Genomic DNA, 144,179 nt, shown 5'->3' with positions numbered 1-144,179 from the left:
CTTTGTGGTGGTAAATATACAGCTACAAATAATATAGATGATAACTATTTTGGTAGATAGTGTGGTCTACAGCTTATCATGAGCTATTCTACCTCAGGCGAGAAATACCTTGAGATTTCTTTAATATTAGACATTGCGCTACAGCAGTTATTGAAAAATAGACACACACCCCCTCCCCTCATCTTACCAGACGTAGCCGCTCTGTCCTGCCGATGCACAGAGAATCCAGTCGGCTCTATATTATCCGTGCCGTCATTTAGCCACATTTCGGTGAACCATAATACTTTACAGTTTTTAATGTCCCGTTGATAGGATAGTATAAATCGTAGTGTCACGTTCGTCATATAGAGGAGACCAAGGCACAGCGTAATATGAATACATTCTTCTTTAATGAAAGAAAGAACACTAAACAAACTAACAAAACGAAATGAACAGACCGAGTGCTGACATGCAACTACACATAGACAATAACCCACACAACCAAAATGGAAAATGGCAACCTAAATAGGCTCCCCAATCAGAGACAACGATAAACAGCTGTCTCTGATTGGGAACCAATTCAGGCCACCATAGACCTACATATACCTTGACATACCAAAACCCCATATATATACAGAAAACCGTAGACAAGACGAAAAAACACATACCATCCTTGTCACACCCTGACCTAACCAAAATAATAAAGAAAACAAAGATAACTAAGGTCAGGGCGTGACACGTAGATTGTCCAGTTTGTTTTCTAATGATTGCACGTTGGCCAATAATACAGATGGTAGTGGTGTTTTACCTACTTGTCGGCAAATTCTTACACCCCACCCTCATCCCCCTTTTTCTCTGTCTTGTCTTTGTGTGGATGAAGGGGATTTGGGCCTTGTCGTGACAAAGCAGTATCCTTCGCGTCTGACTCATTAAAGAAAAAATCTTTGTCCAGTTCGAGGTGAGTAATCGCCGTTTTGATGTCCAGAAGATCTTTTCGGTCATAAGATACGGTAGCAGCAACATTATTACAGAATTTGTTACAAACAATGCAAAAAAATAAATAAATAACACAGTTGGTTAGGAGCCCATTAAATGACAGCCAATTCCCTCCAGTCATTATTTGTGATATGGGGTGTATTCATTCCGCCAATTCTGTTGTAAAAAGGTTTCTTAAACAGAATGAAACAGAACGCAACAGGGATAAACATACAGTGCCTTGCGAAAGTATTCGGCCCCCTTGAACTTTGCGACCTTTTGCCACATTTCAGGCTTCAAACATAAAGATATAAAACTGTATTTTTTTGCGAAGAATCAACAACAAGTGGGACACAATCATGAAGTGGAACGACATTTATTGGATATTTCAAACTTTTTTAACAAATCAAAAACTGAAAAATTGGGCGTGCAAAATTATTCAGCCCCTTAAGTTAATACTTTGTAGCGCCACCTTTTGCTGCGATTACAGCTGTAAGTCGCTTGGGGTATGTCTCTATCAGTTTTGCACATCGAGAGACTGAAATTTTTTCCCATTCCTCCTTGCAAAACAGCTCGAGCTCAGTGAGGTTGGATGGAGAGCATTTGTGAACAGCAGTTTTCAGTTCTTTCCACAGATTCTCGATTGGATTCAGGTCTGGACTTTGACTTGGCCATTCTAACACCTGGATATGTTTATTTTTGAACCATTCCATTGTAGATTTTGCTTTATGTTTTGGATCATTGTCTTGTTGGAAGACAAATCTCCGTCCCAGTCTCAGGTCTTTTGCAGACTCCATCAGGTTCTCTTCCAGAATGGTCCTGTATTTGGCTCCATCCATCTTCCCATCAATTTGAACCATCTTCCCTGTCCCTGCTGAAGAAAAGCAGGCCCAAACCATGATGCTGCCACCACCATGTTTGACAGTGGGGATGGTGTGTTCAGGGTGATGAGCTGTGTTGCTTTTACGCCAAACATAACGTTTTGCATTGTTGCCAAAAAGTTCAATTTTGGTTTCATTTGACCAGAGCACCTTCTTCCACATGTTTGGTGTGTCTCCCAGGTGGCTTGTGGCAAACTTTAAACGACACTTTTTATGGATATCTTTAAGAAATGGCTTTCTTCTTGCCACTCTTCCATAAAGGCCAGATTTGTGCAATATACGACTGATTGTTGTCCTATGGACAGAGTCTCCCACCTCAGCTGTAGATCTCTGCAGTTCATCCAGAGTGATCATGGGCCTCTTGGCTGCATCTCTGATCAGTCTTCTCCTTGTATGAGCTGAAAGTTTAGAGGGACGGCCAGGTCTTGGTAGATTTGCAGTGGTCTGATACTCCTTCCATTTCAATATTATCGCTTGCACAGTGCTCCTTGGGATGTTTAAAGCTTGGGAAATCTTTTTGTATCCAAATCCGGCTTTAAACTTCTTCACAACAGTATCTCGGACCTGCCTGGTGTGTTCCTTGTTCTTCATGATGCTCTCTGCGCTTTTAACGGACCTCTGAGACTATCACAGTGCAGGTGCATTTATACGGAGACTTGATTACACACAGGTGGATTGTATTTATCATCATTAGTCATTTAGGTCAACATTGGATCATTCAGAGATCCTCACTGAACGTCTGGAGAGAGTTTGCTGCACTGAAAGTAAAGGGGCTGAAAAATTTTGCACGCCCAATTTTTCAGTTTTTGATTTGTTATAAAAGTTTGAAATATCCAATAAATGTCGTTCCACTTCATGATTGTGTCCCACTTGTTGTTGATTCTTCACAAAAAAAATACAGTTTTATATCTTTATGTTTGAAGCCTGAAATGTGGCAAAAGGTCGCAAAGTTCAAGGGGGCCGAATACTTTCGCAAGGCACTGTACTTGAATTTATCCAATACAAACTCTCGCTTTCAACTGGTGGACTGATGATTACACCCTAGATCAGCTAGATGCAGCAAGAGTGTGTAATGTGTCACTGTCTGATTACTCAAATTGTTCTATTGTCCTGTGCACCTACGTTGTAAACTTTCACTCATTGGCTAGGTTGTAGCAACCTACAACCTGTGTATAGGGAAAATTTGAGTAACATGTGGTAGCCTAAACCTGTTGATCTTACATTGAGCTGGGTGAATGGAATATGAATGAAAGTCATCCAATATGCTGTAACAGAAATAAGGCCATGCTCATTAAAAAATGAATCATCCTCCATATTAAACGTCACTGACCACCACTGGCCTTCGTGTGCTTATTGCATGGCGGCATGTGTGTGTGTTTGGGAAGTATGTTTAAAGAATGTTCCTCTGTGTGTGTTTGTCCGTGAAGTGAAGTCCTACAGCAGCTGCCTGGCACCATCTGTGGTGTGGTTTAGGACCTCCTGCCTGGACCCTCAGTTTGTCCATCCCTAATAGTCCCACTGCGCCCATCCCCAATGTTCGCCTTTAACCACCCATCTCCTGTATTATGTCTGCATCAAAAACATGTTTTCACTACTTTGATACAAAATACATTCCATATTAATATGTTGTGTTGACTCTCTTTGTTGGTATGTCCTGCCCCGTGTCCCGGACCACATGGGCTCCCTCCGGCATTCCCTCCCTCCCTCCCTCAAGCTCAGTTTTGTTTCCCTTTTGGCTAACTTCCCACAAGCTGGCTGACAGACGTCAACCCCGACAGGCACTAATCTAGCTCCCACTCCCCCCTCACCCGGCCCCACACCAAGTAGTAAACCACTAGCATCTCAACACTATAGATTGATGAATGACATTCAGTCTGTTGCATATTTTGTTTGGGTTCAAACAATGCACTACATTTAAATGATTGTTCTGTTTGAACTAAGAATGGCAGAATTTGAGAAAATACATTTCACGTAAATGCTGATGAAAATGAATACTGTTGTATCTATAATGAGCCGTAATTTTATTGCTTTTCATTCAATATTTCAGGGACTGCTGTTAATTCTATCTTTACTCAATTTCCGGCAGAACCGTGCAGATAGTTAGGCCCTGTAACGGGTGGGTATGACTTCCATTTCAATCATTTAGAAGACACTCTTATCCAGAGCAACTTACAGTAAGTAGTGAGTGCATAAATGTTGATTTTTTTATATTGTTTCCCCGTGGGAACCCACAACCCTGGCATTGCAAGCACCATGCTCCTCCAACTGAGCCACATGCGACCTGGTCTCTCCACAGACCAGTGTCCGGCTTAACAGAGTCTCTGACCTTTACTTCTGCTGCAGTACAATCTGCATCCTTGCTCTTGTTGTAAAGCACTTTTTGAACCTTGTGATTTACGGACTCAAAGTCCTGTGACATTTAATATTGAAACGAGATGAAGAAACACAGCAAGTATAGTTGATATAACAGGTGTTGGTATAGCAAGAAGTGGGTCAATAAGTTTATTTATTTATTTTTATTTCACCTTTATTTAACCAGGTAGGCTAGTTGAGAACAAGTTCTCATTTACAACTGCGACCTGGTCACAATAAAGTAAAGCAGTTCAACACATACAACAACACAGAGTTACACATGGAATAAACAAACATACAGTCAATAATACAGTAGAAAAGTCTATATACAGTGTGTGCAATTGAGTAAGATAAGGGAGGTAAGGCAATAAAATAGACCATAGTGGCGAGGTGATTACGATACAGCAATTAAACACTGGAGTGATAGATGTGCAGATGATGAATGTGAAGTAGAGATACTGGGATGCAAAGGAGCAAAATAAATAAATAAATACAGTATGGGGATGAGGTAGTTGAATGGGCTATTTACAGATGGGCTATGTACAGGTGCAATGAAATGTGAGCTGCTCTGACAGCTGGTGCTTGAAGTTAGTGAGGGAGATATGAGTCTCCAGCTTCAGTAATTTTTGAAGTTTGTTCCAGTCATTGGCAGCAGAGAACTGGAAGGAAAGGCGGCCAAAGGAGGAATTGGCTTTGGGGGTGACCAGTGAAATATACCTGCTGGAGCACATGCTGTGGCTGGGTGCTGCTATGGTGACCAGTGAACTGAGATAAGGCGGGGCTTTACCTAGCAAAGACTTGTAGATGACCTGGAGCCAGTGGGTTTGGCGAGGGCCAAACCCACTAGGAACAACAACATACTGACAGCCTCTAGCTGTATCCATGATACAGGTACTACAAACTTCAACCTCACAAGAACCTAATATTATTATGGAAAGTTGTACCACCTTCTGTGATTATGCCTAAACCATAGTATATCTTTGTAGTGGACGTCCCCTTCATATCACTCAAAAACATTAAGTCCTGATGGTAGAAAGTTCTCCCCGGCAGAAATGGCAGGGAAGATTTAAGGACATATGTGTTAGTCATTTGGAAACCAAGTTCTGGGGGTTGGTGGTGTCGTATCCCACAATGCATTGCAGAAAGCCTTTAACATATGGAGCTTCAGGAAAGGGCTGGTTGACCTATGGCTTCCCAGGAGTCTCTTGGGATGGCCTAGCTCAGCTGCTCAAGAAATCTAGGATCACTGCACACGGCCACGGATGGAAGAAGTGACTGGAATTGTAATCACTCTCTCCCTCCTTTCCCCCCCTCAAACCTGAGTCACTATCTTTCTCTACGCTTTCATTTCTCTCTTTTTTTATTTCTTTATCCCCCCACTGTTGTAGAATTCTTTCTTGTCTTTCTATCTTTCTTCTTTTTCTTGAATCTGTTTTAGTTTTCTCCTTCATCTTTGACACACGAACTCGACACACATGATGCATTTTCTCACGACCAGTGAGAAAATACAGCCAGCTGAAATGAGTTGCTCTACTAACTTCTGTTTCCTGTGGCCATAGATTTTGGAGTCTGTAGTTGTCCAAAACCAGATATCACCTTTCTAGATGACTTCTGAACATTTTAAGGAAGCTAATGTGGAGGTGTACCAATAGTTTGGAACTAGAAAATGGCATCAAAAAGCTTTACAACCAGAAATGTCAGAACAACAAGTGAAACACTTACAATAAAAGTATTGTAACCCTACCTGAAAACAAATTCTGACATGTTTATTCATGAATTATTTCACAGCTGATTGAAGAAGGTTGTTTTACCAATAAACGCCTGGAGAATGGCAATGTCAGTGTCTTTGTTATTGGGAAAACAGCGAGAGCAAATCATGCTGAAAAATTCAATTTATATTCTAATAATCCCATGTTGCCTTGATTAACATTGACAGTGTATGAGGTCCACAATTATTTTAAAGGTTTGAATTGCATATTTCCTATTTTCTTTGTATCTATACTGAACAAAAAAATATACCCAACATGCAACAATTTCAAAGATTTTACTGAGTTACTGTTCATGTAAGGAAATCAGTCAATTTAAATAAATTCATTAGGCCCTAATCTATAGATTTCACATGAGTGGGATTACAGATTTGCATCTGTTGGTCACAGATACCAACAACAACAACAAAACTACAGGCGTGGATCAGAAAACCAGTTAGTATCTGATGTGACCAACATTTGCCTCATGCAGCGCAACACATCTCTTTCGCATAGTTGATCAAGCTGTTGATTATGACCTGTCAAATTTTGTATATTTGATTTATTTCACCTTTATTTAATCAGGTAGGCTAGTTGAGAACACGTTATCATTTACAACTGCGACCTGGCCATGATAAAGCAAAGCAGTGCGACACAAACAACAACACAGAGTTAGTTACACATGGAATAAACGAGAGTACAGTCAATAACATAATAGAAAAAAAGAATGTCTATATACAGTGTGTGCAAATGGCGTGAGGAGGTAAGGCAATAAATAGGCCATAGTAGTGGAGTAATTTCAATTTAGCAAATTAACAATGGAGTAATAGAGAGCAGATGATGATGTGCAAGTAGAAATACTGGTGTGCAAAAGAGCAGTAAAGTAAATAAAAACAATATGGGGATGAGGTAGGTAGATTGTGTGGGCTATTTACAGATGGGCTATGTACAGCTGCAGCGATAGGTTAGCTGCTCAGATAGCTGATGTTTAAAGTTAGTGAGGGAAATATAAGTCTCCAACTTCAGAAATATTTGCAATTCGTTCCAGTCACTGGCAGCAGAGAACTGGAAGGAAAGGCGGCCCAAGGAGGTGTTGGCTTTGGGGATGACCAATGAGCACGTGCTACGGGTGGGTGTTGTTATTGTGACCAGTGAGCTGCGATAAGGCGGAGCTTTACCTAGCATAGACTTATAGATGACCTGGATCCAGTGGGTCTGGCGATGAATATGTAGCAAGGGGCAGCCGACTAGAGCATACAGGTCACAGTGGTGGGTGGTATAAGGGGCTTTGAGGACAAAATGGTTGGCACTGTGATAGACTGCATCCACTTTGCTGAGTAGAGTATTGTAAGCTATTTTGTAAATGACATCGTCGAAGACGAGGATTGGTAGGATAGTCCGTTTTACGAGGGTATGTTTGGCGGCGTGAGTGAAGGAGGCTTTGTTGCGAAATAGGAAGCCGATTCTAGATTTCATTATAGATTGGAGATGTTTAATATGAGTCTGGAAGGAGAGTTTACAGTCTAGCCAGACACCTAGGTATTTGTAGTTGTCCACATATTCTAAGTCAGAACCGTCCAGAGTAGTGATGCTAGTCAGGCGGGGGGGTGCGGGCAGTGATCGGTTGAATAGCATGCATTTGGTTTTACTAGCATTTAAGAGCAGTTGGAGGCCATAGAAGGAGTGTTGTATGGCATTAAAGCTCATTTGGAGGTTAGTTAACATAGTGTCCAAAGAAGGGCCAGATGTATACAGAATGGTGTCTTCAATGGCTATGTGCGAAGTTGCTGGATATTAGCGGGAACTATTACACGCTGTCGTACACGTCGATCCAGAGCATGCTAAATGGGTGACATGTCTGGTGAGTATGCAGGCCATGGAAGAACTGTGACATTTTCAGTTTCCAGGAATTGTGACGAGATCCTTGCGATATGGGGCCTTGCATTATCATGCTGAAACATGAGGTGATGGCGGCGGATGAATAGCACGAAAATGGGCCTCAGGATCTCGTCACGGTATCTCTGTGCATTCAAATTGCCATCGATAAAATGCAGTTGTGTTCATTGTCCATAGCTTATACCTGCCCATACCATAACCCCACCGCCACCATGGGGCACTCTGTTCACAACATTGACATCAGCAAACAGCTCGCCCACACGAAGCCATACACGTGTTCTGCGGTTGTGAGACCAGTTGGATGTGCTGACAAATTCTCTAAAACGATGGCTTATGGTAGAGAAATTAACATTCAATTCTCTGGTAACAGCTCTGGTGGACCTTCCTGCAATTAGCATGCCTATGTCACGCACCCTCCAAACATGAGACCTCTGTGGCTGTCACGTTTGTTGTAAGAATTAATCACTAACCTTTGATGATCTTCATCCGATGAAACTCATAGGACTTCATGTTACACAATACATGCATGTGTTGTTCGATAATGTGCATATTTATATCCAAAAATCTCAGTTTACATTGGCGTCTTACGTGCAGAACCCAAAACAGCCAGAGGAATAGCCGCCATTTTGGAATCAACAAAGTTAGAAACAACACCATAAATATTCACTTACCTTTGATGATCTTCATCAGAAGGCACTTCCAGGAATCCCAGTTTGACAATAAAGGACTGATTTGTTCCATAGAGTTCCATCATTTATGTCCAAATAGCCAATTGTGTTAGCGTGTTCAGCCCAGTAATCCATCTTCATGAGGCGCGAGCATTTGCATTTCATCCAGACAAAAACTAAAAAAGTTCCGTTACAGTCCTTTAGAAACATGTCAAACGATGTATGGAATCAATTGTTAGGATATGTTTTACATAAAACATCAATAATGTTCCAACCGGAGAATTCCTTTGTCTTCAGAAAAAGCATTGGAACGCGAGGTAACTCTGTCGGGAGCGCGCGTCATGAGACCAAGGCTCTCTGCCAGACCACTGACTCAGAGGTCTCATGAGCCCCTCCTTTATAGTAGAATCCTCATTCAAGTTTCAAAAGACAGTTGACATCTCGTGGAAGCCCTAGGAAGTGCAACCTCATCCAAACCTCAGATGTCCCACTTCATGGTTGGATTTTTCTCAGGTTTTCACCTGCCATATGAGTTCTGTTATACTCACAGACATAATTCAAATAGTTTTAGAAACTTCAGAGTGTTTTCTATCCAAATCTAATATGCATATATTAGCAGCTGGGACAGAGTAGGAGGCAGTTCACTCTGGGCACGCTATTCATCCAAAAGTGAAAATGCTGCCCCCTATCCCAAAAAGGTTAAGGAGAAGTTTATCTAAAGTTCCATGTATAATAGTTGTGTCTTTTACCAATGTTTATTATCAGTATTTCTGTGAATTGATGTGACTCTCTGCAAAATCACTGCATGCTTTGGAACTACTGAACATAACACGCCAATGTAAAATTAGATTTTTGGATATGAATAGGCACTTTATCGAACAAAACATACATGTATTGTGTAACATGAACTCCTATGAGTGTCATCTGATGGAGATCATCAAATGTTAGTGATTCATTTTATCTATATTTCTGCTTTTTGTGACTCCTCTCTTTGGCTGGAAAAATGGCTGTGTTTTTCTGTGACTTGGTGGTGACCTAACATAATCGTTTGTGGTGCTTTCGCTGTAAAGCCTTTTTGAAATCAGACACTGTGGCTGGATTAAGGAGCATTTTATCTTTAAAATGGTGTAAAATACTTGTATGCTTGAGGAATTTTAATTTTGAGATTTTTCATGTTTTGAATTTGGCGCCTTGCACTTTCACTGGCTGTTGGCGGGGTGGGACGCTACCGTCCCGAATATCCCAGAGAGGTTAACGGAAACACACAAAAACAATAAAGAATGAACAAAACGTGAACACAATGGAGTGCTCACAGGCAACTACACATAAACAAGAACCCACCAAATCACAGTGGGGAAATGCCTAAATATGATCCCCAATCAGAGACAACGATAAACAGCTGCCTCTGATTGGGAACCATACCAGGCCAACATAGAAACAAACAACCTAGATTACCCACCCTAGTCACACCCCGACCTAACCAAAATAGAGAGTAAAAAGGCTCTCTATGATCAGGGCGTGACATTACCCCCCCCCCCCCCCCCCCCCCCCCAAATGAGCTGACTCCGACCGCGCAAAACCTGCCTCTATAGGGGAGGGTCCGAGTGGGCATCTAGCATCGGTGGCATCTCTGAAGTACCCACTCAGCTGGCGGCTCTGGTGCGGGAAGAAGAACCCGCTCATCCTGCGGATCCGCCAGCATCGGGGGTGGCTCTGGTGCGGGAAGAAGAACCCGCTCATCCCGCGGATCCGCCAGCATCGGGGGCGGCTCTGGTGCGGGAAGAAGAACCCGCTCATCCTGCGGATCCGCCAGCATTGGGGGTGGCTCTGGTGCGGGAAGAAGAACCCGCTCATCCCGCGGATCCGCCAGCATCGGGGGCGGCTCTGGTGCGGGCTGAAGAACTCACTCAGATCCTGTATCCGGCCATCGCGCCGGGCTGAACGCCGTGCCTGGACTGGGCATCGGTGCGAAGGAGGACTCTGATCATGGAGCTGGGTTGGCCGCCGTGCCTGGACTGGGCATCGGCACAGAAGACGGCTTTGGCCATGGAACAGGACTGAACACCTTGCCTGGACTGGACACCGGTGCAGAGGAAGGCTCCTGCCATGGAGTGGGACTGGACGCCGTGTCTGTACTGGGCACTGGCACAGAGGAAGACTCCTACCATGGAACAGGACTGGACAAGTAAGCTTCACGGTCGTTTCCTTGTTCTTTGTTTTGTTGGCGACATTTATCAAATAAAATAAACGTACGCTCACCATGCTGTACCTTAGTCCGGTCATTTCCACGATGACAGCGATCTTGACACTCATGAAACATGGGACCAACACTTTACATGTTGTGTTTATATTTTTGTCCGGTATAGATTAATGTATAGATGAATGCTGCATGGAACAACCCTATCTCACCCTCTTTTATTACCACTTAGTACTCTCTACAGTCACTTGTTACTAATAACAACAAGATAACACCATATCTGTGTGGGACTGCTGTGGGCCATCATAGATGAGTGCTGATGGCACTGAGTTCCTATACTTCCTACAGGTGCAATTCCTAAGGCAATTGAGTCACTAATTGGTAGTGGTGCCCATATCAAGGAGGTCTAATAACGGCTTCAGGTTTCCTATTGAAGTCAACAGAGCCTCGGGGAGTGGGAAGGGGGTTTGGGTCAGGGTCATGAGAAGGATGTGTCCCGATGGCTCTATTGTGGTATTGAAAGTGGCTGTGTGTTGGGATGGGGACAGCCCTGCCCGGCCGGCACAGAGGACCTGCAGGGGTAGGTGGTGGTAGTGGGGCATTGGTCGTGGGGAGCAATGATGGGAGACTGTGAATGAGACAGCTGCACAGAGGGTGAATAGGAGGTGCCTTTATGTCCTGCCAACAAGAATATGTAACCAATTATCTGTGTCTGTTGTTCAAGTCGAATTCTTGAACACTTTGGGTGGGAGGGTGGGTAGGTTGGGTAAGGAAGGGGAGGCAGTTGTATGGAGGTAGGGAGGGAGGGAGGGAAGCGTAAAATGGGATTTGTTGGTTTTTAACCACTGTCCTCCTCTATGGCCCACAAATACTAGAGGAAGACTCATTACTTTGAGTATATGACACATTAGTCCCTTGGAGTGGATTTACTTTTAGTGAACTCCAGAAGAAGGCATTGACATCATCTAGCATCAGTAAGAGACTCACAATCAGTAGAAAGGGTATTCAACCAAATTGCTAAATAATTTATTTTAAATCACAGAGTTGGATAACCACCCTCTTTTATTATTTATATAAATAAAAACAGTGGCCAGAGTTAGACTGTTGAAATGACAGATTGGGCCTTTAAAATGTGTCCAACATTTGAACACAGACCGAACAGCATTTAACTACTCGTGGGCCTCTAAGTCGCATACACAGATTTGACTTCCTATTAGAGTGATTACATTTCAGACTGGTTGAGAAGTGTGACCTATAGAGAGAGGAGAAAGTGGAGGAGTATGGGCTGGATGGCTTGTGAGCCATGTGTTAGGCATTACAGGCTAATTGCAGTTTTAAAAGCTGTGTGTTTACCACTGAGAAATGCCTTGTTAAGTATATTTTACTGTCTCCACTGGAATTATTTAGCCTTGACAAGCTCAATTGACATTATCATAATTACAAATGTGATTGCTTAATTGCCTCCCACCATTTCGTATTCTTTGTTCCCTTAATGGAAGTCAGTAGAGTTTCATCGTTTCATAGCCCTCACAATTTGACTTGCAGCTTGAAGAGAGGAAAGCAAAAATAAATCGGAAAAGAACAAACAAAGAGCCTGCTCTGTGGTATAAAATAATGAAGTACTTTCCAGCCAATTAAACAATGTGGTTCATGAAGGGTTGAAAATGAGCCTAAATCAAATCTAGATTTATTCATTAACATCAACACAGCTGAGGAAGGGCTCTCTCTGGCGACTTTGGTAATGATTTTCTCTACATCATCGACGCTGTGCATTTCTTAGTCCACTATTTAGCTATATAGGAAAAAACACTCCTATCCACTTCTGAAAAACTCCTATCCTTCAGATCCAATAGAAGGTATAAAGTAAATCTTAGTTGGCTATATCCACTGATTTTAAACAGATGCTGTTGTATTCTCAGTTAGTAAATAGTAGAGAACAGAGATGCAGACAGGTCCTAATCAATCAATCGCCAGACCAGGGGAGGGAGGATGGCATTGTTTTGCATTTCTCCAGTTTGTTTTTAAAGAGATTTTTCTTCCCTGACAGGTGTCGCCTTGAGCACGCTAGCAGTTGAAAGAAGAGCCACATTCTTTCAGCACAATTTTCCCATCCCTTCTTTGTTCCATGTTTATGTTTGTTTGAGGGCTTTACCTCACCTTGGATTCTTGTTAAAAGCCGACAAAATGAATACACCTACAAAGCTGGGACTTAAAACTGTCAACCCCTTTACCCGTTACTGATACCTTTCTATGTCCAAGAACATAGTAAGAATTGGAATGGATGACAAAAGAAAGGAGTTTGCCGTGTTTGCAGGAGTTTACAGAGTATTGGCTGGAATTGAGCCAGCAAACTATTTGGGGTGAAAAGAAAATAATGTAATGCTTGCGTCAGTGTGTGTGAGTCCAATGTGGTCATTGACTTTACTTCCCCATGTAGGCCTATTTGTTAACAATTATTTTGATAGTACTTTTGACAATGTCTGACATCCCTCCATGTTGCATTTAAACCATTTCTTCAATTTCACGATGTTGGAAGATAATAAAGTGAGAGATCAAAACAATCCATGGCTGGTAAAAAAAACTGGGAAAACAGTCTGGAAACCTCTTGAATAAAATTAGAAGCCTCCTTGTAAAAAATAGTAATCCTTACAGTTCTGCTTGACTACCTCAAGACACCCCTTGGTCTTTGTTGAGGGGATGGGAGTCAAGCATTCCTAGCCCAGCTTTCCCCTATAGCAATCTTTTAAGAATTAAAATACATTTGGCCCGTAACCTTTCACTGGGAGTTCTATTTGTGTTGTAATGGGGTCAAGAAAAGAACCTTCTGTCCTACCTCAGCTAGAGTTAGGGTCAAGCATAGGGCGGGGGAGGTGAGGGGGAATCCATAGTTTAATCTGCAGTGCATTGTTACTGTAAGACAGCATGAGGGGGATAGTCACAATGGAGCTCAGGGTTAAAAGCTCCTCTCTTTCTCCTCTCTTTCTCTCTGGGTTTATTCTTCACAGTGAGAGTATTCCCGGAGACTGACTACCTCCTACATTCTAACTCCTACCTCCTTGCTTCTACCTCTTACCTCCTACCTCTTACCACCTACCTCCTAATTCCCTCTGGCCCTCCGAGTGGAGCGATGGGAAACTGCTATGGGGCTACCTGTTGCATGAAACAGTTCTACCATTATGCATGTTGCCACACAGGTGAAGACTTGGCCCTGGAACCAAACACACATCTGGTGTACGTTGTGTCGACTTTTAAGAGTACAGAGTTAAGAGATGCTCTCCATCTTATGAAAAATGGAACCGAGGGGGAATTTATTTTTCTTTCTCGTGATTATTCTGGTGGTTCAGTTCCTCAATGAGTTTCAGACACAGAGGGCATGTTCTATGCTTTGCTTTAGCTATTCCTGCAAATGTAGATTCTGGCTTTCAAGACTACTCTTATCCAGAGACACATGAGAGTTAGTGTTCTGCCCAGTGTTTTCTCTGCCTTCCCACATAAGCAGCATGCACCTTGTCTCTGCTGTTTCCTCCATACAGACCCCACTGTGCAGAGCTCCCTCCCCTTGTTGGCTGTACCTGTCTCAGGCTGAAGTGAGGGGAGCGTTGGCTGTGATCTCTCATGGGCCGTCTGCTGTGCTGGTATAAAGGACGTCACACTGCTTGCTTAGCGAGTATCACTTCCTCCAGATTCGGCCCATACCTGCCGAGAACTCGGGACCTCTGCCTCACAAAGACAGGTGACTGTCCTCCCTCAAGTGTCTTAGCCGATCGCGCCACCTCAAAAGTTAGCTAATGAGGTGACGCAAGCGAGGCACTTCAGGCTGAGGAGTAACACACATCCCCATGTGCTACATTCACAAACTTACTCTGGACCGCCCCCCAGTGTTGAACTGAGCGCAACTGTAGATCCGGGTCACGGCACCACTATAAAGGACATCAGTTCAGCTTGCATAGCGAGTACTACTTCCTCCCGATTCGGCCCATATCTGTTGCGAACTCGGGACCTCTGCCTCAGAAACACACGTGAGCGCCCCCCTCAAGCAGATTGGGCTGCACCTCGCCAGCCAGCCCTACAGAGACTGGGCTCTGGAACATTCAGACACATATATGATGCATTTTTCCTCTCCTCTGCCTAGGTGTTAAAGGGGTAGTTCACTATTTTACAACTCAATGTTAGATGCTTCCTCACCTTTAAAGTAGTCTTTAGGCCAGGCAAAACTGTAATCCTTGTTTCAGTTTTCTTTGAACAGCTAACTTTAGCCACTGCTAGCTATAAATCAATGGAAAAAATATATGTCCAAATCACCTGAAATCAACTAGATATTTGGTTTAATGTTACTTAAATGTGATTTGACCTTCAAAAAAACATGCTCACATACCCTCATCACTTCCATAGATTTTTCCACAAAGTTAGTTGAAGTTTGTAAAGGCTGTTTAAAGAACTAAATCATGGATTACAGGTTTTTTTCTGGCCCTTAGACTACTTTCAGGGTGAGGAACCATCTAACATCAAGTTGTAAAATAGTGAACTACTCCCTTAACATTTTCCTCACTAATGATACTTACTGTAGATTATGGTCCCTTAAAATGTTTGTTTCTTTATTTGAAGAATGCATATATGCATTTACTTGACTGTAAGTATTTAAAGTTGAACCATAACAGTCCCACTTAGAATACTCTGCAATACCAAACCGCTGAAACAAAAACCCTTTAAGCTTTGTTAATATTAAATTCTAACAATCTGGTGATTTAGTGTTTGGTTAAATAATACCACACAATAACAGAGATAAAACAAATACGTCTCTGGAGCTGAGGGCACTTTCTCTGGACAAACTGGTCAGAAAATGTGGTCAGATAAAGCTCAAAGCAACAGGTCAGAGGTCAAGCTGGGCCGGAGTCAGGTTAGCATCGTTCAAAGGAAAGCTATACTCTCTCTGAGAGTCACTCGTTAAAGAAAGAGCAACAGTACTGAATACCTCTTATCTTTGTTCTGTTATGTGGGATTATAGGAAAAGTAATTGTCAGACTGAATTGTTTCTGAAGTCTGTTTGGTTTAGTGTGTCTTGTCTGCTGTCAGGATGGTAGTCATTTATACTCCATCCTCACAAATAGGCCTTCTGGATTTAAAGTAATATTCCATCTTTATGACAGGAACCATGTCTTTCCTAAGGAAAATAAACTCCATATTTTCGCAATACCCTTTTCCCACATGAAAACAATTAGCGGACATCAATAGTTTCCAGGTTTCCAGGCAACCCTGTGCTGTAGGACGTCCAGCAGAGCAGGGCTGAAGGAAGAGAAGGTACAGTATGTACCGTATGATGGACACTGACCTGATCGCTGCTCAGTGCTGATAGAAAAACAAGGTCTCTGGTCCCTGAGACAGCCTCTGTCTGAGGATTATGGTGATTATGATGATGAGAGGTTTTTGCATGCAGAACCCCAGTGAGCCATTGAGGTGAAACCGCTCCCTCCGCTCCCCCAGTGGTCAGCCCTAGACTGAAGGCCATGTCTGGAATGCAATCTGTTGGCCATCTGCAGCACCCCATTGCTCTGTTTGATATTCAAACAAACACCTGTCAAAAGTCAATGTCTCATCTCAGATGGAACTCTTGTAAATGGGCACATATTGATTTCTTTCTCACACACAGAAAAAAAGAATCCTCAAACTGGATTATATTCCAACCATCTGTGTTAAATATAGGTTGTTATGGAAGGTTTGAAGAGCAAGTTCTTGTTTCCACTATGTTAAAATGTTCAAATGTTCAAATATAATAGGCTATTCAAGGTGGCAGCCCTTATGGAAAAACCACATTCATTTCTTATGAACTCATGTGATCACGTGATGTTATGTGAAGAAAATTTGATAACATGTGACAACATGTAAAACAACACATGATAACATTAAACTACACATGTGAAAACGTGCTCACGTGAAGTGCTCCAAAAACACATTTTTACATGATTTCACATTTCATTCTGGGATTAAGAAAATCTTTAGTAACTTCTCTCTCTAGCTCTCTCTCTTTCTCTCTCACTCTCTCTCTCGCTTTCTCTCTCTCTCCCTTTCTCTCTCTCTAGCTCTCTTTCTCTCCCCCTCTCTCTCTCTATCCCTCCTCTTCTCTCTCGCTCACTCTCCCTCACTCTCCCTTTCTCTCTCCCTCTATCTCTCCCCACTCTCTATACATCCCGTATTTCTCTTGCTGTCTCTGATCCCTCTCTCCCTCCACTCTTGTCTCTCCCCAGCTCTCTCCCTCTTTCCCTGAAGGGGTGAAGAGACCTATAGGACAGTTTAGTGGGGTTGTCTGCCCCACTGCTATTGTTCTGATGCTCTCGCTATCCCCCCTACAGTATTTGTTCAGTTGTTGGTCCTTTTCTGACTCTGAGGTCTGCAGATCTATTTCTCAGAGCAGTGATGGTGATGGACTCTTGCAGAGATCTGGTGTGTGGATGAGTAATGGCATGAATATGAAAACATGTCAGAGGGCATTAAGCGATAGATTAATCAAGCGTCATTCATCAAAGGTCTTTCAGGGCTAATGTAAATGGAAGGTGTAGCCATCCACCTTTGAACGGATTGATCGAAATCAGTTGCTGTACAAGATCAAGGATCATACAGTGGGGCAAAAAAGTATTTAGTCAGCCACCAATTGTGCAAGTTCTCCCACTTAGAAAGATGAGAGAGGCCTGTAATTTTCATCATAGGTACACTCCAACTATGACAGACAAAATGAGGGAAATAAAATCCAGAAAATCACGTTGTAGGATTTTTAATGAATTTATTTGCAAATTATGGTGGAAAATAAGTATTTGGTCACCTACAAACAAGCAAGATTTCTGCCTCTCACAGAGCTGCCACCTTGAATAGCCTATTATATTTGAACATTTGAACATTTTAACATAGTGGAAACAAGAACTTGCTCTTCAAACTAACTTCTTGGATATAGGGGGCGCTATTTAAATTTTTGGATGAAAAACGTTCCCGTTTTAAACAAGATATTTTGTCACGAAAAGATGCTCGACTATGCATATAATTGACAGCTTTGGAAAGAAAACACTCTGAGGTTTCCAAAACTGCAAAGATATTGTCTGTGAGTGCCACAGAACTGATGTTACAGGCGAAACCCAGATAAAGATCCAATCAGGAAGTGCCGCATTTTAAAAAAAAGCCTCATGCCAATGACTCCTTATATGGCTGTGAAGCAGCTAGGAGTCAGCTTACGTTTTCCACGTTTTCCCCAAGGTGTCTGCAGCATTGTGACGTCTTTTTAGGCATTTCCATTGGAGAATGGCTGTTAGAGACCATATAGGGCGAGTGGACGCATGGTGTCTCCCGGAGAAAACGTTGCGTAAAATACTGAGGTAGCCATTTTTCCAATAGTTTCTTATGAGAAACCAACTGCCTCCACGGATATATTATTGAATACATATGTTAAAAACACTTTGAGGATGGATCCTAAACAACGTTTGCCGTGTTTCTGTCGATATTATGGAGCAAATTTTGAAAAAAGTTTGGCGTTATAGTTGAAGTATTTTCGGTCGATTTCTCAGCCAAGCAGGATGAACAAACGTAACGTTTTTCGCCTCCAAAAATATTATTCTTGGAAAAAAGGAACATTTGCTATCTAACTGGGAGTCTCCTGAGTGAAAGCATCTGAAGTTCTTCAAAGGTAAATGATTTAATTTAGTTGCTTTTCTTATTTTTGTGAAAATGTTGCCTGCTGCCAGCAGAGCCTAGCATAGCATTATGCCATGCTAAACTTACACAAATGCTTGTCTAGCGTTGGCTGTAACGCATATTTTGAAAATCTGAGATGACAGTGTTGTTAACAAAAGGCTAAGCTTGTGTTTCAATATATTTATTTAATTTCATTTGCGATTTTCATGAATAGGAAACGTTGCGTTATGGTAATGAGCTTGAGGCTATGATTACGCTCCCGGATATGGGATTGCTCGACGCTAGAGGTTAAGAGGCTCCTTTGTCCTCCACTCGTTACCTGTATTAATGGCACCTGTTTGAACTTGTTATCAGCATAAAAGACACCTGTCCACAACCTCAAACAGTCACACTCCAAACTCCACTATGGCCAAGACCAAAGAGCTGTCAAAGGACACCAGAAACAAAATTGTAGACATGCACCAGGCTGGGAAGACTGAATCTGCAATAGGTTTGAAGAAATCAACTGTGGGAGCAATTATTAGGAAATGGAAGACATACAAGACCACTGATAATCTCCCTTGATCTGGGGCTCCACGCAAGATCTCACCCCATGGGGTCAAAATGATCACAAGAACCGTGAGCAAAAATCCCAGAACCACACGGGGGGACCTAGTGAATGACCTTCAGAGAGCTGGGACCAAAGTTACAAAGCCTACCATCAGTAACACACTACGCCGCCAGGGACTCAAATCCTGCAGTGCCAGGCGTGTCCCCCTGCTTAAGCCAGTACATGTCCAGGCACGTCTGGAGTTTGCTAGAGAGCATTTGGATGATCCAGAAGAAGATTGGGAGAATGTCATATGGTCAGATGAAACCAAAATAGAGCTTTTTGGTAAAAACTCAACTCGTCGTGTTTGGAGGACAAAGAATGCTGAGTTGCATCCAAAGAACACCATACCTACTGTGAAGCATGGGGGTGGAAACATCATGCTTTGGGGCTGTTTTTTTGCAAAGGGACCAGGACGACAGATCCGTGCAAAGGAAAGAATGAATGGGGCCATGTATCGTGAGATTTTGAGTGAAAACCTCCTTCCATCAGCAAGGGCATTGAAGATGAAACGTGGCTGGGTCTTTCAGCATGACAATGATCCCAAACACACCGCCCGGGCAACGAAGGAGTAGCTTCGTAAGAAGCATTTCAAGGTCCTGGAGTGGCCTAGCCAGTCTCCAGATCTCAACCCCATAGAAAATCTTTGGAGGGAGTTGAAAGTCCGTGTTGCCCAGCAACAGCCCCAAAACATCACTGCTCTAGAGGAGATATGCATGGAGGAATTGGCCAAAATACCAGCAACAGTGTGTGAAAACCTTGTGAAGACTTACAGAAAAATTTGACCTCTGTCATTGCCAATAAAGGGTATATAACAAAGTATTGAGATAAACTTTTGTTATTGACCAAATACTTATTTTCCACCATAATTTGCAAATAAATTCATTAAAAATCCTACAATTTGATTTTCTGGATTTTTTTTCTCATTTTGTCTGTCATAGTTGAAGTGTACCTATGATGAAAATTACAGGCCTCTCTCATCTTTTTAAGTGGGAGAATTTGCACAATTGGTGGCTGACTAAATACTTGTTTATCTCCCTCGGCCTGGGGCTCCATGCAAAATCTCACCTCGTGGAGTTACAATGATCATGAGAACGGTGAGGAATCAGCCCAGAACTACACCGGAGAATCTTGTCAATGATCTCAAGGCAGCTGGGACCATAGTCACCAAGAAAACAATTGGTAACACACTACGCGTTGAAGGACTGAAATCCTGCAGCGCCCGCAAGGTCCCCCTGCTCAAGAAAGCACATATACATGCCCATCTGATGTTTGCCAATGAACATCTGAATGATTCAGAGGACAACTGGGTGACAAAAGTGTTGTGGTCAGATGAGACCAAAATGGAGCTCTTTGGCATCAACTCAACTCGCCGGGTTTGGAGGAGGAGGAATGCTGCCTATGACCCCAAGAACATCATCCCCAGCCTCAAACATGGAGGTGGAAACATGCTTTGGGGGTATTTTTCTGCTAAGGGGACAGGACAACTTCACCGCATCAAAGGGACGATGGAAGGGGCCATGTACCATCAAATCTTGGGTGAGAACCTCCTTCCCTCAGCCAGGGCATTGAAAATGGTTCATGGATGGGTATTCCAGCATGACAATGACCGAAAACACACGGCCAAGGCAACAAAGGAGTTGCTCAAGAAGAAACACGTTAAGGCCCTGGAGTGGCCTAGCCAATCTCCAGACCTTAATCCCATAGAAAATCTGTGGAGGGAGCTGAAGGTTCGAGTTGCCAAACGTCAGCCTCGAAACCTTAATGACTTGGAGAAGATCTGCAAAGAGGAGTGGGACAAAATCCCTCCTGAGATGTGTGCAAACCTGGTGGCCAACTACAAGAAACATCTGACCTCTGTGATTGCCAACAAGGGTTTTGACACCAAGTACTGTCATGTTTTGCAGAGGGGTCAAATACTTTTTCTCCCTGAATGATCTGAATCTAGGATTACAGGGACTCTCCGCAACTATATTCAATGTGCAGGACAAAATTGAGGCTATGATTAAGAAGTTGGAGCTCTTCTCTGTCTGCATTAACAAGGACAACAGACAGGTCTTTCCATCATGGTATGATTTTTTAAGTGCAAATGAACTCAAGCTTACTGACAATATCAAATGTGATATAGCGAAGCACCTGAGTGAGTTGGGTGTGCAATTACGCAGGTACTTTCCCGAAACAGATGACACAAACAACTGGATTCGTTATCCCTTTCATGCCCTGCCTCCAGTCCACTTACCAATATCTGAACAAGAGAGCCTCATCAAAATTGCTACAAGCGGTTCTGTGAAAATGTAATTTAATCAGAAGCCACTGCCAGATTTCTGTATTTGGCTGCGCTCAGTGTATCCTGCCATGGCAAATCGCGCTGTTAAGACACTGATGCCCTTTGCAACCACATACCTATGTGAGAGTGGATTCTCGGCCCTCACTAGCATGAAAACTAAATACAGGCACAGACTGTGTGAGGAAAATGAATTAAGACTGTGACTCTCTCCAATACAACCCAACATTGCAGTTAAGTGCATCCTTTCAAGCACACCCTTCTCATTAACCTGTGGTGAGTTATTTACAATTTTCGATGAACATATAAGGTTTTATATGTAAGATGGTTAAATAAAGAGCAAAATTATTGATTATTATTATATTATTATTTGTGCCCTGGTCCAACAAGAGCTCTTTGTCACTTCCCACGGGCCGGGTTGTGACAAAAACTCACACTCATTCTTAAGTTTAGTAAATGTATCGTATAATGTGTGTGGGGCAGGCTTACAATGATGACAAAAAACAACATTGGAGAGTGCGCTGACCCTGGTGCTAGAGGGGGTACGCAGCTGGAGGTTGAATGTTTGAAGGGGCACGGGACTATAAAAAGTCTGGGAACCACTGCTGTAGATCATCAGTCCTGTAATAGTTCTTAACATTTCAGTGATTGGTCTTCGAAATAGTATCTTCTATCCCTAATAGCTTTATAGTCATTTACATTTCTGACAGTTTCCCCTATTTTATAATAATCCATAGAATGATTAGTCAATGAGCTATAAACACATGCAACATTGCAATGGCCACATGCTCTCCAAATGTCAGTGACTTCTACCCTTTGGATTGTTTTTGTGTGTTGAGGGCCATAAACCTTTTGGGCCTTGTGGTCCTACCATTGTCCCTTTGGTCTTTTGATATAATGACTTCCATTGGGGAATGACCCCTGATGCATCTCGACAGAGAATCTCAATCAAAACTTCACCCACACAGACACTGGTATGTTTGGGGTACAAAGACATTGTAAAGTTATCACACCTTATTATGATTACTCCTAAACTCAAAGCTGTCTGTGTGCATTGAAGCTGAAACACTCAATACATTCTTGTAAAAACAATTCCACTCTTTTCCCATTATACAGAAACGAGGAATGTCTGCATACTTGCATTTGACCACAAAGAAAATTATTAATGACTGTGGCATATTGGATGTAGCATTGCCCACATTGAGCAAAGGATGTCTTGACATGCCTTGATTACCTACCAGTGAGATGATGCCTACAGTACAGGACGTTTGTACAGTACAGGATGTGTGATCGAGTTGACTGTTGAGTCGGCTGTGTACAGTCCAGATGATAGAGGTCTTTCTCTTTGTTACTAAGGGGGTACTAGGAGAGGACTGGAGGACGGTCATGTGGCAGCAGTTAACAGTTAACTAACATAATGAAACCACACACCTCGGTTCCTGGGTTTGTGTGAATCTTCAAACTGGGGGAGAGGATTGGTAAAAAGGAAAAAACGGGCTGACAATTAGGGACAACTAATCACTAAGGGTTTAGCCAAGCGCATCCCCCCCTCGCCAGTGCCAGCGCTTGCACTGCACTTGAACCTGCACTGAATGCCAACGGCCAGATAATTATAAACCCGTAGGCCTCTTCACAGTAGAGGGAGGGAGGGATGGAGCCGGCCCTGAACTCCTGACCTTGTGCTCGGGGAGGTGCAAGATTGGTTGCAGGAGGGAGAGACAGGGAAGGGGGATGGGTGAGGCAGGCAGAGGGAGAGGGAGAGACGGGGAAGGGGGATGGGTGAGGCAGGCAGAGGGAGAGGGGGATTGTTATGGGGGTTGTTACATTGTAATATACTTTTTTATTTTATTTTTGCTGTCAGTATGTGTCGACAATTATCAAAGGTTCAAAAAAATAAAGATATTGTGAACCATTACACCGCAGACAGAAACAAAAACACTAAATGAAAAGAAGGGGATGACAATTTAGTGCCATTGTTCTCCCTCTCTCCTCTGAAGTCTGTAAAATCCCATGGACCACCACTGCTCGTCTGGGCTCATGTTCTCCTCATGCAGATCTGTCTGTGCAGGCTCAAGATTGACAGTGAATCCTTTCTTGGGTAGCTTGTGAATGCACATAGAAGGCAAGGAAACAAGGAGTTGTACAGCCATGGAATTGAGACTTGATTTTAAATGAACTGTAACTTAAATATATGGTTTGCATGTACTTTTTTCTTCTCTACTTAACAGAGTTGATAGTGTTTGTGTGTGTATATGTATGCGTGTGTAACTGTGTGCCTGTGTCATGGTTTACTAGGAGTGGTGGGTAGGAGTCAGGCGCAGAGAGCAGAGGGTTCGGTTAAATGTAATTATTTATTCTCTGGAACAAAACGGTCACGCCAAATTACAGGGCGCATAACACTGACCAGCCCAAACACAGGACAAACAGTCCAGAGAAAACAAAACGAAACCACATCCACAACCAACAGAGTAACAAAATTATCCCGCACAAACCTAAGCAGGCCTAACAGGTTGAAGTAGACAAAAATCAAGAAACACAAAAAGGAACAGGTGCAACTAATAAGACAAAAGACATAAGACATAAGGAAAAAGGGATCGGTGGCGGCTAGTAGACCGACGACGACGACCGCCACACACCGCCCGAACAGGCAGGGGAGCCACCTTCGGTGGGAGTCGTGACAGCCTGCTTGTTTATTTCTGTGTGAGTGCATGTTATGAGCAACGCTCTTGAAGGAATAGAACAAGATGTGAAAGAGATTCCCAAAATTCGTAAATCCTGTTCAAATTACGGTTGTTTCCTTCTTTTTATTCCTACTTTTTGAAACTTGTCTTCTGAGACAATCACTCGCAGATATTCAATATCAGATGTAATCACTTCAATTTTTCTGCTCTCTAGGCCGGGCTGCGAGGTGACAAGGCATCTTCCTCAGACAGCTCTTCACAATAGCCAATTATCCCAGACTCTGCAATCACACAACGCTCCACTTCTCCACTCTTACTGATGCCAGATCAGTTGGCGTCTGAGACATTATTACTGATGATAGGACGACATAAACTGTATCTTGGAAAATCAGATTCACATGGAATTTTTGTGCAATTTAAATGTTTAAATATGGAACTATTTGTGAAAATATTAAATGTAATTTTTAGCTTTTTAATGAGAGAACGGTTTGTCAGAAGAACACCATTCTGCTCACTCAGAGGCCCCGCCCAAGTGAACAGACATGGGTTGTAAACTATGAAACACGCCCTTCTTTCACCACTATATAAACCCCTTGACGAAAATGTAACTTTCTGTTCTGAGGACGTTAGGGCGACAGTCCTACGTTAAAAGGGCTCAGATAATAAGCTGTTCCAAGGACGTGTGGACTTGAGGTCACCACGTTGAAAGGACAAAGACCACCTACAGAACTAAGCCAACCTTAGAGAACCTAACGAAATTAGCATCAAATTTCAGTGTGAAGGTGATGACCTACACCCCGGAAGGATGAATTTCGACTATACCAGCCAGAATATAGCATGAGCTTAAAATATGGCAACTTGGTATGAACTTTGAACTCTTATTCATTAAAGAAGTGATACCTCCTAGCCGTCGCGTTAGCGCAGCAACTGTAGACGTGGGCTAGGAGAGGACAGACAGAGTATCTGTTCTACCACACGACGACGGTACTACCAAGTATCTATTCTACCACCAGAGATCCATGCTGGACAAACCGGCCTTCCATCGACGACCAATCTACCGAAGCGCAGCTCAGAGTAAATATTTATTGCATTCTCCTTTTTCACATGGGCGGTAATTTAGAATGCATAAGATACTGTAGTTACGATAGCATAGCTTCTCCCTTTGTTACTCAGTCTTCCCGCTCTTTCACTCAAACCCCCCCTTTTCTTTGTGTAGTCAGCCGCTATATCGGCTCCGTTCACCAGGTCCATCAATGTATGATTCCTTCTGTGTATATGTAATTCTGTGTGATTAGCTTGGTATTTAGTAAATAAATAATTAAACCAAATGTTGTATTGCTGATTCAACTTGTTAGCCAGGGTTCGTGAAGATAACCAAGAATTTACCACTTTCAGATGAGACTAAACAAGATGACGATTAAATATGGACTGCTATTGATGTAAAAGTTGACCAGGTCTTTAAGAGTTTATTCGGAAGATAACAGCTCTATAAACATTATTTTGTGGTGCCTTGACATTCTAGTTAATTATTTACCTGATTAGCTTAATCAGGTAATATTAATTACAGATAAATTATTTTATAGAATAGCATGTCATATCACTTAGTCCGGCATAGCCAAAGACACGACACACTTCATGACGATTTTCCATAGCCCTTGCAGTGAGGAAAAGGCAGTCAAAATCCAGAATCTACAGGTTGAATATCGCATCACATTGATTTGAGAATTATCTGGCCTTTGATATTACCAGCGGTACAGTACATCCAAACTCAACCAAACTGACAGGCTTTAAAATAACCCTTTGTCTTCCAGCTTGATTCAATATGACTGGTTCTGATTGTCTAATGCAATTTTCCAGTAGCTGCCTACAACCTCTAGCTATATGTAGGGCTACGGTTGAACCTTTCTCTCATGGGAGGATTTTTTAAGAGAACCCTGTAATGGAGAGAGGAGGAGGGATGAGGGAAAGAGGGAGAAGAAGTAGAGAAAGAGAGGAGGTTATTCGAAGCAGTCAGGTATTCTGACATACCCTCCCTGGATCCCCCGCCCTCCTGGACAGAGACAGGGCAAGCCTTCTCTGGCTGACCTCCGTTTCACCCCTACCTCCACACCACTGGTGAGTTACAGCTCAGGGATCCTGTTGCTACTAAGTATCCCTTTAAAAAGGGCTAGATCTGGGTTGCTCTGATGCCATACACGCACTGACCACATCACATCACCCTACCCTTCTCGTACAGAGTGAGATAGAGAGAGAGAGAGAGAGAGAGAGAGAGAGAGAGAGAGAGTGTCATTCATCTTATTCCAGGCACGTGCACCTCCTTGCTTTCTCACGACCCCCAGTTGACGGAGCCATATCACTGACCTTGTGGTGCACTTTTTACTTGGCCCGAGCACATATTATAGTTTATGTGATTCAGATGTTACAGCAATGAGACTGAGTGCTCCTTGAGTGCATAGCAACACAATGGGATGAGACGCACCTGTTTCCAAATAAATCTTTAGATGTGGAATGCTTGGCTATACCTTGAAATCAGATATTGTGTTTTGTTTTACATTCTGGTATAGGCCTATACGGTATACTGCCTCTGGCACCAATTGGCTCCTTAAATATGTTTTGCAGTCTGAGTTCATGGCCAAAAATGGAGTTTGGACAGAGTCACACCTCCCTCCATGCTTGATCCCTCATTCCAGTGAGTGTGTAGAGCATTGAGACCATTGGGACAGGATGTAGCCTGAGCCCAGGCTTATGTGATGGAACCAGCAGCATCATGTCACGTCTCCCCTCCACCTCTTATTTAAAGGTAAATAAAGGGAACACAGACTGGTTCTCTATCCATCCACATCGACAGGGCTGTAGTGGAGCGGGTTGAGAGCTTCAAGTTCCTCGGTGTCGACATCACTAAGAAATTATCATAGTCCACACACATCAACACAGTCGTGTAGAGGGCACGACAATACCTCTTCCCCCCCAAGATGCTGAAAAGATTTGGGAATGGGCCCTAAGTTCCTCAAAAGGTTGTACATCTGCAACATTGAAAACATCTTGACTGGCTGGTAACTGCTTGGCTTCCAACCTCAAGGCGCTACCAAGCGTAATGTGTACGGCCCGGTACATCACTAGGGCCGAGCTCCCTGCCATCCAGGACCTCTATACCAGATGTTTCATAGGAAGGCCCTAAAATTGTCAAAGACTTCAGTCAACCAAGTCATAGACTGTTCTCTCTGCTACCGCATGGCAAGTGGAAACGACGCACCGAGTCTGGAACCAACCGAACCCTGAACAACTTATATCCCCAAGCCAGAAGACTGCTAAATAGCTACCCGTGCTATCTGCATTGACCTTTTTTTACTTATCACATATGCTGCTGCTACTATTTATAATGTTTCCGTTTGCCGAGTCACTGTATCCCTACCTATATGTACATACAGTTGAATTCGGAAGATTACATACACATAGATTGAAGTCATTAAAACTCATTTTCAACCACTCCACAAATGTCTTGTTAACAAACAGTAGTTTTGGCAAGTTGGTTAGGACATCTACTTTGTGCATGACACAAGTAATTTTTCCAACAATTGTTTGCAGACATATTATTTCACTTATAATTCACTGTATCACATTTCCAGTGGGTCAGAAATGTACATACACTAAGTTGTCTTTGCCTTTAAACAACTTGGAAAATTCCAGAAAATTATGTCATGGCTTTAGAAGCTTCTGATAGGCTAATTGACATCATTATAAAAAAGCCAGACTCCGGTTTGCAACTGCACATGGAGAAATGTCCTCTGGTCTGATGAAACAAAAATAGAACTGTTTGGCCATAATGACCATAATTTTGTTTGGAGGAAAAGGGGGAGGCTTGCAAGCCGAAGAACACCATCGCAACCGTGAAGCACGGGGGTGGCAGCATCATGTTGTGGGGGTGCTTTGCTGCAGGAGGGACTGGTGCACTTCACAAAATAGATGGCATCATGAGGCGGGAAAATTATGTGGATATATTGAAGCAACATCTCAAGACATCAGTCCGGAAGTTAAAGCTTGGTCGCAAATGCGTCTTTCAAATGGACAATTACCCTGTCATGACATCCGCTGAAGTCGGTCCCTCTCCTTGTTCTGGTGACGTTCGGCGGTCGACGTCACCGGCTTTCTAGCTACTGCCGATCCACTTTTCATTTTCCATTTGTTTTGTCTTTGTTTCACACACCTCTTGTCAATCCCACAATCACTTGTTCATTATTTAACCCTCTGTTCCCCACATGGTTTTTGTGAGTGATTGTTTATTGTAATTTCAGTCCATCTGTGTGTGCTATAAATGTTACTTTGTATATTTGTCTTTTTTTATATATCTGCTGTCCTGCACCTGACTCTCTCACCAGCAACACACAGGACTTGTTACAGAATCACTCACCCGAAGAATAAAGTCAGCAGGAGCAGATGCCCTCCCTGTTCCAGTGGAGGAGCGCATTCAGCAGCACACGACCATGTTGCAACATCTGGGCACTACCACTGCCGCGTGCTGGAGACTATAGATCATTTTGAGAAAGGAGTTTTTTCAGCACCTCCACCAGCTCCACTACAACAGGTCCCACTGACCACCCCTTTTTCCCCTGATCCCAGCGGGATTCGACTCGCACTCCCGAGGGAGTATGATGGGACGGCTGCCGGATGCCAGGATTTTCTTCTACAGCTTGAGCTCTACCTGGCAACCGTCCATCCGGCTCCTTCGGGGCATGAGAGTGTGTCCTCCCTCGTCTCCTGCCTCTCAGGCAAAGCCCTGGAGTGGGCCAACGCCGTATGGTGTGAGGGAGATGCGCCGTTGGATCATTACGCAGAGTTCACCCGCTGTTTTCGGGCAGTGTTCAACCACCCACCTGAGGGTCGAGCGGCGGGTGAACATCTGTTCCAACTGAGGCAGGGGACGAGGAGCGAGCAGGATTTCGCCTTGGACTTCCGGACCCTGGCCACCGGGAATGGAACGACAGGGCCCTGATCGATCACTACAGGTGCAGTCTGCGCAAGGACATCCGTCGGGAGTTGGCCTGCAGAGACACCACTCTCACATTGGACCAGCTGGTGGACCTGCCCGCAGACGTCCAGATCGGGACCTGTCAGTTCCATTCCCCAGCACCTCCGCTCCAATGCCCATGGAACTAGGGGGTGCTGCCAATAGGGCGACCAGAGGAGGGGTCATTCCCTGCACCATCTGTGGCCACAGAGGGCACACTGCTGGTCAGTGCAGGAGGGGTCCCTCAGGGAGTCGAGGCAGCAGGCTCACCCAGAGCCCCCTGTTGCTCACATGTATGTGTTTGTTTCAGTTCCTGAGTTTGCCCCGCATTGTGTCACCCCAGGTGAGTCGGCACCAGACTCACCCAGAGCCCCCTGTTACTCACATGTATGTGTTTGTTTCAGTTCCTGAGTTTTCAGGCGCAGCTGTGAATTTTATTGATTGTTAATTTGCTAATAGTTTAGGGATTCCCCTTGTTCCTGTGGATATGCCTTTCCCTGTGCACTCCCTAGATAGTCGACCATTAGGGTCAGGGCTGATTAGGGAGGCCACCACTCCACTTGACATGGTTACGCAAGAGGGTCATGAGGAGAGAAACAGTCTCTTCCTTAATGATTCTCCTGCGTTTCCCGTGGTGCTGGGCTTACCCTGGTTGGCTTGTCATGATCCCACTATTTCGTGGCAACAGAGGGCTCTCAAGGAGTGGTCACGAGAGTGCTCAGGGAGTGCACATCCCCTCAGAACATGCCGATTTGGCTCTCGCCTTCTGTAAAAAAAGGCCGACTAAATTACCACCTCATCGACGGGGGGATTGTGCGATAAACCTCCTGGTAGACGCAGCACTTCCCAGGAGTCACGTGTATCCCCTGTCACAGGAGGAGACGGTGGCTATGGAAACATATGTCTCCGAATCCCTGGGGCAGGGATACATTCGGCCCTCCACTTCACCTGCCTCCTCAAGTTTATTTTTTGTGAAGAAGAAGGACGGGGGACTGCGCCCGTGTATTGACTATCGAGGGATAAATCAGATCACTGTGAGGTATAGCTACCCGCTGCCTCTCATCGCCAGTGCGATCGAGTCAATGCACGGGGCGCGCTTCTTCCAAAGTTGGATCTCAGGAGCACTTACAACCTGGTCCGTATCCGGGGGACAACCTGGTGCACTCGGGGGACGAGTGGAGACAGCATTTAGTACCACCTCAGGGCACTATGAGTACCTCGTCATGCCATATGGGTTGATGAATGCTCCATCAGTCTTCCAGGCCTTTGTTGACGAGATTTTCCGGGACCTGCACGAGCAGGGTGTAGTGGTGTATATTGACAACATTCTGATATACTCCGCTACACGGCGTTGAGCATGTGTCCCTGGTGCGCAAGGTGCTTGGTAGACTGTTGGAGCATGACCTGTACGTCAAGGCTGAGAAATGTCTGTTCTTCCTTCTTAGGGTACCACATTTCCACTTCAGGGGTGGAGATGGAGAGTGACCGCATTTCAGCCGTGCGTAATTGGCCGACTCCCACAACGGTAAAGGAAGTGCAGCGGTTTCTGGGGTTTTCCAACTACTACCTGCGGTTTATCCGGGATTTTGGTCAGCTCCCATTACCTCACTGCTGAAGGGGGGACTGGTGCGGCTGCAGTGGTCGGCTGAGGCGGACAGGGCTTTTGGTCAGGCTCTGTTTACCTCGGCTCCCGTGCTGGCTCATCCAGATCCCTCTTTGGCATTCATAGTAGAGGTGGACGTGTCCGAGGCTGGGATAGGAGCTGTGCTCTCACTGATTGTTTATTGTAATTTCGGTCCGTCTGTGTGTGCTATAGATGTTACTTTGGATATTTGTCTTTTTTGAGTAAAGCACATTTTTTTTACTCATATCTGCTGTCCTGCGCCTGACTCTCTCACCAGCAACACACAGGACTCGTTACAGACCCCAAGTATACTTCCAAAGTTGTGGCAAAATGGCTTAAGGACAACAAAGTCAAGGTATTGGAGTGGCCATCACAAAGCCCTGACCTCAATCCCATAGACAATTTGTGGGCAGAACTGAAAAAGCGTGTGCGAGCAAGGGGCCTACAAACCTGACTCAGTTACACCAGCTCTGTCAGGAGAAATGGGACAAAATTACCCCAATTTATTGTGGGAAGCTTGATGAAGGCTACCCGAAACGTTTGACCCAAGTTAAACAATTTAAAGGCAATGCTACCTAACACTAATTGAGTGTATGTACAGTGCCTTGCGAAAGTATTCGGCCCCCTTGAACTTTGCGACCTTTTGCCACATTTCAGGCTTCAAACATAAAGATATAAAACTGTATTTTTTTGTGAAGAATCAACAACAAGTGGGACACAATCATGAAATGGAACAACATTTATTGGATATTTCAAACTTTTTTAACAAATCAAAAACTGAAAAATTGGGCGTGCAAAATTATTCAGCCCCCTTAAGTTAATACTTTGTAGCGCCACCTTTTGCTGCGATTACAGCTGTAAGTCGCTTGGGGTATGTCTCTATCAGTTTTGCACATCGAGAGACTGAATTTTTTTTCCCATTCCTCCTTGCAAAACAGCTCGAGCTCAGTGAGGTTGGATGGAGAGCATTTGTGAACAGCAGTTTTCAGTTCTTTCCACAGATTCTCGATTGGATTCAGGTCTGGACTTTGACTTGGCCATTCTAACACCTGGATATGTTTATTTTTGAACCATTCCATTGTAGATTTTGCTTTATGTTTTGGATCATTGTCTTGTTGGAAGACAAATCTCCGTCCCAGTCTCAGGTCTTTTGCAGACTCCATCAGGTTTTCTTCCAGAATGGTCCTGTATTTGGCTCCATTCCCATCAATTTTAACCATCTTCCCTGTCCCTGCTGAAGAAAAGCAGGCCCAAACCATGATGCTGCCACCACCATGTTTGACAGTGGGGATGGTAGGTTCAGGGTGATGAGCTGTGTTGCTTTTACGCCAAACATAACGTTTTGCATTGTTGCCAAAAAGTTCAATTTTGGTTTCATCTGACCAGAGCACCTTCTTCCACATGTTTGGTGTGTCTCCCAGGTGGCTTGTGGCAAACTTTAAACAACACTATTTATGGATATCTTTAAGAAATGGCTTTCTTCTTGCCACTCTTCCATAAAGGCCAGATTTGTGCAATATACGACTGATTGTTGTCCTATGGACAGAGTCTCCCACCTCAGCTGTAGATCTCTGCAGTTCATCCAGAGTGATCATGGGCCTCTTGGCTGCATCTCTGATCAGTCTTCTCCTTGTATGAGTTGAAAGTTTAGAGGGACGGCCAGGTCTTGGTAGATTTGCAGTGGTCTGATACTCCTTACATTTCAATATTATCGCTTGCACAGTGCTCTTTGGGATGTTTAAAGCTTAGGAAATCTTTTTGTATCCAAATCCGGCTTTAAACTTCTTCACAACAGTATCTCGGACCTGCCTGGTGTGTTCCTTGTTCTTCATGATGCTCTCTGCGCTTTTAACGGACCTCTGAGACTATCACAGTGCAGCTGCATTGATACGGAGACTTGATTACACACAGGTGGATTGTATTTATCATCATTAGTCATTTAGGTCAACATTGGATCATTCAGAGATCCTCACTGAACTTCTGGAGAGAGTTTGCTGCACTGAAAGTAAAGGGGCTGAATAATTTTGCACGCCCAATTTTTCAGTTTTTGATTTGTTAAAAAAGTTTGAAATATCCAATAAATGTCGTTCCACTTCATGATTGTGTCCCACTTGTTGTTGATTCTTCACAAAAAATACAGTTTTATATGTTTATGTTTGAAGCCTGAAATGTGGCAAAAGGTCGCAAAGTTTAAGGGGGGCAAATACTTTCGCAAGGCACTGTAAACTACTGACCCACATGTGACGAAAGAAATAAAAGCTGGAATAAATCATTCTCTCAACTATTATTCTGACATTTCACATTCTTAAAATAAAATGGTGATCCCAATTTACCTAAAACAGAATTTTTACTTGGATTAAATGTCAGGAGTTTTGAAAAACTGAGTTTAAATGTATTTGGCTAAGGTATATGTAAACTTCCGATTTCAACTGTATCTACCTCAATTACCTCATACCCGTGCACATAGACTGTGTACTGGTACCCCATGTATTTAGCCAAGTTATCATTACTAATTGTGTATTTATTCCTTGTGTTATTATTTGTCTATGATTTATATTTATCTTTGCATTGTTTGGAAGGACCCTTAGGTACGCATTTCACTGTTAGTCTTAACCTGTTTTTTACAAAGCATGTGACAAATACAATTTGATTTGATTTTATTTACAATCTCATCATTTTTCCACAGAATGGACACCATGTCAGTATGGTAGGAATTCCTCCTTCATCTTAAAATAAACATACATTTTTTTGTACTGTGTGCTAAGGATATACTATTTTACTTTCCAGGGTAAAGATACTGTAACATCCATGACCATCCATGTCATGCATCCATATTCCTTAACTAAGTATGTTAAAGACAGGAGGTGTCTTTTCTGAGGGGGAAATATAAGTATGTCCCCAGCAGCTATAAATTGTGTTGAGACAAGCTGGCCAGTGCAGAGCTGGGGGATGGAGCAAGTGGAGAGATCAGGAGGTGCCTCTCTCTTCTTAGTCTGGGAGTGTCCATTTCTCCCAGGGTTTAACCCCTCTCACCCCTCCTCATTCGCCACTTTTATTCAAGTGGCTGATTTATGGCTGTGTGGAGGGGAGAAATACAATGGCGCTACGGCCATCCCAAACCTCCATCTTCATCTCAGAAAAGACCCCAGGCTCCACCAGGGAAGAAGGTGTGTGGTGGTGATTGTTGGATTGGGACTGTGTTAATGGGTTTACTGTAGTCTTTGTGTTGACCACTGTGTGTAAATTGGCCTCTTGTTTGTGTTGTTTTGCATGCAATGTGTTTGACAGTGAGAGAGAAAGAGAGATCTGTATTTCTTGGACCAATAGGCCTATAAACATGCTTGAACAAAAATGTATGATGCTTGTAAACTCGGGAGCAGAGTCTAAATTCAAGACTCTCAACAGCAGGTTGAGAAAGCAGACTGTCTGTGCTTCTAAAATGGTACATTAATAATAATTCATGCAGCAACAAAGGCAGACGGCAGCCAGAGGAAGAGTCCCTTTTCTGTAAACGTTTTTCCCTTCTCCTGGTTGTTTCTCTCCTCTCACCCCATCCTATCCCTGCCCCAGCACAAAGCAGCCCCTTTTCTGTAAACTCCTGGTTGTTTCTCTCCTCTCACCCCATCCTATCCCTGCCCCAGCGCAAAGCAGCCCCTTTTCTCTCCCCAAATTAAATTCTTTGGAAAGTCATTTTATATCACCCTTTGAACGTGCATTGAACTGTAAAAGCACCCCTTTGGAAACAAAATAAAGGGATAGGAGAGGGAGGGAGAGGGGGTATGGGGCAAGGAGGAGAATAATATTTTTTTTGCAGACCTTTGGTATTAACCCAAACACCATAGCTGTCAGCGGCTCAGAGAGGGAGGTGCGAGGGGCAAACATTCAGTGTTAATTGGCACTTTGTAAGCTCTGAGCCTTCCTTTTGTAGGGAAAGTGGATGAGAGAGAGAGAGTGGGACAGAGAGAGCGAGGGAGAGAGAGTGAACGAGAGAGAGGAATGGAGAGAGGGATTGACAGAAAGAGAGAGAGAGTGAGAGAGAGAGAGAAAGACAGCTTTTGTTCTTGTAAGTTTGTTGGGTCTTGTAGAGGGTGTTTACGGTTCACTTCTTATCCTTTGTTAATTGGTCTTTCTCTCCTCTTATGAAAAAAATCCAAATAAGAATTCAACTGACCCCCATCTCCCCCCAACAATAGCCAGATCAGTTAGAGAGGGAGAAACAACCAATGTGAGTCGAGAGTACACCAACATGATTGTTCACAGAAGCTCCAATATAGGACCAAAACATCTGGAATGCTTGTTCTATCATAACACGTCATTTGAAACGATTCCTTTGTTAGGCTGCCTGAAAACATTCCGAAGTCGATGAAACTGGAGCATATGACATCCAACCACACCATTTTAATTGGTAGGGCAGTCCTAAAAAATCTTTCAATCTATTTTTCACACAAAGTGAAGTGTAAATAACGAACAAGTGCAGGATGGGAATTAAGAAGAGAATGAGGGAAAAAATGATATATACAAAATTGACTTCTGCCACCTTTCCTTGTCTGTCATTTTAGTCCCCCCCCCCCCCCCAGGCATGTTTTAAACAACCAACACCAATCAGGAGTTTCTTTGACCTCACCTTAAACACTCACTCTTAATGGAGCTGATAGAGAATAATTAAAATGGGAAAGACAGAATTAACCGGGCCAAAACAACTCTCTCTCTCCTTCCTCCTTTCTCACTGCATCCACTCATGTGTTTGGGGCAAGCTCACCATAATTAGAGGGAGAGCTGGAGAGAAAGGAAGGGTCCTGTTTTTGGGTGAGAGACAAGGGGACAAGGGTTGGCCTGCTCCACAGCACCTCTGGCCCTTCTTTCTCCCAGTGAGTGATGTAAACAACAATAGTGTCAGGACTGAAAGGACACAGGTGTCAACCATTGTGCTGCTCTGAATGGAGCTGGGGAGGAATGTCGGGAGGGGGGCACATCGCTGGCTCAGCCACCTCTCACACCCACACGGTTTTTATTCACCACCACCTCCCTCTTTCATGGACTTCATATTGTCTCCTTTCTGTCATCCTCCCTTTGTTATTATCAAGGCTAACTGCAACGCTTTATGTTGGAAAGGCTTAACATTACTTAACATCATGAAGTGCTTTGAGAGGCTGGTCATGGCCCACATCAAGACCAGCATGCCAGGCACACTGGAGCCACTCCAATTTGCCTACCTCTCCAACAGATCCACGGGAAGATGCATTTCCATAACTATTCACACGGCCCTAACATATCTGGACCAGAGGAATGCTGTTCATTGTCTACAGTTCAGCATTCAACACTATTGTTCCCTCCAAGCTTGACACCAAGCTCAGAGCACTAGGTCTGGACACCACCCTCTCTGCAACTGGATCCTGGACTTCCCGAAGGGCAGACCATGGGGCAGTGAGGATTGGCAACAGCTCCTCCACACTGACTCTTAACACAGGGCCCCCCCAGGGGTGTCCTCAGACCTCTGCTGTGCTCCCTGTTCACCCACGACTACATGGCTTTGCACGACACCAACTCCATCATCAAGTTTTCTGTCGATACCACGGTTGTAGACCTGACAACCAACAACAATGATTCATTTTATAGGGAGGAGGTAAGTGAACAGGCATTGTGGTGCCCTGACAACAACCTCACCCTCCATGTCAGTAAAACAAAGGAGTTGATTGTTGACTTCAGGAAGCAGAGGAGGGAACATGCCCTGATCCACATCAACGGGACTGCAATAAAGAGAGTCACAAGTTTTAAGTTTGCTTGGTCATGACCCCAAGCCTTTCCAGCGGGTGGTGAGGACAGCCCAGTACATCACTGGGACCGTGCTCCCACCAATCCAAGACATTTACTTGAAACGGTGCCTGAGGAAGGCATGCAGCATCTTTAAGGACCCCACACACCCCAGCCACGAGCTGTTCTCTCCCTTACTGCCGGAGCATGAGGTCTGATACCAACAGGCTCAGAGACAGTTTCTATTTACAAGCCATCAGACTGCTGAACACTTGAACTGGACTGACCACTTGATCTGATTCTCCACACCTTAGCACAGAAGCACACACCCCCACAGACACACACACACACACACACACACACACACACACACACACACACACACACACACACACACACACACACACACACACACACACACACACACACACACATACATTCATACTGCACAAACATCACAACTGCTGCTATCAGACTCTTATAATACTGTTGAATTTATACATTATACATCCCCCTTCTCCAATACACATGTACATTTTGCACTATAATTTGTGCCTTCCTGTATTATACTTATTCTAACAGTTTTATTCTATTCTACTGAGCCATTTACTTTATGTTCATATTCTCATCTTTTCTTATTTCTTGTTGTTGTGAAGGAACCTGCAAGTAAGCATTTCGAATACATACGCCTACTAAAACTTGAAACTGATTGAAACTCAAACATGACTGGTTCACCACAACACAAAGGCCTGGTTTGGTGTGGTCTTTAACATGCTTTGATATTTTAATACAAGTTTTTTTCTTTGATTACATCTCGAGATACAGTATGAGATATACTAACTAATACAACATCAACTAACACTTTACCTAGACTGTATTATTACCGAACTACCATTCAAAAGTGTGAAGGAGTAGTACACAGCGTTGTACGAGACCTTCAGTTTCTTGGCAATTTCTCGGATGGAATAGCCTTCATTTCTCAGATCAAGAATAGACTGACGGGTTTCAGAAGAAAGGTCTTTGTTTCCAGTCATTTTGAGCCTGTAATTGAACCCACAAATGCTGATTCTCCATATACTCAACTAGTCTAAAGAAACCCAGTTTTTTTGCTTCTTTAATCAGAACAACAGTTTTCAGCTGTGCTAACATAATTGCAGAAGGGTTTATTAATGATCAATTGGCCTTTTAAAATTATAAACTTGGATTAACTAACAGTGATGGTTGCTGATAATGGGCCTCTGTACATCTATGTAGATATTCCATTAAAAAAATCTGCCATTTCCAGCTAGAGTAGTAATTTAACACATGAACAATGTCTACACTGTATTTCTGATCAATTTGATGTTATTTTAATGTACAATTTTTTTAAATTGTCTTTCAAAAACAAGGACATTTCTAAGTGACCCCAAACCTTTGAACAGTAGTGTACATTCTCACAGTATTAACCAAATTAATCAACACTGAAGGCAACATATAAAACCGATAAAATGTGCTGTAAGCAGAGACCAACCCCAACATACATGCAGCTACCCCACCATAAGCATGTCGGAGCTGTGTGCAGGGGTTAAATACTGCATGTGGCTATGTGGGAGAACATGGGATCTCCACCAGAGATATTGGAGATGCTTTGCTATACATCAGCATTTGTTTGTGATTTACTCTTCGTCATCCTCCCTTCCTTCCCCAACAGTTCTTCTCCACCAGGAAGAGAGGAGATTCATGAGTCCCATTTCCACCAGTGGCTCACTCATTCTCCAGGCTATGGATTATAAATGTTACACACACACACTTGCGTGCACATACACAAACACAAGTAAAAGTCACACGCATCTCAGAACATGGGCTAACCATCCAAGGCCATTTTTCCCATGTTTGTCACAGGAGCTGGTGATGGTGACTGGATGAAGATTTGTGAACGGGTGTCCTTTGTGCTAAAACACCCAGGGTGAGGCAATAACTTCAATTGAGATGAGCGCATGATGACTGTGGTGCGCCACACTTTTTTATTAGATGGATGATTATATATGTTCTGCCATCTTAGCAGTGTGGCGGCACAAATATAAACATTGATAGATTAGAAACATTTCCTCAATGATGACTGTAAAAGAAAACAGAATTATTTCAACTAATTATTATTTAGTAACTGGTGCCACAGCCTTTTTATTTGTTTACTCAACTTTTCAATCAAAGTGTTACCTGAACTTAAAATGTTTAGTTGGCCCAAACTTAGCTCCATTTTAAGAAAAATTAAATAAATAAATAATCTTACAAAAAATGTATTTAAAAAAATAATACAACACAAAACATCCACATACAAATGACAACATAGAGACGCATACAAACATCCACAACATCACCCCTGCCCAGACCCACCGGCTCACACCCCCATCTCCAGCGCCCGCATCACTCTCCGCCATGCACCATTTTGTTTCTCTCCATCGACCATGCACTTTCAACATTTAGATGATAAAGCATTGGACCTTTCCATTGTGTTAACGGGGGAGGATTGGTTGATTTCCAGTTTTTAAGTATACGTTTTCTCAAGCTGATTGAAGAGAAAAGTATCATCCAACCCATCGGTATCTCACTGCACCCTCATATTCCATGGCTTGAAATACAGTGGTTTAACATACAATGTTTTCAATGGACATATTTGACACACATTGACATTGTGCATTTACTCAGTGGTTATTATTCAACGTGTCCTCACCTGGGACTTGAACTCCCAACCTCTTGGTTCACGGCATTCCAATCGTACTGCTACTACACCATGTCTGTGTCAATTGTCAGTTAATCTGACATTCTCTAATCATTGATTTGATTTACTTGTTTGCTTATCTTGGAGTTTTCTGCTTTAATGTTACTCCTTAATCACTACGATAAATAAAATAGGCTAGTTTTTCTTGAGTGTACTTTTATCAGAGCTGAGATTTACCTTGAAGTTCAAAGTGTAGCAAATCAGTTGAAATCAGTCATTGACACAGACATGGCGGAATAGCAGGAAGATGGGAATGCCATGAATTAAGAGGTTGTGAGTTCTTTACACAAATATGGAATTTCCATCACAGCAGAATAGAAATCAAGAGGCAGCCCAGAGCACCTACATGTTATTGATAGTAATGCATGCATCAAATTAGAATGTGTCATGCAGCCCTTTCCTTGAGAAACATAGTAGGTGAATAATAGATCGATTAAAGGGACATTATATATCGAGGTATCCAAGGTGCACAATCAATAACATTGCTCGCACTACTGTAGTCTCTAACAACACATCATGGTAGGATCACATGTGAGAACTGGGCTTGACAGGGTGTGTCTTTAGTAAAAGTGTGTGTGTATGTGTGTGTGTCTCCTTGTGCTTTGGGCTCCATGCTCGGTGGAGATACTAGAGGAGAGTGAGGGGATTTATTACGAAGCATTAGGAGCACTAATCTGTTTCAGGTGTTACTGGCTGCTATCCCAGGCTGTGCCTTCTCCCTTCCACAGGAGGCCCCAACGTACGTGTGTGTGTGTGATTCTGTTTAGTTTAACATTCCTTAGAAGGACCATGCCATCTTCTCACAATATCAAATGGATCCTCAGAGAATGATATGATTTCTAAGTGGACAAATGTGTTTCAATACAATACGGATTTAAGATGTGGTCAAAAATGTTAGGGCAGACGTGATTCCTTCCAATCAGTCAGCCAAATCAAATGAATATCATAGACAGGTTGGATGGACTGGGTTTCAAACCCTATGGTTGCTGCATGCCACAATACAGTGTTAGCCAGCTGAGCTAAAGCCTAAGCATCAGGCTGAGGAGCTGACGCAAGACTACAGGTCTCATGCAAGGTTCACTGAACCGGCTCCATGACACAGGGAAATAGTACATCATGATCATGTAATCTACCAACCCCACCATGTCTTAACCTTCACTTCAAAACCTGAAGGTTACATGGAGCTCCCTTGTAACTTGTAACTCAAGATACTGCCTCAAGATACTGCCTATTTAAATACAGTGGACCACCTAGATGGATTACCCTGAGTTGGTAGGAGGCCTGCAGGGCTGCTGGGATGATGAATAATGGCATCAGGACAAAACAGGGACCTCCCCATTCTGGCAGGATGCCACACAGCCTACTGTGACAAGTTACGACATTGAGTGCTGGGGGGTGTTCGCTATGATTTACAATTAAAATATACTAAAGAAGAAAAAAGTAAGTGAAACTCCTAGAGTACACTAGAGTACAGCCTAACCATACATTTCTCGGAAAGTGAGCATTAAAATAAGGATGAAACAATACTGTAATATAGATTTATGAACTTTACAGTATACTACAGCAGTTTCATTCCATTGTGGGTATATCAAGGTCAGGGAGTTTTGGGAAGGTATATCATGCCAGACTAAGTAGGAGCCTGCTGGAATCTAAAATGCCTCTCATGTCTAGGTTATGCCTCCTTTATTGGGAACTACTGCCCTCGAGTGGGCATCATGGGGATTGTTCATTGAGGCAATGAAGAAGGTAGTCTGGTGGAATAAGCCTGATCGAGCAATAGCTCACAGAAAATAAATGTGAGCGCGGCAGTCAGTCTGCTTGTCTAGACTATAAAATGTATTATAAAGTTAAACAGATAACAATACACACTACTAAAACGTGTATTCTGCATTTAACTCTTGTGTGGTGTTCATGTTTTTGTTATTCACACAATGTTCGCAGGTCTGATGGACCCACAACATTATTGTGTTTTTAAAACAATACAGCCATAACAATTTACGTACAAATACCTAATACTTAGATGTTAACTTATATAATTTACAAGCAATATAGACCACATATATGGTTATAATCATTTACCTCCTCTAGATCACATTTATCAATAAAAGCGCTATTCTTTTTATTTGATCAAATGTATTATAATCAAGACATGGGTGGAATAAATCATGCTAATCTTGAACAAATATAAATGAAACAATCATCACTATTTATGTTTATTTATGTTTATTACACTGAACAAATTAGAAGGACAAATTTTACATACAGTATTTTATGGAAATTATAAATAAGCCCCATTTGAACACAAATTAAGGCCGGTCTACACAGCACATGAGGGACAGAGTTTTACTGTGTGTGTTGCAAATGTATTTCTTGCACTTGATGCATGTGTACGGTGTCTTCCTGTACATCTTGGGACCACACACATCACAGCGCTTCTTCTTGTTGCTTCCTGCTGCAATCTAGAATTTTTATTTTTTTACTCACTCACTCACTCAGTTACATAAAGTTGAAGTCGGAAGTTAACATACACCTCAGCCAAATACATTTAAACTCAGTTGTTCACAATTCCTAACATTTAATCCTAGTAAAAAGTCCCTGTCTTAGGTCAGTTAGGATCACCACGTTATTATAAGAATGTGAAATGTCAGAATAATAGTAGCAAGAATGATTTATTTCAGCTTTTATTGATTTTATAGCCTAGTGGTTAGAGCGTTGGTCTGATAACTGAAAGGTTGCAAGTTCAAATCCCCGAGCTGACAAGGTACAAATCTGTTGATCTGCCCCTGACCAGGCAGTTAACCCACTGTTCCTAGGCCGACATTGAAAATAAGAATTTGTTCTTAACTGACTTGCCTAGTTAAATAAAGGTTAAATAAATAAAAAATTCCCAGTGGGTCAGAAGTTTACATACTCTCAATTAGTATTTGGTAGAATTGCCTTTAAATTGTTTAACTTGGGTCAAATGTTTTGGGTAGCCTTCCACAAGCTTCCCACAATAAGTTGGGTGAATGTTGGCCAGTTCCTCCTGACAGAGCTGGTGTAACTGAGTCAGGTTTGTAGGCCTCCTTGCTCGCACACGCGTTTTCAGTTCTGCCCACAAATTTTATATAGGATTGAGGTCAGGGCTTTATGATGACCACCTAATACCTTGACTGTGTTGTCCTTAAGCCATTTTGCCACAACTTTGGAAGTATGCTTGGGGTCATTGTTCATTTGGAAGACCCATTTGTGAGCTGTGTAGCATGATGCCATGATGTTTTGAGATGTTGCTTCAATATATCCACATAATTTCCCCCCCCCATGATGCCATCTATTTTGTGAAGTGCACCAGACCCTCCTGCAGCAAAGCACCCCCATAACATGATGCTGCCACCCCCGTGCTTCACGGTCGGGATGTTGTTCTTTGGCTTGCAAGCCTCCCCCTTTTTCGTCCAAACATAACGATGGTCATTATGGCCAAACAGTTCTATTTTTGTTTCATCAGACCAAAGGACATTTCTCCAAAAAGTTCAATATTTTTCCCCATGTGCAGTTGCAAACCCTAGTCTTGATTTTTTATGGCAGTTTTGGAGCAGTGGCTTCTTCCTTGCTGAACGGCCTTTCAGATTATGTCGGTGTAAGACTCATTTTACTGTGGATATAGATACTTTTGTACCTGTTTCATCCAGCATCTTCACAAGGTCCTTTGCTGTTGATTTTCACTTTTCGCACCAAAGTACGTTCATCTCTAAGAGACAGAACGTGTCTCCTTCCTGAGCGGTATGACGGCTGCTTGGTCCCATGATGTTTATACTTGCGTACTGTTGTTTGTACAAATGAACGTGGTACTTTCAGGCGTTTGGAAATTGCCCCCAAGGATGAACCAGACTTGTGGAGGTCTGCAATTGTTTTTCTGAGGTCTTGGCTGATTTCTTTTAATTTTCCCATGATGTCAAGCAGAGGCACTGAGTTTGAAATACATCCACAAGTGCACCTCCAATTGACTCAAATAATGTAAATTAGCCTAACAGAAGCTTCTAAAACCATGACATTATTTTCTGTAATTTTCCAAGCTGTTTAAAGGCACAGTCAACTTAGTGTATGTAAACTTCTGACCTACTGGAATTGTGATACAGTGAATTATAAGTGAAATAATCTGTCTATAAACAATTGTTGGAAAAATTACTTGTGTCATGCACAAAGTAGATGTCCTAACCGACTTGCCAAAACCATAGTTTGTTATCAATACATTTGTGGAGTGGTTGAAAATGAGTTTTAATGACTCCAACCTAAGTATATGTAAACTTCCTACTTCAACTGTATGCACTCTCAGCTGCAAGTTTTCAGTTTTTTTGTCTTATTTCTTGTTTGTTTCACAATAAAAAATATTTTGCATCTTCAAAGTGGTTGGCATCTTGTGTAAATCAAATGATACAAACCCCCCAAAAATCTATTTTTATTCCAGGTTGTAAGGCAACCAAATAGGAAAAATGCCAAGGGGGTGAATACTTTCACAAGCCACTGTAATACAGAACATCAATAAACAAGAACAGCAGGACAGAACTACATCCATTTTTTAAAAAGGCACACACAGCCTACATATCAATGCATACACACTAACTATCTAGATCAAATAGGGGAGAGTCATTGTGCTGTGAGGTGTTGCTTTGTCTGTTTTTTGAAACCAGGTTTGCTGTTTATTTGAGCAATATGAGATGGAAGGAAGTTCCATGCAATAAGGGCTCTATATGATTGATATCTTTTTTTTTCTATTGTGTTATTGACTGTATGTTTGTTTATTCCATGTGTAACTCTGTGTTATTTGTGTCGCACTGCTTTGCTTTATCTTGGCCAGGTCACTGTTGTAAATGAGAACTTGTTCTCAACTGGTCTACCTGGTTAAATAAAGGTGAAATAAATAAAAAATAATAATACTGTATGCTTTCTTGATTTTTTTCTCTCATCATAACGTATATTTCAAGCATATGTTTAATATTTATAAAAGTTACGTATAGATATATCCCTTAGGTAGGGAAACCAGTCTCTGATGAGAGAGCCATAATACCAGAACCAGGGGTAGTAAGACTCTGTCTGACGAGTGGCTCCAGAAGTGATGATGTGAAGCGCTGCCTCACTGGCCGGCCAGGCTGGGATGTTGGTGAACCCCCTGTAATACAAACAGTGAGGACTCTGCATCCTTTCAATATTTTTTAAATGCATCCAAGGATACTTGGATGTAGGTGCTCTAACAACTAGCAAGACAACCATAAAACACTTTGTGCGGTTACAACTTGACTGAAGTTGATATCAACAATATCGTACTTGACTTTCTCCATAGCCGAGTCCGTATCGATCAGGGCCAGGACGGTGATAGTAATGGACACGTTGCTCTTCTGCATGGCCAGCTCATGCTGCAGTGTCCCAAAGAAACCGTTCAGGGCAAACTTTGTGGATGTGTAGGGGGCCATAAACGGGCTGCACATTTTTCCTGTGGGACCAAAACATTAGCCAATCATTGTTCCAGGGTCACTTGGAAAGCTTAGTTTAGAGAAGAGCTCTGACTCACCTAATAAGGAGGAGACGACCACAATGGAACCGCTACTCTGCTCAAGGGTGGGCAGAGCAGTCTTCGCCATCTGCAGATAGCTGAGGAAATTTACCTGACAAAGAGCAAGTAAAAGAGGAGATAAAATAACACTATAGTAATAGTGGTACTGTACATATAACGGTAGCTACATCTACATATCATCCTACTGGGTCACATGAAACACAGTAGTCGAGATAGATACCCCACCTGCATTAACCATCTAGTGTGCTCCACATCTCCGTCCCACATGGCGAATGGGCTGGAACCTATGTGGTTCAGCACCAGGTAGTCCAGTCCTCCCAGCTTGTCCACAGCAAACTGCACCACTCTCTCTGGGTCAGAAGGATTGGCCATGTCTGCTGCTACGTACAGAGCTTTTTGGGCTCCCAAACCCTGACACTTCTCTACTACCTGCAGTACAAGAGAGTGATGTTTGCATAAGAGTAACATAATTATGAAAAACATTAACGTATTGTCATAGACAACTATTGCCTAGCGACATTGATGAAAACACCTGATTGAAGTGTCACTGACCTGCTGTAGAACCTTCTCCCTCCTGGCTGTAATAACCACCTGGGCACCAAAGCCGGCAAGGTGATATGCCATTTGTTCACCTATACCCGTACTGGCACCAGTCACCAGGACCCGTGCACCCTTTAAAGACTCTGAAAACCAGCCACATTGAAAGTCATTACAGTATCAAATCAAATCAAATTTATTTATATAGCCCTTCGTACATCAGCTGATATCTCAAAGTGCTGTACAGAAACCCAGCCTAAAACCCCAAACAGCAAGCAATGCAGGTGTAGAAGCACGGTGGCTAGGAAAAACTCCCTAGAAAGACCAAAACCTAGGAAGAAACCTAGAGAGGAACCAGGCTATGAGGGGTGGCCAGTCCTCTTCTGGCAGTACTCATTACATCTTACAGTATAGTTTGTCTAAACAAAATTCAAAAGGGAAAAAACTAAGACAAGGGAAGAGAATGGAGATGTTTATTTTCGACGTGAGGCCTATCAAGAAAATGTGCATTTGATGTGCACTAAAGTACGTGCTGCATCCTAGACCTAATGGACACTTTCCTGGCATCCAACTAGCATGATGATATGGATCTTTATGTCTGTCTAGGACTCAGTGTATAGTACAATGTGTAATCTATATGAGTAGAAACAAGGGGAATGTTAATTATAGGCCATAGAGAATTACTGCTTTAAACACTTCCCACTAGGCACACACTGTTTGAATCAACGTTGTTTGCGTGTAATTTCAATGAAATTATGTTGAATAGACGTTGAATTGATGTCTGTGCCCAGTGGGTTATGAACAAAGTTAATTGTTAGATAGTGCCTGAGTTTGCGGCTTTTGGTTCTGAAAAAACCCAGGCTAATTTATGGTGAGAAATTGCGGGGGAAACAAATGTCCACACTTATAGAAATAACGATAACCTAAGTTTAAATGTGATAGATTATTAGAAGTATAATGCTGTGATTGCAATTTCCACTGCTTTTTACTGTACATGGAAACTACTCTAGCCAGATTATCAACTACTACGTGTTCCACCCTAAACCAGTTATGAGTGGAATGCATATTAAGTAGTAGGCTGTAGTTCTGTATGGTTCCAATTCCACATGGTTGCCTCTGACTCATTTCAGGCCTAGGACGACTATGTGTATTGTACTGTATTGCACTCACAAAGGTAATCTGGCCGAAAGCTTAGCTCAGTAAACCTGAAAGTTGCATTGAATAAGTTTTTGTGAATTCATTCATATCAGATTGGTTATTACGGAGTGCAACGAGTGCACCAAGTAGTGCACCAAGGAGTGCACCAAACATTACTCATCACTTAGCCTACCAAAACAAAACGGAAACACATTCCAACAGTGTTGACTTGGATTTAAACGTGTAAGAAACGTGTACTTTGAAACAGTTTTACTTGATAGACCAGGGTTGGAAGAAGCTAAATAAATATCTTACCTGAGTCCAAGGTGGGTCCACTCCATTGGAAAGCAACAAAAGCTACTCCTATAGCACCAACTACTAAGAGTTTGGTAAAAGCCTTCATCTTGTGACTGCAATACCGTACTCAATGAGCTTGTTTGAGTGGTAAGGCGGAAGCAACTAGCCTCTGCCGAGTCCCCAACAACCGGATATTCCGGTTTTTAGGGGAAATCTCATCTCTTCAGTGGGTCATATGATTGAGTGAAGTCTGGCCCAGGAGTGTGAAGGTGAACGGAAAGGCACTGGAGCAACTAACCGCCCTTGCTGTCTCTGCCTGGCCAGTTCCCCTCTTTCCACTGGGATTCTCTGCCTCTAACCCTATTACAGGGGCTGAGTCACTGGCTTACTGGTGCTCTTTCATGCCGTCCCTAGGAGGGGTGCGTCACTTGAGTGGGTTGAGTCACTGATGGGATCTTCCTGTCTGGGTTGGCGCCCCCCCCCGGGTTGTGCCGTGGCGGAGATCTTTGCTCTGCCTTGTCTGAGGATGGTAAGTTGGTGGTTGAAGATATCCCTCTAGTGGTGTGGGGGCTGTGCTTTGGCAAAGTGGGTGGGGTTATATCCTTCCTGTTTGGCCCTGTCCGGGGGTATCATCGGATGGGGCCACAGTGTCTCCTGACCCCTCCTGTCTCAGCCTCCAGTATTTATGCTGCAGTAGTTTGTGTCGAGGGGCTAGGGTCAGTTTGTTATATCTGGAGTACCTCTCCTGTCTTATCCGGTGTCCTATGTGAATTTAAGTATGCTCTCTCTAATTCTCTCTTTCTTTCTCTCTCTCGGAGGACCTGAACTCTAGGACCATGCCTCAGGACTACCTGGCATGATGACTCCTTGCTGTCCCCAGTCCACCTGGCCGTGCTGCTGCTCCAGTTTCAACTGTTCTGCCTGTGGCTATGGAATCCTGACCTGTTCCCAGACCTATTATTTGACCATGCTGGTAATTTATGAACATTTGAACATCTCGGCCATGTTCTGTTATAATCTCCACCCGGCACAGCCAGAAGAGGACTGGCCACCCATCATAGCCTGGTTCCTCTCTAGGTTTCTTCCTAGGTTTTGGCCTTTCTAGAGAGTTTTTCCTAGCCAACGTGCTTCAACACCTGCCTTGCTTGCTGTTTGGGGTTTTAGGCTGGGTTTCTGTACAGCACTTTGAGATATCAGCTGATGTACGAAGGGCTATATAAATACATTTGATTTGATTTGAAATGGAAAGACAGCCTGTGATGCAACTTCCTCTTTGGTTGTTAACAAGGTGACACTATTTTAACTCTTCTTCCACATATACTGGATTGGATAAACAGTTTTTGTCTTCTCGTCAAGACCAGTATGTAGGGGATCTAGTTTCAGGTGTTTATTTTACACCTGTAACCGACTATAGACCATAGTCCTGGAGTGAAGTTGGGAGGTGCATCAGCTACAGCCCAAAGTCAGACACTGATGTGGTTTTCCAACAGCAAAGCTTAGTGCACCATGGCAGTGTTGCCATTGTTTATAAAAGTTTTTCTTTGTAATGTCAAAATAAACATGTCTCCAACCCCCATATCACACGCTCACAAACTGAAAATATGCGTGTATGTGTGTACATTGTACCAGTGGAGGCTGCTGAAGGGAGCACGGCTCATAGTAATGGCTGGAATGGAATCAATGGAATGGTATCAACCACATGGAAACCAGATGTTTGCTACCATTCCATTGACTCCATTTCAGCCATTATTATGAGCTGTCCTCCCCTCAGCAGTCTCCACTGCATTGTACTATCAATTGGGGTTGAGAAAGCTTCAAACATCACATTTATCTGTACATATCCACTGTATACATATGAATCACAGACTCAGGAGCCTAGGAGGGCGGTACTTCTTCCGTTGCCAGTACCCCTTGCAGGTCTTCTGCTGTGAATTCTTTCAAGCCCGGAAACGTTTCTTGCCGCAGCCACAATGATGTCCAATTATTTTTTATATATATATATATTTTTTTTTTAATTTTACCCCTTTTTCTCCCCAATTTCGTGGTATCCAATTGTTTTTAGTAGCTACTATCTTGTCTCATCGCTACAACTCCCGTACAGGCTCGGGAGAGACGAAGGTTGAAAGTCATGCGTCCTCCGATACACAACCCAACCAAGCCGCACTGCTTCTTAACACAGCGCGCATCCAACCCGGAAGCCAGCCGCACCAATGTGTCGGAGGAAACACCGTGCACCTGGCAACCTTGGTTAGCTCGCACTGCGCCCGGCCCGCCACATGAGTCGCTGGTGCGCGATGAGACAAGGATATCCCTACCGGCCAACCCCTCCCTAACCCGGACGACGCTAGGCCAATTGTGCGTCGCCACACGGACCTCCCGGTCAAGGCCGGTTACGACAGAGCCTGGGCGCGAACCCAGAGTCTCTAATGGCACAGCTGGCGCTGCAGTATAGCGCCCTTAACCACCTCGTCACCCGGGAGGCTCTGATGTCCAATTTTGAGGATTTCTTCGACACTTGAGCAGTACAATGAATAATCGTTGCAATAAACGGCACAAAATCCACCTTTTTCACACAAAGCATGTCCGGTTCTCTTGATTGACAAACATTCACTAATGGCTGGGGTGTATCTACTACTATATCATCAACACTAGAGTTGCTTGCTTTCTCAATTCAATGAATCAATCAAATGTATTTATAAAGTCCTTCTTATATCAGCTGATGTCACAAAGTGCTGTACAGAAACCCAGCCTAAAACCCCAAACAGCAAGCAATGCAGGTGTAGTAGCACGGTGGCTAGGAAAAACTCCCTAGAAAGACCAGAACCTAGGAAGAAACCTAGAGGTTTCTCTAGGTCTGGGTAGCCATTTGATTAAATGTTCAGGAGTCTTATGGCTTGGGGGTAGAAGCTGTTTAGAAGCCTCTTGGACCTAAACTTGGCGCTCTGGTCCCACTTGCCATGCGGTAGCAGAGAGAACAGTCTATGGTGGCTGGAGTCTTTCACAATTTTTAGGGCCTTCCTCTGACACCACCTGGTATAGAGTTCCTGGATGGCAGGAAGCTTGGCCTCAGGCAACAGAACATTGTACTGTCCACACTCGGTTTGTTGTTTATATTAAAACATTTTCATTACATCGTTTTTAATCCAAACTAAAGTTTTGTTGCTAAGGATTCCATGACGCGGTTAGCCTTTACGGCTGGGACTGCAAATGTGTGTTTCTTTTTTGCATGGATTCCGCGAGTGCTAGCTGGCTGTACTACAGACACCTGTCGTTGTCGTGGGAAAGACTCATTGTTATCTTTTCGTAAAACAACTGGTTGCAGTAAAGAGCCAATCTGGACACTAAGGAGATCCTGAGGGAAATTGACGAGTACCAACAGCTTTCCGCTATGGAGGAACAACATACTCCATGCATGGAAAGATCGGACCACCTCACAAAATAACTTTAACCTGACAAAAAAAATAAAAACAGATTCATCTACAGACACAGACTATTTATTTACCATTGAGGTAGAGGTTAGTGCTCTGGCTGGAATCCATGCAACACTGGAAAAGTTGTGTGAGGAGGTAGCAGGGCTGAGGGGAAGTTTGGAGTTCAGCCAGAGTGAAATTCACTCACAGCCAAGGTAGAAATCCACGATTCCGACATGGATTGTCTACTTAGGGAAAACAGGATGATGAAGGAGTCGCTACTAGACATACAAAATCGAAGCATGTGTGAAAATGTGTTTTTTTCTGGGATTCCTGAGGACGCATCCAATAATCCAGAGGGCGCGATCAGAGAATTCATGCAATCCGCCTTGAAACTTCCTATAGAGACTGTAAACAAGGTGGCTTTCCACCGAGTACACAGACTTGGAGCTCGGAGCAACAAGACCAAGGGTCCAAGACCGATCATCGCAAAATTTGAACACTACCAAAAGCAGGGGAAGGAAGCTTAACATCTTTGGGGTATCCCCCCTTCTTCTCAATTTCCGCCTAAAGACATACCCTAATCTAACTGCCTGTAGCTCAGGCCCAGAGGCAAGAATATGCATATTCTTGATATCATTTGAAAGGAAACACACTGAATTTTGTGGAAATGTGAATTGAATGTAGGAGAATATAACACAATAGATCTGGTAGAAGAAAATACAAGGAAATAAACATACGTTTTCTGTTTTTCTATTGTTGCTGCATCATCGTGGATGATTTGAATGATGAACATAAGATGGCAACAATAGCTGAGCAAAGTTTTGGACAGATAACTTAAAAAATGAGTGAGCTACATGACATTGAGCATGAAGTCACCCAGGTGTCCCACACAAATGTACCCAAATGTACCCAAGTGGCCAAATTGGTACAGTGATACATTTTGAAGGAAATAACTATATACAAAATACATAAATGCTATTCTAACATATATATATATATATATATATATATAGTGAGGCAAAAAAGTATTTAGTCAGCCACCAATTGTGCAAGTTCTCCCACTTAAAAAGATGAGAGATGCCTGTAATTTTTTATCAAAGGTACACTTCAACTATGACAGACAAAATGAGAAAATCACATTGTAGGATTTTTTATGAATTTATTTGCAAATTATGGTGGAAAATAAGTATTTGGTCACCTACAAACAAGCAAGATTTCTGGCTCTCACCGACCTGTAACTTCTTCTTTAAGAGGCTCCTCTGTCCTCCACTCGTTACCTGTATTAATGGCACCTGTTTGAACTTGTTATCAGTATAAAAGACACCTGTCCACAACCTCAAACAGTCACACTCCAAACTCCACTATGGCCAAGACCAAAGAGCTGTCAAAGGACACCAGAAACAAAATTGTAGACCTGCACCAGGCTGGGAAGACTGAATCGGCAATAGGTAAGCAGCTTGGTTTGAAGAAATCAACTGTGGGAGCAATTATTAGGAAATGGAAGACATACAAGACCACTGATAATCTCCCTCGATCTGGGGCTCCACGCAAGATCTCACCCCGTGGGGTCAAAATGATCACAAGAACGGTGAGCAAAAATCCCGGAACCACACGGGGGGACCTAGTGAATGACCTGCAGAGAGCTGGGACCAAAGTAACAAAGCCTACCATCAGTAACACACTACGCCGCCAGGGACTCAAATCCTGCAGTCCTTAGCTTAGTGATGAGCTTTGAGGGCACTATGGTTTTGAACAATGAATGGCATTCTCACATAGGTGTTCCTTTTGTCCAGGTGTGAAAGGGCAGTGTGGAGTGCAATAGAGATTTCATCATCTGTGGATCTGTTGGGGTGGTATGCAAATTGAGTGGGTCTAGGGTTTCTGGGATAATGGTGTTGAAGTGAGCCATGACCAGCCTTTCGAAACATTTCATGGCTACAGACATGAGTGCTACGGTCGGTAGTCATTTAGGCAGGTTACCTTAGTGTTCTTGGGCACAGGGACAATGGTGGTCTGCTTGAAACATGTTGGTATTACAGACTCAGACAGGGAGAGGTTGAAAATGTTAGTGAAGACACTTGCCAGTTGGTCAGCGCATGCTTGGAGTACACATCCTGATAATCCGTCTGGTATGCTCGTGTCACTGGACAGCTCTTGGCTGTGCTTCCCTTTGTAGTCTGTAATAGTTTGCAAGCCCTGCCACATCCAACGAGAGTCGGAATCGGTGTAGTACGATTCGATCTTAGTCCTGTATTGACACTTTGCCTGTGGAGGTAAATGGTTTGTCGGAGGGCATAGTGGGATTTCTTATAAACTTCCGGGTTAGAGTCCCGCTCCTTGAAAGCAGCAGCTCTACCCTTTAGCTTAGTGCGGATGTTGCCTGTAATCCATGGCTTCTGTTTGGGGAATGTACGTATGGTCACTGTGGGGACGACGTCATCGATGCACTTATTGATGAAGCCACGGACTAACACGGAACCCAAACCGGCTGCGCGTGTGCGCTATCGTGCGTGCATTTATTTTGTCCCCCTACACCAAACGTGATCACGAAGTGCACGTTAAAATATCAAAACAAACTCTGAACCAATGACATTAATTTGGGGACAGGTCGAAAAGCATTAAACATGCATGGCAATTTAGCTAGTTAGCTTGCACTTGCTAGCTAATTTGTTTATTTTGCGACGCTCGCGCACACGATGTGTCCGGTCTGGTCAGCATGTGACGTGGTGTACTCCTCAATACCATCAGAAGAATCCCGGAACATATTCCAGTCTGTGCTAGCAAAACAGTCCTTTAGCTTAGCATCTTTTTCATCTGTCCATTTTTTATTGACCGAGTCACTGGTTCTTCCTGCTTAAATATTGTCTTCTATCAGGAGCATAGAATTATGGCCAGATTTTCCAAATGGAGGGCGAGGGAGAGCTTTGTATGCTTATCTCTGTGTGGAGTAAAGGTGGTCTAGAGTTTTTTTTCCCTCTGATTGCACATTTGACATGCAGATAGAAAATGGATTTAAGTTTCACTGCATTAAAGTGCCCGGCTACTAGGAGCACCACCTCTGGATGAGCGTTTTTCTGTTTGCTTATGGCGGGATACTGCTGATTGAGTGAGGTCTTAGTGCTAGCATCGGCCTGTGGTGGTATGTAGACAGCTACAAAAAATACAGATGAAAACTCTCTTGATAGATAGTGTGGTCTACAGCTTATCATGAGATACTCTACCTCAGGTGAGCAAAACCTTGAGACTTCCTTAGATATCTTCCACAAGCTGTTGTTTACAAATATACATAGACCACCACCCCTTATCTTACCAGAGGCTGCTGTTCTATCCTGCTTATACAGTGTAAAACTGCCAGCTGTATGTTTTTCATGTCGTTTTTCAGCCACGACTTGGCGAAACAGAAGATATTACAATGTTTAATATCCCGTTGGTAGTTTAATCTTGCTCGTAGCTTTTTCCCACCTATGTTTTGTGGGTAGTTGTTTTCTGTTTAGTGTTCTTCACCTGACATGACTGTTTCGGTTTCGTTTATTCACCTTGTTATTTTTGTTTCAGTGTTCAGTTCAATAAAAGTAATGAACACTTACCACGCTGCGCTTTGGTCCGATTCCTCCTCATCCAACGATGACACTCGTTACAGTAGGTCACTAATTTTACTTTCCAATGATTGCATGTTAGCCAATAGAACGGACATCTTGGGTTCTCTTGAAGTATCCCATATCTACCTCCATCAACACCCTGGCTATGATAGGATTCTCAGATACACATCCTTATTTAAAAAAAAACGCATCCCAACAAGAAACAGATACTTATCTGACTCATCATCCATTCCAATTTTTGACAATTTCCTTTTTCCTCCATTATGTGACCCTGCGATTTTACATTCATCATCTTCAACTTTACTCAACACTGTTCCTGATTCAGACTTGGCATTCACTTCCGCCATGATCCCTGCACGTCCCTCCTACGGCGAAGGCGGTTCCTTCACGTAGGTCAAACAAAAACACTCTAATGATTGGTTGATGAATAGTGCCTCCCACAATGCAGGGGATGACTGCAAGTTCGAGCTAGTGAGGAGCAACTTCAGAAAATTGAAGTCAACTGCAGTCTAAACTTCATCACATGGTTGTTGTAAAGTTCATGCAGTCGACAAGTAGGCACAAGTCAGACATTTTTTTTCTCCCTGTAATGCAACACACTTTGAAAGGCATGCCAGCTGGACCAACGATGGTCACCGACTTAACAAAAATGATCAACTTGAATGCGCCCAATATTATAGGGAGGGGATGCAGCCAGCTAAATTATAGGCTAAATCAATTAGGGTGCACCAACCAGAGCAATAAAATGATAACAGCAGATATTATTATTATTGATAGGCCTATTATTATCCCCCTCATTTTTACAGTCATCAATATGTCTCTGACTTTATTGTGCCTTGATTACTTGTATCAGTTTGCTGCAACTAGCGAACAAGCTGCAACAAAAGGTCAGTGGACAGTTTTATCTCAATCTCTTCATTCAAAGACTCAATCATGGACACTCTTCCTGACAGTTGGGGCTGATTTGCGTGATGTATTGTTGTCTCTACCTTCTTTCCCTGTTGTCTGTGCCCAATAATGTTTGTACCATGTTTTGTGCTGCTTCCATGTTGTGTTGTCATGTGTTGCTGCCTTGCTATGTTGTTGTGTTAGGTCTCTCTTTATCTAGTGCTGTGTTGTCTCTCTTGTCATGATGTGTGTTCTGTCCTATATAATATATATATATATATATATATATATATATATATATATATATACTACCGTTCAAAAGTTTGGGCTCACTTAGACATTTCCCTGTTTTTTAAATATTTGTAATTTTTTTGTCCATTAAAATAACATCAATTTGATCAGAAATACAGTGTAGACATTGCTAATGTTGTAAATTACTATTGTAGCTGGAATATCTACATAGCGTACAGAGGCCCATTATCAGCAACCAGAAACGGACGCCTCACAAGTCCTCAACTGGCAGCTTCATTACATAGTACCCCGCAAAACACCAGTCTCAAAGTCAAGGCAGAGTTGCAAAGAAAACGCCATATCTCAGACTGGCCAATAAAAAGAAAAGATTAAGATGGGCAAAAGAACGCAGGCACTAGACAGAGGAACTCTGCCTAGAAGGCCAGAGTAGAGTTCCTCTTACTTTTTTTTATCCCAGCCCCCGCAGGAGGTCTTTTGCCTTTTGGTAGGCCGTCATTATAAATAACAATTGGTTCTTTGCTGATTTGCCTAGTTAAATAAAATGTAAATACATTTATGCACATGTTTTCTTGTGTTCTAAAATGTACACATAAATAAAATCCGCATCCCCCTCCCCCATCAACAGCAGCTTCAGCATAATCAATAACTTTTTCTATCATTATTCGTTTTTATTACCAGACGAAATCCAGAAAAAAATATGATTTGAAGTATAATATAAATAATTTGAAACATGATCGTCTCTAAATATATTTATTTGTATGTATTATATTTTTGCGAATCCGCTACTCTCGTTAAAAAATCGTTAAAAAATAACTGTGTCACGGGGTTGCCCTTCAACGTAGTTATTGAGGTAGCGTAGCCGGTTACGCTTTGTTGTCGAGTTCATTCATTTCATGTGTGCTGTTGCAACTAGCCAGTAAATACACAACGTTAATTCAAGAAATTTATAGATTTACCTGTGACACTATGTCTGCTAAGCTATTGCCTGTTCTAAAGTAAGTTCTCGAGAAAGTATAGCTAACGTTTGCTAGCAAGCTGGTTAGCAGGTTAACATTTAGCTAGTTAGCTAACTGTAGTAGCTAGCTTTAATTTAGCTTTGAATTTATGTCCATTAGTCAATATCCAGCCAGCTAGCTAAACAGCACACGATCTGCTAGTTAACTAGCTAGTAACATGTAGCTAACAACAATAACTGGTTAACGTTAACTAGCAAAGATATGGCAGATAGCTAGCAAACGTTGATGCAATATGTGTGTTGGTTTTCAAGTTATGAATTTACTTTTTGTGCATTTAACAAGTGAATGTGTTTGTACACTTTCATGCCAGGTGTAACGTTTAACAAGGCATGTTTCTCTGTCATCAAATACGTGGCACTTCGCCATCCACTTAGTTGTCTTATCTCAGTGTCATTCTTTTTCTCTCACAGATTGGCCACTAAGGTGACTATTGCAGGAGGTGCTTTGTATGTTACCTATGATTCTGGACTATTAGGGGGAAGTGCGCAGGGCTCAGAGGTCCTTGGAAAAGCTAAAGCTGCCATTCCCCCTGCAGTGGATGAGTGGGTGAAGTATTTTGGCTTTGAGGTAAATATGCCTTTATTGTACTGTGATTTAACTGACAGCCAGAATAATGCACTATGGAGTACGAGGTGAGGGAGGATTTAACGTATATTGTTTTCGTCTAGCTTCCAGCCTTCCCAAAAATGGGATTCTCCCCTGTCGAGGCGTGGAACTCGGGTAAGAAATGGTTGACAGCTGAGTCATAAAGGACTTTTCCAGACTTACAAGTCTAAATTTGAGCAATTTCAAGAGTTTCTGTTATTTCATTCCAGGGGTGCAGTCATCCATATCTGCTCTCTCATCGGGCCCTACAGCATTAGGTGGCTACACCAACCAAGGCTTGCAGTACCTGAAAGACCTCACCAAATGAAAAGTGACATCCTGCAACTAGCAGACATTTTAAGAACCTAATTTCTGTTTTGGATTGGTCCCTATGCAATCACAACCAAATCCTCAGGAGTAACATAACTGGTGCAAATACATACAGCCCTCCTGTATAAGTTGCTTGCTTTGAATGCATAGCACATCAACTATAAAATGCAGTGGTACAGTAAATTCAGTGGAATTAGGCCAAGGCCAGTGTTTTTTGGAATGCCAGAACTCAATATTTGCATTCTATTGGGATGACAGTAATTTGTCAACACATTGCTTTATGCTACTTTGAGTAAAACAAAACAGAATCTGGATACCACAGCAAGACCTGCACCCAAAATAAATTACATTAACTGATTGACATTTAGTGTTATGTCTTGTGTGTACGTTAATTGTACAATACATTTTTTATCTCAAGACTGATATATTAGGCATGTTCTGACTTTGACCTGATTCCATATCTATCCCATCCAATACATTTTATACAGAATGTATTGTTTTGTGTATATATTATTTAAGAGTGTGAAATAAACCTAAACATGTCTGATATGAGACCTTTGGTGGGATCTGTCTTTTTTACTGATTATGTGCTGGGTACTTTAAATCGGTGTTTCCCCACTGTTTTTGCCCCACCAACTGAATTTTGCTCTGCTCGGAGTACCCCGCCATGTGTATTTTAACAGTAAGCCTATGGCAGGAATCATCAACTATACTTGTAATCGAACCCACAAATGCTGATGCTCCATATACTCAACTTGCCTAAAGAAGGCCAGTTGGATTGCTTCTTTAATCAGAAAACGTTTTCTAATGATCAATTAGCCTTTAATAATAAACTTGGATTAGCTAACACAACGTGCCATTGAACACAGGAGTGATGGTTGCTGATAATGGGCCTCTGTATGTCTATGTAGATATTACATCTGCGGTTTCCAGCTACAATAGTCATTTACAACGTAAAAGATGTCTACACTGTATTTCTGAACAATTTGAAGATATTTTAATGGACTGTGCTTTTCTTTCAAAAACAAGGACATTTCTAAGTGACCCCAAATTTTTTGAACGGTAGTGTGTATATACAATCAAATGTATTTTTAAAGACCTTTTTACATCAGATGTCACAAAGTGCTATACAGAACCCCAGCCTAAAACCCCAAACCGCAATCACTACAGAAGTAGAAGCACTGCTTTCGGAAAGTAGTAACTTTTTCCAAATTTCGTTAGGTTATAGCCTTATTCTAAAATTGTTGAAATGGTTTTTTTCCCCCTCATCAATCCGCACACAATACCCCATAATGACAAAGCAAATGCTGTTGTGAAATTTTTGCTAATTTATTACAAATACAAAACTGATATCACATTTACATAAGTATTCAGACCCTTTACTCAGTACTTTGTTGAAGCACCTTTGGCAGCGATTACAGCCTCGAGTCTTCTTGGGTATGACGCTACAATCTTGGCACACCTGAGTTTCTCTCATTCTACTCTGCAGATCATCTGAAGCTCTGTCAGGTTTGTCACATGCGTTGAATACCTTACAGTGAAACGCTTATGCTCATGTTCTGTTATAATCTCCACCCGGCACAGCCAGAAGAGGACTGGCCATCCCACATATGCTCTCTCTAATTCTCTCTTTCTTTCTCTCTCTCGGAGGACCTGAGCCCTAGGACCATGCCCCAGGAATACCTGACATGATGACTCCTTGCTGTCCCCAGTCCACCTGACTGTGCTGCTGCTCCAGTTTCAACTGTTCTGCCTTATTATTATTCGACCATGCTGGTCATTTATGAACATTTGAACATCTTGACCATGTTTTGTTATAATCTCCACCCGGCACAGCCAGAAGAGGACTGGCCACCCCACATAGCCTGGTTCCTCTAGGTTTCTTCCTAGGTTTTGGCCTTTCTAGGGAGTTTTTCCTAGCCACTGTGCTTCTACACCTGCATTGCTTGCTGTTTGGGGTTTTAGGCTGGGTTTCTGTACAGCACTTTGAGATATCAGCTGATGTACGAAGGGCTATATAAATAAATTTGATTTGATTTACTTACAAGCCCTTAACCAACAATGCAGATAGTTACAAATAATTAGAGCAGCAGTAACATAACAATAGTGAGGCTATATACGGGGGTACTGGTACACAGTCAATATACGGGGGTACTGGTACACAGTCAAATGTTCATCGGTTAGTTGAGGTAATATGTACATGTAGGTAAAGTGACTATGCATAGATAATAACAGAGTAGCAGCAGGGTAAAAGAGGAAGGGGGCAATGCAAATAGTCTGGGTAGCCAATTGATTAGATGTTCAGGAGTCTTATGGCTTTGGGGTAGAAGCTGTTTAGAAGCCTCTTGGACCAGGATTTGGCACTCTGGTACCACTTGCCCTGCGGTTGCAGAGAGAACAGTCTATGACTAGGGTGGCTGGAGTCTTTGGCAATTTTTAGGGCCTTCCTCTGACACTGGCTTGTATAGAGGTCCTGGATGGCAGGAAGCTTGGCCACCAGTGATCAAATCAAATCAAATTTATTTATATAGCCCTTCGTACATCAGCTGATATCTCAAAGTGCTGTACAGAAACCCAGCCTAAAACCCCAAACAGCAAGCAATGCAGGTGTAGAAGCACGGTGGCTAGCAAAAACTCCCTAGAAAGGCCAAAACCTAGGAAGAAACCTAGAGAGGAACCAGGCTATGTGGGGTGGCCAGTCCTCTTCTGGCTGTGCCGGGTGGAGATTATAACAGAACATGGTCAAGATGTTCAAATGTTCATAAATGACCAGCATGGTCGAATAATAATAAGGCAGAACAGTTGAAACTGGAGCAGCAGCACAGTCAGGTGGACTGGGGACAGCAAGGAGTCATCATGTCAGGTATTCCTGGGGCATGGTCCTAGGGCTCAGGTCCTCCGAGAGAGAGAAAGAAAGAATTAGAGAGAGCATATGTGGGATGGCCATGTGGGATGGCCAAGTACATCTGGCGTACGGCCAGATGTATTTGGCCGTACGCACTACCCTCTGTAGTGCATTGTGGTCGGAGGCCGAGCAGTTGCCATACCAGGCAGTGATGCAACCAGTCAGGATGCTCTCGATGGTGCAGCTGGAGAACCTTTTTGAGGACCCATGCCAAATCTTTTCAGTCTCCTGAGAGGGAATAGGTTTAGTCGTGCCCTCTTCACGATTGTCTTTAAAAAAAAAAAAATGTAATTTAAAACATGTTAAGAACAAATCCTTATTTACAATGACGGCCTACCCCAGCCAAACCTGGACGATGCTGGGCCAATTGTGCGCCACCCTATGGGACTCTCAATCAAGGCCGGATGTGATACAGCCTGGATTCGAATCAGGGACAGTAGTGATGCTTCTTGCACTGAGATGCAGTACCTTAGAACGCTGCGCCATTCAGGAGTCCAGACTGCTGCGCCACTCGGGAGTCTTGGTGTACTTGGAACATGTTAGTTTGTTGGTGATGTGGATGCTAAGATACTTGAAGATCTCAACCTGCTTCACTACAGCCCCATCAATGAGAATGTGGGCGTGCTCAGTACTCCTTTTCCTGTAGTCCACAATCCTCTCCTCTGTCTTGATCACTTTGAGGGAGAGGTTGTTGTTCTTGCACCACATGGTCAGATCTTGGACCTCCTCCCTATAGGCTGTCTTGTCATTGTCGGTGATCAGGCCTACCACTGTTGTGTCATCTGCAAACTTAATGATGGTGTTGGAGTCGTGCCTGGCCGTGTTGTCATGAGTGAACAGGGAGTACAAGAGGGGACTGATTAAGCACACCTGAGGGGCCCCCGTGTTGAGGATCAGCGTGGCGGATGTGTTGATACCTACCCTTACCACCTGGGGGCGGCCCGTCAGGAAGTCCAGGATCCAGTTGCAGAGGGAGGTGTTTAGTCCCAGGGTCCTCAGCTTAGTGATGAGCTTTGAGGGCCCTATAATGTTGAACGCTGAGCTGTAGTCTATCAATAGCATTCTCACATAGGTGTTCCTTTTGTCCAGGTGGGAAATGGCAGTGTGCAGTGCAATAGAGACTGCATCATCTGTGGATCTTTTGGGGCGGTATGCAAATTAGAGTGGGTCTAGGGTTTCTGGGATAATGGTGTTGATGTGAGCCATGACCAGCCTTTCAAAGCACTTCATGGCTACAGACATGAGTGCTACGGGTCGGTAGTCCTTTAGGCAGGTTACCTTAGTGTTCTTGGGCACAGGGACAATGATGGTCTGCTTGAAACATGTTGGTATTACAGACTCGGACAGGGAGAGGTTGAAAGTGTCAGTGAAGACACTTGCCAGTTGGTCAGCACATGCTCAAGCTTCCGGGTTAGAGTCCCGCTCCTTGAAAGCGGCAGCTTTACCCTTTAGCTCAGTGCGGATGTTGCCTGTCTTGGCTGTGTGCTTAGGGTCGTTGTCTTGTTGGAAGGTGAACCTTCGCCCAAGCTTGAGGTCCTGAGTGCTCTGGAGCAGGTTTTCATTAAGGATCTCTCTGTACTTTGCTCCATTCATCTTTGCCTCAATCCTGACTAGTCTCCCAGTCCCTGCAGCTGAAAAACATGCTCCACCGTAGTGATGTTGCCAGGTATCCTCCAGACGTGGCACTTGGCATTCACGCCAAAACATTCAAACTTGGTTTCCTCAGACCAGAGAATCTTATTTCTCATGGTCTGAGACTCTTTAGGCAAAGTCTTTGGCCAACTCCAAGCGGGCTGTCATGTGCCTTTTACTGAGGAGTGGCTTCCGTCTTGCCACACTACCAAAGGCCTACTTGGTGGAGTGCTGCAGAGATGGTTGTCCTACTGGAAGGTTCTCCCATCTCCACAGAAGAACTCTAGAGCTCTGTCAGTGACCATCGGGTTCTTGGTCACCTCCCTGACCAAGGCCCTTCTCCCCCGATTGCTCTGTTTGACCAGGTGGCCAGCTCTTGGTGGTTCCTTCTTCCATTTAAGGATGGAGGCCACTGTGTTCTTAGGAACCTTCAATGCTGTGGAAATGTTTTCCTCAGATCTGTGCCTTGACACAATCCTGTCTTGGCGCTCTATGGACAATTCCTTCGACCTCATTGCTTGGTTCTTTCTCTGACATGCACTGTCAACTTATAGACAGGTGTGGGCCTTTCCAAATCAAGTCCAATCAATTGAATTTACCACAGGCAGACTCCAATCACATCATGGATGATCAATAGAATCAGGATGCACCTGAGCTCAATTTCAAGTCTTATAGCAAAGGGTCTGAATACATATGTAAATAAGATGTTTTGTTTTTTTTCAGAAATTTGTTAACATTGCCAAAAACCTGTTTTCGTGTTGTCATTGTGTGTAGATGGTGAGGAAATTGTTTTATTTAATTAATTTCAGAATAAGGCTGTAACATAACAAAATGTGGAAAAGGGGGTCTGAATACTTCCCGAAGGCACTGTACAGTATGATCACATATCTCTCTTGTGTGTGGGAATACTTTGGAACAGATTTCCAAAATTAAAATCACTGGTAGCTGATTTGCTGGTATTTTTACAGCCTTATGTCTAAAATACAAAATATATATATGATTTTTTTTGGAAAGGAGGCTCAACTTGTGGGGACAAATAAAACCCCCTGCGGGCCGCCAGGTGGGGAACCCTGGCCTATGGTCTCATGTGTCTTCTCATGTACTCCCTGTGGAAAGGCAAAGTACACCGAGGGGGCCTTGTACCCCTGGTTGGAAACCACTTTAAGATATGTCTTAGCCTACTTATTTAAGGTACTTGAATATGAGGTTGGGTCAATAGTATTATTAATTACATTCTACAATGTATACTGCCTCAAAGTCCTACAACTTGGAGGAGTGGGGGGGGTTAAAAGTGTGTCAAATTTAATCACAACTGTACATCATTCTGAACCTAAATCACATCCAATGGGTGAAATGACAGAGGAAAGGGATGTGCAAAAAAAACACAAAAAAAACATTATTACTCACAACATAACAATTACACAAATGTAGCAATCAACAACACAACTCCAGACCTGGGAGGGGTAAAAAAAGAAATGCACAATAACAGAAGAGTGCACACAATCTTTTGGAGTTTCATTTTACTGTACATAGAAACACCACAACACAAATGGTGGTGATACAAGTAGCATTGAGAGGTTGGTTGTTTTGCAACAAAACCGACACGTACGCAACTATGGGGCAAAACATACAAGGTTGGCTTACATTTTTGACAAACTATATTTTGTCTCCAATGTTTATTGAAAACAAATGTGAACAATGAGCACTTGTATGGGGTCAATTGCACGCCATATGTATTGAATTCAAAATCAAATATCGAACATGAAAAATAAAGTTGAGAATGTAAACATGTTTTTGAGGATGGGTTAAATAATGGATGTTGAAATCAAAAACCAAACAATTGAAAGCAAAATGTATAGAATTGTAAACAAAAATAAGACAGAAGCAAAACCCAAAAACTTGAAAGCAAATTATTTTAAAGCAAGAGGATAACTATGACAAATGGTAAAAAATATATACATTTGAAAACGAATGCAAAAATCGTTTTCAATTCAACTTGCCTAGCAACCAATCCTGTTGAATACGTTGCCTACGCTCTTGCCTGCATGTACTACCTGTTGGTTACACTACTTGTATCTTTGCTTTTGTTGGCTGTTTCTTTGCTTTCACTGCCAGTCTTTTTGATTGCGAGTTTTGAAATTATTTTTCCGTGAAGGGCGGGGTTTAGAGGGAGGTGTAGACAATGAGTCTCCATTGGTCCACTAGTTTTGGAATGACGGTTTGTCTTAACCCAATCAATGAACATGATAAGTAGGTAATAGAAAAAAAGCCTGTAAGTAGACGGTCTGACGTCACCTGGTTTTAGGGTTTTAGTTAACGTACTTCAAAATTGTCAGTCGCAGGTCAATAATGTACGAATATTAGAAGCATGTCTATCTAATACATTTAATGACAAACCATCTAACTACTTAGGTAAACATATGACTTACCTGTTGCACAACATTCGGCGCAGGTGTTGGTAACTGGTTCGCCATACACCTGCGCCAAACGTTGTGCAACAGGTAAGTCATATGTTTACCTAAGTAGTTAGATGGTTTGTCATTAAATGTATTAGATCGACATGCTTCTAATATCCGTACATTATTGACCTGCGACTGACAATTTTGAAGTACGTTAACTAAAACCCTAAAACCAGGTGACGTCAGACCGTCTACCTAAGTAGGCAATAGAAAAAAAGCCTGTCTATCATGTTCATTGATTGGTAGTGAAAGTAAAGAAACAGACATCGAAAGAAAAGATACGAGTTGTGCAACAAAAAGGTAGCACATGTAGGCAAAATGTATTCAACAGGATTGATTGAACATTTAACCGAAAACTATTTTTGCATTAGTTTTCAAATAAAAAAAATATATAATTTGTCTTAGAGTTTTTGCTCTCATTTTAAAATTATTTGCTTAAAAGTTTTTGATATATTATTTTTGTTTACAACTCTATACATTTTGCTTTCAATTGTTTGGTTTTTGATCAACATCTATTATTTCACACGTTCTCGAAAATATGTTAACATTCTCAACTTTATTTTTCATGTTCACGTTTTTTTTAAATATTTTGAATTCAATACATATGGCGTGAAATTGACCCCATACACTTGCCCCTCAAATATAACGTTACAGAATATTAGCATAGACATGGTATCAAGAACTAGATAAAACGAGCCACCTACGGATTCCAAACGTGGCAGGTTCTTGTCATTGTTGCTAGCTATCTGACCATCCAGAATCACAACACACTGTCTTCTGCCCCATTGAAGCGTGCACATCGTTTTCGTGACGTCAGCTAACCCGTCTATAGATAAGCCCTGACAATTTTAGTTTTTTTACAGTCACATTTTCTAGCTAAACATTTTACTAAAATTGGACTGCAAAGACTGCCACAAAATTATCTTCCAGATATATCATATTATACCTCTGCAACGGTCATAACCAATATGCTTGGTTGCATTCAAGTTATGCATGCAAATCTGACAATAAAAGGCTACATTTATACTGGCAGCCCAATTCAGTATTTTTTCCCCGCTAATTGGACTTTTCACATCAGATCCTTTCAGACCTTTTTCAGAGATAATCTGATTGGTCAAAAGACCAATTCGTGAAAAACAAGATCAGAATTGGGCTGCCTGTCTAAACACAGCCTAAGTACAATGACCCCTATGCACCAATGTACTGTGTAAAAAGATAGACTGGATACCCTGGAGTGGTGAGTAGGACTGGAGACTGTAAATCTGAATTATCCTAGCCAGTCCATTTGAGTTTTGGACTTTCTGGGATTACATTATGGAGTGTAGCTCTTAAATCTTTAAAATAAGATTAAAAAGTGAAAACTTGTATTTTTCCTCAAGAGACCAGGCCTAAGGATTTTTTTGGAAGCTGTCTTTGCTGCATTTCTCTAGGTGAGATTTGTAGATGGGTTTTAAAGCTGGTGTTTCAATGGGATATTTACAATATAAAGGAAGTAATCACAACAGCATACATTTACAACACAATATAAAGTTACAGATGAAATACTGTGTGCCGTGTTATAAATGATTTATTTTCTCCATGCGTTTTACCATTATGGTTTACCATTGCTACAATATACCACTTGTTGTTGGTCATGGATGTTATATTGGGGGAAATTATTGTATACTGCAGTAACTGCCAACATTGCACATATTCTCTAATACAAACCGACAATAGCAACAACCTCTTCACTCAGTCTTTGACACGTTTGTTTCTTTCGAGCATTTTTTACTTTTACTAATACTGACCAAATAGTGGCTTTAACATTAAACAGAATAAAATTGTGAGAGGTTAGCAAATATATAGAGTATGGCAACATGATCAGCCTGAAGGCACTTTATGATGCTTGTTTGTTTTCTATTAAAGATCAGAATGTAGTGTAAAGTCCTGCCTCTATTCTACTCCTCAAGCTTATCATACAGTCTGATGATGTTTTGAACATGTCAGGTATTGTTAGGGCCAGGAGTTTTCCTGATCTGGAAAGTCATCAGGTTGTGTGGTCAAGAAAAACTCCTGGCCCTAACTTTATGAAGACCTGTATTCCTTGTTTCTAACAAGTCTTGATTCAGCATTATGAATGTTATATTAGGCAGTTCAAAATAGTGTTTGAACCATCACCACACAGCAGTGCTTCTCAACTCCAGTTGTCCAATAACCCCAACAGCAAACATTTTTGTTGTAGCCCTGGATAAGCACACAGATTCCAATGGTTAACTAATCATCAAGCCCCCAATGAGTTGAATCAGGTGAGGTTGTTCAGCCCAACAACAAAATGGTGTGCTGTTAGGGGTACTCGAGGACTGGAGTTGGGAGACACTGCTATACACTACTCCTAGGCCAGTGCAACCCAGTGCTATGAATCCAATGATAGCACTGTGGGTTTATCAAGGAATGAGTCTATGAACTGACTGACAAATCAAACAAAGTTAGTTGCCTATTGATAAAGACAACAAAAAAATGTAATGATGCTTTCAGGGGCATCACAGCTTACTGCATTTCACTTTCAAAGCTAACACTTCACTGAACAAAACAGCTCAAACTAGTCTCTACAAAGATTCACTTATACATCATGCTCGCTGTTTGGCCATTCAAGGACCAAATATGAATGGCTACTGGGGCCAGCTTTTAGTTTTATAATTTATAATTCAGTTCTGCTTTGAATTAAGCATCAGGATGTGGGAAACAACTGAAATGTGGTCATTCTTGCACTATACTGTAAGTCTGTCATAGGGCAAGATGCACTCCTGGACTGTCCAAGATGTGAGTCTGTCATAGGGCAAGGTGCACTCCTGGACTGTCCAAGATGTGAGTCTGTCATAGGGCAAGGTGCACTCCTGGACTGTCCAAGATGTGAGTCTGTCATAGGGCAAGGTGCACTCCTGGACTGTCCAAGATGTGAGTCTGTCATAGGGCAAGGTGCACTCCTGGACTGTCCAATATGTGAGTCTACGGTGGAGCACAACCAGGAAATGGGGTAACCAAAGAAGTGGGGAGGGTAAAAAGGTCCTTCCAAGTGTACACGCTCCCACCCTCCTCCTAGTGGCCTACAATATCATTGCTACAGTTCTGCTGTGCATATCATAGAACTAGATTCAATGTGGACTAATAGATTGCACTTCCTGAATGACAAAGCATAACTGTTAGACCCTCCAGGGCCTTTAGGTAGTTCGAGAGATAGAGAGTGGAGGATAAGTGAAAAGTAAGCGATGGAGTGAGTAAACAAGTGTCCTATGTGGTCTTGACCAGGTCGTAGACATGGATGTGAAAGTCATCGTCGTATTTGATGTAGTATACAGAGGGCTTGGCAGGGACTTGGTAGATCACCAGGCCTGTTCGCTTCACACCTTTGTCAGTAACATACTCCACCTGCTTACCCACAAGACTCTCAGTCTCCTCACCTGGCTTTCGGTCGGCCGGAAGCAAGTGCTTATTTTCTAGAGGGAAAAACAATGAATAATGTCAATGCTAGGGGTCTGTTCTTGAAATCTGCTTAGGGGAATTATCAAAATATGTTATGCTTATAAGTATTCATCGATAAATATTTGTCCTTTCTACAAGAACAAACACAGCAAATACTGTAACGTAACCCTCCTAAATCCACTATCTTATAATTGGTGTGTAAAGAGTAAACAAGTTCTACTCTGTAATCAGCCTCTCTCCAGTTCTCTGTAGGGGGAAGTATCTGAACACTCTGCTGCAGGTGGAGATGCTACTGAAGCTGAGAAATGGTCAATACCTGCTTCAGGTAAGATCCTGAGATCTCCCTCGGCATAGTCGTCCCACAGCTGGTACATGTATAGCACTGGGTCCTTCTCATAGGTGATGTAATACCAGTTAGTCATAATGGGAGCCCTGGAGAGGACCATGCCTCGCCACTCGTTCTTCTCTCCATCCTCCTTCTCAAAAAGGTGCTCCACCGCTTTGCCTACCAAATCCTCTGCCCCGTGAGGAACCTTGATCTTGTTGTTGACTGAGGAAGCAGATAAGTGTCATCAAGACAGAGACCAACATCACATAACCACTGTGTCCCTGCTGTGTGATCATGCAGTAGCAGATATACAGTAAGAACACATCATAACCCGTGCAAACCAAATTATGATCTAAAAATCTAAAAAAGGAGCCAAACCCATCACATTCACAACACTCACCAAGTTTATCTGTGAGGACCTGTAGATTAGACACCCTTTCGTCCTTGAATAGCTCGATGCCGTAGACACAGTCAAACCCGTCGTACTTGACCATGAATAGTGAGGGGTTGACACTGAGACGGTCCAGGACGGTGCCTTTCCATTTGCTCTGGTTGCCCTTCTCCCTCCAGTTGTGTTGTATTCTCACTCCCAGGAGACTGTTGGGGTCAGGGGTCATCACTGTGGTGTCACTCAGCTCCCCGCTACTCCGCTTTCTGGGGACACAATTTATGTATGTGATAGTTGGATATGCAAACTCATAGGATAATTTCACAAGGAAGTGGGACATATTTTACATGTTATTATGAGAGTTAAACAATTCATATTTGCTCATAAGTGAAGCCTAGTATAGCTTACCCTGACAGTCTGGAAAGAGGAAAATTCCAAAGTGTGCATGTCATGATAACATATTTACAGAAAACAACATGTTTACACATACCTGCCCCTTTTCTTGGACATGCCTCCAAAAATTCAAATACTGCTGAGGGAAGATACAGATAAAAATGTTCAGAGATTGGGAGAAAAACAGCCATTTTCAGAAAAAAAGAGACTGAGCTGTTATGTATACAGTAGTGGTTGAGACAGACAACCAGAGCAGCCAATGGCTTAGCATGTCTGAATAACTTCCTGGTTATTTCCTTGTATTGCATCCATGGAGGTCACTGCAACCAATGCAGAACAAAACTGCAGTAGTTATACATCTTTACCCCACATTTCATAATCTATAATAATTCATGTAACTAACTATTTGAAGATACACAACCGGGATCAGGAAACACAAACTCATAGACTGCAAATTGGCTATGAGAGATCAAGAGAAGTGCTATTCAACTTCAAGAAAAATACGTCAGCCAACACCACTGTAATGAGAGGAGTGTAGCATAAATGAGAGGAGTGTAGCCAATTTAAATTCGCCACAACGATTGTATCACAAATGTAACATCGTCAATGTTACTATGTGACCCAGTGCTAGCCTATCGCACACACTGCTGAGACATGGAAAATGCGCGCCACAAGCACTGTTTGATCGTAATAGGTTATCAATTATTATTGTATTGATGTCAACTCCACGACATGCTGTTGTTCGGCGCACAAGCAAATGTACATCTGTGTTAATGTCCCCGATAAATAATCATAACACGATGGATTCTCTCCCATAAATATCATATTACCTGTACACGAATTTCATGCCAAAACGACTAAATTCTTCCAACAGAGAAACGCACACTACCGTCAATGCAAACCTTGCGAAACCTATGGAAAATGGGAGGATACTTCCGTGGGAAAACAATAACTACAGCTCCCATAGAACCTCGAGGCGCGATGTCCGTTGATAGGTAGGTGAAAGTCAGCGCAATGAACAATGGGAATTGTTGTCATTGTGGTGGTGAACGCAGGTTTCGTTCAGGCTCGTTCTCCGAAAATGGTGGCTTTTTGACCAGACAACTTTATATATATATATATATATATATATATATATATATATATTCTTTTTTTTTTTTTTTACCAAAACTTATAGTCAAGTAATAGTTAACCCCTTTACATTATCTTAATGTATTTTATATTTTTACTACATTAAATACAAATAAAAATGTTATGCTGCCTTTTTGTCACTGGTGTTACAATTATTTTACATTATTTTACATAACGATGGCTAACTGTGAACATCAAATCAAATGTTATTATAGCTATGTGTCTGGCTAGACTGTAAACTCTCCTTCCAGGCTCACATTAAGCATCTCCAATCCAAAGTTAAATCTAGATTCGGCTTCCTATTTCACAACAATTTCACTCATGCTGCCAAACATACCCTCAGTTTCGATCCTACCGATCCTTGACTTCGGCGATGTCATATGCAAAATAGCCTCCAACACTCTACTCAGAACATTGAATGCAGTCTATCACAGTGCCATCCGTTTTGTCACCAAAGCCCCATATACTACCCACCACTCGACCTGTATGCTTTCGTTGGCTGGTCCTCCCTACATATTTGTCACCAAACCCACTGGCTCCAGGTCATCTATAAGTCTTTGCTAGGTATAGCTCTGCCTTATCTCAGCTCACTGGTCACCATAGCAACACCCACCCAGAGCACAAGCTCCAGCAAGTATATTTCACTGGTCATCCACAAAGCCAATTCCCCCTTCGGCCGCCTTTAATTCCAGTTCTCTGCTGCCAATGACTGGAACGAACAGCAAAAATCACTGGAGACACATCTCCTCACTTACTTTAAGCGTCAGCTGTCAGAGCAGCTAACCGATCGCTGCAGCTGTACACCTGTACACCCATCTGTAAATAGCCCATCCAACCACAACCTACCTCATACCCATATGTGTTTTTGTTTTTCTGCTCTTTTGCACACCAGTATTTTAACTTGCACATCCTCATCTGCACATATATAACTCCAGTGTAAACTGATAAGTTGTCATTTCTTCGCCACTATTGGCCTATTTATTGCCTTACCTCATTACTTCATTTGCACACACTGTATACAGATTTTTCTATTGTGTTATTGACTGTATGTTTGTTTATCCCATGTGTAACTTTGTGATGTTGTTTTTGTCGCACTGTTTTGCTTTATCTTGGCCAGGTTGCAGTTGTAAATGAGAACTTGTTTTCAACTGGCCTACCTGGTCAAATAAAGGTGAAATATATATTTTTAATTAGTCACATGCACCGAATAAAAAAAGGTGTAGACCTTACAGTGAAATGCTTACTTACGAGCCCCTAACCGACAGAGCAGTTTAAAAAATATGGATAAGAATAAGAGATAAAAGTAACAAGTAATTAAAGAGGAGCAGTAAAGAAAAATAACAATATATACAGGGGGATGCCGGTACAGATACTAATTTGCGGGGCACCGGTTAGTTGAGAGTATGTACTGTACATGTAGGTAGAGTTAATTAATTAAAGTGACTGTGTATAGATGACAACAGAGAGTAGGGGAGGGGAGGGGAGGGGAGGGGCATGCTCTGTCCTCTTTTTCCTGTAGTCCACAATCATCTTTTTTGTCTTGATCACGTTGAGGGAGAGGTTGTTGACCTGGCACCACACAGCCAGGTCTCTGACCTCCTCCCTGTAGGCTGGCTCGTTGTTGTCTGTTGTGTCATCTGCAATTCTAATGATGGTGTTGGAGTGGTGCCTGGCCGTGCAGTCATGAGTGAACAGGGAGTACAGGAGGGGGCTGAGCAGGCACCCCTGAGGGGCCCTATGTATTGAGGATCAGCGTGGCAGATGTGTTGCTACCTATCCTTACCACCTGGGGGCGGCCCGTCAGGAAGTCCAGGATCCAGTTGCAGAGGGAGGTGTTTAGTCCCAGGGTCCTTAGCTTAGTGATGAGCTTTTAGGGCACTATAGTGTTGAACGCTGAGCTGTAGTCTATGAATAGCATTCTCACATAGGTGTTCCTTTTGTCCAGGTGGGAAATGGCAGTGTGCAGTGCAATAGAGACTGCATCATCTGTGGATCTTTAGGGGGGTATGCAAATTGGAGTGAGTCTAGGGTCTCTGGGATGATGGTGTTGATGTGAGCCATGACCAGCCTTTCAAAGCACTTCATGGCTACAGACGTGAGTGCTACGGGTGGGTAGTCATTTAGGCAGGTTACCTTAGTGTTCTTGGGCACAGGCACTATGGTGGTCTGCTTGAAACATGTTGGTATTACAGACTCAGACAGGGAGAGGTTGAAAATGTCAGTGAAGACCCTTGCTAGTTGGTCAGCGCATGCTCTCAGTACACATCCTGGTAATCCGTCTGGCCCTGCGGCCTTGTGAATGTTGACCTGTTTAAAGGTCTTAGTCATATTGGCTGGTACAGCTGGTGCTCTCATGCACGTTTCAGTGTTATTTGCCTCGAAGCGAGTATAGAAATAGCTTAGCTCGTCCAGTAGGCTCGTGTCACTGAGCAGCTCGACTATGCTTCCCTTTGTAGTCTGTAATGGTTTGCAGGCAATGCCACATCCGACGAGCGTCAGAGACGGTGTAGTACGATTCGATCTTAGTCCTCTATTGACACTTTGCCTGTTTGATGGTTCATAGGGGGGCATAGCGGGATTTCTTATAAGCTTCCGGGTTAGAGTCCCGCTCCTTGAAAGCAGCAGCTCTAGCCTTTAGCTCAGTGCGGATGCTGCCTGTAATCCATGGTTTCTGGTTGGGGTATGTACGTACGGTCACTGTCACGGGTTTCTTCTGTTGAAGGAGAGGCGGATCAAAACGCAGCGTGGTTATTGTGATACATCTTTAATGAAAATAGAACAATAGAACAATACACAAAAAAAAACAAAAAAACAAGAAAACCGAAAACAGCCCTATCTGGTGTAACAAACACAAAGATAGGAACAGTCACCCACGAAACACTCAAAGAATATGGCTGCCTAAATATGGTTCCCAATCAGAGACAACGATAACACCTGTCTCTGATTGAGAACCACTCCAGGCAACCATAGACTTTTCTAGACAACCCCACTAACCACAATCCCATAACCTACAAAAAAACCCTAGACAAAAACACACCACATAAATAACCCATGTCACACCCTGGCCTGACCAAAATAATAAAGAAAACACAAAATACTAAGACCAGGGCGTGACAGTCACTGTGGGGACGACGTCATCGATGCACTTATTGATGAAGCCAAGCAACTGTTTTGATTATGCAGAGGTTGTTGATTCTGCTCTTCACAATTCCTCACTGCCAGGCCTAGCTATGGAAACACAATTTCTCGAGTACAACATCAGGGTGTATTCACTTGTGTAACACTGGTGTTAAAGTCAAAAGGCAGCATAAATAATAAGACTATTCTATTAACACCAGCAGGAACAGTAACACCAGTGACGGTAACACCAGTGACAAATCTGCAGACAATATGACATAGCCAATATGGCAGCCAAAGTAGCTCAAACCATACTTCTTAAAATGTGGTTTGATCAATTATTTTAAACACATTTATTATCCCCTTACTATAAACTGTGTAACAACAGTTACGCATCTATAGGCCTCACAGGAAATCATCAAATGAACAGCTTCTACACCCAAAGCCATAAGATTGCTAAGACAATGCTGCTAATTAGCTAATCAAATGGCTACCCGTTGCTGCTACTGTCTATTTTCTAGCCTGTTCCTTAGTCACTTTAACCTGACCTACAGTTGAAGTCGGAAGTTTACATACACCTAAACCAAATGCATTTAAACTCAGTTTATTCCTGACATTTAATCCAAGTAAAAAATCCCTGTCTTAGCTCAGGTAGGACCAACACTTTATTTTAAGAATGTGAAATGTCAGAATAATTGTAGAGAGAATTATTTATTTCAGATTTAAATTCTTTCATCACATTCCCAGTGGGTCAGAAGTGTACATACACCAAATTTGTATTTGGTAGCATTGCCTTTAAATTGTTTAACTTGGGTCAAACGTTTTGGGTAGCCTTCCACAAGCTTCCCACAATAAGTTGGGTGAATGTTGGCCCATTCCTCCTGACAGAGCTGTTATAACTGAGTCAGGTTTCTAGGCCTCCTTGCTCGCACACATGTTTTCAGTTCTGCCCACAAATTTTCTATAGGATTGAGGTCTGGGCTTTGTGATGGTCACTCCAATACCTTGAGTTTGTTGTCTTTAAGCCATTTTGCCACAACTTTGGGGTCATTGTCGATTTGGAAGACCCATTTGCGACCAAGCTTTAACTTCCTGACTGATGTCTTGAGATGTTGCTTCAATATATCCACATACTTGTCAGTTTTCATGATGCCATCTATTTTGTGAAGTGCACCAGTCCCTCCTGCAGCAAAGCACCCCCACAACATGATGCTGCCAACCCGCGCTTCACAGTTGGGATGGTGTTCTTCGGCTTGCAAGCCTCCCCCTTTTTCCTCCAAACAAAATGATGGTCATTATGGCCAAACAGTTCTATTTTTGTACGATTTTGTACGAAAAGTACGATCTTTGTCCCCATGTGCAGTTGCAAACCGTAGTCTGGCTTTTTTATGGTGGTTTTGGAGCAGTGGCTTCTTCCTTGCTGAACGGCCTTTCAGGTTATGTCGATATAGGACTCGTTCTACTGTGGATGTAGATACTTTTGTACCTGTTTCCTCCAGTATCTTCACAAGGTCCTTTGCTGTTGTTCTGGGATTGATTTGCACTTTTCGCACCAAAGTACGTTCAGAACGTGTCTCCTTCCAGAACGTGTCTCCTTCCTGAGTGGTATGACGGCTGCGTGGTCCCATGGTGTTTATACTTGCGTACTATTGTTTGTACAGATGAACGTGGTACCTTCAGGCGTTTGGAAATTGCTCGCAAGGATGAACCAGACTTGTGGAGGTCTGCAATTGTTTTTCTGAGGTCTTGGCTGATTCCTTTTGATTTTCCCATGATGTCAAGGAAAGAGGCACTGAGTTTTAAGGTAGGCCTTGAAATACATCCACAGGTACACCTCCAATTGACTCAAATTATGTTAATTAGCCTATCAGAATCTTCTAAAGCAATGACATTTTCTGGAATTTTCCAAGCTGTTTAAAGGCACAGTCAACTTAGTGTATGCAAACTTCTGACCCACTGGAATTGAGAAACAGTGAGTTATAAGTGAAATAATTTGTCTGTAAACAATTGTTGGAAATGGACTTGTTTCATGCACAAAGTAGATGTCCTAAACGACATGCCAAAAATTATAGTTTGTTATCAAGAAATTTGTGGAGTGGTTGAAAAATGAGTTTTAATGACTCCAACCTAAGTGTATGTAAACTTCCGACTTCAACTGTATACACGGAGTGTACAAAATATTAGGAACACCTGCTATTTCCATGACATAGAGTGACCAGGTGAATCCAGGGGAAAGCTATGATCCCCTGTTAAATCCCCTTTAATCAATGTAGATGAAGGGGAGCAGACAGGTCAAAGATGGATTGTGTATGTGTGCCATTCATATGGTGAACGAGCAAGACAAAACATTTAAGTGCCTTTGAACGGGGTATGGTTGTAGATGCCAGGCACACAGGTTTTAGCTGCAACGCTGCTGGGTTTTTCATGCTCAACAGTTTCTGATGTGTATTAAGAATGGTCCACCACCCAAAGGACATCCAGCGGACTTGACACAACGGTGGAAATTATTGTAGTCAACATGAGCCAGCATCCCTGTGGAACGTTTTTGACACTTTGTAGTCTATGCCCCAACAAATGTAGGTTGTTTAGGTTGAGGGAAGTAGGGGTGCTGAGGTGCTGCAGCACCCCCTTGATAAATTGCAATTAAAAAATAATCATATATTTGTTTTAAAAATTGTGCAATCGGCCTTTATTACCGGCCAATCACACTAATGTATTCAATGAGCGATGGATGCCTGAGACACCGAGGTATCTCTCCCCCTTATAATTTGGGATCAAATATGCTCTGAAAGCAAACATGTTGACATGAGTACCCTGATATCTGGGAATTTGTGCCATTATGAAAAAATTGTTAGATGAGCAGAGAAAAATACTTGTCAGCTAGCACGTGAATGCAGCATATGACATCCTGGCATTTAAAGCAAACAACATTTTAGACATTTCACACACTGTAAAACTTAATTTTTTTCTCCCTCAAAATGCCTATTATTTTGAACGCAAGTATTTCTACCCATCTCAACACCTAGCCTATCTGTATAGCACATAAATAGCATAGGGTGGCAGCAGAAGGAATTAAAGGGAAATTACAAGTGTACTGTAGGTAAGGAAATAAAGGAAGCATAATGACATGTAAGAAACGTAGGATAGAAGAGGCTCAATTTATGACCGGGGACAGCATTTAGGGAATAATAGAGGTGTTTCACTATCAAGTAAAAGCGGTGCAGATGGCCTTTAGTTAAATAAAATAAAAAAATGTAAGCTTTCACCAAGAGCTTGGAATGTCCACAAATCAATGTCCCAATAGCATAGAGAGGGTCTAGTGTAAGGATAATGACACACAATGTTATCTATATGCCTCTACAGTATTTTTGAGGGTTTCAAAACAAGTGCCAGGTGAAGTGGTACACCATATGAGAATATAGTGACCCACTGCATCTACTGAAGTGTCCCATTACAACTTAAAGCCAGACTTTAGCAAAAGTCTATCTATCAAGGCAGAGTTCTACCAACTTGGCATTACAAAGTTGAGCTCTTTGATGGGGTTTTTAAACCATGTGTGATAGCAGGAGGAGGTGTGTCTTCTGATTGATGGGTTGATTGTTGACTGAAGTAATGACATGTGATACACACTACCTGTATCCGTAACAAGGGGTCTGATGTTGTTTTAGGAGTGGTAGCATCCACTGAATAATACATGATCAACTTTCCACTGAGCACAGACATCAGTTCTACTTCTAATTTTGATTTTCATTTGGTTGAGTTGTCAACTAATGTGAATTCAATGTTAAACCAAGCAAAGAGTGTGAGTGAGCTCAGAAACATTTAGAAATAAATGTTTTGGAGTTATGTCTTGGTAAAAGCCCATACCCACTGGCGGATTAAGCATAAAACAGAAGAGGCAATTGCTCCAGGCCTCACATCACCAAAGGGCCTCTCTAGTTGGAAATAAATTATTATTGTTAATTTTTTTATCATGTTTAAATAATTTATCCCCGAAATGCTCCACTCGAGGCATAAAAAAAAAAAAGACCCATCAAAATCTGTCTGTTTAAGCTAGAGGTATGTTTTTTGCCTGGGCTGCGTCTCAATCCATCACATCTGCCCATCGATTTCTGCCTTCCGCATCTGTGGTGGATGGTGGCAGAGCTACAGCAGTGTTTGTCAGAACAGAAGACAACCCTGAAAATCTGTCTTCTCACGCAAACATCTGTAGCATGGAACAGTTTGGCTACACACTAATATGACCCATCTTTGGAAAGACCTTCACAAGTGTCACGGGACACCTCTACACAACTTAAAAAGATGAGAGAGGCCTGTCATTTTCAAAATGAGAAAAAAAATCCAGAAAATCACATTGTAGGATTTTTTATGAATTTATTTGCAAATTATGGTGGAAAATAAGTATTTAGTCAATAACAAAAGTTTATCTCAATACTTTGTTATATACCCTTTGTTGGCAATGACAGAGGTCAAACGTTTTCTGTAAGTCTTCACAAGGTTTTCACACACTGTTGCTGGTATTTTGGCCCATTCCTCCATGCAGATCTCCTCTAGAGCAGTGATGTTTTGGGGCTGTTGCTGGGCAACACAGACTTTCAACTCCCTCCCAAGATATTTTATGGGGTTGAGATCTGGAGACTGGTTAGGCCACTCCAGGACCTTGAAATGCTTCTTACGAAGCCACTCCTTCGTTGCCCGGGCAGTGTGTTTGGGATCATTGTCATGCTGAAAGACCCAGCCACATTTCATCTTCAATGCCCTTGCTGATGGAAAGAGGTTTTCACTCAAAATCTCACGATACATGGCCCCATTCATTCTTTCCTTTACACGTTCCCTTTGCAGAAAAACAGCCCCAAAGCATGATGTTTCCACCCCCATGCTTCACAGTAGGTATGGTGTTGTTTGGATGCAACGCAGCATTCTTTGTCCTCCAAACACGACGAGTTGAGTTTTATATATATATATACAGTGGGGCAAAAAAGTATTTAGTCAGCCACCAATTGTGCAAGTTCTCCCACTTAAAAAGATGAGAGAGGCCTGTAATTTTCATCATAGGTACACTTCAACTATGACAGACAAAATGAGAAAAAAAATCCAGAAAAATCACATTGTAGGATTTTTAATGAATTTATTTGCAAATTATGGTGGAAAATAAGTATTTGCAATTACAGAGATTCTAAATCAAATAGCTAAATGATCCTTGGTATGACCATCGTTAAACAATTCCATATGTTATCTTAGAAATCCCAGCCCGTGCTCAGACTCAAGGGGATATAATACACATTTATTTAGTAAAAAGACAAGTGTTGCTAATAATACTGCCATCGTTGTCTAGGCAGAGGACACAAATAGTATGTGTAGCCCATGGACAGTATCTGATGCTGTATGGACAAAAATAGTATGGGGCCTCTACTTGGGGCCTCCAAATCACTAAGTCTGCTACTGCCCATACTTCCTGGTGGACACCTGATTCTAAAAGACAATCAAAGATGGATGCCACACGTCGGTCAGGAGTCAGTGATATAGGGAAACTGATTGACAATTACGTTGGTAGAACTTTTTCTGCCTTTTTACCTCTTTTCACAGATGGATCCAAGGACCCAGATAGTGGACGCACAGGAGCAGGCATTTACATGAAGGCTAATGAACTGCTGCCACCTAGTGGGTGGAGGACGTAGAACCTGTTAGAATTATAGTATGCTCAGATTCTCTATTCGTATTGAATAGTTTATCATCTGGTAAATCTAATAGGAGTGACCTACTATTGGAGGTATTAGAGCTTTGAAACAAGATATAATTCATATTAATGTTCCACTGGGTAGAGGTGAGGCCAAATGTAAGATCAGAGACATTTTGATAGATGAGTGGCAGAAGAGATGGTACTCTGAGCATAAGGGCTGGCATTTATATGCCCTCCAAATAAAGGCCGGTTGACCAAGATTCCAAGATTCGCCCATCTTCCCCATTATCCCCTGTGTATTTATACCGGTGTTCTCTGTGTGTCTGTTGCCAGTTCATCTTGTTTGTCAAGTCAACCAGTGGTTTTTGTCTCAGCTCATGCTTTTCCCAAGCTCTCTTTTTCTTGCCCTCCTGGTTTTGACCCTTGCCTGTCCTGACTCTGAGCTGCCTGCCTGACCACTCTGCCTGACCCTGAGCCTGCCAACCTGTGCCTTTACCGCCTCTGGATTATTGACCTCTATCCTACCCTGACCTTGAGCCTGCCTGCCGTCCGGTACTATTGCCCCACCTCTGGTTTACTGACCCCTGCCTGCCTTGACCTGTCAATTGCCTGCCCCTGTTGGAATATTAAGCTATTGTTAGTTTGATGTGGTCTGGGTCATACCTTCATACCTGATAGTATCTTTACCTTTACTCTAGGGTACAATTGGGTACTTTTTCCAACCACTGCTCCTCAGGTACACTATCGTAGGAATTTGATGGAACCTGCTGGAGCCAACAATGCATCCAACCTTCCGTAACATTGGTCAGCTTATATATAGAGTCTACTGCCTGACCATCCATACCAGGTGAGTGACCAAGACCCTAAATGATGTAGAGAGTCTGCATATGCTAATGCTAATGTTAATGTTTTGTTTTTACTTTAAATCAGTAGTTGCTTTTAGTCTTTGAACATCAAGTCAAAAAATGATGGCCGAGTATTTTTGCTAAATAATTTAGGGAACTCATGTCCTCCAGAGTGAGACACAGGAGCCAAAATTAGTTAACCAATTTTAATAAGAACAGCAACAAGGGAACTATTGATCATTAAACACCTTGTGCAAACCTGGTCTAAATGAGATCAGTTATATTGTGAGATTGTGTAAACACACACTGACAGCTTACATGCCCAAAACCTTAAAGGCAAAATCCACCAAATATTGGGGCTGGTGACACTTTGCTTCTTGCGAGTCCAATATCTTGAAAACTTGACTGCTGATAAAACACCAAATATTGGGGCTGGTGACACTTTGCTTCTTGCGAGTCCAATATCTTGAAAACTTGATTGCTTGATAAAACATTTTGTGACTGTATCAACAGTGGACTAATGAAAACAATGTTCCCTTTAAGGGTTTCTAGCTAACACTGTCTGAATCCATCGGCGGTAGGAAGCCACTCGTGTGTACACATCAGGGGTACTGGGGTTGGCACACCTCTGCCCTGAGAAAGAGACAATGCCCGCTGACATCCCGTTACACACCAATGGACCTCCTGAATCACCCTGCAAAGAACAAAGGAGGAGTAGCATAGTTACAGCCTTGACTAGGATAAACTTTTATTCTAGTTACCTTAAGAGTCTAAGCGGTTTTAAGATGGTCATACCAAGGATAATATGGTACTGAATGTTGAATTTTAGAACCCCATTAAGGAGTCAACCATTTGTGTTCTCTGTCACCTGGAGCTGCATGGTAAATGGTCCAGGAACAAAGGACAATGCCAAAGGATTAGACTTTATGTATTTTTTTTACCAATATAAAAACAATTGCCGCTAAACTACTTCCATATATTTGTTCATATTTTTTTAAAAACTGGTACCGGGCTACATTCAGACCAGTCCTGTGACATGGTGGATTGCAGCCCATGCAAAAAACTGATATCTCTAGCTTAAACTGATGAATTTTGATGGGGATTTATGTATTATGCTAATTTGATTTCTGCAGGGGCATGGACATCGGCTCTAGGGAGTTATAGCCAAGTTGTAGCCAATAACAGCCTGTCTCGACCAGGAAAAACGAATTGCAGTTATAGCAATAGAGTTATAGCCTAAAACAGTGCAGTCATACCGAGCAGAAGCCTTGGAAAGCTCTGGGGCCTGTTGCGCACACCACGCGGCTGGAGATTTTGACGGCTGTCCACCTGCGGACACATTCTCTGGGAGGGACGATGGTGGCGTTGACCTCCTGCAACTTGTCTGGTAGGGTGCCATTATCGCCTATATCCCCCCAGCCGGCCGTGGTGCACATGCTTCCCTCAGCCATAGAGCCATTCATCAGAGGGATCAACTGTACTGCTGTGTTGAGGGTGGCCCTCCCTCTCAACTAAGAATGATCACAGAGATAACACACTAGATAGATGATCTGTATGTCTTCATATACAGTGCCTTGCGAAAGTATTCGGCCCCCTTGAACTTTGCGACCTTTTGCCACATTTCAGGCTTCAAACATAAAGATATAAAACTGTATTTTTTTGTGAAGAATCAACAACAAGTGGGACACAATCATGAAGTGGAACAACATTTATTGGATATTTCAAACTTTTTTAACAAATCAAAAACTGAAAAATTGGGCGTGCAAATTTATTCAGCCCCTTTACTTTCAGTGCAGCAAACTCTCTCCAGAAGTTCAGTGAGGATCTCTGAATGATCCAATGTTGACCTAAATGACTAATGATGATAAATACAATCCACCTGTGTGTAATCAAGTCTCCGTATAAATGCAGCTGCACTGTGATAGTCTCAGAGGTCTGTTAAAAGCGCAGAGAGCATCACGAAGAACAAGGAACACACCAGGCAGGTCCGAGATACTGTTGTGAAGAAGTTTAAAGCCGGATTTGGATACAAAAAGATTTCCCAAGCTTTAAACATCCCTAGGAGCACTGTGCAAGCGATAATATTGAAATGGAAGGAGTATCAGACCACTGCAAATCTACCAAGACCTGGCCGTCCCTCTAAACTTTCAGCTCATACAAGGAGAAGACTGATCAGAGATGCAGCCAAGAGGCCCATGATCACTCTGGATGAACTGCAGAGATCTACAGCTGAGGTGGAAGACTCTGTCCATAGGACAACAATCAGTCGTATATTGCACAAATCTGGCCTTTATGGAAGAGTGGCAAGAAGAAAGCCATTTCTTAAAGATATCCATAAAAAGTGTTGTTTAAAGTTTGCCACAAGCCACCTGGGAGACACACCAAACATGTGGAAGAAGGTGCTCTGGTCAGATGAAACCAAAATTGAACTTTTTGGCAACAATGCAAAACGTTATGTTTAGCGTAAAAGCAACCCAGCTGAACACACCATCCCCACTGTCAAACATGGTGGTGGCAGCATCATGGTTTGGGCCTGCTTTTCTTCAGCAGGGACAGGGAAGATGGTTCAAATTGATGGGAAGATGGATGGAGCCAAATACAGGACCATTCTGGAGGAAAACCTGATGGAGTCTGCAAAAGACCTGAGACTGGGACGGAGATTTGTCTTCCAACAAGACAATGATCCAAAACATAAAGCAAAATCTACAATGGAATGGTTCAAAAATAAACATATCCAGGTGTTAGAATGGCCAAGTCAAAGTCCAGACCTGAATCCAATCGAGAATCTGTGGAAAGAACTGAAAACTGCTGTTCACAAATGCTCTCCATCCAACCCCACTGAGCTCAAGCTGTTTTGCAAGGAGGAATGGGAAAAAAATTCAGTCTCTCGATGTGCAAAACTGATAGAGACATACCCCAAGTGACTTACAGCTGTAATCGCAGCAAAAGGTGGCGCTACAAAGTATTAACTTAAGGGGGCTGAATAATTTTGCACGCCCAATTTTTCAGTTTTTGATTTGTTAAAAAAGTTTGAAATATCCAATAAATGTCGTTCCACTTCATGATTGTGTCCCACTTGTTGTTGATTCTTCACAAAAAAATACAGTTTTATATCTTTATGTTTCAAGCCTGAAATGTGGCAAAAGGTCGCAAAGTTCAAGGGGGCCGAATACTTTCGCAAGGCACTGTATGTGTGATGTAAATATATTTAGGATATAATCATTTTTCTTATCAGTTTTGCATGATTCTATAATCTATTTGATGTATTTTCATGGACATTAAACCTCCAATGAGAAGTTAGGATACAATAATCTCCATGGTGATACAATGTCCTTGATGTCACTCACCTTGAGAAGCATGATGTCATTCTCCAGGTTGTCCCCATACCTCGGATGTGGAATGGATCGAACCACATCCAATACCTGTTGTGAATTTTCATCCTCTGACAAGTCATGAGCCCCAAGAACCACCCTGTATCGCCTGAAAATCAGTACATGAAAGAATTTAGGAGGCAATATTTATTTGTGCAATTGCCTTGAAGGACTAGTGCAATAACTTTAAGGGAAATTAGTTTGAGAGAATCTGAGAGATGTTAATGTTTGATAGAGATTCTCACCCGTCACAGTGTGCAGCGGTGAGGACAAAATCCTCTCTGACCAGAACTCCTCCACAGATGTGTTGACCACGAGACTGAAGGGAAGCCATGTAGGGACGAGAGTTGCGAGCAGCCTCTCGGCCACCAACAATACCCACTTTCGGCACCTTGCGCCCATCAGTGCCTTTGAACAGAAAGTAGAGAAGACTATTTCAATAGCTTTTGTCTATAGCTCTGCAATGCTACCATATCCGCATAGCTTGCAACAAATGATGGTACTGTATGTCAGTTTGTTCATTACTGCCAAATAGAATATAAACCGCTGAAATTGGTCAAATATACTTTTCATAACTAGTGCTATACTTTTTAATGTTAGTCTGCATGGTGCAGTCAGTTTAGTGCTATTGGTAGTTAGTGTGTTATAGAAATGAAACATAGCTTACCATTCAAGGCGATGAGCAGAATAACTACGTGAAGAACCACTGAGCAGATTGCCATTGTGCAAATGGGCAAATAGCCTGATGCACCTCGTGGGTATAAATATGTAGGGTGGGCGGGAGGGTGCTACTTTTTCCAGATGTGGTTATAGACAGTACTGGGTCTTTGTTCATCCCCCCCAGTGTTTGCCAATGTGTTGCTGTGGCTTCATGGTTTCAAATGTTGCTTGGTGAAGTCTATGATGAAAGCGGATTGTGATATTATGAAATGATGACTCTGCTGGTTGGTCTGATTGCATAGAGAACACTTGTGCAATGAGATGCTACCACTAACCGTTGTTGAAAGTGTTAGAAATGTGTGGTGTTTGTGGTTCTGTGCATTACAGTTTGCCATGATGGGCTCAGTTTGTTGATTTAAAAAATAAATACAAAATTGTTTAGGTATAACATACCTTCACATGCCTTCTGATGTGTATGCAAATCATATGACTAGAGCAATTTCACAATGATTAAGAACACATTTATTTCCATTACAGTACATGGTAATGCATTAGACAGATTAACAGCAAGCTAAAGAATCAGTAATATCCTCAGGTATAAGTAATAATAAGTAATAGCCAAAGGCATTATTTTGCAGCAAACAAAGTATCCATTCTAACACGACTGCTTGTTGATGACCTTCTTTATCCAGGGTAAGTACTTGGAAATCTGAGTGTAAACATTGGGCACGTTGGGATAGGCACAGTTTCCCATCATGTTGAAGGAGACGATTCCCACTGCCTCTCCATTGCATACCAAAGGACCACCAGAATCCCCCTGTGGGAAAGAGAATAATCACCTTATATGCCAAACATTGCTTACTGGTTCTTGCTTTGGATCTTCATGTACGATGTGTGTGTAATGAATGTAAATTCAGTTAGACAAACCTGACATGTGCCTTTGTCGGTCATGTATCCACCTGCACAGGTGACATTGGGAGGAAGATTAACTTTGACGTGATCCCACTGCTTCTGGCAGACCTTCAGATCAATGGCTTCCACGTCCACCACTTGAAGGTCGTCAACGATTGCGCCTATTTTTGTGAAGCCCCAACCAGCAGCAAGGCACTTTGTTTTGGGTTTGAGGACTTTATCCTTGGTTGGAAGCCTCACTTTGTTCACGGATTTGCTTAATTTAGCTTCCCTAGACAGCTTGAAACAAACATTTATTATCTGTTTAGCAGTTATGAAAGTATATGACCTTGTAGCACTTTTAGGATACTCTGTCATATCGTATGAAGAATAATATATTTAACTAAAGCCCTACCTGTAGAAGCATGATGTCACTACCATCCTTTACATTTTTATATGAGTTGGGTTTGCATTTGCGTTCCACATTGTATCTGACAGCTTTCCCGAGGCCCTTCTTGATGTTGTGGGTACCAAGAACAACACTCAAGTTGCTAGACAAGACTCAGAACAATGTGTTTATCAGTCTGAGTAGTAAGGACACTGATATGCTATATGTAATGATATGCTACTATTTGGAATTTACAGTTGTAATTGAGTTAGGCTACTACTGTACCTTTTGTTGCAGTGTGCAGCTGTTAGTACAAAGTCTGGAGTGATCAGGAATCCTCCACAGATGTGCTTCTCATCGTTCTGCACAGATGCCATGTACTGCAGGGAATTCCTCTTGGCTTTTTTTCCATTGATGATTTGACCCCCAAATGCAACTGAGAGGGTAAAAGTAGTACAAACAGCCACAATGAACTAAACCATAAGGTAATAGGAAAATGTTAGAATCTCATTGATGCGTGTCCATTGAGTTCAGCAGAGAGACTTACCCGAATGTCCCAGATAGGTGAGGAGAACAGTGAGTAGAAGTTTGTTCATGGTGTGCATGTTTGGAGGGCTTGTCAAACGATCCAGGATGACCTGATTCATATGGCCCCTTTATATACACTAGACAGCGTTTTTTTTTCTGAGGACAACTGTGTGGCTTCACTTCTATGATGACTATCTATGATAATTCTATCGATCCATGTATGGTTTCTTCCGGTAAAGTTAAGGTAGGTGGTCTCTGCATTTACTGGAACTCTGGCAGCCCTTCTACACATTAATGTAGGTGGTGAGTTATCATAGACAGATAATAGCCTGCAGTAGTGCATACCACATAGGCCAACTCATCTCCCCTCTCTCATGCAAGAGCCTTGTCTTCTCTGGTTCGATGCTTTCCGGTGTTAGCATGCCAACCAATAACCACCAGTGGTTTACAAAGGAGGACAACACTCTTGATGCCTTGAAAGACGCTGGGACCTTGCCAATCCCACCAGGGTAAAGTCAGGGACCATTATTTTTCGCAATGAAAACAACATGTAAAACTATGAAAGGGGCATAACTTTTTAGTCACTATAGAAACAACAGTAAATCACATATTTAAATGTGTTGCTAGTTTAAGATTAAGAGGAAGTTGTGCTGTCAATCTTATTGACTCATCTTGATCTCTGGTGGTATTCTTCTGTGAAATGTTCTGCATCCCCTCTGAGTGACAGACAGGCAAGCAGGTGGAGAGGCAGACTGGAAGACAGACAGACAGATCATGTCTTCTGGTCTGAGACCTGAAACTGTGGTGTGGTTTCAAAGCATTGTGTCGCCTTCATGAAACCAGAGTTACTTTGTTGTCTTGACCACAAGTTTCCACGTGTGGTGGAGTTTGATGAAGACAGCTGAAGATGTAAGAGGAGCTATCTTTCTAAAGATGTATCCTTGTTGGCTTAAAGAGCTAAGTCATCATTTTAATTGCACATACCCTTGGTCTGAAGTGAAAGATGGAAAAGACACATTCACGTGCATGCATAAACACTCTCTCTTACAAGCACATTCATATTCTTCTCACACACTCACGCTAACACACAGCACTGAGTTTATTTAAGGACTGATGGTCTTTTCTGTTTGATAAATTACATTTGATTAATTACAAATGTCTCCATTTGGTTCCTTAATACTTTATGATACACTTGATCCAGGAGAGGTACTTGGCAACTTTTGTGTAGACGTTGGGCTCCTTGGGATTGTCACAGTTTCCTTTTTCATTGAAGGACACAACTCTCACTGCTGTCCCCTTACACACCAGAGGACGTTCTGAATCTCCCTGTAATACTTGGTTAAAAACAGTTACTCTGCAAATCAAGTCATTTCTCTATAATTAATGGATTATCAGACTATACCTTAACTACATTCTATGACCATACCTGACAAACACCTTTATAACCAGCCGCAGTATCACCAGCACATATCATAGACAGGGTTATGGTGGCAGTGTTCCCCCATGATCTCTGGCAGGAGGCTCATTCACCTCCAGAAGATGTGGGTTTGCAGTTCTGCCTGTTTTAGAGGCACCCTACCCAGCTACACTACAGTCGGATTTGGCCTTGATGTCCTTGTCTTCTTAGGGAGAGGGATCTGTTGCACAGCTTTGCTTTTCAGCGTAGTTTTGAAAAGCTATATTTGGAGCATATGACTGTAGTTAGATACAGTCAATTCTCAAGTAAGCTATATGATATTATGCAAAGCAGTATTATGCACATCATCAAAATGTTTTCATATATGATTACTGCACTGGATTTGAACAAACTCAATATGTTTGCTTATTTTTTTCTCTATTTAGTCTAAGGTCTGTTGGCATATATTACCTGGGCAATGGTGTGCTAAGCTAAGAGACATTCTGACATGTGTGCATTCTTCCACTGTCATGTACCGGCAACAGCATGATGTCGTTCTGAAATGTCTTAGAGTTGTAACCAGGATGTATGTGGTAATATTTCACATCAATCTTGCGAGCAGAGCTTTCCTGCCTTGAAATGTCATGAGCACCAACCACAACCATCAGATTCACACCTCTGTGAAGAGGAAACAACAGTCTACTTGCTGAGCATTGTCTCTGCAGAGGAACTCTGGAGCTTCTTCAGAGTGACCATCGGGTTCTTGGTCACGTCCCTGATCAAAGCCCTTCTCCCCCGATTGCTCAGTTTGACTAGGCGGCAAGCTCTTGGTGGTTCTGATGGATTGAATCACTATGGGGGCCCAAGTTCCTCACACGATACGTGTCTGTGTGATTGAGTAGGTAAAATTCCAAAGAAATTTGCCATCTTACTGCCCCAGAAGTCAGGGGTTCAGTTCCTGCTTCTGCCTGTCCCACTTTCACTCTTTCTCTGTCTCCTGCTATTTCTAATCTGTCTAAACAAGGAACCGAAAAATAAAGGTAGACTTCCACAGAATAATATTCTCCCTAGGCCCTATTCAGACTTGACAAATTGATTTAATGTGGAAAAAAGACCGGACCACTTGCCCCTTGAAGTTTAAACACAGCAAAACTCCAAGCCAAAGAAAAGAGGAACAAACCAAAGTAATGGAAGAACTCGAACGGGACAACGACAATGAATTCTACAGATATGAAATACCGTCATGGGCGTTTATGTAAATTTATGTTCAGGATTATTGATAATCGTTATTGAAATATTAATCAAGTATAATTTCAAAACATGAGCATGAAAATAGGTCATAATAAACATGAATCATCATTATAGTAATTCACAATAATCCGTTAAAAATGATGTTCAGTCCTTTCTCTTGTGTGGAAGGGGACAGAAAGAAGCGCGCAAAGGAGTTTTACTGTGAGGGCGAAGGGAAGGAGGAAAACGGAGCCTCTGAAATTTAATTTGTGGTCTTATCCTGCCATCTATTGGAATTATTTAGCAATTGCAATACATTTTTTCGAAGCAATGTGTTGATCTGACAATCAGCTTCCATTTCCGAAGGTCACTGAATAGAGTGTATTTCCTTACTGAAGTAGTAATTACTCAGAATTGCAAAAATATAAATATATATTTTATCAGTTACAACCATAAAATAGCCATTTACAGCATAAGAATAAACAACTGTTGATTCACCTTTAACATGAACAGAGACACTAGACACAGACGCTGGAGATTATATGTATATATTTAAATCTGGAATATCTTAAGAGCCTTTGTTTCTTTAATGAGCAGTTTGTTCTCAGAAGTGTGCCGCCTGCCATTCCATGCTATCAGAGAATTAGACCTGTGAATAATGAAACGTTTTTTCTAGTTCAAACCACAAAATGCAGAACACAAAGGCAAATGCTAGCTTTATTTAACCAGGTAGAACAAGTTCTCATTTACAACTACGACCTGGCCAAGATAAAGCAAAGCAGTGCGACAAAAACAACAACACAGAGTTACACATGGAATAAACAAACGTACAGTCAATAACACAATAGAAAACGTCTATATACAGTGTGTGCAAATGAGGAAAGATTAAGGAGAAAGGCAAAAAATAGGCTATAGTAGTGAAGTAATTACAATATAGCAAGTAAACACTGGAGTGATAGATGTGCAGAAGATGAATGTGCAAGTAGAGATACTGGGGTGCAAAGGAGAAAAAAACTAAATAACAATATGGGGATGAGGTAGTTGGATGGGCTATTTACAGATGGGCTGTGTACAGGTGCAGTGATCTGTGAGCTGCTCTGACAGCTGGTGCTTGAAGTTAGTGAGGGAGATATGAGTCTCCAGCTTCAGTGATTTTTGCAATTCGTTCCAGTCATTGGCAGCAGAGAACTGGAAGGGAAGGCAGCCAAAGGGTAATTGGCTTTGAGGGTGACCAGTGAAATATACCTGCTGGAGCGCGTGCTACGGGTGGCTGCTATGGTGACCAGTGAGCAGAAATAAGGCGGGGCTTTACCTAGCAAAGACTTGTAGATTACCTGGAGCCAGTAGGTTTGGCGACGAATATGAAGCGAGGACCAGCCAACGAGAGCATACAGGCCGCAGTGGTGGGTAGTATATGGGGCTTTGGTGACAAAATGGATAGCACTGTGATAGTCTGCATCCAATTTGCTTAGTAGAGTGTTGGAGGTTATTTTGTAAATGACATCGCCGAATTCAAGGATCGGTAGGCTAGTCAGTTTTACGAGGGTATGTTTGGCAGCATGAGTGAATGGGGCTATGTTGCGAAATAGGAAGCCGATTCGAGATTTAACTTTGGATTGGAGATGCTTAATGTGAGTCTGGAAGGAGAGTTTACAGTCTAGTGAGACACCTAGGTATTTGTAGTTGTCCACATATTCTGAGTCAGAACCGTCCAGAGTAGTGATGCTGGATGGGCGGGCAGTTGCGGGCAGCGATCGGTTGAAGAGCATGCATTTAGTTTTACTTGCATTTAAGAGCAGTTGGAGGCCACGGAAGGAGAGTTGTATGTCATTGAAGCTTGTCTGGAGGTCAGTTAACACAGTGTCCAAAGAAGGGCCAGAAGTTTACAGAATGGTGTCGTCTGGGTAGAGGGGGTTCAGATAATCACCAACAGCAAGAGCAACATCATTGATGTATACAGAGAAAAGAGTCGGCCTGAGAATTGAACCCTGTGGCACCCCCATTGAGACTGTCAGAGGTCCGGACAACAAGCCCTCCAATTTGACACACTGAACTCTGTCTGAGAAGTAGTTGGTGAACCAGGCGAGGCAGTCATTTGAGAAACCAAGGCTGTTGAGTCTGCCGATAAGAATGTGGTGATTGACAGAGTCGAATGCCTTGGCCAAGTCGATGAATACCTTGAGCGTGACCTTGAGCGTGGCTGTTGTTCCTAACGTCCCTGAAAATATGCATATCTCGGGGGCTATTCGATGCTAATGCAGTACGCCACAGGATGTTTTTGTGTTAGTCAAGGGCAGTCAGGTCTGGAGTGAACCAAGGGCTATATCTGTACCTGGTTCTACATTTTTTTGAATGGGACATGCTTATTTAACATGGTGAGGAAAGCACTTTTAAAGAATAACCAAGCATCCTCTACTGTCGGAATGAGGTCAATATCCTTCCAGGATACCCGGGCCAGGACGATTAGAAAGGCCTGCTCGCTGAAGTGTTTTAGGGAGCGTTTGACAGTGATGCGAGGTGGTCATTTGACCGCAGACCCATTACAGACGCAGGCAATGAGGCAGCGATCGCTGAGATCCTGGTTGAAGAGAGCAGAGGTGTATTTAGAGGGCAGGTTGGTCAGGATGATATCTATGAGGGTGCCCGTGTTTACAGATTTGGGGTTGTACCTGGTAGGTTCATTGATAATTTGTGTCAAATTGAGGGTATCTAGCTTAGATTGCGGGACGGCCGGAGTGTTAAGCATGTCCCAGTTTAGGTCACCTAACAGTAGAAACTCTGAAGATAGATGGAGGGCAATCAATTCACATATGAAATGTATTTATAAAGCTCTTCTTACATCATGTGATTTCACAAAGTGCTGTACAGAAACCCAGCCTAAAACCCCAAACAGCAAGCAATGCAGATGTAGAAGCACGGTGGCTAGGAAAAACTCCCTAGAAAGGCCATAACCTAGGAAGAAACCTAGAGAGGAACCAGGCTATGAGGAGTGGCCAGTCCTCTTCTGGCTGTGCCGGGTGGAGATTATAACAGAACATGGCCAAGATGTTCAAATGTTCATAGATGACCAGCAGGGTCAAATAATAATATCACAGTGGTTGTCGAGGGTGCAACAGGTCAGCACCTCAGGAGTAAATGTCAGTTGGCTTTTCATAGCCGATCATTCAGAGTATCTCTACCGCTCCTGCTGTTTCTAGAGAGTTGAAAACAGCAGGTCTGAGACAGGGAGCACGTCTGGTGAACAGGTCAGGGTTCCATAGCCGCAAGCAGAATAGTTGAATCTGGAGCAGCAGCACGGCCAGGTGGACTGGGGACAGCAAGTAGTCATCAGGCCAGGTAGTCCTGGTCCTAGGGCTCAGGTCCTCCGAGAGAGAGAAAGCAAGAGAGAAAGAGAGAGAATTAGAGGGAGCATACTTAAATTCACACAGGTCACCGGATAAGACAGGAGAAATACTCCAGATATAACAGACTGACCCTATAATAGACTGACACAATAACTACTGCAGCATAAATACTGGAGGCTGAGACAGGAGGAGTCGGGAGACACTGTGACCCCGTCTGATGATACCCCCGGACAGGGCCAAACAGGCAGGATATAACCCCACCCACTTTGCCAAAACATAGCCCCCACACCACTAGAGGGATATCTTCAACCACCAACATACCATCCTGAGACAAGGCCGAGTATAGCCCACAATGATGTCCGCCACGGCACAAGCCAAGGGGGGGGGGGGGGGGGGGGGGGGGGGGGCGCCAACCCAGACAGGAAGATCATGTCAGTGACCCAACCCACTCAAGTGACGCACCCGTCCTAGGGATGGCATGGATGAGCACCAGTAAGCCAGTGACTCAGCCCCTGTAATAGGGTTATAGGCAGAGAATCCCAGTGGAGAGAGGGGAACCAGCCAGGCAGAGCTAGCAAGGGCGGTTCGTTGCTCCAGTGCCTTTCCATTCACCTTCACACTGCTCGGCCAGACTACACTTAATCATAGGACCCACTGAAGAGATGAGTCTTCAATAAAGACTTAAAGGTTGAGACCGAGTCTGTGTCTCTCACATGGATAGGCAGACAATTCCATAAAAATTTAGCTCTATAGGAGAAAGCCCTGCCTCCAGCTGTTTGCTCTGAAATTCTAGGGACGGTCTTGTGACCGTAGCGTACGTGTAGGTATGTACGGTAGGACCAAATCGGAAATATAAGTAGGAGCAAGCCCATGTAATGCTTTGTAGGTTAGCAGTAAAACCTTGAAATCAACCCTTGCCTTAACAGGAAGCCAGTGTAGAGAGGCTCGCACTGGTGTAATATGATCAAATTTTTGGGTTCTAGTCAAGATTCTAGCAGCCGTGTTTAGCACTAACTGAAGTTTATTTAGTGCTTTATATGGAAAGTAGAGCATTGCAGTAGTCTAACCTAGAAGTGACAAAAGCATGGACACATTTTTCTGCATCATTTTTGGACAGAAAGTTTCTGATTTTTGCAATGTTACATAGATGGGAAAAAGATGTCCTTGAAACAGTCTTGATATGTTTGTCAAAAGAGAGATCAGGGTCCAGAGTAATGCCGATGTCCTTCACAGTTTTACTTGAGACATATGGTGTCCAGGGCACAGCTGTGGGCTGAAGGTGGTCTATAACAAGCGGCAATGGTGAGAGACTTGTTTCTGGAAAGGTGGATTTTTAGAAGTTTAAGCTCGAATTGTTTGGCCACAGACCTGGATAGTATGACAGAACTCTGCAGGCTATCTCTGCAGTACATTGAAACTCCGCCCCCTTTGGCAGTTCTATCTTGTCGGAAAATGTTATAGATAGGGATGGAAATTTCAGGATTTTTGGTGGCCTTCCTAAGCCAGTATTCAGACACGGCAAGAACATCCAGGTTGGCAGAGTGTGCTAAAGCTGTGAATAAAACCAATTTATGGGGGAGGCTTCTAATGCTAACATACATGAAACCAAGGTTTTTATGGTTACAGAAGTCCACAAATGAGAGAGCCTGGGGAATGGGAGTGGAGCTAGGCGCTGCAGGGCCTGGATTAACCTCTACAACACCAGAGGAACAGAGGAGGAGTAGGATAAAGGTACGGCTAAAGGCTATAAGAACTGGTCGTCTAGTGCGTTCGGAACAGAGAGTAAAGAAGCAGATTTCTGGGCGCGGAAGAATAGATTCAAGGCACAGACAAGAGTATGGTAGGATGTGAATGCAGTGGAGGTAAACCTAGGCATTGAGTGATGATGAGAGAGGTTTTGTCTCTAGAGACACCATTTAAACCAGGTGAGGTCACCGCATGTGTGGGAGGTGGAACACAAGGGCTAGCTAAGGCATATTGAGGAGGGCTGGAGGCTCTACAATGAAATAAGACAATAATCACTAACCAAAGCAGCAATGGACAAGTCATATTGAGATTAGGGAGAGGCATGCGTAGCCAAGTGATCATAGGGACCAGTGAGTAGCTAGGTGAGCCGATTCAGACAACTAACAGGCCGGGGCTAGCAGGCTAGCAGATGGGCCTTCAGGGGACGTCGCAACGGAGGAGCCTGTTGAAACCCCCTCGGGCGGATTACGTTGGTAGACCAGTCGTGATGGATCGGCGGGGCTCTGTGTCTGTCGGCATTAAAAGGGAACCAGGCCAATTGGCAAGATAGGTATTGTAGCCCAAGGAGTAGCTGATGGACCTCTTCAGCTAGCCAGGAGATGGGCCTAGCACAAGGCTAGTTCCAGGCTAACTGGTGCTTGCTTCAGGACAGAGATGTTAGTCAAGATTAGCCACTCGGATAGCAGCTAGCTAGCTGCAATGATCCAGGTGGAAAGGTTCAGAGCTTGTGGAGATTTGAAAAGCAGTCCGGTATGCTCTGGGTTTAATCGCACTGTGCAGACTGGCAGGAGTTGACCAGGCTAAGGTTAGCTGATGACTGCTAGCAGTGGCTAACTGACTACTAGCTAGTAGCTAGTTAGCTGCCTATCTTCTGTTGGGGATTCCGGATCTAAAGTATAGAAAATAGCAGATCCATTTCACATTGGGTGAGGTGGGTTGCAGGAGAGTATGTTGAAATTGAGGTTAAAAATATAAAAAATATATACTAAAGATATACAAAGAAAAATATATATATACACGGGACACGACAAGACAAAGACAAAGACGTCTGAACTGCTACGCCATCTTGCATTCTGGTTAAGTAAGCTGGTTAAATAAGAATGCGCTTTTAGACACCCCTATTTCCCCAACACAATGGCAACGTCTGTATTTTGCCAAATAACTGAATGTATATTTAAATTTCTTTCCAAGTCGGTAGGCGAAATAAAGAGGGGTAAATAGACCAATGGTCATTAATATAGAGTTGATCCCACCTTTGCTGCTATAACAGCCTCCACTCTTCTGGGAAGGCTTGTTGGAACATTGCTGCGGGGACTTGCTTCCATTCAGCCACAAGAACATTAGTGAGGTCGAGCACTGATGTTGGGCGGTTAGGCCTGGCTCGCAGTCGCCGTTCACATTCATCCCAAAGGTGTTTGATGGGGTTTCAAAGTGCTGAGTGTCTCTCTAAACCCTTTACAGGATGTACCACTTAGTTCCTGTGTTTCACCCAATTCTGTGCCAATGTAACCTTTACATGCCAACCATGACCAACTAGAGGTTTATAATGTTTGACCACACTCTAGATACATTAACTTTGACAGACCTTGCTACTGTCATCTCAGTCTGTTTTTCCAGTACTTGTGCAGCAGTTTTTGCACCTGCTAAGTTTGCAGTGCGTTAGTGCCGTGCTTAGCAGCACTATGTACCAGATAGATGAACCACAGTGACCAAGGCTTCTGGCACTGAAAATAAGCGTGGTGTGCTTTCAGAGAATTGTGTCGCTTTCATGTAACCAGAGATTCTTAGTTGTCTTAGGCTACAAGGAAACATGTGGTTATCTGTCTAAAAATGCATATAAAATAATAACCCTATGTTGTCTGTCAGTACTTGAGACTTTTACAGGAAATCAACACACACATGCACATACACCCAGTTAATATTTTCTGTAACAAAGAGTGTGTGTGTTTATTAATCATTTAGTTGACTGATTTAAGTCCAGTTCCTTTCTTGGTCCAGGGGAGATAGGTTGATATGTTGGTGTCGACATTGGGTGCTCTCGACTGGTTGCAATAGTCTGTATCATTGAAGGACACAACTCCCACTGCTATCCCTCCACACACCAGAGGACCTCCTGAATCTCCCTGAAATCAATGGTTGAAACACAGATGAGAAGAAATAGTTACTCTACATTTGAAAAACAAGTATTTTATATATGTACAGTACCAGCCAAAAGTTTGGACACACCTACTCATTCAAGGGTTTTTCTTTATTTTGACTATTTTCTACATTGTAGAATAACAGTGAAGACATCAAAACTATTAAATAACACATATGGAATCATGTAGTAACCTAAAAAAGTGTTAAACAAATCAAAATATTATATATTTGAGATTCTTCAAAGTAGCCATTCTTTGCCTTGATGACAGGTTTGCACACTCTTGGCATTCTCTCATCCAGCTTCATGAGGAATACTTTTGAATGAGTTTCCACATGTTCTGAGAACTTATTAACTGCTTTTCCTTCACTCTGCCGTCCAACTCATCCCAAAAGCATCTCAATTGGGTTGAGGTCGGGTGATTGTGGAGGCCAGGTCATCTGATGCAGCACTCCATCACACTCCTTCTTGGTCAAACAGACCTTACACAGCCTGGAGGTGTGTTTTGGGTCATTGTCCTGTTGAAAAACACTAAGCGCAAACCAGACGGGATGGCGTATCGCTGCAGAATGCTGTGGTAGCCATGCTGGTTAAGTGTGCCTTGAATTCTCAATCAAATCAAATGTTATTTGTCACATACACATGCTTAGCAGATGTTAATGGGAGTGTAGCGAAATGCTTGTGCTTCTAGTTCAGACAATGCAGTAATATCCAACGAGTAATCTAACCTAACAATTTCACAACAACTACCTTATACACACAAGTGTAAAGGAATGAATAAGAATATGTACATAAAAAAATATATATATGAATGAGTGATGGTATAGAACGGCATGGCAAGATCCATTAAGATGGTATAGAGTACAGTATATAAATATGAGATGAGTAATGTAGGGTATGTAAACATGTAAAAGTGGCATTGTTTAAAGTGGCTAGTGATACATTTATTACATCAAGATGGCAAGATGCAGTAGATGGTATAGAGTACAGTACTGTAGGTGTCCTGGAGGGCAGGTAGTTTGCACCCGGTGATATGTTGTGCAGACCCCACTACCCTCTGGAGAGCCTTACTGTTATGGGCGGAGCAGTTGCCTTACCAGGGGGTGATACAGCCCAACAGGATGCTCTCGATTGTACATCTGTAAAGGTTTGTGGGTGTTTTTGGTGACAAGCTGAATTTCTTCAGCCTCCTGAGGTTGAAGAGGCGCTGCTGGGCCTTCTTCACCACACTGTCTGTGTGGGTGGACCATTTCAGTTTGTCTGTGAAGTGTACTCCGAGGAACTTAAAAACTTTCTACCCAATCCACAATCCACTACTGTCCCGTCGATGTGGATAGGGGGGTGCTCCCTCTGCTGTTTCCTGAAGTCCACGATGATCTCCTTTGTTTTGTTGACATTGAGTGTGAGGTTATTTTCCTGACACCACACTCTGAGGGTCCTCACCTCCTCACTGTAGCCCGTCTTGTCATTGTTGGTAATCAAGCCTACCACTGTAGTGTTGTCTGCAAACTTGATGATTGAGTTGGAGGCATGCATGGTCATGCAGTCATGGGTGAACAGGGAGTACAGGAGAGGGCTGAGAACGCACCCTTGTGGGGCCCCAGTGTTGAGGATCAGCGGGGTGGAGATGTTGTTACCTACCCTCACCACCTGGGGGCGGCCCGTCAGGAAGTCCAGGACCCAGTTGCACAGGGCGGGGTCGAGACCCAGGGTCTCAAGCTTGATGATGCTGAGCTGTAGTCGACGAACAGTATTCTCACATAGGTATTCCTCTTGTCCAGATGGGTTAGGGCCGTGTGCAGTGTGATTAGGATTGCGTCGTCTGTGGACCTATTGGGGCGGTAAGCAAACTGGAGTGGGTCTAGGGTGTCAGGTAGGGTGGAGGTGATATGGTCCTTGACTAGTCTCTCAAAGCACTTGATGATGACGGAAGTGAGTGCTACGGGGCAGTAGTCATTTAGCTCAGTTACCTGAGCTTTCTTGGAAACAGGAACAATGGTGGCCCTCTTGAAGCATGTGGGAACAGCAGACTGGGATAAGGATTGATTGAATATGTCCGTAAACACACCAGCCAGCTGGTCTGCGCATGCTCTGAGGACGCAGCTGGGGATGCCGTCTGGGCCTGCAGCCTTGCGAGGGTTGACACGTTTAAATGTTTTACTCACGTCGGCTGCAGTGAAGGAGAGCCCGCAAATTTTGGTTGTGGGTCGTGTCATTGGCACTGTATTGTCCTCAAAGCGAGTAAAGAAGTTGTTTAGTCTGTCTGGGAACAAGACATCCTGGTCTGCGACGGGGCTGGTTTTCCTTTTATAGTCCGTGATTGACTGTAGACCCCGCCACATACCTCTCGTGTCTGAGCCGTTGAATTGCAACTCTACTTTGTCTCTATACTGATGCTTAGCTTGTTTGATTGCCTTGCGGAGGGAATAGCTACACTGATTGTATTCGGTCATGTTTCCGGTCACCTTGCCTTTGGTGGGCAAAACAGAGGATCCGCTTCGGGAAAGTCATATTCCTGGTCGTAATGTTGGTAAGTTGACGTTGCTCTTATATCCAAAAGTTCCTCCCGACTGTATGTAATAAAACCTAAGATGACCTGGGGTAACAATGTAAGAAATTACACATAAAGCACCATCACACCTCCTCTTCCATGCTTCACGGTGGGAACCACACATGGGGAGAACATCCGTTCACCTACTCTGCATCTCACAAAGACACAACGGTTGGAAAAAAACTTAATGTGCTATGATGAACCTGGCTCTCATGAAGACCGCCAAAGGAAAGGAAGACCCAGAGTTACCTTTGCTGCAGAGGATAAGTTCATTAGATTTAACTGCATCTCAGATTGCAGCCCAAATAAATACTTCACATAGTTCAAGTAACAGACACATCTCAACATCAACTGTTCAGAGGAGACTGCGTGAATCAGGCCTTCATGGTTAAAGAAACCACTACTAAAGGACACCAATAATAAGAAGAGATTGCTTGGGCCAAGAAACACGAGCAATAGACATTAGACTGGTTTTGAGATTTGAGATTTGGGCTTAGTGGGACCATCATTTGTTGTTCAACAGGACAATGACACAAACACACCTCCAGGCTGTGTAAGGGCTATTTGACCAAGGAGTGTGATGGAGTGCTGCCTCAGATGACCTGGACTCCACAATTATTCGACCTCAACCAAATTGGATCATTGCTGTCCTGACTTGCTTCCATTCAGCCACAAGAGCATTAGTGAGGTCGGGCACTGATGTTTGGTGATTAGGCCTAGCTCGCAGTCGGTGTTCCAATTCATCCCAAACGTGTTAAATGGGGATGAGGTCAGGGCTCACTATTTTATGCACTTGTCAGCAACGAGTGTGGCTGAAATAGTCAAATCCAGTCATTTGAAGCGGTATCAACATACTTTTGGTCATGTAATGTATATACACATACACTGAGTGTACAAAACATTAAATCAAATAACATGTTATTTGTCACATACACATGGTTAGCAGATGTTAATGCGAGTGTAGCAGGGACAACTTCCATGATACAGACTGACCAGGTGAATCCAGGTGAAAGCTATGATCCCTTATTGATGTCACCTGTTAAATCCACTTCAATCAGTGTAGATGAAGGGGAGAAGACAGGTTAAAAAATTATTTTTATGCCTTGATCAGAGGGTGAATGGGCAAGACAAAATATTTGTGCCTTTGAATGGGGTATGGTGGTAGGTGTCAGGCGCACCAATTTGAGTGGGTCAAGAACTGCAAAACTGCTGGGGTTTTCACGCTCAACAGTTTCCCGTGTGTATCAAGATTGGTCCACTACCCAAAGGACATCCAGCCAATTGGAGTCAACATGGGCCAGCATCCCTGTGGAATGCTTCCGATGCCTTGTAGAGTCCATGCCCTGAAGAATTGAAGCTGTTCTGAGGGAAGAAAGTGTTCCTAATGTTTTGTCCACTCAGTGTATATATTTATATAACATACCTGCATATTATTATGATTATTATTATTCATTTCAGAATTATCTATGCTTTATAACCTTACCTGACAAAAGCCGTTATCATCAGCAGTAACAACGGCATATATCATAGAAGTGGGAATTGGCTCTTCTCCAAGTTCTCTGGCAGTCACCCCTGTCTACAATGTGTTGTGTCAGGCAGGGTAGAATATCCCTGCAAATGGTTTATTCAGTATTTGTATGCTACACAATTCCCTTCTGGGAAGATAATCGTATAAAATCATATACATCACACCTGGTTTTAATAGGTGTTTATAACATGTTTCTATTTACCCCTTACACACACTTCATTACTTATCTCTCATTTACCCCCAAAAGCATGATGTCATTCTTGTGTGTTTGGGGATCGTAATCATTGATGTAATAACTTTTCACACCAAGAATGTTCCCACTTTTAATGTTATGAACACCAACCACAACCGTCAGCTATACACCACTACAAGGACAAAGAAACAATTACTGAATGGCAATAGTTCACGGAAAATATAGATTGTGATTTTCCACTAACTTGGAGGATATCACTGTAGCTATTGTACTTCCTTTCCTCTATAAGCTTTGACTTACTTATCACACCCCAATGAAGAGAAAACAACATACTACTCACTGAGCTTCTAAGCACACAGAACATTCTACAGTGAGGGAGTCCAATCTGGCTGATGGGGTGGTTTGAGTAAAAATATTTACAGAAAATACAATAATATTAATCATATTTTTTTTTTCATGGAGGTGGGAGGGAACTCATTTATACTTTAAAATGACTGAAACCAAATTTAAACTGTAGAAATGACAACCGTTTCTTGATGGTATCCACTTTCCAGGTTGCTAATAATCATCTAAATTAAAGCTAGACAGCATCGGAAACTATGTTTTGCAATCTTTTGCACATTTTGACGGCAAGCAAATATAACACATTTTCAGTGCGGCCCTCCTCCAGACCTAGTTGTAGACCGAATGTGGCCCCCCGGGGGAAAATTTGTCTGACACCCTGTTCTACAGCATAAAGCAAATCTGCAATTTTTTACAAAGACCACAGAACCACTTATGACTTCTTGGTGTGAGTAGTTTTCTCCCTCAAATAGTTCAATAGGATAAGAGTAAAACACAATTACCTTGTGTAGCAGTGAGCGGCCGTCATGGCAAAGTTATCTGACACAAGAAAGCCCCCACACATATGTTCCCTCTTTTCCGTTTCCTTGTCTCCTTCTCTCCTGCACAGAGACCATGTAGGGTTAAGAGTTGGTTTTGGTCTTTTCTCCATTCACATTGCCAGAGTCCTGGTGGGCTGGTAGAGACATAGAGATATCCCCAAAGAAACCCAAATTAACAACAGTGGGCTTTAAATGACTAAAATTCAAAGACTAGAATTTGTGATCATCATGTGAATTTCTATGTTATTGCTTTTCAACCAAATCAGTGTCACTTTGCAGTTTTCTGCTGTCCATGGTTAGATGGTCAAATGTCATCCTCTTTTAACCGCCAGAGTGAGTGGAAGTGTGAGTGGACATGTGATAGGTTGAAGTGATAGGTAAAGTTTGGTCTTACCTGTGAGCCCAGCAGGAGCAAGACAGATGTGGCAGCCATATTGTCTTCTTCTCAGACTGTCCTCAAAAGTCCTGAGCATCTTTATAAACCTGTCCCAGCCCATCTACCCACACAGGATTTGAGCTATGAATGTGTGAACCTTGCATATCATTCATTCACCCACCACATTCACACCTAATATAGGTCACCACATTGTGGTTATTCACATTTTACTAGAATAGCAGGACACTGACAAGCAGACATGGTGGTCTTACACTGGTAAATCCACACTCTGTTTCTCCCAATCTGTGAGAAATAGGCTTAAAGGGGCAATCTGCAGTTGCTACATCAATTGTTGGATTCATAAATGTATGATATGCACCAATTGATACTTCAATAATATGGCTTATAATTGACTCATGGGCTCAGGTCAACTGTCAAACCCCATCAGAACCCAAAATATAAGATTGTTTCCCCCACAATGTTTTTAAACAAACCAACACTGTATAGCCTCAAAACTTGGTTAAAACTATACTTTTTATATCATGGATGCCCAGTCCTTGAATTCATAACTCTGTCTATACATTGAGTGGTTACATTTCTCCGGCCCCATCCCTCAGCTTTTTTACCAAAACAGGGGAAGCTCTTTGTCATTGTTTCAACTGCTGATTGCTGCTTTAAGATATTATTCCTTTCATTCCAATCCTAGTGATATGCACAGATCTCAAGTTAGGATTCAGCTCTCATAGATTTAAACCTTTAAGAGTAAATCAAGTACTGCGGTATATCCAGTGGAGGGGGCAAGAGAGTCAGAACTATACAAGCTGCCACAGAAATCATCCGATCATCCTTTCAAAGTTCTTGAAGTTTTTTAATTGACTGACCTACGTGTCTTAAAGAAATGATGGATTGTCGTTTCTCTTTGCTTATTTGAGCTGTTCTTGCCATAATATGGACTTGGTCTTTTACCAAACAGGGCTATCTTCTGTATACCCCCCCTACCTTGTCACAACACAACTGATTGGCTCAAACGCATTAAGAAGAAAATAAATTCCACAATTAACTTTTAAAAAGGCACACCTGTTAATTGAAATGCATTCCAGGTGACTACCTCATGAAGCTGGTAGAGAAAATGCCAAGAGTGTGCAAAGCTGTCATCAAGTTGGCTACTTTGAAGAATCTCAAATATAAAATACATTTTGATTTGTTTAACACTTTTTTGCAAACAGAACGTAAACATTATTAAAGTGACCAATGTTCACTGACTCTATGTACATAGGGCAGCAGTCTCTAAGGTGCAGGGTAAAGTACCGGGTGGTAGCCGACTAGAACAGTGACTAAGGTTTAGGGCAGGGCACTGGGTGGAGGCCACTAGTGGTGACTGTTTAACAGTCTGATGGCCTGGAGATAGAAGCTGTTTATCAGTCTCTCAGTTCCAGCTTTGATGCACCTGTACTGTCTCCACCTTCTAGATCAGGGGTGGGCAACTCCAGTCCTCAGGGGCATGATTGGTGTCACACTTTTTCTCCATCCCTAGAAAACACAGCTGATTAATGAAATTGCATTCTAAGCTGAAGATCATTATTATGTGATTATTGGAGTCAGGTGTGTTAGATGTGGCGGGGGCAAAACTGTGACACCAATCAGGCCCTCGAGGACTGGAATTGCCCACCCCTATTCTAGATGTTAGCAGGGTGAACCGGCCATGGCTCGGGTGGCTGAGGTCCTTGATGATCTTCTTGGCCTTCTTGTGACACCGGGTGCTGTAGATGTCCTGGAGGGCAAGCAGTGTGCTCCTGCAGAGTCCCGTGGTTGCGGAGGGTGCAATTGACCATACCAGGTGGTGATACAGCCTGACAGGATGCTCTCAATGGTGCATCTGTAGAAGTTAGTGAGGTTCTTATGGGTCAAGCCCTCTCCCTGTCAATGTGGGTGGGCCGTGCTGTCTCTGCTGTCTCTTCTAGTCCACGATCAGCTCCTTTGTTTTGTTGACGTTGATGGAGAGGTTGTTTTACTGTCACCACTCCGCCAGGGCTCTCACCTCCTCACTGTAGGCTGTCTCATAATTGTTGGTAATCAGACCTACCACTGTTGTGTCATCAGCAAACTTGATGATTGAGTTGGAGACGTGCGTGGCTATGCAGTCATGGGTGAACAGGGAGTACAGGAGGGGGCTGAGCACGCACCCCTGTAGGTACCCCCTGTTGAGGATCAGCGTGGCGGAGGTGTTGCTGCCTACATTCCCCACTTGGGGTCAGCCCGTCAGGAAGTCCAGGACCCAGTTGCACAGGGAGGGGTTCAGTCCCAGGGCTCTGAACTTAGTGATGAGCTTGGGGGGCACTATGGATGAAGGCTGAGCTGTAGTCAATGAACAGCATTCTTACGTAGGTATTTATCTTATCCAGGTGGGATAAGTCAGTGTGCAGTGCAATGGCGATTGCGTCGTCCGTGGATCTGTTGGGGCAGTATCAAATTGTAGTGGGTCTAGGGTGTCGAGTAAGGTGGAGGTGATACAGTGGGGCAAAAAAGTATTTAGTCAGCCACCAATTGTGCAAGTTCTCCCACTTAAAAAGATGAGAGAGGCCTGTAATTTTCATCATATGTGCACTATGACAGACAAAATGAGAAAAAAAATCCAGAAAATCAAATTGTAGGATTTTTTATGAATTTATTTGCAAATTATGGTGGAAAATAAGTATTTGGTCACCGACAAACAAGCAAGATTTCTGGCTCTCACAGACCTGCAACTTCTTCTTTAAGAGGCTTCTCTGTCCTCCACTTGTTACCTGTATTAATGGCACTTGTTTGAACTTGTTATCAGTATAAAAGACACCTGTCCACAACCTCAAACAGTCACACTCCAAACTCCACTATGGCCAAGACGAAAGAGCTGTCAAAGGACAGCAGAAACAAAATTGTAGACCTGCACCAGGCTGGGAAGACTGAATCTGCAATAGGTAAGCAGCTTGGTTTGAAGAAATAAACTGTGGGAGCAATTATTAGGAAATGGAAGACATACAAGACCACTGATAATCTCCCTCGATCTGGGGCTCCACGCAAGATCTCACCCCCTGGGGTCAAAATGATCACAAGAACGGTGAGCAAAAATCCCAGAACCACACGGGGGGACCTAGTGAATGACCTGCAGAGACCTGGGACATTGTAACAAAGCCTACCATCAGTAACACACTACGCCGCCAGGGACTCAAATCCTGCAGTGCCAGACGTGTCCCCCTGCTTAAGCCAGTACATGTCCAGGCCCGTCTGAAGTTTGCTAGAGAGCATTTGGATGATCCACAAGAAGATTGGGAGAATGTCATATGGTCAGATGAAACCAAAATAGAGCTTTTTGGTAAAAACTCAACTAGTCGTGTTTGGAGGACAAAGAATGCTGAGTTGCATCCAAAGAACACCATACCTACTGTGAAGTATGGGGGTGGAAACATCATGCTTTGGGGCTGTTTTTCTTCAAAGGGACCAGGACGACTGATCCGTATAAAGGAAAGAATGAATGGGGCCATGTATCGTGAGATTTTGAGTGAAAACCTCCTTCCATCAGCAAGGGCATTGAAGATGAAACGTGGCTGGGTCTTTCAGCATGACAATGATCCAAAACACACCGCCCGGGCAACGAAGGAGTGGCTTCGTAAGAAGCATTTCAAGGTCCTGGAGTGGCCTAGCCAGTCTCCAGATCTCAACCCCATAGAAAATCTTTGGAGGGAGTTGAAAGTCCGTGTTGCCCAGCAACAGCCCCAAAACATCACTGCTCTAGAGGAGATCTGCATGGAGGAATGGGCCAAAATACCAGCAACAGTGTGTGAAAACCTTGTGAAGACTTACAGAAAACATTTGACCTCTGTGGTGACAGGTGTGCGTAATGATGGGTCACCTGGTGCCCTTGAGCGCCTTAGAGGGGGAGCGGAAGCAGGCGTGACAGTACCCCCCCCCCTCTCTAGGGGCACCACCTGGCGTCCCCCCTTGGCGAGCCTGACAGGCCGGCCGAGGCGCGGGAGCTGGACGAGCCGGGCTGAGGCGTGGGAGCCCTCCGAGCCGGCTGAGGCATGACGTGGGATGCTGAGCCAACCGAGACAAGAAAACCTCTCGAGCCAGCTACGGCATGGAAGCTCGACGAGCCAGCTGAGCCACCCCCGGTTCCTTCAGCAGCGGCACCCGGACCCGACTTCCCCAACCAAAACAAAAAACAATTCTTCCAATATTAGTGTCTGCATTCTGTGAGGCAATATGCTGGGAGACAAGAAGCAAGTACAGGGAGTGAAGATTTAATGGATAAACAGACATGAAACAAAACAAGGACAGCGTCTGGACAGGGGAAACATAGCAACAATAATGCAGACACTGGGAAGAAACTGAGGAAGTGACATATATAGGGGAGGCAATCAATAAGGTAATATAGTCCAGGTGAGTCCCATGAAGCACTGATGCGTGTAATGATGGTGACAGGTGTGTGTAATGATGGGCCTCCTGGCGTCCTCGAGTGCCAGAGAGTGGGAATGGGAGCAGGCTTGACAGAAACAAAGCAACAAAGCAACAAACACAAAACTTTATTAAAACTTAAAATGGCACTCCAGTCTCCTTTTCACCTTATTTAAGAACTCATTTAACACCTCATTTAACATCTGAAAGGCACATCTCAATAGGTGGTCCAGGTAAGTCATGACATAGCAGTGGGGGTTGGGCCTTTCATTTTTTTGTTCTCTATTGCTCCTCTATTGTTCCTCAAGCAAGGAGGAGGCAGATGACATCACGGATTCCCATTAGACCAACTCATTGAATGCCCTAGTCCTTTAAGTTTGCAGTTGTGTCTAAAAAACACTATTCTGCCCAAAACATATTTTTTTTACCCTTTAGTGTGTGTACTTTATTGTATTTATACTGTGGATATCGCTTTTCAACAGTAAAAGTTCATAAATCGCTGGAGGTCTTCTTTAATATGTTAACTTCTTATCCTTCTGTGATGTTGCAAGAGTTCCCGGGTTCAGATCCCAGGCGAGCCCCACAAAATGGATCCTCAGTACAGCATAGGAGGTTACACTTCTCTTGAATTGTAAATTATTTTCTTCTCATGTTTTTTACCCTTCTTATGAGACCCTGTCAGTCATAGCTACAGCACATTGTACCAAGAGGTTTCATACCTACAGAAGCTGGAGTGAGAAGGAGAGCTAGTGAAGTAGAGGCAGAGATAGAGGACTGCACACACAGAGGTGGGACTTGAAGGGGAAATTGGTACATTAGTGGGTCCCAGAGGGAACTAAATTAAAAGCTCATAGCTAGTCTAGACCCGAGGCAGTCTGGTCAAAACGCTACTCCCTCTTAGTGTAGGCTACATGTTGTTGTCCCTCTTTGATTAAGTCTGTCTCCATATTTATCCAGGGTACTGAAAAAAATGATACAATTTCACAGGCTGTTTCATTAAAAAAATGTGCCCCCTCAAACTGATCTGTAACAGACAGTTGTATTCCTCTCCCTTGCCAATAGTGTCAAGTTATCTGTGTTCTGTTCTTGAGAAGCAGATGATGACAAGGCTTGACAGAGGAAACTGACACTTTCTGGTAACGGATATTTTATGTGTCTGATACAGCCTGCCAGGGTAATAAAATAAAACCTTTTCATCACAGCGAAACCAACTTATTTTAAAACCCCTAAGAAGGACAAATTAGCCATGATGAATTTCAAACATTATACTTGGAAAAATGAATCTTTAGGGAAGAACGTCCACCTGCTAGTCCTTGAACATGAAAGGACAGCGTGTGCTACCGTAACGTTAGCTCTGAGAAAATATCCCAGCACAGATGGTGACAAAAGACAGAGACAGTCTAGCCCCTCTCGCTTGGAGAATTACTCCAAACACACACTGGAGCTCGAGGGGCAGGGTGGATAATGTTTGGCCCGCCTCAGACTTCTCATGAACCTGTCCCGACTTAGGCCTTTTCCAGTCACCAAAAGCCAAAGACAACCTTTTGATGTTGACTGGGACTTGCTTCAGTTGGCCAAACTATCTGGACGGAGCCTCAGCCCCTCCACCCTTTCCCCATCCTCCTAGCCTTCCCTTCCAATCCTGTGGTGTCTGACATGCCCGCAGGCATCTGGGGAATGCCATATGGGGTGAGTGTAGACGGAGGCCTCTGTGGCACCACATACCTGCGAAGTGGCATGGTAGGGCTTTGGGGGTAATGTGGCTGGTGCGTGTGGCCCTAAGAGGCCCTATCTCATGTGGCTGCAGACGCACAGACTAATCCACTCACTCAGTGATGAGAAGGCCCGGCCTGGCCTTTCTGATGGACCTGATGCCTGATGCCAAGACTCCAGCAGAGAGTTCGGCCAGGCAGCCACAGAAAGAGCAAAAAGGTAAAGGAATTTCTGAAAGTTATGAAACTTAACTCATTCTAACTGACATTGTAACTCATTCTAACGGAGTTCTACGAGGAAGAAAATAAACAGTCTGCTTTGTCTGAGACATTGGACATACAGTATTCTCATACTCTTCTAACATACACAGGTACACACACACACACACACACACACACACACACACACACACACACACACACACACACACACACACACACACACACACACACACACACACACACACACACACAGGTACACACATGCGCATGTGCACTCACACACTCATCGTCTGCCCCTCGGTCTATTCACCGTAATAACTTGGGCTGTTTTTGTAACAAAACATGACCCTAATCCCAAATGCAGGGAGCTGTGAATGGCTCTGAACAAAATGGCAGACAAATGAGAAGGATTAGAGTAGGCCTGTGAAAGACTGAAGGGTTTGCTATTGATCTTCGGTGGTCCTGGGCTCTCTCTGGGCCTTTCTGTTTAAAAACCCCACTGGGTAAGAGCATGCAGGGCCACTCCAGAGCCCCCTCGGCAACTGAGAGACATACAACAGCCGCAATTAGTCTCAGGAGCTGTAATAGCAATTCAATAAGCGCTTTAAAATTCTGCCCCTTCCCCCCACCTTTTTAGTCTACATACATCAGATTGGTATTGTGAGTGGCAAGGTTTTTTTTCTTCTCCCACCCACCACAGTTCTTTTCACTCCTCTGAGAGAAATTGACCACACAGGGTTTCAAATGTCCCTGAAGCTTTAGGACGTTGTAGCTAAAGCAGCATGACTTGTGCCCCCATCATATTATTGCTTGTTTTGTCTGGAAGAAATCATTTTTATGACTCTTTTACAGATGACAAGGCATGTATAAATACAAAAAAAACCTGCTTAGTTCAATAATCTACATACAGTATGTGTCTGTAAAAAAGGGTAATAGGCAGAAAAATTTATACTAAAATCACTGTTTGAGGTTAGAATAATTCCCACAGTACTGCCCTAACATTGTGAGGTCAGGACAGAGCTCTGCTGTAATGAATCAGGACAAATCATTAGAACACTGAGCAGCTATGCTCAAATATAGTTCTTCTCCACTAAATGATATTGCTTATATTTTCTATGCCCTTTGCCAAACCTTGGAACCACCCTATACGAGTGCATCAACACATTGCGTAGTGACACATAGCAACTGATGAAACCCTATATTTAGTAACAAGCACCTGTGCATAGGGCATTAACAGGCCATGGTAGAGTGGGAGAGGGTGATGTCCTTTGGATGATATCCATTCCCATTCACTTGTATTATGTTTGGAGCATTCCACCTTGATTTTTTTCATGGCGTTTTTGGTCAAAGTCGATTGCTTTGATGACCGCTGCCTAGGGATCCCTCTTGTTTTTCTGGCGAGCACACTGACAGGACAGCAGAGGAACAATGATAATTACAGACTCCCATTTAGTGTCCCTGTGCTCTGAGCTGGGTCTGGCATAAACAGGCAGCCTCACCTTAAAGCCAAGAAATACATTCTTGTACTGTTAGACGAGTGGAGAGGTGAAGACACTTTGACGAAGAGGTGGGCCATTCAACAGAACAGGCATAAAATGGGATTACTTTACTTTGTGGGCTTGCATGTTTCAAAGAGATGCTGTGTCTGCTAAAGGATTAACAAGGACGCATTGGTCGAGAAACACCTGCAAAACTAGATTTCTGCAATTACAGTATATAACATCTGTCTATTGTCTACTAAACCTTATTTCCCCACTTAACTGTCAGTAAAATACAGAACTAAGTGAAGGTTTCACTACTTTCAGCTGTTTCTTGTGAGACCCTATAGATTGGGCATGTGGCACTTTAAAAGTTCAGATGGTGTCGCAGCTGAAACTTCCCCCACTAAGATACAAGTAACCCTTGGCCACGTCTTCAGCTCTAAAGATATAAAACTATAAGGGTATATTAAAAAAATACAATTAAAAACTAACACACTCAGTCTCCCTAGACCCTCACACCCACATCCAATTGTTTGGCAGACCTTTGGATCAAACGGCAGTGTGACACAAAGTTGTTTTGAATAGACATGTTTCCCATCAAAACAATTTCACATTATGACATGCTGAAACGCTTGCCTTTCTCCCACCAATAGAGGCCATTCATCTCCATCTTTGCAGTCTGCAGGGTACAAATATTCTATAGCCTCCCATTCTACCAGGCCTTCAATGTGATTGAAGACACGTGATGGCCCATTGAAGACCAGTGATGGCCCATTGAAGACCAGTGATGGCCCATTGAAGACCCGTGATGGCCCATTTAAGACCCATGATGGCCCATTGAAGACCTGTAATAGCCCATTGAAGACCTGTGATGGCCCATTTAAGACCCGTGATGGCCCATTGAAGACCTGTGATAGCCCATTGAAGATCTGTGATAGCCCATTGAAGACCCGTGATAGCCCATTGAAGACCCGTGATAGCCCATTGAAGACCCCTGATAGCCCATTGAAGACCCCTGATAGCCCATTGAAGACCTGTGATAGCCCATTGAAGACCCGTGATAGCCCATTGAAGACCCGTGATAGCCCATTGAAGAGACCTGATAGCCCATTGAAGACCCGTGATAGCCCATTTGAAGACCTGTGATAGCCCATTGAAGAGACCTGATAGCCCATTGAAGACCCGTGATAGCCCATTGAAGAGCTCATCAGGGGAGGTCCACTACATCAAATCCACTCCTGCTGTGAATGTTCATGTGGAGATGATGATGATGATTATGTAACTTTGATGGAGATGTTGACAACCCAAAACAGTCAAGGCAAGTACAGTACATTACATAAGAGGCAAAATGGTCACTCTTTTAGAATGGAGCTAACTGAAGAGATGTGGTGCGTGTTAGCATAAGTGACTCCTTGAACATTGGGTAATTGATGTGTATTTTATTGACGTTCAAGCTGAACACGAACCAAGACACTCACTAATGTTGTTTTGATGACATTATTCAATTAACAGACTACCTAATAACTGACTAATAGTTGAAACATGTGTTCTTGTAGATCCTCATTGCTGACCATTCAGATGTTGGGAGTAGGTGCCATATTGCAGTAACATACAGTATAGACTAGAATATGGACTGCAATACAATTAGGATTTCAGACTAGACACAAAATGGAGACAATAACATCAACTTCAAATGTTATACAGTACAAAAAGGTTTAAATATATTAAAAGTTCTATTTGCAACAGATTTTTGAAAATGTTAGCAAGACATGACAAGATAACGCAATAACCAGCTATCATACATACAACATTAATGGGTTAAGTCCTATCACTGTCAAAAAGTGTATATACAACCCAGTGGAGGTTGCTGAGGGGAGGACGGCTCAGAAAAATGTCTGGAGCGGAGAAATGGAATGGCATCAAACACATGGAACCCACCTATTCCACTCCAGTCATTACCATGTGCCCATCCTCCCCAATTAAGGTGCCACCAACCTCCTGTGATACAACCTCAAATGCACTACGTGTTTCAAAGGGAGTACCGTATGCATTTAACTACTGAATTCTGGAACTAACATATCAGAGACAACGTCGTGACTCCCACTTTGAAAGATTGACCCCTGAGCTAGTGGTCTAGGATGAAAGAAGGAGGCTAAAGCACACTTCTGCAGAGCTCACAAGTTCATTTCAGAAACCCAGAAGACCCGATAGCCTTCTAGTCTATGTTTATTCTATTCTACTGAGCCATTTACTTTACGTTCCTATTCTTATTTTTTTACTATGTCTTATTGTTGATGCATTGTCGAGAAGGAACCTGCAAGTAAGCATTCCATTGGACGATGTATACCATGCGTATCCCGTACATACGACTACCCGATGTCTTAAAGCAGATATCCATGGGTATCAATGTACATCAATCCAAACGTTTCCGTAAACATGGAATTCTGTCCCCTCTGTCTGAAGTCCACTCAAATGCAGAGTCCTTGCAGCGTTGATTGTAACGGCCTTTCAGTATCTTTAGAGAATCATCTCTCTTGCTCAGATGGATATTTTTGACAACCTAAATCAATGTCCTGTTTACTGTTTGTCAGCTCTTTTACATCGGCAGTCCATTGGTTTAACAGCATATTGTAAGGTCACTCAAGGGAAAGCATTGTCTCCTGTAGAGTCGCAGAAAATACGGGATGGGGGCAATATATAGACAATACTCGTACCCTTTAGAGGGAGGATATGTTTCAATTACACACTTTCTCAGCGGACGGTGGTGTCAAAATTACTCCTTGACACAGAAGAGTGTCATCAATATTATCCTCACGGCTTGATAATCAATCATAATAATAATAGACATACTGTATATACACAATATTAGCAGCTTTACTTCTGAACCTTACGCTCGTGGGGGGTGATGAATAACTTAAACCTACTGTATTATGCCCCCCACTTCGATCTCGACAAACAAAATAGTTTATAAGACCCCAACAAATGTACATATATGGGAGAAGGGATGGATATAATAATGATAATCAAATAATCATATTATCCCTAATTATCTTGGTAATCACAACACTAGTAAGAGGGACTGGCTGCAGAGCAGAGCATGAGTCCAGTTGTTCCTCTATGAGGGCAGCATGGGGAGGAAGTGGGTGGAGGGGTGTCTCCTCCGGGCTTTGTGACCTCGCCGGGGCTTCCCCCTGCCGTTCAGAGATACGAACATCTGCCTGCCGCCGTGTTTCCAGCGCAGGGAGGCATACGTGTTGTAGCCGTTCTCCTCGATGCGCTCCTTGAACTTACAGTTAGGGTTGTACTTCACCTGCAGGGGAGGGAGAGAGGGAGAGTGAGGGAGCGTGAGGGAGAGAGGGAGAGTGAGGGAGAGAGGGAGAGAGAGGGAGAGAGGGAGTGAGGGAGAGAGAGGGAGAGGGAGGGAGAGTGAGGGAGAGAGGAAGAGAGAGAGGGAGAGAGAGGAGAGGGAGGGAGCGAGGGAGAGAGAGGGAGAGGGAGGGAGCGAGGGAGAGAGGGAGAGAGGGAGCGAGGGAGAGAGGGAGAGAGGGGGAGAGTGAGGGAGAGTGAGGGAGAGAGGGAGAGTGAGGGAGAGAGGGAGGAGGGAGAGAGGGAGAGAGGGAGGAGGGAGAGAGGGAGAGTAAAACATGTGTTTATTATGACCAGTAGTAACTAACAGCAGTAGCATGGACACACCTCTGAGATAGGGACAAAGGTCCATGTCTGTTATTGCATTCATGTTTTCCATTTATTTCTGTGTTGTTATGGAGTTATTTGTTGTGTGTTGTTTCTATGTTGTTCCATAACAAAACAATGACCATCCACATTGAATGGCAAAACATTTTATAATTAGGTGTTCGTTATGGTCGGATCACGGCCAAGAAGATATAACAATACAAAAACATGTATTTTTGATACTGTAACTAACCTACATGAAGAAGTGTTCATCTGCAATGTAAAATGTTTTGACAGTCATCTATCAGATTGTTATCACTTCCTTGATCCATTTCTGAGGCTATGAACAGAAACAGGGATTTGTGTCAATATACAGGCACAGGCCTCTCCTCATTGCCATGGGTGGTTGGAACTTCTTATCTGTACGTAGGTATGACCTAAAGATATGACCATCAAAACAGATTCTGGAGTAATCCCATCTACATGCCACTATCAGGCTGAGATCACAGGGCCCTTATGGAGATAGCATCAGGCTAGCTTGATTCTCCTGCTTAATGGCCATTAAGGGAGGTTTCAGTGGGAGGTTCTAGGAAGCTGAGTGAGTTCATCTATGTCCTGTTTATGCTGGTGGCAGGGTGAAATAATGGTCTGCAACTCATCACAGCTTCACATTGCTGACTGATTGCCAGCTCCAGATTTGTCTCTCTCTCTCTGAGCTGTAAAACACTTAGATACCACGCCATAGGCAGCCTCATTACATGTCAGAGAGAGAGAAATAGAGAGAGAAAGAGAGAGAGAAAAAGAGGGAGAGAAAGAACGATAGAGCTGTGTATGAGCACAACAAGTGGCAGATGGCACGCAAGACCTTCACATCTGCCTCTTCTGACATTAGTTCAGCCTCCTTTTCTTGGCTATCTGCAGTATTCTGACTTTTCTTGGCTATCTGCAGTATTCTGACTTTTCTTGGCTATCTGCAGTATTCTGACTTTTCTTGGCTATCTGCAGTATTCTGACTTTTCTTGGCTATCTGCAGTATTCTGACTTTTCTTGGCTATCTGCAGTGTTCTGACTTTTCTTGGTTATCTGCAGTATTCTGACTTTTCTTGGCTATCTGCAGTGTTCTGACTTTTCTTGGTTATCTGCAGTGTTCTGACTTTTCTTGGTTATCTGCAGTATTCTGACTTTTCTTGGCTATCTGCAGTATTCTGACTTTTCTTGGCTATCTGTAGTATTCTGACTTTTCTTGGCTATCTGCAGTATTCTGACTTTTCTTGGTTATCTGCAGTATTCTGACTTTACTTGGCTATCTGCAGTATTCTGACTTTTCTTGGCTATCTGCAGTATTCTGACTTTTCTTGGCTATCTGCAGTATTCTGACTTTTCTTGGCTATCTGCAGTGTTCTGACTTTTCTTGGTTATCTGCAGTATTCTGACTTTTCTTGGTTATCTGCAGTATTCTGACTTTTCTTGGCTATCTGCAGTGTTCTGACTTTTCTTGGCTATCTGCAGTATTCTGACTTTTCTTGGTTATCTGCAGTATTCTGACTTTTCTTGGTTATCTGCAGTATTCTGACTTTTCTTGGTTATCTGCAGCATTCTGACTTTTCTTGGTTATCTGCAGTGTTCTGACTTTTCTTGGTTATCTGCAGTATTCTGACTTTTCTTGGCTATCTGCAGTGTTCTGACTTTTCTTGGCTATCTGCAGTATTCTGACTTTTCTTGGTTATCTGCAGTATTCTGACTTTTCTTGGTTATCTGCAGTATTCTGACTTTTCTTGGTTATCTGCAGCATTCTGACTTTTCTTGGTTATCTGCAGTGTTCTGACTTTTCTTGGCTATCTGCAGTATTCTGACTTTTCTTGGCTATCTGCAGTGTTCTGACTTTTCTTGGCTATCTGCAGTATTCTGACTTTTCTTGGTTATCTGCAGTATTCTGACTTTTCTTGGTTATCTGCAGTATTCTGACTTTTCTTGGTTATCTGCAGTATTCTGACTTTTCTTGGTTATCTGCAGTGTTCTGACTTTTCTTGGTTATCTGCAGTATTCTGACTTTTCTTGGTTATCTGCAGTGTTCTGACTTTTCTTGGTTATCTGCAGTATTCTGACTTTTCTTGGCTATCTGCGGTGTTTGACTTTTCTTGGCTATCTGCAGTGTTTGACTTTTCTTGGCTATCTGCAGTATTTTGATTTTTCTTGGCTATCTGCAGTATTTTGACCTTTCTTGGCTATCTGCAGTATTTTGACTTTTCTTGGCTATCTGCAGTATTTTAACAGTGGAACAAGCCTCTCTTCAAGACCCGTGTACGAGCATCACCTGCAGCTATTATCAAGCTGGGCCCAGGTATATAGTCATGATTGATATTGCCACTATTAGAACTTCATACTTGAAACTTTGGCCAACTGTTGATTTTCCTAGTGTAGACCTCAAAGACTCATTTGAATGGAATGACCTGTGCTTGGAGGAAACATCAATGTCCCCTAGCTGGAACCTGGCTGCCCATGGTGTCTCATGAAACAATGTTGCAAGGTGTACCTACCGATCCAAACAGTGTGCCTTTTTTGGACATTGCTAAGTACAGCCCGGTGCTGACCGATTTGATGGCGACGACTCCCACACTGACAGATCGGATTTCCATTAGACCTGAAAAAGAAGGAACAGAAGTCTCTGTTAGAACAGGGGAGTTTTCCATCATAAGCTACTCTATCGTTATCGATTAGGAAAACAGACGGGCATATGCTCTGGGGAGAGGGTTTTCCCAAGACAAAAGAGAAAAAAACAGGATATGCATAATGGCCCATTTAAATGTTTCCCTTTGTGAAGAGACATCTACAACTCAGTTTCTTATTAACAATCGTCTCACTGAGAACTACTAGACTGCAGAGACATAAATACATTTGAAAATAGGCTGTGTCGTCCTTCAGAAATACAATATGATTCAAATCAGCCATTTCAAAAACATATCATGAACAATATTCAAGAGGAAAAATCTATTTACTTGTAAGACAACCCTGTTTTCAAGTAAAAAATAAAATAATTTATTATTCTGTGTCTGGAAGTACGATATGATTTATGCAATGAAATGAGAACACCCAGTCTTTTAATCCATTCTGAGCCAGACAACATTTTCCAGAGCTCACTGTATCTACACCCTCTCAGTAGACTGACTATAGCATTCAGCACAAAGAGCATTATGGGCTGGGTCCTGTCTGCACAGGGAGGGAGTGCCATCATCCCAGACACTGACACTCCACCCAGATGATGCCCGGTGAAGTTTACCAGGGAGACACAAAGCAGCGTCTGATGGCCACTTACACCAACCTCTTACCCACTTTCTCCATAAAAGACCTGGCAGTGCTGCAGGCTAATTGTTTCTTCTGGGCACTGATTGCAAACAAATCCCATGTGGCTTGGTCATGATCTGGTTTTAGTCTACACAAAAAGCCCTTAGCCATTGTCATGGTGATAGACGGAAATGTTTTGGAGATGACCTGTGGGTCTTACCACGGGGGCCTGAAAAGGACCTAATTGCTGGATACGCTGCTCCCTTGGAGAACTCCTCCTGTCTCACCTTCAAAGGCACCCTGATGTGGCCTGCTATCAGATCTAAGCACACATCCCTCCCAACAGACATCGCAAGCCATGGAAACCTGTTTTTGGAGGAGAAAACATCTTGAGAAACATGCTGTTTTTTCTCCTCTAATGGGCACCTCTGAATGTTGCTGAAACGGGAAACGAGGCTAACAAATAGGCTGTTGCATTTGGACAGGGCCTGTAAACACAGTAACATCAAGGTGCTGAAGGAGATGTGGACCTCACACCAGTAGGAAATGAAGTAGGAGCAGTAAACTCACGAAGCGCCCAGACCAGCGGTGCAGCGCTGCTCATGCAGAACCACATGTGCTGAAGGGGGCAGCTAGTGGGTTTCCGAGCAGGGACACTGGTTAAACCCATCCAGCGATGAAAAATAAACGCGCTCACCAGGGTCCGAGCAGGTGTTACTCTCCCGCCACTGCCATCTTTCCCCTATTTATTTATGTAAATCCAGACTTTGTTTGGAAAGAAATTAGGAAAAAGCTGTAATTGGGAGCAAGGGTTGGCTTAATATGTTTGGGGATTTAAAAAAAAAGAGTATTATAAACTGGGTGGTTTGAGCCCTGAATTGGCTAAAAGCTGTGGTATATCAGACCGTTTACCACGGTTATGACAAAAATGTATTTTTATTGCTCTAATTACATTGGTAATCAGTTTATAATACTATAACGCACCTTGGGTGTTTGTGGTATATTGCCAATATACCACGGAGAAGGGCTGTATCCAGGCACTCCGCATAATAACAGCCCTTAGCCGTGGTATATTAGCCATATACCACACCCCCTCCGGCCTTATTGCTAAATTATATGTCAATCATTATTTGAATATGTTGGTAACCTATTGTTTGAAAATGATAATGCCGTAGAAGCAGGTGTTTGGAGGATATATTGGCACGGTTTGAAACACCCGTGTCAATTTATCCTCCAAACACCGGCCTCCCAGGCATTATCACTTAAATAACAGAGAAGGGTAATGGTCTTAGAGACACTTAAGATCAGGGAAGTTTTTATACAGGTGAAATCCTTATCAACAATTGGCATTGAGAAACCAACTACTAGATAAGACAGCCAAAGACATTGTCCGTTTCTCTTTCCTTCCTTCCTGAACCATGTAGCGATACACAGACTCACAGCTGCTACCACCACTATCCATGCTTACCAGGTGAGGTCATCCACATCAGACACACAGAGAGACAGAGAGACAGAGAGGGTAAATACATAGAGGACCTGTTGAGTGTCTTTCTTCTCTGACATGTGTGTGTACATGGAGCCCCTTTCTCCACACAGCTGCAGTGGGACAGCCAGCCCAGGGCCAGTCAGCCAGTCATCCCAGGGCCAGTCAGCCAGCCAGCCCAGGGCCAGTCAGCCAGCCAGGCCAGGCCAGGGCCAGTCAGCCAACCAGCCCAGGGCCAGTCAGCCAGCCAGGCCAGGCAGGTACCAATCCATCCAGCTTCACCCCCATCCCTCTGATCCTTCAAAGGCATGTTAGCACATTGATGGCAATGTCCCCTTTTGAGCTGTGTTTACAAACACTGGGCGTTATGGTGGTAGGGAGCGTGCAAGCGACTCATAAGCAATTAGGCCCAGGCAGGCTGGTGATTGGAGCTCACTGTGGGTTTATGGGGACTTGTCTAGTCCAATGAAAACCGCTGGTGCCTGAAAGTGCTGCTGCCTCTAATTGCCATTATTTGCTGCTCTGAGCTCCAGGCACGGTAGGTGCTGCCATGATCCTCACTCTGATACGTAGATTGCACTATGTACTAAAAGCAAGGAGTGGATAGCGTGGTTACAATGACTTTTCTTCCCTGAGGTATCGAATGCAGGAACATGGATCTCTTACGTGTGAGAATAGTTTTGTACGGACAATCTTTTGGATATCAGTCTTCAAATAGACCTCATAAGTCCTTATGTTAAGGCTAATGACCACCTCATTAGACCCACGTATCATGTTGACAACATGTTGTGTCATATTTATGCAAAGAGTGTTTCTGCTTTTTCAATGCAGTATTAACCCATTTTTGCATGTTAACCAATTATTGCATGTGCACATGCAATACAGGAACTAATGAGGAAAGAAAGGGTAGCTATTTGTAATCATGCTGTTTATTATAATCCACTCTCTGCTGTGCATGTTTCATCTGCTCTGTTGACGAGACAGGTAGCTTTAGCTTCTTTCTTACCCTTGGCAGGATCTGTTGACATGTTTTGGCCAGAGCTGTTAATAAGCTGAAGCTGCTATTACAAACAAATCCCTATACAGGACTAGTCAAGTGTGGACTGACCGTTTTCTATCTTCTATGGGATTTTCAAAGCCCAGTCGTCTTTTACTCTTTCTCTTTTCTTTCGTTCCCCCTTTTTTGGAAGTGAGCCCCTCGTCAGATCATTCAGCCTTTTCTGACCTTGAAATAAAAACGCAGAAAGGAAAGCGAGAGACTCTCACGGGGTTCCTTTTGTCAGACTCATGCTATGGGAGGAGGAGGGAGTGGGTACTGGGTGTAGGGGCTGGTAATAAAAAGGGGGAGGGGGGGTCATAAAACTATGTGGACTCCAACTTGCCCTTCCGTCCCCCAATAACTCTTTGTTACTTACCTGAGAGGTGGAGAAAAGACAAGATCTTATTAATGACTGAGCTTTTTGTTGGACTTGGGGGGGACGGGACGGGGGTGGGACCGTCCCAATACACAATTATAAAGCAGGGGATAAGGGAGGAGGAGAATCGAGTGAAAGATTTCTTGGATTGCCCCCTTCAGCAGCCCTCCATGGCCCGGTGCTCGACCAGGAGAGAGCCTGGGAATCGGGGCGCTCCCGCTGGGCGCCTGCTCTTGATTGACATACCTTTTCAATTATTTCACAGTTTGCCTTTAAAATGGAGAGGTCCCTGTTGTTTTTTTTCTCTGCCCTCCTTTTCAAAACACAAGCTTTTCATGCTGGGTCTTCACTGCTGGGCCTAATGGCTGTGACCAGCACCTTTGATCTGAGCTGACCCCCTCAGAGGGCTGAGGACTGGGTCCAAGCAAATGCCTGTGTGTGTGTGTGTGTGTGTGTGTGTGTGTGTGTGTGTGTGTGTGTGTGTGTGTGTGTGTGTGTGTGTGTGTGTGTGTGTGTGTGTGTGTGTGTGTGTGTGTGTGTGTGTGTGTGTGTGTGTGTATGTGTATGGTTAAGGAAGGAGGGGACAAAGCCAGCATCACTCAATACTACTTTAAACACCTTGAAAAAGTATCATGGGAACAAGAACTTGATAGGTGATTGGATCAAAATCGTCAATTATCACATCAAAAGGAGGATAAGGAAAATCATTCATGTTAACTTCAGCTATACGTGTCTTGTTGAAGCTATGTGAACCATATCAGTCTTATCAGTCTTATGTGAGCCATATCAGTCTTATCATACAGCCAAACTCTGCCGGGTAGAAAGGAGAAAAGGACAATCGACCCCTCTTGGCCTTTTTTCGTCGCTTTTTATGAGTATATAATGCTTTTTAGACATCTTGAGACCCCCTTCTTTTGTGTGGAGCTCGAAAGGCAATGGGGTGAACAGAGGAAGAGAAAGGGGAGCTTAACTTCACACCACTGGCTTCTACCTTGTCACTTGTCTGTGTTTGAAAGGCTGGGGAGGGGACAGACTTTTCTCAGTCTGTCCTGCTCAGCCTCTCATAAAGGACTACTTTCACCTGCATGTTTAATGGATAGTCTCATCTAGAACAGTTTACACACAACCTTCTCCTTGACCTGTAGATAAGATACTGTAGGGCATCAGAGGAGCAGTATCATGTTTCATGACAAATCATGTTTGACATATCATGTTTCATGACAAACACTTGATAAGGACGTCTCTCAACAAAATGTACAGGCTTTTATCACCTTTTTGTTTCATGAGCGAAGAAAATACCCCCCCCTCCCCTCCTACAACCCTGACAAAAACAGCTGACCTGGCCATCAGTTAGTGGGCCATTAAAAATACAAACATCATCATCTAATTGGTTTCAGTCCCTGTCCAAGCTGACAACCTGATATGATAATGCTGAACCACATAGCCATGTGGTTATGGGCAGCCTGAGGTTGTGGTGACAGATCAAGTCCAAGGACAGACGCATGCCACTGGCAGGTTCATCGCTCTCTCTCAACACAGCTCTGAGGGCATAGAGGTAACAGAGGTAACAGAGGTTAGCCAAACGGTGGGCTTCCAAGCTCCGTGGACAGGGATCTGTAATGTAAGATCCGCAAAATATATTTGAAAAAGAGTGGATCATAAACATGTGTGTTATATCATACATTGTAGAATTTATCGCCTGGTTGAAATACCACTGAATAGACCCCCCCCCCCCCCCCATAATGTCAAGGATTGTGTTTAATTTCATTAATTCCATTCCGACTGAAAGAGAAGCTTGGCTAGGATTTGACAATATGACTTCTATACGTTACCTATATAATAGAATTGCATTGGTAACAGAGAAGTGCTTAATATAGCGGGCATTTTAGAAATGGCATGTATAGTATGGAGAATATTGGATGGCCACAGTCTTGACAGTTTAACCACTACATTGGGCGGCCCATTCGTTTTACTGATAGCTGAATAATAGATGGTGAATTTCTTGTCAGGGACCCAGTACATTTAGATTATAATAGCAGAATTTACTGGAAGCCTGATAATTCTATCATGGCATGTGATACTGCCTCATTGATGGCTGTTTTTTTTTATGAGTGGCTGTATGAAACCAAATCTTCCATTAACTTTGAGTCTGACAGTGTTGGGACGGAAAAGGATCTCTTACAGGACACACAGACGTCTGCTGGGAGGCGAGGAGGGAGACTTGCTAACCTTTACATAGGAGCTTGTAATTCAGTCAGGCTACATGAACTCACATCCACTAAGGAAAAAGACAGCAGAAATATATTATCGATCAGCTTTCAATATTACACTGTCTGTATATTACTACACAGCACTTGGTATATTTGGTGAAGCCAAGTTGCACTTGCACTTTGACTGTGACATCCAAACTGAACCATTAACCACTTCATCTTTCAAACAGCTTTTAACTCTGGAAAAACAAAGAGGGGTGGATTTAGGTAGGTTGTATGTGGTCCGTGTGCATGATTGGCCCTGTTACATGATGTCATGAAAGCAAAGATGGGCAGGTTTATGTTAGTGCAGGGAGGGAGCAGGCAGCAGGGCTTGTTTGGGTCATGGTGCTGCATGGTGCCTGTGCCACATGTCCTTCCCATTAATCCGTGTCTGAGGAGGAGGTCAGTGACAGACAGGAAGCAACATTGATCAGGTTCAATCTCAGCATCTACCTGCTGAAACCAGATGACAAAGCCCAGACAGGGAGGAGGTACAGGGAAGGGAAGGCAGAGAGAGCCCCATAGAGCTCCATAAAGCCCCATATCATGACTTACCGAGCGGCTGGTTGGGTGATTAAGAATTACAGCTGGAAAAGAGATTACCCCTGCTGAAATATCGCACCCTTTGAAACAAATTTAGAGACATGAGAGAGAGGCCTTGATTAGCCAATTGGGGGAGAATTGAAACAAATTTAGAGACATGAGAGAGAGGCCTTGATTAGCCAATTGGAGGAGAATTGAAACAAATTTAGAGACATGAGAGAGAGGCCTTGATTAGCCAATTGGAGGAGAATTCCCTAAGCACTATTTCTAATCCTGGAGGGCTCAAATGGTTTGTTCCTCAGAAGGAAGAGAGAAGGGAGAATTGGATATCTAGCCCTGTAGATGTACATGCAAATCAATGCACCGTAACTAAATCCAATTCCAGGAGAAACTAAAAAACATGTTTAACCCTTAGAGATGAAAAATGCATGTTTTTGACTATCTTCACATCACATTCACTTTTCATTGAATGGTTTATTCATGTCATTTATCTTCAGGGATGTTGGTTTGGATGCTAGAATACAGTTTCATTTAAAGACACACTGTAGTCAAACTTGCGTCAAATGGAAAGCGAGCCAGGTTGGATGAGGGATTTGTGACCTTTGGTTTTTACATGTTTTCTTTTTAGAACGGCACGCTTCATAACTAATGTGGCTGTCAAAAGGTTATGCCAGTTTATGCTGATATACTGAACATGTGTGATGGTGTGATGCCCTCACCAGTTTAATGGATTGACTGGGGTTGGAAAGCAGAATAAAATGTTCAATCGCTGCCACCCCAGAGCAGTGCCCCAGAACTGTTGAGCTGCCGCTGTGGAGCTCAAGGCTCAGCATCAGGGCAGCAGCCTGTGTCTCTGGACATGCATCATGCCTAATTAAGTCTCACAAGGCAAAGATGATTTATTCATCCCACCCAAATGGCTATGAGACATGTCTCCTCGGGGCAGAGTGCAGCTCAGTGGCTCCCTCACACACACACGCACGCACGCACGCACGCACGCACGCACGCACACACACACACACACACACACACACACACACACACACACACACACACACACACACACACACACACACACACACACAATGCACAGTGTGCAATACACACAAATACACACACTATGATATAGTACATATACTGTAATGCAGTATACACGTTCAATAATGTGTTGCCTCTAATCGCTGACTGCTTGTCTAAATAAATAGATTTAACAAATGTCTTTTTAAATCATTCATTTCCAGACCCAGACATACGTGAGACTCATACTTAGATGAGATGAAAGCTACTGAAACAGAAAAAAAATGTAAACCCCACACCCCACAAGTCTCCGCAATAACATTACCTGAACACCTCTCTCAGGTCTACAGCATGTTGGAGACATAAAATGCATCCAAAGTAGCCGAAGTGAAAAGTATCCAGCCTTTTAGCCTCTCTCTTGAAATAAATTAAGACTGTCTTGGACTCTTGGCTACCAGAGGTTCTAACATGTAATAAAGATACTCATGGCTATTTTTACTCTCATTTTTGGTCGGTTGTGATCATTGCTCATAGTAATGGATGTTGTTTTTATTATACAGATGTACTTTTAATAACCAGTCACCCTGACACGGTTAATGAAGCGAGGATAAGACAATACAGTTTGAAGTTTGTAGTAGGACATGCACCGGACTGTACACACACCACAACCACACACCACTACTACTACCACACGCACCACTACTACCACACGCACCACTACTACACGCACCACTACCACACGCACCACTACTACCACACACCACTACCACACGCACCACTACTACCACACGCACCACTACTACCACGCACCACTACAACCACGCACCACTACTACCACACGCACCACTACTACCACACGCACCACTACTACCACACACCACTACTACACGCACCACTACTACCACACACCACTACTACCACACACCACTAACACACGCAACCCTACTACCACACACCACTACAACCACGCACCACTACTACCACACACCACTACTACCACACACTACTACTACCACACTCACCACTACCACACGCACCACTACTACCACACACCACTACCACACGCACCACTACTACCACACACCACTACCACATGCACCACTACCACACGCACCACTACTACACACACCACTACTACCACACGCACCACTACTACCGCACACCACTACCACACGCACCACTACTACCACACACCACTACAACCACACACCACTACAACCATGCACCACTACTACCACACACCACTACTACCACACACCACTACTACCACACACACCACTACCACACGCACCACTACTACACACACCACTACTACCACACGCACCACTACTACCACACACCACTACCACACGCACCACTACTACCACACACCACTACAACCACACACCACTACTACCACACACCACTACTACCACACACCACTACTACCACACGCACCACTACCACATGCACCACTACTACCACACACCACTACCAGACACCACTATTACCACACGCACCACTACTACCACACACCACTACTACACGCACCACTACTACCAGACACTACTATTACCACACGCACCACTACTACCACACACCACTACTACCACACACCACTACTACACACACCACTACCACACACACCACTACTACACGCACCACTACTACCACACACCACTACTACCACACACCACTACTACACACACCACTACTACACACACCACTACTACACGCACCACTACTACCACACACCACTACTACCACACACCACAACCTCACACCGCTACCACACACACCACTACTACACATACCACTACCACACACACCACTACTACAGACACATGCCAAAACCCTGTGTCTGTCTGAGGACTTACATGTGTCTTGTACGGTGTCTCTGTACAATGTGATGTTCTATACAATACCCTCCCAGCTGATGACTTCATGTGTACAGTACAGTGGACACTACCCTGTCTGCTGATGACATGCATGTGTGATCAATAATGTGACTAGATCATGTATAGGAATAGCCATTGTATTTATATGATGTGTGCAATATGTTGTGTAGTCAAGGAGGTACCTGGAGGAAATTGAAACAGAGTGAGAGGAAGGCCTGTCTGGGTGTGACGGTGTCTGTGTGTTCCCTTCGTATATGGCCAAGAACACGGAACAACAACGGACAATTGACAGAATGGAGAACAGGAAAACCAGAAGAAAAGAGCTGGCAGAGCTTACTCCTTCCCTACCCAGATCTCCACTGTTGTTCCCATATCCCTCTTGGGGGATGAGAGCGCCGATGGGCCTGATAACATTATTTGCCTACTGTCTTTTAATCTATCAGTCCACACTCACTCACTGCCGAGCTATCTGTGTGTGTTGGGATAGGCTCGCACGGACACGTCCCATACACACTGGACAGCTCTGCATAGACCAGTAGTATGGGGAAGTGATGGGAATGTGCAGTGATATGGGGATGTGGGTAGACTTATGTCATTTTATTGTTGAAACGTTTTTCTCTATTTATGGTCCTACAGATATCAATCGTTTTCAAAAGATTTTGCACAGACAAAACTACATATTTCAATGGCATGTGCAAATCATAGAACATTCCACATGACAGTATCGAGATAAACAAATAATGCAATGCTTACTCAAAATAGTTCACACAAAATCCCCAGATGATAATGAAGTGCAACTGTGATTCTCTGATCTGAATGCATCTAACCTAAGATCCCGACTCTTTTTGCAGGGTGCTTTACGTATGGTTGAGCTGTTTTATCTTATAAACAAACACCCCTTTGACAATGTCATACCCAGTATAGTTTTACAAGCCCACGGCACAAGTCATGCAGTATAATGCCAGCAGTTGACGAATGAGCATTCAATGTCAAATTAAATACTACTTGTATGACATGCTACTAGTACGGAAACATGAATTGATCCCTATTCCGGCTCTATTTTACTCTAACCCTCTGAGTGCAGACCAGAACGGGCTTCTGCTGTGTGTGTGTGTGGGGATTGGTTTGTTCTTGTATCCTTGTGGGGACCTAAAATCCGCAAAAGTCCCCACAAGGATAGTAAAACAAGGAAAATTCTCCCTTTTGGGGACATTTCCCACATCCCCTTGAGGACAAAGGCTATTTTAAGCTTAGGAGTTAGGATTAGAATTATGGTTAAGAGTTAGATTTAGGGTTACGGGTTAAGGTTAGGATTAAGGTTAGGGTTGTGATAAGGGTAAGGGTTAGGGTTATGTTTAGGTTTAGGGGTTAGGGAAAATAGGATTTTGAATGGAAATGAATTTTAAGTCCCAATGAGGATAGAACAACATAACGTGTGTGTATGCGTGTGTGTGTGTGTGTGTGTGCGCGCGCGTGTGCATGTGTGCGTGCGAGAACGGGATAGTGCTCAGGTGAAAGCTGACTCTCACACTCCCTCGGCCGCAGATGTGAGGGGTGACATTCTCTCACACACAATCCCTCTCTGGTACAGTTTCAGGGACAGCACAGCACTCGGCCCAGTTTCCCCTTTATACTGCTGCTGCTGGGAGAAGTGCTCGGGGGATTAGCCAGGTCCTTCAAAGGCCATTAAAGCAAATGACAGGTATCCTGTTTCGGCGGTGCTGGGACAGGCCAGGTGAGGAGCACAGAGGCCAAGCAGGAGAGCAAGGGTCAGCTGGGGACAAAAAGACAAGGCCAGCGTGGGCCCCACTTTATCTGGCTCACTCCCTGGCTCTCCTAAACTGGGAGCCCTGCGTTTATGAATGGTCTGCTTGATGGGACCGCTGAGACATTGTCTCACTCTGGTAACTTTAGCTTTTTTACAGTCCGACGTTTTGTTTTCGGGTTGGGGAGTTTTTCTTTTCGTATGGGCATGACTTCCCCGATTTAGAATTGATTTGAATGAAAATAAAACGTATCTCATCAGACTAGTCAATAATTCAATGTTTTTAACTTACCAACGATGCTCATTCACATTGTAATTTGCATTGCAACACTTCTCTAAAGTAAAGAAACACAAATGAACATCAAAGACTAAGTATGAAATGAAAGCTTTTTTTCAAACAAGATTTTGGAGGACAAATGTTGTTGGTGACAAATGGATTTAGGTTAAGTCATTCTAATGTTTCCCTCTATGTGTGGATTTCAGACTCTATCGTACTAGTTAGAAGTTATGATATGGTACATAATAATAATGATAATAATACATGGGACATATGTAAAACTTTTCAAGAACCCAAAGTTGTTTTACAATTGCAGTACGCTGGCAGCTAGTGCTGTACTATATGGACTTGGACAGAATCATTACCAGACAATCCTTCCCCTCGGCTAAACATTTTCTTAAAATTGCACTTCGATTTTGCATTTCCATCAAAGACCTACATTTGAACACTTGGGACGGCCACACACCATTGAAGTTTATCAGTCCATTGTTTTATCACTCTACATCAATCTATTGGACATGAGACAGATACAGCTGATAACCATATATAGATGGCCATGGAGAGTTCCATAGCCTGCCATTGTCCCTGGACATCACGTACGCAGTTTGTCCCTGGACATCACGTACACAGTTTGTCCCTGGACATCACGTACACAGTTTGTCCCTGGACATCACGTACACAGTTTGTCCCTGGACATCACGTACACAGTTTGTCCCTGGACATCACGTACACAGTTTGTCCCTGGACATCACGTACGCAGTTTGTCCCTGGACATCACGTACGCAGTTTGTCCCTGGACATCACGTACGCAGTTTGTCCCTGGACATCACGTACACAGTTTGTCCCTGGACATCACGTACGCAGTTTGTCCCTGGACATCACGTACGCAGTTTGTCCCTGGACATCACGTACGCAGTTTGTCCCTGGACATCACGTACGCAGTTTGTCCCTGGACATCACGTACGCAGTTTGTCCCTGGACATCACGTACACAGTTTGTCCCTGGACATCACGTACACAGTTTGTCCCTGGACATCACGTACACAGTTTGTCCCTGGTCCACCGCCATCTCTCTCTCTCTCTCTCTCTCTCTCTCTCTCTCTCTCTCTCTCTCTCTCTCTCTCTCTCTCTCTCTCTCTCCACCCCTGCCCCACTCGGTGAACGACTATCTAGCAGAGCTGCGGAAGTGTTGAATTAACCAATTACCTCTTGCAGATAAAGCACACGTTCTCACAGTCTGGTAGACCAGGGTCAAATGTGACCAATTACCCCATCCCCTCCAAGCAGAGATCCTCAGTCTGTCTGATTCATCCAAAGTAAGACAGGGCAAATCCCTCAGAATCCTGACCCACAACTAGAATGGTCCAACCAAAAGACACATAGTAAAATTCTACAACAGTAAAACTCAAAAACAACACTGAAGAAAACAGACTAACAGTGCACATTACCACTAAGTTGGGTTGCCGCTGATGTACTGGGCCTAGCTATGCAGATACTGAACATCAAATAACTTGTTGTAAACTATTACAAACATGAGTCATTCAAGATAAGGTATGCCGTAAAAGAGGTTTGTATGGGAGACCTCCCGCCCTGCCACAAAGATAGCTAATAATTTAATCTGTAAACACAGCCATATGGAAGACGTGCTCATGCTTGGAATGCCAACATGCAACAAGTGGTATTATAAACAGTGAGTTCCTCAGGTCTGCTAAGACTATGCTGGGACCCCATTAACTCCCTCCAGCATGAACAATCAGACAACAATCCCCCTGTACTGATGAAACCAAGAGGCATGGTGGGCAGCCCCGGGGTGCAGCGGTGCGGGTCGACTGAGGGATTGGAGGGGTGAAAGAGGTTAACTGAGCCACAGTGTGGTCATCTGTCTGCGCCTGTGTGGTACAGAGGGGGTTTACTTTAATCAGGGAGAGAGAAGGAGCGCAATGCCTCCAAATCATGCATCACATCCGTAACGAGCGAGAGGCTGTCAAAGGCTTCACAGATAGTTACGAGCAGATTCGCCCCGCGCATTGTGACTCACGGCTTCTGCAGTTTCCTGCACTTTGCTATCAAAAGGGGGCCACTAAATTACAGTTGGAGTTGCATCTGCAGCTGGTTTGCTGTCCAGACACAGGCACAGGCCTCTGACTGGAAACAGAACCAGAGGAAAACAACGGCTTGTTTACCATTTCTTACCTTCATCTTTGGCTGCAAAACGGTGCAACACTGATTCAGGAGCAGGCGCATCTAAACTTAAACAGATAATGTCAGGTTAAACAGTGGGGTTTCATAACTTAGGTACAGCGAGAACTTGACGCCCGTGTTTACAAACCCAATTATCATGCTATCAGAATACATGCTATTTCATTAACTCATTTGAACTCCACTTAGTTCCCTTTAGCCTTAATTAACCCTAACCGGTCCAGTGATGACCTCTGGCTTATTTGGGTTTCTTCTGAACCTCCCTGTTTCCAACTTATCCAGGACTCTGAACAAAATAGGCACTGTGTTGCCATGACAACCATGATGAGACAAGGTGTGTGTCTCTTTGAGTGGCAGGGGATGAGGTTGGGTGGCTCATCAAGTTAAGTTCAGAGAAGTAGAAAGTTCCACTGGATGAATATTACACAGAGTTGTCTCCCTGGCCTCAGTTTGCCCCGTATTTACATTATTAAAATGAGACGGGCAGACAGGGAGGTGACAGGTGGCACAAGAGGGAAATCAGGGCCCTGTCAGAACTGTCACTAGCTCCACTGGCCAAAGGGCCCTGACCCCAATCCAATCCACTGCAGGGGAGGAGAGAGAGAGGAGGGGGAATGGGGCTGGCATCTAGACCCTGTTGGCTCATCTCAGTCACCAAACACACATACACACATACACACATACACACACACATTCACATTCAACCAGCTCATGTTGCAGCCGCTGCAACTGTCACTGGCAAAGATGTGAATAAAGCCTGCAATTTTAAACACATCTAAATATTCTCTCTGGGGATGCCTTGCTACGGATGGATGCAGGTTTCAGGGGGTTTCATCACCTGTTCTCTGTGCCACGTTGTTAGCCGACTCCAAGTCTTCATGAGTCATAGTCATTTCTGAATAAATGCTTAGTTATCTGATAAATTAATGCATCGTCCCATATGAAAGTAATGTTACTTCCCTCTGTCTCATTCATAATATTCCGTCAGAATACGGTCTAGGCAGGAATCATTACTGTAACTGCTCAATGAGGTGCTGGCTTGTTTTGATTGAAGTCCTACTGATTGAGTGTACTTCCTTACTGCAGCTGTCTGTGGAGAAAGCCCTCTGACACTCCAATGCTTTGTTACCACCCGATGTGCTTTAATGAAGAGCATGAGCTCCGACATACACAGAGAGAGCGAGAGAGCGAGAGAGAGGGGGAGTCTGAATCTACTAAGGTAAAGTCTGGTTCTGATTAGGCATTAGTGGAAGGAAAGGCACATCTTTCTCTGTTTAGAGTCCACATCATGCTCCTACAATGGCACAAGAACAAACACTGCACATCCATTCTATAAAACACACACGTGCAAGTTCACAAAGAACTTTTACATGCTACTCACATCCTGCTCATGTTCACTTAGCTAAATGCTCCCTCAGATAAGAAACAGGTACAGGGGATGCGTATGTAATGCATTCCTACAGGAAAGTGAGGTGCAATGTCTAAACCTGATGGTATGCCAAACCTGGGGAGTTGCAGTTTTTACACTTTTACATTTGCATTCATTATCGACTTCCAGAAATGGCTAGGAAGGTTACAGTACATCAGACAGCGACTTTAGACCTGCTCGACTTTGGGTGGGCATACGAAACTATGTCAGGGGTATTCCTCCTATCTTGAATATTGTATCAATATTCTGGGCGTGGCCTAGGACTACAGAGGGGTCGGGGTTCACTCCTGTGATCTGTGAAATGTGCCAGAGTATGTCTCACACAGGAGGAGTTTGGGATTATTACCATTGATTCATACCAACAACCCCAGCACCACTGTATAATAATGAGTCATAGCGACATGGTGTAAAGACAAGGCCTAGTAGTAAAAATAGACCAATATGTCCATGTAAATCTGTCATTTCCAGTATATTTCACCGTGACACAATGTGACTTCCCTGTGGAGGTGTTGTAATTAGCCAGATATACACTCTATTACACACATAGTAGCAGTCAATGAAGTCTCTCTTTCAGTTGCCTGACAGCACGTTAAAATTTACTCCCAGCCATGCACGCAGGTTGTTGATGTGAGGGACTTGGGTCCAGAGAGCTTTCCACACAACGCCTCTCCTCCCTTCACAGACAGATGAGGCAAGGTGGGTGGGTCTCTCAGGCCGGGCACCAGACTACTGTAAGTAGGAAAGGGTGGGGAGGCGAAGGACCAGATTTACGTGAGTGTAGGGGCGCGTGGCATCCAAACCTTGCCCTATTTTATGGTTGCTTGTTGCTTAGTTTAATGATGCAATCCAGGAATATCTGTCTAAAGGGTGGGCAAGCTAGCCAACAATCTGCAGGTGTGCCGACTACGCATTCTTAAATGATATTGCTTTCTTCCTTTTACCATTTCTTACTCACATCCAGGACCCTGTGAATGCAGGTCAAATTTGTACACCTTTAAACTCTCCACTCAGGCATTACCTGATTTCAATGATGCCAAGTTGTGCCTATTTTTTGCTTAAAATATTTTTTTGCTATCTCCTCTTCTCTTCCAGGGCCAACAGCTCTTTCCAAGACAATGATGTGAGACTCATTATTCGAAAAGGTCAAAAGAAAACCATTAAAACTCTGACAGTTGGCCTGAGGGAGGGCCTGCCCTCGTCTTCCACCTCGCAGAGCCTCGCAGAGCCTCGCAGCGCCTCGCAGTGCCGGGGTTGAGTCCATGTCTCCCTCTCCATGTTATGGAGCGGACTGATTTAAGCCGAAAACTGAGTGCTGGTGACAATATTTCCTTTGGCAGATGATGATTCAAAACATACTGTATGGTGCTGCTGCCTGAATACGACTGGCTGACTGGCAGTTCCCAGCTGATATAATGAATACTTACTTTACGCCTTTCACAAAAACCCCTCTAATAATAACAGTGCTAATGACCTCTCATTGAGGAAAACGCTGAGCTCTACTCCCCTCTAAAAAGTAACAGTCCGTGTAAAACACTGCAATGCCCACTGTAATCTATTGTAGGTCATTAAAATGATGTATACGCAGGGAAAATCATTTAGGGAGCATGGTTTGGACTCTATTAGCGAGAGTATATTAGTCAAGGTAGCCAGCAGACAGAGCTGAATAACATAAGACAAGAGCTGAATAAACATCAGACCGATATTAATAACGTCAGACGGAGCTGAATAACGTCAGACGGAGCTGAATAAGGTCAGACGGAGCTGAATAAGGTCAGACGGAGCTGAATAACGTCAGACAGAGCTGAATAACATCAGACAGAGCTGAATATGGTCAGACGGAGCTGAATAAGGTCAGACGGAGCTGAATAACATCAGACGGAGCTGAATAAGGTCAGACGGAGCTGAATAAGGTCAGACGGAGCTGAATAACATCAGACAGAGCTGAATAACGTCAGACGGAGCTGAATAACGTCAGGGGGAGCTGAATAACATCAGACTGAGCTGAATAACGTCAGACGGAGCTGATTAAGGTCAGACGGAGCTGAATAAGGTCAGGGGGAGCTGAATAACATCAGACAGAGTTGAATAAGGTCAGACAGAGCTGAATAACGTCAGACGGAGCTGAATAACATCAGACTGAGCTGAATAAGGTCAGACGGAGATGAATAACGTCAGGGGGAGCTGAATAACATCAGGGGGAGCTGAATAAGGTCAGACGGAGATGAATAACGTCAGACGGAGATGAATAAGGTCAGACGGAGATGAATAAGGTCAGACGGAGATGAATAACGTCAGACGGAGATGAATAATGTCAGACGGAGATGAATAACGTCAGACGGAGCTGAATAACGTCAGACGGAGATGAATAAGGTCAGACGGAGTTGAATAATGTCAGACGGAGCTGAATAACATCAGACAGAGCTGAATGAGGTCAGGGGGAGCTGAATAGCGTCAAGGGGAACAGGTTTTTTCTGGAATCAAGAACACTTGATGACTTGTCTTGCTGTATCTTTCATTTATAGGCTGTCAAACTATGTAATTGTTTCAGTTCTCTGCAATGAATTCTCTCCAAGGTCTATAATGTGTTAAGCTCTTATTCCCCTCATCATTAAAACAGCCATTCAAATGGAAACCCTCTTAACATCATTTACTCAAGTCTTTTGAAGAGGGTTCCTTATTGGCAATGAGATCGTCTCCTTTTTGTACTCTTTCAAATCCACAGGATGTACAAAAGGTAGGATGTAAAAAGGAGTTTGCTCTTGGAGCCAAAGTCAGACTCAATAAACCCAGTGATGAACTCAGTACGTAACAGAAAGGAGCTGAGGCCAGACTGCGGTTGTTAGCTGCTAATTGCCCAAAAAGCCTGGCCATTCATGATATCAAACTCCGGTGTTAGAAGGTAGTGAGGTTAGACTAATTAGTGCCACTGCCACACGTTTCCCGCAACATTCCCAGGGTGTGTGTGTGTGTGTGTGTACAGTTTTTTTGTTGTTGCTTTTTGCCTCCCAATACCAGGAACCGCTGGCAAGAGATCGATTTGTATAGTTTCCCACTCGGACCAGGGCCGCTGTCCTTATTCGGAAGGATTAAAGCGGCAGGATTCGTGGGATTTTCCCCTCCTGTTGGCACCATGATTCTCTACGAAGCCCCTTAGACTCTTTGAAGGGAACCTTGCACAACGTCTAATGAGCAATGGGAAGGACTCCAGCTCTCCTACCTTTTAAATGTCCACCACAATACTAAGCAGAGCACACCCCGGCCCTCTCATACCCTCATTAACATGTGTGAACTCCTTATTCAAAACAGCCTGTCCTTACTTTAGCCAGGTGCTTCCCTCTTTAGCTTTTTCTCAATGATTTTGATCCAGTCACACATCTAAGTCCGTCTGACTTCTCTTAGCGTTAATGGTGAGTCATGAGGAGGAGTTAGACAGAATATAACTTTCTCACGCCTTCAGAAGGGCTAACTAAATACCCAGAGCATAGTGTAATGTCTAACAAGTGAATGTTTATGGCCAAAGCAAGGAAATACAAACATGTTATACAATACATTTGGAAATAGGGAAATAAACAAGTCATTCAGTCAATGGTTGGGATTCCTGCCTTGGTTCAGTATCAGGAACATCGTCAATAAGGAAAAATAATCACAATTAAAAACTCAGGTGTCCACACTACCTTCATGTTTATACCAATGATAGGTCAGTTTTACTGCCCTCTCTCTCTCAAGACCCCTTGACTGTTCCACATTTTCTTATGTTACAGCCTTATTCTAAAATATATATTTTTAAACTAATCTAGTTACACACAATACCCCATAATGACAAAGTAAAAACAGGTTTTTAGATTTTTTTTGCAAATGCATAGAAAAAAAACTATGAAATATCACATCTACGTAAGTGTTCAGGCCCTTTAATCAGTACTTTGTTGAAGCACCTTTGGCAGCGAAAACAGCCTCGAGTCTTCTTGGGTATGACGCTACAAGCTTGGCTCATCTGTATTTGGGGAGTTTCTCCCATTCTTCTCTGTAGATCCTCTCAAGCCCTGTCAGATTAGATGAGGAGCGTCGCTGCACATCTATTTTCAGGTCTCTCCAGAGATGTTCAATCGGGTTCAAGTCCAGGCTGGCTGGGCCAATCAAGGGCATGCAGAGACTTGTCCCGAAGCCCCTCCTATGTTTTCTTGGCTGTGTGCTTAGGGTTGTTGTCCTGTTGGAATGTGAGTCTTCACCCCAGTCTGAGGTCCTGAGTGCTCTGGAGCAGGTTTCCATCAAGGATCTCTCTGTACTTTGCTCTGTTCATCTTTCCCTCAATCCTGACTAGTCTCCCAGTCCCTGCCACTGAAAAACATCCCCACAGCACGATGCTGCTACCACCATGTTTTACCGTAGGGATGGTTTGCCAGGTGATGAGCGGTGCCTGGTTTCCTCCAGACTTGACACTTGGCATTCAAGCCAACGAGTTCAATCTTGGTTTCATCAGACCTGAGAATCTTGTGACCATTGGGTTCTTGGTCATTGTCAACTGTGGGACCTTATAAAGACAGTTGTGTGCCTTTCCAAGTCATGTCCAATCAATTGAATTTACCACAGGTGGACTCCAATCAAGTTCTAGAAACATCTCAAGGATGATCATTGGGAACAGGATGCACCTGAGCTCAATTTCGAATCTCATAGCATAGTGTCTGAATACTTATGTAAATAAGGTATCTGTTTTTTATGTTTAATACATTTGCTAACATTTCTGAAAACCTGTTTTTGCTTTGTCATTATGGGGTATTGTGTGTAGATTGATGAGCATGTTTTTTAAATGTAATACATTTTAGAATAAGGCTGCAACATAACAAAATGTGGAAAAACATTCTCTGAATGCACTGTGTACATATATATATATTTTTATATATATTTCTGTCTCTTTCTCTTTCTATTTCTTTCTCTCTCTCTTTCTATTTATCTCTCCATCTCTCTCCCTCTTTCTCTCTTGCTCTCTCTCGCTTTCTAAAAAGGAGATCACTATCTTATAGCTACAATTAACAGAAACAAACTGGCATTTTAGAGACTAAGCATAAAATATTTTTAAGGTCTTACAAGCAGCATATAATTTGCACAATAATTTATCCTGTCCATTCAAATGTGCCCAATTCCTGTTCAACCCAGTCCTTCTCTGGTCGGTGAGTGACAGTTTCCCCTCTCTCAAAAGGGTTTAAATCATTTCCACATCCTATTCTGAAGGGGTGGAAGATTTTCTTCCCTTGGGCCCAGTCCAAGTCAAATACTCATGAACTCATTGCAAAGGAAAAGTCTTACATCAAACAGTGAGATGTTGCAAAGCTAAGCTCAAGGGAAATGTGGTAAACAGGACACACGTCCTCCCAGTGAAAATGGCACAGATGAAGAAAGATAAAACAGCAAATTGACAAATAGCGAAGCAGGCATCTTTTAATGTAAGTGACTTCTCTGATTATACTTGTCGCAGGGCCTTATTTCCTCAGGTTGAACGCGGTGTCATAGCCTGGAGGTCGCTCAATGGTTTGATGCCTTTAGCCACACCCTTCAATTCAACAGTGGGTCCTTTTCAAGTGAGATGTGAAAATGTCTCATACATTGGCATACTTGCCAACTATATTTCATAGGGAACTGACCTGAGAAAAAAGGAAAAAGTAAGAAAACAAGGTTGGCCAAGCATAATCATCCCGTGTGTATTTTGACCTGGACTAAGGCTGTCCGCGGGACATCAAACATTGTGTTGGGATTTTATTGGTCCCTAACAGGGTTCTCCCTATTCAGTGATTGGCTGCTGTGGTTTATCGTGTGGAAGATGGTCCAGCCTCGACAGCTGTTGTGCTCTTCTTAATTAGTAAGAGTTGACCCATGACCTGGGACAGGATATGATGAGTAATGACTTTTAGAGCTTTTGTAAACACTTTGATTTGTTTGGCCCTTGGATCATTGTACCTTCACCATTTACTAAAAAGAAAAACATGTTGAACCCCAATCAGTCAAAAATAAATCTCTCTCGTCTTATTATTATTTCAACACGCAACTTTAGTGCCTTGGTGACATGGTAGTTTGTAATCATATGAAGGCCTACTTGACCAGTGTGGTTTTTGCAAGCTTTCCACCATTGGCTCGGTTTGGCAGGCACTTTATCATGGCTGATGGGTATCTAGATCATTTGTTTTATAAATACTGTGCTGTGGCCTGTGGGGATTAGGTCTGGCTGCGACAATAACAGGTTTCAGGAATTGAGACATGACCTGTGTGCTCAAAAGCATCAGGACAGAACAGGATGCTACTGTATAAGACAGAACTGCACCTTTGAAATGCTAAAAAAAAATATGCAATTGATATCTGGCCCACAAATAATGTCCAGACCAGCACAAGTGTTACATTTCAATATATACCACAGATCATTCAGTCATTCAGCGTAATATTCCACTGCGGGACCCTAAGAACCTCACTGTAGAGGGGCAGTATCATATTGTATCTCAACATAAATATGAGAACACAAATCACAGCATCTATCCGGGTATAATGCACAGTTGAATTATTGGAAATTATATCCCAACCATTTTGATTTTGGACTATCACACCCTTGCTCACCCTTTTCTCTCAGACTGTGCTCCCTGACCTCTTTAACCCCACTTTCTCTGTCTCTCTCTTTCTAAACAGAGAAAGATGTGCCTTTCCTTCCACTAATGCCTAATCAGAACCAGACTTTACCTTAGTAGATTGAGATCTCTCTCTCTCTCAATTCAATTCAAGGGGCTTTATTCTCTCTCTCTCTCTCTCTCTCTCTCTCTCTCTCTCTCTCTCTCTCTCTCTCTCTCTCTCTCTCTCTCTCTCTCTCTCTCTCTCTCTCTCTCTCTCTCTCTCTCTCTCTCTCTCTCTCTCTCTCTCTCTCTCTCTCTCTCTCTCTCTCTCTCTCTCTCTCTCTCTCTCTCTCTCTCTCTCTCTCTCTCTCTCTCTCTCTCTCTCTCTCTCTCTCTCTCTCTCTCTCTCTCTCTCTCTCTCTCTCAGGCCCAGCCTCTTCCTTCAGCTGTTCCATACTCTGGTCCACTGGGATTGATACAATATTTTCCAACCTCAATTAGCAGAGGGCCCGTTGACTAATTCCAACTGTTTTTACACCTGAGAGGTTGGGAGCAGGGGCTGGAAAAACTGAGTGAGGCAAGGGTGTAGCAGGGCAGTCGGGGCAATGTAGCCGTGTTGACAGACCGCAACACAGAGAACAAGGAGGGTCCTCGCACTGGACAGCATTCAGGGCTCTGCTGAGCTGTGCTTCCCCACTCACACCAGCAACATTAAAACATGTGGGAAGGAGCAAGGGGTCTGCAGCGGGTGAGAGGTGTGTGTGTGTGTGTGTGTGTGTGTGTGTGTGTGTGTGTGTGTGTGTGTGTGTGTGTGTGGGGACATGTTTAACTATTCTTGTGGGGACCAGAAGGCCCCACAACAACACTAAACAGACAAACATTTCACCAACTGGGGAGATTTTGTTAGTCCCCACAAGGTCAAATACTATTTCTAGGGGGTTTAGGGTTAAGGTTATAATTCGTATTTGGGTTAGAATTACATTAAGTGTTAGGGTTAGGAGCTAGGTTTAGGGTAAGGGTAAGAGTACGGGTTAGGGTTAGGAGCTAGGTTTAGGGTAAGGGTAAGAGTACGGGTTAGGGTTAAGAGCTAGGTTTAGGGTAAGGGTAAGAGTACGGGTTAGGGTTAGGAGCTAGGTTTAGGGTAAGGGTAAGAGTACGGGTTAGGGTTAGGAGCTAGGTTTAGGGTAAGGGTAAGAGTACGGGTTAGGGTTAGGAGCTAGGTTTAGGGTAAGGGTAAGAGTACGGGTTAGGGTTAGGAGCTAGGTTTAGGGTAAGGGTAAGAGTACGGGTTAGGGTTAGGAGCTAGGTTTAGGGTAAGGGTAAGAGTACGGGTTAGGGAAAATACTATTTTGAATGGGACTGAATTGTCTCCCCACAAGGTTAGCTGTACAAGACTGTGTGTGTGTGTGTTTGTGTGTGTTTGTGTGTGTGTGTGTGTGTGTGTGTGTGTGTGTGTGTGTGTGTGTGTGTGTGTGTGTGTGTGTGTTTTGTGTGTGCGTGTGCTCATATGTGATGTGTTCACAGAATTTGGTTACATTACATCTATGTTTGGATAATAAAGTAGTTGCTGTTTCTTTATGTTTTATTAGACACTTGATGCATTTTTGTCAACTCAACACAAACATCTACTGTGCCAGCCAAGCCACTTCAAACTCAACACAAACATCTACTGTGCCAGCCAAGCCACTTCAAACTCAACACAAACATCTACTGTGCCAGCCAAGCCACTTCAAACTCAACACAAACATCTACTGTGCCAGCCAAGCCACTTCAAACTCAACAGAAACATCTACTGTGCCAGCCAAGCCACTTCAAACTCAACAGAAACATCTACTGTGCCAGCCAAGCCACTTCAAACTCAACACAAACATCTACTGTGCCAGCCAAGCCACTTCAAACTCAACAGAAACATCTACTGTGCCAGCCAAGCCACTTCAAACTCAACACAAACATCTACTGTGCCAGCCAAGCCACTTCAAACTCAACACAAACATCTACTGTGCCAGCCAAGCCACTTCAAACTCAACAGAAACATCTACTGTGCCAGCCAAGCCACTTCAAACTCAACAGAAACATCTACTGTGCCAGCCAAGCCACTTCAAACTCAACACAAACATCTACTGTGCCAGCCAAGCCACTTCAAACTCAACACAAACATCTACTGTGCCAGCCAAGCCACTTCAAACTCAACACAAACATCTACTGTGCCAGCCAAGCCACTTCAAACTCAACACAAACATCTACTGTGCCAGCCAAGCCACTTCAAACTCAACAGAAACATCTACTGTGCCAGCCAAGCCACTTCAAACTCAACACAAACATCTACTGTGCCAGCCAAGCCACTTCAAACTCAACACAAACATCTACTGTGCCAGCCAAGCCACTTCAAACTCAACAGAAACATCTACTGTGCCAGCCAAGCCACTTCAAACTCAACACAAACATCTACTGTGCCAGCCAAGCCACTTCAAACTCAACACAAACATCTACTGTGCCAGCCAAGCCACTTAAAGATATGTGCCCTCTTTTCACCGAGACAGTCGTACTAAGGCTGCAGTCTTGTGTCTGTGTCAATGGAAGCTCATTAAAAATGCAGAGCTCCCTCTCTAATCTAAAGCATAGTGACCATATCAATATCAAGGAATTCTCTAGGTGCAATGACCTGTGGTAACACAGAACCCAAACTGGACCTCAGAATAGCCCAGGCCATATCGTCTCATTGTGAGGTATGACCACATCACGACCATAAGGTCCATTTCACTCATTTCAAGGCCGAATGACCACTGGTTTGGCAGGGTGCAGCTTTAGGGGTGCAGGCAGGTACACACCCTCACTGTGCTGTAGTGTTCATAGAGAACCATTCTTTCCAGGGCAGGAAATGAGAGGATGGTGGTTAAAGAGTATGAGAGCATTGCATTTGGGGGCTGCACATTTTCATGGGGAACCAGTCTTTACAACTGACTAAGCACTTCTGACAAGACCACGGAAAGACACAAATCTCCCAATCCAGATGCATCACTTTTGCTGTTTTCCAGCATGAACAAGCTTCATGTAGCTGCAGTCCTCTTAAGAACTTGCATTGTGATGCCAATTCCTGATTTCCGCTCCTGCTCCAATCTGATTTAAAAATGTCAAACATAAACACGACCTGAGAGAGTAACGTTTTCTGATTATGTCTGACATCTAAACCACCTTCATAAAAATGTAAATCCCCATTTGAGGGAAAACAAACACCAGCACAATTTTGAATTGTGATAATTCAAGTCAATGTGAATGGATGTCGTGTGTGTGAGGTATAAAACTGTCTGCCAGACGAGAAGTCTACTCGCCCCGGCAGGTTAACAAATGTCACCGACTGTTAAAAAGCTGTACACAGTGGCAGACTGACTCGGCAGTCCTTGCTGTTACCTCGGTAGCATGGAAAGCCCCCGATTCAGCCACTTGTGTAAAAAGGCATTAACGACTAAATACATAAATAGAACCGCCAAAGGCATAAACCTCTCAAGGCTGTCCAGTAGCCACTGGGAGGTCAGTTCATGACCAGAGACAACTCATCTGTCCTGGTCAACCATCTGAAAGACACCATTGATGGAGATTGTGGAGTGAGTGACACCTATGCCCAGTGCACTGCTCTCCTCTCAAGTGTCCTTACTACTAACATCAGATACAGTGCAATCTAATCTGGGGGATCTTAACATACTGAGATGAGATAATAGCAGCTGTTGAAAGAGCTGATCTGTTCAAGGCATTTTTTGGAAGATCATTGATTGATAGGTGTGTGTGTGTAAGAAGACTTTACACTTTGCATGGGTATGTAGAAATTCTCTGAGTGTCTACAGTAAATTAAACAGTGCTGGTGAGCCCAATGCACTTGTTGTACGTTGAAGTTAAGCCAGCTCTCTGGTCTAGTCTGAAGTTTTCACACACACGTGATCTTTGTTGGCGGTTGTTTCTGGGTCTGTACTTAACAGTTTATATCACAGAGGCTCCAAATTATCCTGACAATTCCACTAACGAGCGCTCAACAAAATCGGTGAGAAAACTGTGAGAAATAGAAAATTGCTGCCCCTTGAACCAGAGGACTTTCAACACAGTTTTGACAAGTTAATCCCCTGTGATATTGAAGCTTTTTTCCCAAGCCCAGTTTGCATGACCAACTGATGCATAATGTCTTTCTTCAAGTCTGCCTTGCTGTAAACACAGTGCCGGGGTTCCCATGAGGTGTGTTGCTCCACACTGGGTATTCCCAGTTTACCTAGCAACGCCTCCCGCTCCAAACACAACATAAATAGGAGTGACAGGCTGATACAAACCAGTGAAACCCCTATGAACCACTATAAAAGTAGCAAGATAAGAGAGTTCACACCACCATAAAATATAATATAGTGTCATAGGCATCCCGCCACTCCTCCATCACATAGCAGAGATAGAGAGGGGAGATAGTGCCAGCTTACTCACTTTCAGCGTAGTTTTTCCGTCTGGTGCCGTCCACCTTGCCCGTTTTGTCGATACAGAGAAATAACTTGTTGGCGGAGTAGAGCCGCCGTAGTCGGACATCGCCCTCTAGGTGATTGTAACTGCGTGTGTGCCGCTCCAGTGTCCATGAGCAGTTAATGCCCCTCGCCAGTACTTGGAGGGGCTCATGCCCTACCCCAGGTGGGCAGCCCCCCAGAGCCGTGCCAGCCACCAGGAGCAGGGTGAGGCACAGCAGGCTGAGGGAGGCAGCGCTGGGCAGGGGCGGAAGCCCGGCGTGGGCAGTGCCAATGGCAGCGAGGTCAGGACCGAGTCCGGCGACGGGTGGCATCCATCTGCACATGGTGGATCAGACTCCCAAGGTGCACCTTGCACAGGCAGTAGGCATGCTGGCTGGCTGGAGACCCAGGCTGTGTGGTCCAGTCGAGTGGTCTCTCTCTCTCTCTGAAGGTGGAAAGGGGTGGTGATCAAGCAGGCAGCAGACCCTGTCACTGAGGACCAGTCAGCAAAGCAAAGAGGAACCTGGGCTTCTAACCAGCCCTCTGTCACAGATAACTTTGTCTCTTTACTTGTCTGTCTGATGATAAACTCCTATTTCTCTCTCAGCCTCTATTTACTCACTCTGTCCCTTAAAATTATTTATTTCGTAATTCCATTGCCAAAAGTAATCTGTTATTTTCTGTTGTTTTCCTTGTTCTGTTCCTTTTGGCTTGTGTCCTTCTTTCCAGCTGCAGAGTCAATCAGTGTCCTGTCCTGCGATGTGTGCACCTTGCGATGCTCCTCTCTCCAGCTGGACTGGAATACAGTGCTTGTCTGGCTGAGAATGACTTGAGTGAGGGAGAGTGAGTGACTGTGTGTAAGTGTGTGTAAAAGTGCAATAGGGAGAGCGAGTCACAGAAAGAATGTGTGTGTGTGTAGAGAGAGAGGAGAGAGAGAGAGAAACAGAGAGGGAGACAGAGGGAGAGAGTGTGTGTGTATGTCTGTGTATATGTGAGTGAGAGAGGCAGAGTAAGGGGAAGGTAGAGTGAGAGAGAGAGTGAGGGGAAGGGAGAATGAGAGGGACAGTGTGTGTATGAGGAAGAGAGAAAGAGACAACAGCTACTGAGTGTGAGAGGCAGTCAGTGAGTGAGAGAGGCAGTCAGTGAGTGAGAGAGGCAGTCAGTGAAAGAGGCAGTCAGTGAGTGAGAGAGGCAGTCAGTGAGAGAGGCAGTCAGTCAGTGAGAGAGGCAGTCAGTGAGAGAGGCAGTCAGTGAGTGAGAGAGGCAGTCAGTGAGTGAGAGAGGCAGTCAGTGAGTGAGAGAGGCAGTCAGTGAGAGAGGCAGTCAGTGAGTGAGAGAGGCAGTCAGTGAGTGAGAGAGGCAGTCAGTGAGAGACGCAGTCAGTGAGTGAGAGAAGCAGTCAGTGAGTGAGAGAGGCAGTCGGTGAGTGAGAGAGGCAGCCGGTGAGTGAGAGAGGCAGTCGGTGAGTGAGAGAGGCAGTCAGTGAGAGAAGCAGTCAGTGAGTGAGAGAGGCAGTCAGTGAGTGAGAGAGGCAGTTGGTGAGTGAGAGAGGCAGTCATTGAGTGAGAGAGGCAGGCGGTGAGTGAGAGAGGCAGTCAGTGAGTGAGAGAGGCAGTCAGTGAGTGAGAGAGTAAGTGAGTGAAAGTGTGTCTGGTCTGTCTGCCTGTATGAAGCAGTGAAGCAGTAAATGAATGTCTCCACTCTCTCCTGTGTGGAAGGGGAGGCTTGGGCTTGTCCTGCATTTTATCCTGGGCAGGGCTTGCATCTGGGGAGTTGAAAGGAGAGGGGTGGGGCCACAATCATTGATAACTATTTGAAATAAACGAGAGAGGCTTTGCAAGATCTCTCTTTTATCATTTCTTAATGTAGCCTTTGTCTCCTAATAGTGGTTCCTAGAAAGCCATTAGCCAGCTACCTGTAGGTTTTATTGCTCCATGGAAAGAATCAACTGGAAAGTGTTAAGTCAAACTCCTTTGTTGTCCCTGCACTTGAAGATTATGAGGAATTATCCTAGGTCAGCAGTGAGAAGGTAAATTGACATGGAAGGGGCTCTTTTGTGACACCTTTGACTGGACTATTTGTAGACACATGGGACAGATTAAAGAGGGCTTTAGTTTGTCGGAAACAACGACAGAGGAGTCTTTCTGATCACCTGTGTTAATATTTCCTTGAGGTGGTTTCTGATGTTCACCTCTGATTTGTGAGACCAGGGTGGTAATGGTGAACACCATTTTAACAACTTCACACTCTGTCTGTCTGTTGTCACAATTAGGCTGTAAATCAGGACTGAGTCTTTGCGTTCAAAGAAATGAATATGTCACCTTAGGGTGACTAGCCTTTTGGGGGCCCTAAGCAAGATTTGGTTGTGGGGAGCCCCCACCTCGCAGGCAAACAATTTTGGTTTTAAAGTTAATCTCCTGCAATTCTACACATTTTGCAATGGGAAGTAGAGAAAATATTATCTTGCAATTTTTTAACACATTTCATGCAATTCTACTTATTTTGCCATGGGACAGAGAGATACAAATTGCAGTTTAACAGCTTATTTCCTGCAATTCTACACATTTTGCCATGACTTATGCCATGGTAATGATAACTGAGTGGGAGTGACTAACGAAATCAATGGGGGCCCTCTTGAGGTCAGAGTCCCTGGGCCCGTGCCCTATGAGCATGTTGGTATACGGCCATGATTACAACAAGTTTAGATAGCTGGCTAGACTAACTTACCAATCTAAAAATAGTTAGCTGACATGGATAATTGACTGACTGTCAGTGACTGACATAACAAGAGAAAAACTGCTGATGCACAACCACATTTCGAACTTGCACCTTGTGTATTCTACTAGTCTAACTGTCAACAGTAAGTTGACTTCCTAAAAAATATAAATATACCTGTATATACAGTCGTGGCCAAAAGTTTTGAGAATGACACAAATAATAATTTTCACTATGTCTGCTGCCTCAGTTTGTATGATGGCAATTTGCATATACTCCAGAATGTTATGAAGAGTGATCAGATGAATTGCAATTAATTGCAAAGTCCCTCTTTGCAAATTAATGATGAGGACAGGGCTGGAGATCACTCTGTCATGCTGATTGAGTTTGAATAACAGACTGGAAGCTGAGGGTGGTGCTTGGAATCATTGTTCTTCCTCTGTCATCCATGGATACCTGCAAGGAAATAAGTGCCGTCATCATTGCTTTGCACAAAAAGGGCTTCACAGGCAAGGATATTGCTGCCAGTAAGATTGCACCTAAATCAACCATTTATCGGATCATCAAGAACTTCAAGGAGAGTGGTTCAATTGTTGTGAAGAAGGCTTCAGGGCGCCCAAGAAAGTCTAGCAAGCTCCAGGACCGTCTCCTAAAGTTGATTCAGCTGCGGGATCGGGGCACCACCAGTACAGAGCTTGCTCAGGAATGTCAGCAGGCAGGTGTGAGTGCATCTGCATATACAGTGAGGCAAATACTTTTGGAGGATGGTCTGGTGTCAAGAAGGGCAGCAAAGAAGCCACTTCTCTCCAGGAAAAACATCAGGGACAGACTTATATTCTGTAAAAGGTACAGGGATTGGACTGCTGAGGACTGGGGTAAAGTAATTTTCTCTGATGAATCCCCTTTCCGATTGTTTGAAGCATCGGAAAAACACTTGTCTGGAGAAGACAAGGTGAGCGCTACCATCAGTCCTGTGTCATGCCAACAGTAAAGCATCCTGAGACCATTCATGTGTGGGGTTGCTTCTCAGCCAAGGGAGTGGGCTCACTCACAATTTTGCCTAAGAACACAGCCATGAATAAAGAATGGTACCAACACTTCTTCCGAGAGCAACTTCTCCCAACCATC

The 144,179-nt window shown here is 43.3% G+C and overlaps 6 protein-coding genes and 1 pseudogene across 7 annotated transcripts; 1 reads left to right on the top strand and 6 right to left on the bottom strand.

Annotated features, from left to right (window-relative positions):
• Positions 1–43,487: 43,487 nt before the first annotated feature.
• Positions 43,488–46,809, bottom strand: LOC139407596 (hydroxysteroid 11-beta-dehydrogenase 1-like protein). Its single transcript, XM_071151421.1, has 6 exons — positions 46,597–46,809; positions 45,160–45,290; positions 44,833–45,036; positions 44,605–44,698; positions 44,361–44,526; positions 43,488–44,205 (listed from the first exon to the last, which is right to left on the bottom strand). Exons 1-6 carry the CDS (start codon positions 46,682–46,684, stop codon positions 44,028–44,030), a joined length of 861 nt encoding a protein of 286 aa, XP_071007522.1. The 5' UTR covers positions 46,685–46,809; the 3' UTR covers positions 43,488–44,027.
• An 8,736-nt stretch (positions 46,810–55,545) lies between these two features.
• LOC139407594 (MICOS complex subunit MIC13-like) lies at positions 55,546–57,215 on the top strand. Its single transcript, XM_071151420.1, has 4 exons — positions 55,546–55,725; positions 56,157–56,313; positions 56,415–56,466; positions 56,562–57,215. Exons 1-4 carry the CDS (start codon positions 55,697–55,699, stop codon positions 56,657–56,659), a joined length of 336 nt encoding a protein of 111 aa, XP_071007521.1. The 5' UTR covers positions 55,546–55,696; the 3' UTR covers positions 56,660–57,215.
• Positions 57,216–65,210: 7,995 nt separating this feature from the next.
• Positions 65,211–69,156, bottom strand: LOC139406517 (spindlin-Z-like). Of its 2 annotated transcripts, none has more exons than XM_071149181.1 (5): positions 69,056–69,156; positions 68,323–68,361; positions 67,845–68,098; positions 67,433–67,666; positions 65,211–67,130 (listed from the first exon to the last, which is right to left on the bottom strand). In XM_071149181.1, the coding sequence occupies exons 2-5, from the start codon at positions 68,340–68,342 to the stop codon at positions 66,925–66,927; spliced, it is 714 nt and encodes a 237-aa protein (XP_071005282.1). In that variant the 5' UTR covers positions 68,343–68,361; positions 69,056–69,156; the 3' UTR covers positions 65,211–66,924. The 2 variants fall into 2 exon arrangements, with proteins under 2 accessions (XP_071005282.1, XP_071005283.1); XM_071149182.1 differs by having other exon boundaries at positions 68,323–68,364; positions 69,056–69,138.
• A 10,037-nt stretch (positions 69,157–79,193) lies between these two features.
• On the bottom strand, positions 79,194–83,214 carry LOC139407593 (complement factor D-like). Its single transcript, XM_071151419.1, has 5 exons — positions 83,037–83,214; positions 82,615–82,777; positions 82,346–82,478; positions 80,255–80,509; positions 79,194–79,692 (listed from the first exon to the last, which is right to left on the bottom strand). Exons 1-5 carry the CDS (start codon positions 83,089–83,091, stop codon positions 79,537–79,539), a joined length of 762 nt encoding a protein of 253 aa, XP_071007520.1. The 5' UTR covers positions 83,092–83,214; the 3' UTR covers positions 79,194–79,536.
• Positions 83,215–83,528: 314 nt separating this feature from the next.
• LOC139407592 (mast cell protease 1A-like) lies at positions 83,529–85,000 on the bottom strand. The gene is made up of 5 exons (XM_071151418.1): positions 84,856–85,000; positions 84,594–84,744; positions 84,336–84,471; positions 83,957–84,220; positions 83,529–83,846 (listed from the first exon to the last, which is right to left on the bottom strand). Exons 1-5 carry the CDS (start codon positions 84,953–84,955, stop codon positions 83,685–83,687), a joined length of 813 nt encoding a protein of 270 aa, XP_071007519.1. The 5' UTR covers positions 84,956–85,000; the 3' UTR covers positions 83,529–83,684.
• Positions 85,001–86,009: 1,009 nt separating this feature from the next.
• Positions 86,010–109,242, bottom strand: LOC139407932 (mast cell protease 1A-like; annotated as a pseudogene).
• Positions 109,243–111,182: 1,940 nt separating this feature from the next.
• On the bottom strand, positions 111,183–140,680 carry LOC139407591 (fibroblast growth factor 22-like). Its single transcript, XM_071151417.1, has 3 exons — positions 140,323–140,680; positions 114,277–114,380; positions 111,183–111,377 (listed from the first exon to the last, which is right to left on the bottom strand). Exons 1-3 carry the CDS (start codon positions 140,678–140,680, stop codon positions 111,183–111,185), a joined length of 657 nt encoding a protein of 218 aa, XP_071007518.1.
• Between the last annotated feature and the right edge of the window lie 3,499 nt (positions 140,681–144,179).

Source organism: Oncorhynchus clarkii, chromosome 4 (assembly GCF_045791955.1).
Source record: "Oncorhynchus clarkii lewisi isolate Uvic-CL-2024 chromosome 4, UVic_Ocla_1.0, whole genome shotgun sequence".
Taxonomy (NCBI): Eukaryota; Metazoa; Chordata; class Actinopteri; order Salmoniformes; family Salmonidae; genus Oncorhynchus; species Oncorhynchus clarkii.
This window is presented reverse-complemented; position numbering and strand designations above follow the sequence as displayed.

Coding starts and splice junctions, on each gene's coding strand:
- LOC139407596 (XM_071151421.1), bottom strand. CDS start 46,684: ATGAAGGCTTTTACCAAACTCTTAGTAGTTGGTGCTATAGGAGTAGCT. Junction 45,291..46,596: donor TGGACCCACCTTGGACTCAG/GTAAGATATTTA, acceptor GCTGGTTTTCAG/AGTCTTTAAAGGGTGCACGG. Junction 44,206..44,360: donor TCGGCTATGGAGAAAGTCAA/GTACGATATTGT, acceptor TTTGTATTACAG/GGGGTTCACCAACATCCCAG.
- LOC139407594 (XM_071151420.1), top strand. CDS start 55,697: ATGTCTGCTAAGCTATTGCCTGTTCTAAA. Junction 55,726..56,156: donor AAGCTATTGCCTGTTCTAAA/GTAAGTTCTCGA, acceptor TTTCTCTCACAG/ATTGGCCACTAAGGTGACTA. Junction 56,314..56,414: donor TGAAGTATTTTGGCTTTGAG/GTAAATATGCCT, acceptor GTTTTCGTCTAG/CTTCCAGCCTTCCCAAAAAT.
- LOC139406517 (XM_071149181.1), bottom strand. CDS start 68,342: ATGTCCAAGAAAAGGGGCAG. Junction 67,667..67,844: donor GGTCCTCACAGATAAACTTG/GTGAGTGTTGTG, acceptor CTGCTTCCTCAG/TCAACAACAAGATCAAGGTT. Junction 67,131..67,432: donor CAGGATCTTACCTGAAGCAG/GTATTGACCATT, acceptor TTTTCCCTCTAG/AAAATAAGCACTTGCTTCCG.
- LOC139407593 (XM_071151419.1), bottom strand. CDS start 83,091: ATGGCAATCTGCTCAGTGGTTCTTCACGTAGTTATTCTGCTCATCGCC. Junction 82,778..83,036: donor TCTGCTCATCGCCTTGAATG/GTAAGCTATGTT, acceptor TTCTGTTCAAAG/GCACTGATGGGCGCAAGGTG. Junction 80,510..82,345: donor ATGACATCATGCTTCTCAAG/GTGAGTGACATC, acceptor GATCATTCTTAG/TTGAGAGGGAGGGCCACCCT.
- LOC139407592 (XM_071151418.1), bottom strand. CDS start 84,955: ATGAATCAGGTCATCCTGGATCGTTTGACAAGCCCTCCAAACATGCAC. Junction 84,472..84,593: donor GCTGCACACTGCAACAAAAG/GTACAGTAGTAG, acceptor AGTCTTGTCTAG/CAACTTGAGTGTTGTTCTTG. Junction 83,847..83,956: donor CCGACAAAGGCACATGTCAG/GTTTGTCTAACT, acceptor TCTTTCCCACAG/GGGGATTCTGGTGGTCCTTT.
- LOC139407591 (XM_071151417.1), bottom strand. CDS start 140,680: ATGTGCAGATGGATGCCACCCGTCGCCGGACTCGGTCCTGACCTCGCT. Junction 114,381..140,322: donor ACGGAAAAACTACGCTGAAA/GTGAGTAAGCTG, acceptor CTTCTTTTTCAG/GTCTAATGGAAATCCGATCT. Junction 111,378..114,276: donor AAGGCACACTGTTTGGATCG/GTAGGTACACCT, acceptor CCTCCCCTGCAG/GTGAAGTACAACCCTAACTG.